The sequence below is a fragment of the Callithrix jacchus genome, chromosome 12, assembly GCF_049354715.1.
Source record: "Callithrix jacchus isolate 240 chromosome 12, calJac240_pri, whole genome shotgun sequence".
Taxonomy (NCBI): Eukaryota; Metazoa; Chordata; class Mammalia; order Primates; family Cebidae; genus Callithrix; species Callithrix jacchus.
In genome coordinates, this window is record NC_133513.1 from 115,950,513 (window position 1) to 116,076,032 (window position 125,520).

General features: G+C 47.9%; 2 protein-coding genes across 2 annotated transcripts; both read left to right on the top strand.

Annotated features, from left to right (window-relative positions):
• The first annotated feature begins 17,281 nt into the window (after positions 1-17,281).
• Positions 17,282-90,499, top strand: DMBT1 (deleted in malignant brain tumors 1). The gene is given in 45 exon segments (XM_078346702.1): positions 17,282-17,359; positions 25,469-25,534; positions 27,634-27,945; positions 29,008-29,037; positions 33,983-34,012; positions 36,473-36,784; positions 38,035-38,082; positions 42,468-42,506; positions 43,369-43,407; positions 44,556-44,594; positions 45,324-45,647; positions 47,033-47,062; positions 48,341-48,379; positions 49,121-49,444; positions 50,839-50,868; positions 51,292-51,330; positions 52,071-52,394; positions 53,789-53,818; positions 54,609-54,647; positions 55,382-55,705; positions 57,100-57,129; positions 57,924-57,962; positions 58,723-59,046; positions 60,441-60,470; positions 61,260-61,298; positions 62,059-62,382; positions 63,776-63,805; positions 64,601-64,639; positions 65,384-65,707; positions 66,698-66,727; positions 67,615-67,653; positions 68,463-68,786; positions 72,663-72,689; positions 73,321-73,353; positions 77,213-77,366; positions 77,663-77,865; positions 78,335-78,655; positions 79,227-79,247; positions 80,178-80,207; positions 80,504-80,654; positions 83,059-83,267; positions 84,185-84,369; positions 88,113-88,501; positions 90,086-90,327; positions 90,330-90,499. Coding segments are annotated over 45 exon segments (6,048 nt in total). The 5' UTR covers positions 17,282-17,298; the 3' UTR covers positions 90,362-90,499.
• Positions 90,500-113,713: 23,214 nt separating this feature from the next.
• Positions 113,714-120,396, top strand: SPADH (spermadhesin family member). Its single transcript, XM_008978839.4, has 4 exons — positions 113,714-113,783; positions 116,621-116,650; positions 117,759-117,894; positions 119,833-120,396. The coding sequence occupies exons 1-4, from the start codon at positions 113,738-113,740 to the stop codon at positions 120,032-120,034; spliced, it is 414 nt and encodes a 137-aa protein (XP_008977087.1). The 5' UTR covers positions 113,714-113,737; the 3' UTR covers positions 120,035-120,396.
• Positions 120,397-125,520: the final 5,124 nt, after the last annotated feature.

A 125,520-nucleotide genomic window follows, 5' to 3' on the forward strand; every position in this document is an offset into this window, starting at 1 on the left:
CGTTTATCTTGTAGCTTTTGTGCACTGTTTTCCATAAAAAAGCGTGACTAAGAGTTGCGGAAGCTCACGTTGTAAATGTTTGAAATCATGTAGGTTTACCATCTGGGGGTGGTTCAAGAGGTATTTTAACTGGGAGACTGAGAGGCGGATAAGTTGGCTTCTGGGCAAGTCCCTTCTTGTCGAGAGATCTCCAGATATTACAGATACGTGATCTGTGATGAAGACAGCTGTGGCCAGCAAGCCCTGGCCAGATGCCCTAACGGAGAGCATCTGAATGCACACCCTGCAGCTTTAGGTGTTATTTCAGAACTCATGGTGACAGGTGGCGGCAACATTCTGGATGCCCCCCGGAGGCAAAGAGAAAGGTGGGAGCAGCACGGGAAGGCTGTGGAAGAGGTTCTGAAGGAGGATACCTGTGCCAGGTGCATGCCAACAGGAAAGTAGGACGGAGGCAGGCAGGGGCCAGTCTAGCAGGCAGGTCACAGGCCTGGCAGCCATGCCAAGGGCAAGATTCCCACAGCTCATCAGCAATACTCAGTCTGAATTCTGAGACCAGGCTGCCAGTGTGGAGTGAGCTGGCGAGAGGGTAAGCAAGAAGGGCCTGAAAGAAAGCCAGGCCAAGGGAAGGGGTATCTTCTTTGGCTCCAGAAGTGCATGCCAGAAAGAAACAGGAGACTGACCGGGAAGAACGTGAGAAAAGAGTAAGGCCTCGCAGAGAGGAGCGATAAGCTGGGGGCACCGACTACCTGAGGTGGCAGAGCAGAGGGTGGCCGAGGGGGCTGGGCGGCTTGCGTTGGCAGCATGAACAGGAAGCTGCCCCCGAGTCCTCAGCCACCCTGGCCATAGTCATTGCCCCACACAGAGAGCTGGGGTAATCCACCCCTTGTACCAGGTTTCCGGGGTATGGTGGGGGCCGCTGTGGATACTCATTAATAGGTAGGCAGGTGGCTCAGTCCTTCTGGAACAGTCACCTGGAGATGGCCCCATGTACAGTGTGGAAGCTGAGTGAGATGGCCTTTTCCCCATGGTGGCCTCCTGTGACTTTCCCATTCCCTTCCCATCCATGCAAACCATCAGCTGAACTGTGTTGATGCAAGTGGGGGAGAAACTGGGGCCCCACAATGGGCTTCTGCCTTGGAATGACAAGCAAGTCCCTGCCATGGCCCACAGTGGTCCCTTCCCTGGGAGGCCTTTCCTGGGGCTGAGGGCTGTTGTGAGGGGCAGAAAGGGTTGCAGCCATTTGTTTGAATCTGGGGACATGGTCTGGCTTCTCTGAGCTCTGTCTTCTCATCTTAAAATGAGGAGATGAAGAAAGACTGCACTTGAATGTTTGCTGACGTCCTTGCTAGTTCTCAGGTCCTGTGACTTCAGAAACCCTTCAGCCTCCGGTGTGGCAGGTTCCAAGCAGAGAAGCAAAGGGGTCTTGAATGTGCATGAAGGAATGGGGCCTTCCTCCCTCCTGTGGGTTTAAGGCTGGGTACTCCCGCTGTCTGGTTTTAGAGGCAGGGTCTTGCTCTGTCACCCAGGCTGGAGTGCAGTGGTACAGTCTCATCGTAGCCTGGAACTCCTGGGCTCAAGTGATCCTCCCATTTCAGCCTCTTGAATAGCTAAGACTGTAAGCACATGCCACCAAGTCTGGTTAATTTTTAAGTTTTTTTTAAGAGGCAGAGTCTCAGTGTGGTGGCCAGGCTGGCCTTGAACTCATGCCTCAGGCCTCCCAAAGTGCTGGAATTACAGGCGTAAGCCACCACACCCAGTCTCTCTTGTTAGAAGGCCAATCCATCTGCCACTTTTATTTCTGTTTTTTCAGCTAAAATGGAAAGAAAACTTCGCATAAAAATAGAGTTTCATCCACAGAATGCTACCTATTCAGGGACAGTTCTGTTATGTGAAGAAGAATATAATAAAGAACCTTTCTAGGGGTGACATGTGACCCATAAATCCTTGGGGTTAGGTGGGTGCCTGTGTGTGATGGGAAGTTATTTATTTCATTATTTTGTGCCTTATTTGAAAGTTGTATTTGTCTTTTAGAAATTCACTAGTACGCGGTGGCTCACGCCTATAATCCCAGCACTCTGGGAGGCCGAGGTGGGTGGATCACGAGGTCAAAATATCGAGACCATCCTGATCAGTGAGGTGAAACCCTGTCTCTACTAAAAATACAAAAATTAGCTGGGCATGGTGGTGCATGCCTGTAGTCCCAGCTACTCGGGAGGCTGAGGCAGGAGAATTGCTTGAACCCAGAAGACAGAGGTTGCGATGAGCCAAGATCGTGCCATTGTACTCCAGTCTGGGTAAAAACAGCGGAACTCCATCTCAAAAAAAAAAAAAAAAAATTCATACATTGAATAAACATAATCCATGGTATAAGCAAAATGCAAACTTACTTTTTGTCTTAGTACCTTAAAAATTTAGTCAATGGTAGTGTCTTTCCTTGCTCCAGGAAGAAAACTTGTGTGGGTCCTTCTTCAGTAATAGAGTGCTATGGTTACTTTAAATCACAGACCAGAGTTTTGGGGCTGGCTACCTGGGGGCCAGCAAAGGCTTGGATGCTTGCACCCTAGAGTCACCTGCTGCTTCAGCCAGCTGGCCTGGGCAGGAAGCATGTCACACAAGACCTGCTTCTACAAGGCTGCAGTGACGGGCGGAGTGGGGAGGACCAGGATTCATTACAGCACCAGAGAACCACGGGGACAGTGGGGGTGGGGGCTGAGGCACATGAGACCACACGTGGGACCCTGGCACGATCCTAGGAGGCAGGAGGACCCCTGAGAACGATGGCTGTGGGCCTTCTAATCAACACTGGGGAATGGGAGGCTTGTGGCATGGTTTGAATGGATCGAGGAAAATTAATGTGGAACTGCTTCCATCTGAATATCTCCACTGCATGTGATAAAAATATGAACATAGCTTCCTTCTTAAACGCATTTGTTTGGAAGGGTTATTTTATAAAAAATGTAAAGTGAAAGCTTCCCTTGATGTATTTTGCCCTATTAAATAAAAAGAAACATATTAACCTTAAAAAAAAAAAAAAAGGAGCTGAGTGTGGTGGCCCCTGCTCGGGAGGCCGAGGTGAGCGGATTGCTTGAGCTCAAGAGTTCAAGACCAGCCTGGGCAACATAGCGAGGCCCTTGCCTCTAAAACAAATTTGACTTTTCCTTTCAGTATTTCATTGTAAAATTTAAAATGGTCTGAGGATTAAATTTCCATCACTTGTTGCAGCAATTTGTTGAAGAGGCCATTTTAAGTCCAAGTACGAGTCAAATTATACTTCATTTTAAACTCATGCTAGCTACTTTCTTCTCAAGAGATTAGAATTTTCTTTTTCATTTTAGACAGGGTCTCACTTCGTTACTGAGGCTGGAGTGCAGTGGGATGATCTTGGCTCTTTGATCTCCTAGGCTCAAACGATCTGTTGCTTCAGGCCCCCCCCCTCCCCGTAAATAGCTGGGGTCTGCCGGTGTGCTCCACCACGCCAGCTGCCTCGGCCTCCCAAAGACCTGGGACTACAGGTGTGAGCCACTGTGCCCGGCCTAGAATTTTCTAAAGTGGTTTGTGGTGGGACACTTGTAAGATCTGAGGACATGTTTTCCAGAAATGTGAAGGGTCGCTTTGACAGCACCCCCCGCTACACTGCTCTGGGAAGTCTCGTGCAATCCCTCAAGTCCATGCAGGGCTGCTTCTGCAGAGCTGCCTGGCACGTGCTGCCCTCCTGATATGGCATGACAGACAGGCTGGCTCTGTTAGTGACTTTATTTTTACCTTTAAATGTGAAAAACGATGTATATAAGTAATAATTCAAAAGAACCAGTGGTTTTCTATTTCTAAAAAAGGGATCCATAACATAAATGAAGATTTGAACTTAGGAATGTCTAGGCACTGCCAGGTGCTGCCTCAGAAATCCTTCACTATCATCCATCTAACTCTTATCTATTCTCCAAATTCAAGCTTATAGAGCTTTTTGATTTCACCTAAGTCTTTTTTCTTAAACTCAAGTATCTTCTGAGGTCTGTAGGACACATCTCTAGGGCCAGTTCTGAATCACCGGTCTTGAAGTGGCTTAGTGGTTTTCATTGGTTATTTTTGATGCACCAGTGATTTTTCTCCCCAGCTGGATTATAAATTGCTCAGGAAGGGTTTGTAGCTTTCCGGACCCCTGGCACAGGCTATTTGGTGTGGTTGTGCTCAAGAAATATGTGTGCATCTCCATGCATCTCAATACAGACAGCCTGCCATTTCTTGTTCTATCTTCTGTCTTTATAAAATTCATCTCTTACCACTACCCTCCTCTAGAACCTGCCAGAGCTCCCCATTTCCCACTGAATTAAATAGAGACCTCTGTGAGCTCTTTGAAATCACTGCCTTGTAGCCCAAACTTCCTTTCTTCTATTCCCAAATGAATATGAGACTGCCTCAGTTTGAATCTCCACCTGGGTTTGCAGCCAGGTGGGCATGCTCAGCATTTGTAGCTCTCAGTTTTCACACAGCTGACCATGCATCACAATCACCACAATTAAAACCATCTGGGAAGCTTGAAAAAAATCTCTAGGCCTTATATCAAACTTAGCATATGAGAAGCCATGGGGTGTGAGGTCCCGGCATGAATATTTTAAACCAACACACCTGATGATGTATATCGCCCAGCACAACTCATGGCCCCGAATTTGGAATCGGTCCTGAGCAACCTCATCAGTCTGCCACTGCATTTAGCAACATAAAAACATAAAACGGACTTTTTCTTTTTCTTGAGACAGTGTCTCTCTCTCACCCAGGCTGGAGTGCAGTGGCACAATCTCAGCTCACTGCAACCTCGGCCTCCCTAATTCAGCCATTCTCCTGCCTCAGCCTCTTGAGTAATGGGTTCCTACTCTCTGTAAGTTTCTATGGTTCAATTAAGACACTTTCCAGAAGGTCCTGGAACTTACCTCCTGTGTCCTCAGGAAGGACCTCGTAATCTTTGGGCCATAAAGCAATGAGAAGAAAGAGGTTTCTAGACTAACCAGGAAGCCAGTGTAGAAAAATCTGGCTCTCTTTACCTCTTCCTATCTTATCTCTACTTACCTACTAGCTTTCTTAACAGCTGCTACTAGAAAGATAGTGCCTTATCCAGGAGCTGCAAGGTGATAAACCATTGGAAACCCATAGACGGCAGGTGAGACAAGAGACCTTTAACTAGCGGGTGGGGGAAGGTCTATAACCTTTCCCGTCTCAATTTCCTCCTCAAAAAATAAGAGACATTGATTAGGGGGCCTCTAAATTCTTTTCTTATATTGGAAAAAATATCAAAAGATGGCTCTTCTAATAAATCCATTTTGCTAATTCTAATATGCATCCTTTATGCCATTTTTAATGCAAAATTGAGAATTATCTTGCAATTGAGATGTACTTTGAATGTGCTGTTTCTCCCTTGTTCCTCTCTCGTTTTGGTCATTAATCTAACATGTTTTAGATATAATCCACGATGCACTGTAATCAAGGACACTTGCAGTATTTTATGTTGGGGACACAGTCTTTCCCTCCCTGTTGAGGGTTTAGCTTTTTTCTCTTCTCTTTGTTGTCTGAGGAGAGAGGAGAAGAAAGCCCCACAGGAGAATTCTCTAGAGATTAGCAATATGAGAACAAGTACCCTCCCACGGGGTTTGTTAGCCCAGGTAAGGCTTGAGAACATCACTTGGGGCTGCTGGGAGAGAGGAGGAGGGAGAGGAGAAGGGGAGGGGACCCAGATATGGGCTTCCTGGGTCTCACTGGGAGAGAGCTTTGTTGGCCCAGAAGAGAAAGGTCCCTGGGAATCTTGGATGCTAGAAAGCAGACAGAAGAAATTTTAACAAAGTCAAAGGTGATATTTCTGGCAGCTGGGAATTGAAATGAGTAGCTTCCAGCTTGGGGCAGCATCCTAAGTGTTACTCAGAAAAGCAGAGCTGCTCTGCAGGAGCCGAGATTGTGGAGAAGAGGAAGGCCCGGGAGCTGAGCTCATCCCTTCTCTCCCTTTTCATCACTCCAACATCTCTGGGAGGTGGAAACATGATTTGAAAGCCACAGCCCTTCTCCCAGGTAAGGCCTCCATGAAACCATATGGAAAACATTTTTCCAGGTCCTGGCAGCAGAAGTGATGCCTCAGAACAGCACATGGGTAATATCTTATAAACACTGGTCTTGTTGCCTTGTTTGCTTTGGCTGCTAGGAGCCTTAGAGCCACAACTCAAGTTGATCTCTTGGTCAACTTGTCCCTCCAGTGGAAGGCCTTATTGTATTCCTCCATTTTATGTTCTCAATCTACCCTGCCTTTGTTTCCCCAGTCTACCATTATTTTTTCATTCATGTGGTCTTCCTAACCACTTCGTTCTTTGCTGTCACATTGTATAAGGTTGTGAAAATTGCATCAAATTCTTTGGAGCAAGGCAAACAAACTGCTCAAGCTGCCACAGTCTTGGAGGGGGCGCAGCTGCTCCACTCCACCTGGGGAACGAGTGGTGGCTCCTTTCATGGGGCTGACACCCTTCCTGGAACTGCCAGGACCAGCTCTTTGCTGTGCTGGACCTCGTAGTTCCCCTGTGCTGACCCCTCAGTCCCATCAAAACCACCAGCAAGGTGGCCTCGAATGCCATGAAAAAGCGTGTTTGTTCAATTACATCCACTGCAATGGGTGTTGGTTATCCATCTGCTGTGAGTTCCTGCCACACACACATGCACATGCACACACACAGGAGCTCCCACACGACATGTGCCCCCTGTACCACATACATGCAACCACATGCGCACACATGCATGGATGCACCCCCCACACAAACACGTGCCCCAGCAGATGTGCACACACACACCCATACTTACACATGTGCACACCCATGCACCCATACCTGTGCGCACACACACCTGGACACCCTTGAGCACTTTCACACACACACACACACACACACACGCGCGCGCGCGCGCACACACACACAGAGGCACTGACTCCTGGGCCTGATGCTATGACGCGGAAGAAGGAAATACAGATGGAATCTGTCCCACCCAAGGAACTAGCTGAGTGCCAGTGATAGCTTCATGGAGGCCATCCATTGTGGTTTCCCTCCTCACTGGTCAGGCATAAGGGACCTCATTGTGGCCATGCCACCGTTTAGCTTTGGCGACACCAGTGGCACTTTTTGTCCTTTGGTTTGGCTGAGTGTTGTGGGCTTGTCGTTGCCCTGTACGTGTTTAAAACTCTTCCTTTGTTCCAGTTTCCTTGGAGTTAGGGTATTTGTTGTGGTTTGCAACACTACCTGCCAAGCTCTGAACCACGGCTGTCTTGGTAGTTGATGAGGTGAGCAGTGGATTTGGGCCTCTTCCTTCAACTCTATGTGAACCAGCTCTCTGGAACAGAGCGGCATGGCCAGGGCTTCAGGGCCCCCAGGGCCATACCTGCCACTAAGCTCACTTTGGGACGACAATAGGCTCTTCAACCAACATGGGCAACAGATCCTTCCCCTATCTCCTTTGTTTTTTCTTTTTAAATAGAGACGGGGTCTCGCTATGTTGCCCAGGCTGAAGTGCAGTGGCTATTCACAGGCGCTATCCCACTACTGATCAGCACAGGAGTTTTGACCTGCTCCATTTCCGACGTGGGCCGGTTCACCCCTCCTTAGGCAACCTGGTGGTCCCCTGCTCCTGGGAGGTTGCCATATTGATGCTGAACTTAGTGCGGACACCCGATTGGCATAGCGCATTATGGCCCAGAACTCCTGGGCTCAAGTGATCCTCCCACCTCAGCCTCCCGAGTAGCTGGGACTATAGGCACATGCCACTGCGTCTGACCAGCCTCCTTTGTTAAGGCTTTCCTTCTGGGTGATGGATGGGTGTCCTCTGGGCTGCTCAACTTGGCCCACTCTGCTTGCAGTCCAGAGCCATGGCCACCATCCTCAGTGTAGGAATAATAGGCTGGCAGAGACAACATCTCTGTGACTGGAGCATGGGTGGCTTGGGCTGCTGCCCTGCCCAGAGGCCCTACAAGGGCACTGCTGGGCTCCTGTGTGTCTTCCCTCCAATCCTGGGGCACAGTGAGGCATGAAGACGCAGCACCCTTTGTCACCAGCGCCCCCTGCCTCCTGTTGCTCACCCTGCCTTCCTCTTAGGCTCCTTCAACTCTATGTGAACCAGCTCTCTGGGACACAGAGGCATGGCCAGGGCTTCAGGGCCCCCAGGGCCATACCTGCTACTAAGCTCACTTTGGGATGACAATAGGCTCTTCAACCAACATGGGCAACAGATCCTTCCCCTATCTCCTTTGTTTTTTCTTTTTAAATAGAGACGGGGTCTCGCTATGTTGCCCAGGCTGAAGTGCAGTGGCTATTCACAGGCGCTATCCCACTACTGATCAGCACAGGAGTTTGACCTGCTCCATTTCCGACCTGGGCCGGTTCACCCCTCCTTAGGCAACCTGCTGGTTTCACTGACTTGAAAGGCCCATGCTTCTGGCTGAAGGTGAGAACAGGAGGTAGGTAGAGCATGCCAGACCGGGAGGAGAAGGCAGGTTGACTGGGCTGTCAGAGGGCAGGAGGACCGTGAGAAGGGGCCAGAAGTGCACAGGGGCTGACTTCAGGGAAGGTGACCACATAATAGCCCAATCCAACCCGCGGCTTGGCTAAGAGGAAGGGGGCTGAAGCAATCACTGCCCTGGGATAAGAAGCAGGACTGGGACCGTGGGCCTAGGTACAGGCTCTGCTGTGGAGCTTGGTCTTCACGTGGAGCATGCTGGGGTTGCCACTGAAGGGTTTATTTCACAGGACAACATTGGATTTGTCTTGTTGTGATTTTTAGGGATCTCTCCAGCTGCTGTGCCCAGGGGCCTTGTCTTTATTCCCCTTTGGCTCCTTAGACCCATGGCCGCACCCTAACCATAGCAACTTCCAGGACTGTGTCCTGATGTGCCAGTCTCCACTTGGCTCGGGGCCCCAGCCCTCCCTGCCCTGATGGTGGCCACACAGCTCGTGTTGAAGCTACATCCCAATTCCCTGGTTCTCTTACAACCATTTCCCAGCCCCGATATCACATCCATGACGCTCTGTTTGCCCGCCTTCCAGACCCCTGGAATCACCTGGCACTGTGTTCTTCACCCTAACCCATGGGGCTGAGTGTGGCTGCCGAAGACCCCAGAGTTGAGCGGGCGTGGGCCCCTCTTATTTGTGGCCAGCTCATGCGGCTGCTGGGCTCCTGTTAGTCCTTTTATGTATCTTAGGTCAGGGCCCTGTCCTACTCTCTCCAGAGCTAAATGCCCTTGGTGTGCAGGTTAAGATTTCATTTAGGTGGAGACGACCAGTGAATAGTTGAAGGATGGACAGGAAGCAGGCACTGGGTGGAGGGGGCTGGGGTCAGTGGGAGTAGCTGGAGCCCACAGGGTAGGGGGAGGGAGAGTGGGGCTGCAGCAGAGCCTGGAATGCACTCACTATCCCCAGAGCCCACCCCTCCCTGTGGGTTCCCTGTCTTACGTGGTGGCATCCATACCTGGTGGCAATACTCCAATCAGACCTGGGGGTTATTCTGGGCTCCTTGGCCTCCTTTGTCCCCTTCCCCTAATATCCATTCAGCCCCAGCTCATGTTTCTGACTATAGTTCTTATCTCTGAACTCTCCTCCTTCCCCACGGCCACTGGCTCTGCTTCATCCCTGGAGTGTGGGGGCCATGACTTACACCCCTGCATGTGCCTGGAGGTGGAGCTGGCCTAGCATACAGACCAGTGTTCCTTATGCAGATGTTCTCGGTGTTGTGTAAGCCTCAGAATCCCCTGGAAGGCTGGTTAAAACACAGATTGCTGGGGCCCACTCTGCAGCCTCAGACTTCGCAGTTCTAGCAAGTTCTTAGGTGATGCTGAGCTGGTGGTCTGGGGCCTGCTCTTTGAGAAGCAGTGGTCTCGTGCATGGACTGACTGGCAGCAACTGTGCTGATACTTGAGATGTGATCTAGTCCGTTCAGATGGAAGTGGTTCAGGGGTTCAGGCAACAATTAAAATGCCCTTAGATCCATCTGCCTTTTTTTCCCCCCCAGGGGGAGGTCTCTCTCTGCTGCCCAGGCTGGAGTGCAATGGTACAATTTTGGCTAGCTGCAACCTCCACCTCCCGGGTTCGAGCAATTCTCCTGCCTCAGCCACCCAAGTAGCTGGGATTACAGGCTACCACCACTACGCCTGACTAATTTTTGTGCTTTTAGTAGAGACTAGGTTTCACCATGTTGGCCAGGCGCTGGTCTCGAACTCCTGGCCTCAGGTGATCTGCCTGCCTCAGCCTCCCAAAGTGCTGGGATTGCAGGCCTGAGCCACTGCACCCAGCCCAATCCATCTGCTTTTCATGGCATCCTTATTCTACTGGACTTCCGGGCGATTCCAGTCAACTGTAACCCTGCAACTGTTTTCACACGACTCAGTAAAAGCCACCCCACTGTCCCCACTGTCCCCACTGTCCCCACCATTCAGGAACTGCACAGTTGTCTGCTAGGTTTGAGATCCACTTGCTCATGTCTGCTGGGGACTCACTTCTGTCTTCCTAGACTAGCCTGCATAGTGGTGGTATCTCTGGCTTCCTATTCATCCCTCCCTCTATGTTCTTTCCAAGTCATGGGTAAAAGTGTTGAAGGGGAACGTCCTTTACGTAGATGTTGACCATGCTCAGCCCCCTTTGAACCACAAGACTTCCTCTAAAGGCACTGAGCCTTTAGGCACTGAATTAAAGTCTCTTAATTCAACAAAAAGACCAACAAATGCCACCCTTCTAAAGCAACTTGAACACAAATAATTATGAAATGAATCGAATTGGCTGCAGCCTAAGATCATGGGTGCCCTGGCTTGGAGATGGCCTTTTTAAGAGTCTCCCATGTCTCTTACGTACCAGAGCTTCATGTCTGGGATTTAGCAGGGGACAGTCATGCTGACAAGCATTTAGAGGTGCCCAGCACAGTTCTTCATGCAGGAAGGATGATGACCAGGTTTTATTATCTTCATAATAGTTGCTTTTGAATACCATCCAGTTTCCTTGTCCTCATTCTTTGCTTCCCAAGCAAACTATTGATATATAATTTTGTCCCTCAAGCAGACTAATTCTGGAGCCAAAGTATACACCCTATTGGAAATGAATGAATTGGCCCCCTGGTTTACCAGTTAGTGTTGGTGAGTACAATTGGTGTACCTGGGTTTCCTGGAACCTGATCACCCTGGGCTGAACCAACTCTGAAAGGCTAAGGCTCAGTGATGCTGCCCTGCCAGAAACGGCTGCCCCTGGCTCATGATTTGCTTACTTTGTCCTTGAACCTGTAACCAGGGGTTTTCTGCTCAGTTACAGTAACTCCCTTGGAGAGTCAGCACACTGTACTTTACCAACCTCGAGTGGCTTAACAGAAGAGAGTTACAAAATAACTGCAGGAGGAAGCCGATTGCTGGCGAAGCTGAACGGCTCTTAGGATCTGCAGTGGGGAAGAGAAAGAGAAATGAGGGTAGCACAGAGGGCCCGGGGGTAGGGGTCACAGCTTCAATCTCCTTTTATTTCCGCCTTGGCTGTAAGCCTCCGCTAAACTGCTAGTTGCCTTTGTGATTCTCACCAGGTCAGTGTAGATCTAGTGTTGCTTTTAAATGTATTCTCCCTTCACTCTTTTGGGAATAGGCCACTTACCACCTTTTGCAGGGCTTGTGTCAAAAAGTCTGTACTCTTCCTGATGACCTCAGAGCCAGTTTTCCTTCTCTACACATTCCTTCGAATGGTTCTGAATAGCCAGATGTCCTTTGGTGGAGGGGACTCAAACACACCATTTGACTGGAAACAGATTTTTGGTGGGAAGGGGAAAGATTCAGCATCTTTTGGAAAAATACCAGGCTATGGGGTCAGACTTCGGTTTAAGCTCTGGCTCTGCCAGTTTCTGGGTGTGTGACTTTGAGTAAGTTACTTAACCTCTCTGAGCCTTAGATTTCTCATACCAGGAGCAGTTAGTGAGTTAATGTGATGCTATCCAAATCCTCTTCCCTACCACAGCTACTCTCTACACCATCACCTTGCTCATTTCATCCATAATTCTTACCACAATCTGAAACCCTTCTCCCTCCTGACTGATTTCTTGTCTGTTGTCTGTGTCGCCTCGCTGTGAGGACAGGGAGCATGTCCATCTGGCATCAGGCTGCAGCCCCACTCCCTAGAACACTGTCTGGTACATTAGAGGCATCAGCATGTATTTGCTGAATGAACAGATGAATAAACAACATTATCCTTCAGCAAATGCAGAACTCACTAGAACCATCTGTGCAGAGGGGCCTGGTCCTCCTTTTCCAGATCTGCCCATGCTCACTGTTTCAATTCAGTCTGCAGATATATCTATATTTTTCTTTTTGAGATGGAGTCTCACTCTGTTGCCCAGGCTGGAGTGCAGTGGTGTGATCTCGGCTCACTGCAACCCTTGCCTCTCGGGTTCAAGAGAGTCCTCTGCCTCAGCCTCCTGAGTAGCTGGGGCTGCAGGCATGTGCCACCACACCTAGCTAATTTTTAGCATTTTTAGTAGAGACAGGATTTGCCATATTGGCCAGGTGGGTCTCAAACACCTGACCTCAAGTGATCCACCCACCTTGGCCTCCCAAAGTGCTGGGATTACAGGCGTGAGCCACTGCGCCCGGCCCAGCTGCAGATATTTCCTGAGCATCTACTATTTGTATGAAGCATTGTTCTAGGTTCTGAATATGCAACAATGGATAAAACAGACAAAAATCCCACCTTGTATGGCTTGCATTTTAGTGGGAGCAGATAGGCAAAAGAATAAAGAAGTAAAATAGAAGAAGGCTGGATGGTGAGGAGTGCTGTGGGGAGAGGGGGCGAGTGTTAGGGAGTGCTGGGGAGGGCCAGTCGGTAGGGCTGCATGGAGGAGTTGCATGTTAGAAAACCTCTGGATGAGGGAAGGAGTGAGTCTCCAGCCATTTGGGGAAAAAGTCTTCAGACAGAGGGAGCAGCAAGTGCAAAGGCCCTGGGGCTGGATGATGGTTAGAGTGGGAGACGGGGAGAGAGAGGAAGGGGTATCTCATGCAGGGCCTTATCAACCATGGGAGTGCTTTCAGCCTTACTCTGAGCAAGATGGGAGGCATACAATGGGATTTCTGTGTGCCAGGGGTCCCTAGAGGGCTGTTTGTTGCTGGAAGATTCCGCAGTTGGATGGCATCCTGATGAACATGGAGCTCATCTGTCCTTCAGATGGGAGGCGGCATCTGCTGTGAGTGCTGTTCTAGATGTGGTCTCAGCACTGTGTGTCATTTCCTCTCTCTGGACCTCATTGGCCCCAGCTGGAGGCTGAATGGTGAAGGAGAACTGGCTCATCACCAGCCCCGCTGAACCACAGGCTTCTTTCCAGGGACCCCTGGACAGCAGGGGTGAGCTGCTCACAACACTCACCTCCAAAGCCAATGCCTACCGAGCATCTGCTCTTTCTGCCTGGGGCACTGGGATTACAGAGGTAAAGCAGGAGACAACGGGACTCTGGTCCTCAAAGCACAGCAGGGAGTTGTGGGGTGGTGGGGGGGTGACCCAGAGTGAGTGAAGGAGGGTAGGAAGGAGTGCCCTTATAACTGTTTGGGAAGACGACTACTCTGAGCAACAAAAATGAACATTATAAATATCAGACATTCAACGTCAAAAGACTGTTAGAAGGGTAACAATGACCGACAATTAGGTGTGTTACTCAGTGAGGGAAAAATTAGAGTTTGGGGTCAGACTGACACCTGAAGTGGAGCCCTGGTCACAGAGATTACGGGATGCAGAGGCTGGAAGCCAAATGGCAGCTGCCTGAAGGTGCTATAGCCCCGAACCTTCCTGCAAGGCTCCCATTCTTCTGTCCCCCTGGTCTGTCTGTCAGGTCACAGGCCTCTTGGCTCAGAAATCAGAGACCCCTCAGAGGTGGGAGGTGGGAGGAACCCTGGGCTGACTCCCTGCTCTCCATCTTCCTCTGGCTTCCCAGGGCACTGGTCTGTGAGGAGAAAGAATCTTTCGAAGAAGGAGAACAGTGGGATGTTCTGGGGAATCTGCCTGGGACCCCAGCTCAGCTTCAGGTAGGGGTGTGTGCCTGACAGCCCCAGGATCCCTGCTGGCCCTCTCGATGCCCTGTCTAATGAAGGGAGGACTTGGCCTCCCACAGGAATCCTCAGTTCTGTTGGCAGATGGCCGTAGGGGAGGGTCCTGGAAGGGGAAACCCTGACCACAGTCAGGACCCTTTCACTGGCCTGTTTTATGTTTTGGGGCTACCCCATGAATTCCAATTTAGGAAAGGATTCTGCAGCTTTAAAAAATGCCACATATGGCTGGGTGTGGTGGCTCATGTCTGTAATCCCAGCACTTTGGGAGGCTGAGGCAGGCGGATCATGAGGCCAGGAAATCAAGACCATCCTGGATAACGTGGTGAAACCCTGTCTCTAGTAAAAATATAAAAATTAGCTGGACATGGTGGTACACACCTGTGTTTCCAGCTACTCAGGAGGCTGAGGCAGGGGAATCACTTGAACCTGGGAGGTGGAGGTTGCAGTGAGCCAAGATAGTGCCACTGCACTGCAGCCTGGTGACAGAGTCTCACTCTGTCAAAAAAAAAAAAAAAGTCACATATGACCGCTGTAGGAGGCTCTTCCCCATGAAGACCAGGCCTCCGGTGCTGGGGTTTAGGGGCTCGGTCCCACCTCCTGGAGAGTGCTGTGGGGTGCCACTGGCTTGAAATTGCCTGGGGAAGGTGCTTTGCAAATGGGGCCTGGGTGCCAAGTCTCCGAGCTTCAATGGGCTTCTCTTGCTCTCTTTTGCTCTTCATGGCAGTTTTGTGGTGAATAAAATGGAACTTTGTGGCTGTGGTCTTCCACACCGTGCTTCTAGCCAGTAGGCAGGGGAAGATGAGGGTCCTCTGGGAGGGGCTGCTGCTGGAGGGGGTTGTACCCCTAAACCTTCCTCTTCATCCAAGAAAGACCTCTCTAAATGGTGTCTTACGAGCCACAAAATGGCCTCGGGACAAGATGGGGCACCTGACGGTGAAGCCCGAGGACCGACAGGGTGTTGGCAGGTGGCCCTCAGTCCTATTGCCTTCTGTCCACCCGCCCAGGACCACCACATCCATCCTCTTCCACTGACGTCACCCACTTCCTGCCTGGGATGCCCACCTGGCTTGGCTTTGAAATGACAGCTAGGCTTCGCCCCTTCCTTCTTCCCGGTATCTCCTGAACAGAAAGCTCACAAGCCCTTGTTGTCTTAGGATCTTTGCTGCTAAGCACCGTGGGCAAAGCGTGCGGTCACCAAATGACAAAAACAGGGAGATTGGGCAGTTCCAAAAATCACACACAGTTCTCAAGAAGGCTGTTCCTGCACAGCCGGGGGAATCTCTCCTGTCCCTCATCCAGTCTTCTAGCTCTGAGAGCAGCCTCTGCCAGCCTATTTAGATGCTTTTCTTTATGTTCTCATAGCAGCTTGTACTAATACTTGCTACCCCCTGTTAAATTGTCACCAGGCAGTCTGCTTTTGTCTAGGAAGGACACTTTTCCCCCTTCTTGTTCACAGATATTTAGTATTCTTACCATCATTTTTCCCTGCTGTGCTTATGGCAGGCAGTGCTAATTGGTTGACACCCTGAGGATCCTAGACCCAGCTGCATAATCATTAGCCCAACACCCCAGGAAGCAAGGGATCCTCCCTTCTAAGAGGAACTCAGCATGTGTCTGGTCTTGGGCATTCCCTAGTAGATGAGTAACCCTGTTCTCTCATCACCCAGGGCTTATCAGCTGCTGAGCTGACAGTGGGAGGATGAAACACAGTGAGCCTATTCTGTGTGCCTGTTCTCCTCAAGGGGAGAAGAGGCGCCTGGAAGCAGTAAGAAGAGTTGTAGGATGAAAAAGGGAATCAAGGACTGAATGTAACTTTCATCTGGATGAAGCCAAAGGCAGACCTCCAGCCCTAAATTCTGACTGGTGGCTGACACAGGACATGGGTTCATGGTACCCTTCTAGAATACAGCACAGATGAACAGTGCATGGCAAAGAAGCCAAGTGTCATTTGATGGCCTCAGCCTCCCAGCTGAGGAACAGGGCACAGCTCATCCAGGTTAGGAAAACAGAGGCAAGTCCTGGAAAGCTGTCTGCTTTCAACCAACAGTTACTGGCCATCAAAAGTGTCTTGGTTCAAAAATCAATGTCTGGGAGGCCGAGGCGGGTGGATCGCGAGATCAAGAGCTCGAGACCATCCTGGTCAACATGGTGAAACCCCATCTCTATTAAACATATAAAAAATTAGCTGGGCATGGTGGCGCGTGCCTGTAATCCCAGCTACTCAGGAGGCTGAGGCAGGAGAATTGCCCGAACCCAGGAGGCAGAGTTTGCGGTGAGCCGAGATCGTGCCATTGCACTCCAGCCTGGGTAACAAGAGTGAAACTCTGTCTCAAAAAAAAAAAAAAAAAATCACTGTCAGGCAACCTTCTCAGTAGAGTGGTGGGGATAGGGAGTGGGTTTTCAGAGTCTGGTGATGACTTCTGAGCATTACAAAGACTGAAGTGATATTTACCTAGTAAGCCCCAGGAGGGGGATTGTGTGCAAGGTAGGTGGAGGTGAGGGGCAGGTTTTGTGGGTTTGCCAAGCTCCGAGCATCATACAATGTGCATGTCAAGGACAAGAAATCAAAACTGTGAAATGGCTGGAGGTGGTTTAGTTTGAGGTCATGTGTTTCTCATGACCTCATGTGTTTCCTGTTGTGGAATTAGTGTGAGACCCAGAAGACTGTGGCCAAAGCTGCTATGGACCCATGGTCTCCACGGAATCTTCCCTCATGGCTTCTCTCCAGTCACATCCTCGCTCACGTCATCCTTGTTCTTCCAAGGTGAGGTTGCACGCACTGCACAGGGGCCAATGAGAGAATGTCCTGCCAGGAAAAACCATCCCAAAGAGATGCTTTCCCCTTTGGCACCGTGTCCTGTATTTGCCGAGCAGCCCACATCCTGCTCTGCCCCAAGGTTCCCACAGGTTTACTTGAACTCTCCAGGATGAAAATCAAGCCTGTATTCAGGAAACACTTGAGAGCCTTCGAGGTTCACCTAGAAGGAAGTTGGAAATTGTTCACTGATGTCACTGCATTTGCAGTTGGACGACAGCCAAATTGTTCATATGACAATCGATCAAACACGCCTAGGTTTCTCCCACAGATTAGCCATCGACTGTTACCGAAAGCCCTCACTTCCTTTATATTGATTTATAGCAGCAGTAGATATACCACCCCAGAGGGCACACCTCCTTTTGGATAGGGACCTATAAATGTCAAGGATTTTCTCTTCAATTGAGAAGAACCCAGCAAAATGGGGATTTCCACAGTCATCCTTGAAATATGTCTTTTGTGGGGACAAGTTCTACCTACAGGTATTATGTTTAATTATTATATTCATCAATTTCACTCCTGCAGACCCAGTCATGGCAAATGTTATCTACCAAGGGAAGTTTTATATCAAAGAGTGGGTAGTCCTTTGCTGATGATTGTAATTGTTTGCAGGTGTTCGAGAGGAATGGCTCTTTTTTGTTTTGTTTCTGGATGAGAAACGTAAATGGTTGTAGTTAGAAAAAGCCAATCATTCTGTCAGCGTTTTCAGTAAGTCATTCAACTAAAGGAATGATTGATTGGTCTTAGAAAAATCCCTGAAATTCAGGAAAGGTAAATGTGTACTCTTAAGAGGCTCTCAAACTTTGCAGCAATTGGTTAAGCACACAATTTGTGCACGATGAAAATGGGCAGAAAAGATTCCCACTGTAAATGCCCTTTATGTGGCTTCTTTCTACAAGTGTGTCTGGGCTTGATGGCTAATATTTGCTGAGCAAAATCAGGTCAAGTAACTGAACACAGACAAGATCATTAAGATCCCAAGTTTGTCTTGGAATTCCAAGTTTGTGTGTCATGCCCAGCTTTAAACAAACACTTGAAGCCCAGTCACTCAAGCATAGCTGTAGGCTCTTAGAGTGTCAGATGATAGATGTGAGAGTCATCGGCAAAGCACTCTGATTGCTGCATCTCAATGGCACTTTGCAGAGATACGAAGGGAACAAGTGATTCTCAGTTTGCCTATTTGTCTCTCTCTCTGTCTCTCTCTGCCTGTGTCTCTCTCTGTGTGTGTATTTTCTTTCTTATCTACCATGTAGTTATTGCTACATTTTCTCTTCTCTCTCTGTTTCTGTCTGTCTCTCTGTGTTTCTCCTCTTCTCCCATCTTTTGGCAGATATCACCTTTTCTCCCTCCTTCTCCCTCTGTTTCTGTCTCTGCCTTTCTCTCCCTGCCCTGATCACTGCGTCTTCCTGTCTCTTTCATCTATCAGGCAGTTAGTACCTTTCCTCCCTCCCTCCTCCCCATCTCTGTTTCTCTCGCTGTCTCTGTCTCTGTTTATTGAGCAGGTAGAATCACCTTTCTCTCTCTCTCTGTCTCTGTCTCTCTCTTCAGCTATTGGGCAGCTATTATCACCTTCCCTTCCTACTTCTCTCTTTTTCTCCCTCTGTTTCTACTTTCTTTCTACCTTCCTTCTTTCCCTTTTTGTTTCTCTCCCTCCCTTTATTCATTTCTTTTTTTTTTGAGACAGAGTTTCGCTCTTGTTACCCAGGCTGGAGTGCAATGGCGCGATCTCGGCTCACCGCAACCTCCGCCTCCTGGGTTCAGGCAATTCTCCTGCCTCAGCCTCCTGAGTAGCTGGGACTACAGGCACGTGCCACCATGCCCAGCCAATTTTTCTGTGTTTTTAGTGGAGGTGGGGTTTCACCATGTTGACCAGGATGGTCTCGATCTCCTGACCTCGTTATCCACCCGCCTCGGCCTCCCAAAGTGCTGGGATTACAGGCGTGAGCCACCACGCCCAGCCTATTCATTTCTTTCTTCCTTCTTCTCTTTTATCTTTCCTACTGCCATGTTTTTTCTTTTGTGTCACCTTTTGCTAGATTCATGAATTTCAGGAGACAGGGTAAAAATCACCTAATTTTCAGATAATTTCCAGAACTCTCATTCTCCCCTTGGGCTCAGTGGGGAAAGCTATGAAGATTAAGATTCATTTGGGAGGTTGCTTTCATGAAAGCAGCACCCCCAGACCCAGCTCTCACACCCGGGTGGTAGGGAGCAGGCCCACGCCCTGTGACCAGCATGTGCACACAGTGTGTGCATGGTGTGGAGGGGCTGGAGGCCACCAGGCCCAGGACCCCAGGGGAGTGGAGACTGAGCATCCTCATCCTGCCTTCATCAGAAGCATCTGAAATTGGGAGGCCACATCCTGAGCCCCAGCTCTCATCAGTACGGAGTTCACCCTCCAGATTGTCTCTGAATTGTGACATGGAATTCACTTCAGCCACTATAGACCGGGAGTGAATTGTCCTGTCTTTATTGACAAAGGAAAAACAGGCAGCAGTGCTCTTTGGTGGAGGAAATTTGTAGTTTGCCCATGATGTTATGTGTGTGCATATGGACAGGCATGCACACGTGTGTCTGTATTTGCCACTCAGAGGTGGGAATTAATCCTCTCTGAAGTGGACCTGTGTTCTCTTATTTAAATTTGCTAACATCCCTGAGGTTAGGAACAATTATTTCCACTTTTCAGATGGGGAACCTGAGGCTCAGAACAGTTATTGGCTTGTCCAAAGACATTACTGGTGAATGGCTGGGTTAGGGCTTGAATCTGGATGAAAGTTCACTGGCAATCAGTTGGCAGCTCTGGCCACTGGCCCTTGCTGCTCCTTGCAAGGAGCTGAGGTGATGAACTGAACCACAGCATCTAACTCAGTGTTTGGAGCCTGGCCACAGAGCTTTGCGCTGGAAGTACCGAGGTTGCAGGCACCTGTCAGCTCTGGTCTTCATGCAAACTCTTGAGAAAAACTCGGTCTGCCCAGGTTTGTGCTGTGGTACCCACTGCTGGCCCCAGAAATGCCCCTGCTCTGCCACTTGCCCACATGGAGACTCTGAGAGCCTCAGTTTACTCATTTATATGTGGGGGTTATGTTCTAACCTATGCAGTGTCTGTCTGGCAGGTGGACAGAGCCTCAGAACTATTTAGTGTTACTACTCTAGACATGTTTCCTAATGTTTTATCCAAATGCAGCTTCTGAAATGTAATGCGAGCTCTTGGATTAGGTCCTGGAACAGAAATGGAAAACTGGTGAAATCCAAATAAAACCTGGAGTCAACTTAGTAGGAAGGTACCAGTGTTTGTTTGTTTCAAGAAGCACTTGAACCCAGGAGGTAGACGTTGCCGTGAGCCGAGATTGTGCCACTGCACTCCGGCCTGGGTGACAGAGTGAGACTATGTCTCAAAATAAATAAATAAATAAAACAAATCATTTTCCAGAAATGTGCCAATTCTTACTCCTACCAGTAAAAAACGTGAGTAGCAATTTCTGCACTTTCACCAGCTCTGAAGTTACTGTTCAAAAGTCTTGGCTGAACTGCTGGATGGAAAAATGGCACAGTCAGTTAACTTCGCACTTAGCTTATAGTGAGAGTGAACATTTTTAAGCCATTTGTACTCCTTTACTTTGAATCATCTGTTTATGTCCTGTGTCCAAATTTCGTTAAAGTTAGTGTCGTCTTTATTGATGATCTAAACTCTGTATTTTGGGTACTTACACTTTAGGATTATATTGATGACAAATATTTTCCCAGTTTGTGGTTTGCCTTTTAATTTTGAATTTGATTTTTTTCTGCACACACATTTTATATTTTTGTGTAATTAAATGTACTGCTGTTTTTCTTTTTGATTTCTTCTATTAATTTTTTTTTTTTTTGAGACAGAGTCTTGCTCTGTTGCCCAGAGCAAGTGGCGTGATCTTGATTCACTGCAACATCTGCCTCCTGGGTTCAAGCAATTCTCCTGCCTCAGCCTCCTGAGTATCTGGGACTACAGGTGCCCACCACCACGCCTGGCTAATTTTTGTATTTTTAGTAGAGATGGGATATCACCATGTTGGCCAGGCTGGTTTTGAACTCCTGAGGTCAGGTGATCCACCTGCCTCAGCCTCCTAAAGTGCTAGGATTACAGGCATGAGCCACCACGCCTGGCTAATTTCTTCTATTGATTTTTAAATCTAGAAATTTCTAACAGGAATCAGATAAAATGTAACTATTCTTATTTTTGTGCATTTAAAAAATAGCTATTTAGTTCTGAAAATTATTTTGCTTTCTGGTGTGAGGGAAATATCTGACAGGTTTTTTTCTAGATTTTAATTTTTTTTTTTTTGAGACGGAGTCTCGCTCGTTACCCAGGCTGGAGTGCAATGGCGTGATCTTGGCTCACCGCAACCTCCGCCTCCTGGGTTCAGGCAATTCTCCTGCCTCAGCCTCCTGAGTAGCTGGGATTACAGGCACGCACCACCGTGCCCAGCTAATTTTTTGTATTTTTAATAGAGACGGGGTTTCACCACGTTGACCAGGATGGTCTTGACATTTGACCTTGTGATCCACCCACCTTGGCCTCCCAAAGTGCTGGGATTACAGGTGTGAGCCACTGTGCCCAGCCTAGATTTTAATTTTTATAGCTATAATTTACTTTATCTCACTTTATTTTATTAATTTTGAGCAAATACTTTTTTGAGTGCTGTTACGTGGCAAACACAGTACTAAACATTTGACTTAGGTTTTCTGACTTTTTCTTCACAATAACCTTATAAAGTAGCATAATCACCCTTTTACAAATGAGGAAATGAAGACCAGTGAGGTCGCCTGACTTACCTGTGTTCAGAGAAAAAATACATGGCAGAGGTAGAACTTGAACCCTGGTCATCTTCTTCCCAAGTCCATGGGGAACACAGGTTCTCCCATCCCCATTTCCATCTTCCTAATACCCTGCCCTGTCAGTATTTTTTATTTTTCAAGAATTTATCAGTTATTTTTAACCTATTTATCTGTCCTGAGGAACTATAGAATTATTTTTCGAAAGAACTAGTCAAACAAAGAAAAACCCTTTGGTAAAAATGATATGAAACCTATGAATTAGTGTCGAACGGTCAACATTTCTACGCTCAGTGTTTCCATCCGGAAACCTGGTTCTTCTCTGTCTGCCAGGAGGCGCTCAAGAAGTTTTGCATAGTTTGTAGTTTTATTCTTAGGAGCTTGTTTCGAAGGAGCAGTTTATTCATGCTTGGTGTCTCTACTTCCTAGTGCTAATTTTAATTTGGACCTTCGCCTCTGCCTGGCTCCCTTCTGTCCATCCTGCCTGGTATAGCTCAGTGATTGTCTGACTTGAGGATCAATCACATGTGACCTGCTGCCAGGCTCCTGAACATCCCTCCATTGGAGCCCTTAGTTTGCTATGCTCTGCTTGCTTACCTGTATGTTTGCTATGGCTACTAATTGCTTACCTGTACGTCTCACCCACTACAGCCTAACTCCAAAGGGCAGTGGAGGTGTCATATAATCTCAATATTCTTCCTGCCTGGCGGAAGAGCATCTAGTATAGCTGCAGCTCAGTATGTGGTTGTAAATGAATTCTCCCTTACCACCCTAATGACATTGCGGCTACTGTTCCCCTTATATACGCTGCAGAACAGCACTTTTGAAGCTTAGTGTGTGTTAGAATCACGGGAGTGCTTCTGAAAATACAGCGTGGAGTGCCACCTCCACAGTTCTTGACTTTGTAAGTCTGGGTGAGGCTAAGGCTTCACATTTTCAACAAGTTTCCAGGTGCTGGATGATGCTGCATGGGACCCAGTTTGGAATCATTTCCCTAGAAGAACTCTTTTCTAACGTGACTGAGACAGGTAGTTGGTCGATTACTCAAAAAAGTTGTTTACAATGGGAAATCAGAAAATATGATACATATACTTTAGATATTTTGTTTTAACTTAAAATATATAATACATACACTGATTCTCTAATTTGTTGATGTCGGCCTCTCTCTCTGCAGGGATCTTCAGTAGTCCTGCAGTATTTTTCTGGCATAAACCACACCCATTATGCATCATCTGTTATTTCTAATTTTGGTTTCTCTAAAGAGGAACCTGAAATTAAAAGCATTTGCAAAGCAAATAAAAGTGCAAAAGTTCTATTGTTTTATATACCTTTCATCTACTTTAAAAAAATATATATATATCTTTCTTCTACTGAATAAGTTGCTAAAAAAAACATCAGGTGGGTAAGCCTGCAGGTGGGATGCGCCCACCTGGTGCTTTTTAGCAACTTAATTTATTCAGTCTTTCCAAAGCATTCTGCCTTATCTTTGTAGAAAGACATCTTTCTTTTTGTACTCATATTTCACTAATTTATTCCATATTTAGGTTAATGTCATGCCAAGTACCACTGGCACAAATAGGTTTGGGATTCACATTTGACTCTAGATGACCACACAATGCGGTCGATTGGAGTGGAACCTGCCAGGTGTGTGAAGTGTGCTTGGCTCACCCACACTCATGCTCAGTGGGTTACAGAGGATGGAGAGCTTCAGTTGACCTGGCTGGGGTTTAACTGAAGGTTAGTGAAGAGAGTTTCCTGCCTGCTGTTGCCTCTGGGGTACCTTTTATCCAGAGTTACCAGATTCCTCAAATAAAAATATGGGACACCCACTGAAATGTGAATTTCAGATATAAAATATTTTTTTTCTTTTTTTTTTTATCACTTCCTAACCTCCCTAGCTCCACTGTTCCTCCCCTGTTCTCCCCAACAGACCCCAGTGTGTGATGCTCCCCTCCCTGTGTCCATGTTTTCTCATTGTTTAACACCCACCTATGAGTGACAACATGCGATGTTTGATTTTCTGTTCTTATGTCAGTTTGCTGAGAATGATGATTTCCAGGTTCATCCATGTCCCTACAAAGGACACGAACTCATTGTTTTTTATGGCTGCATATTATTCCATGGTGTATGTGTGCCACATTTTCCCTGTCCAGTCTATCATCGATGGGCATTTGGGTTGGTTCCAGGTCTTTGTTATTGTAAACAGTGCTGTAATGAACATATGTGTACATGTGTCTTTATAATAGAACTATTTATAATCCTTTGGATATATTCCCAGTAATGGGATTGCTGGGTCAAATGGAATTTCTATTTTTAGGTCCTTGAGGAAGTGCCACACTGTCTTCCAAATGGTTGAACTAATTTACACTCCCACCAACAGTGTAAAAGTGTTCCTATTTCTCCACATCCTCTTCAGCATCTGTTGTCTCCAGATTTTTTAATGATCGCCATTCTAACTGGTGTGAGATGGTATCTCAATGTGGTTTTGATTTGCATTTCTCTACTGACCAGTGAGGATGAGCATTTTTTCATATGTTTGTTGACCTTATAAATGTCCTTTTGAGAAGTGTCTGTTCATATCCATCACCCACTTTTGAATGGGTTGTTTTTTTTAATTGTAAATCTGTTTTAGTTCTTTGTAGATTCTGGATATTAGCCCTTTGTTAGTTGGGTAGATTGCAGAATTTTTTTCCCATTCTGTTGGTTGCTGGTTCACGCTATTGATGGTTTTTTTTGCTGTACAGAAGCTTTGGAGTTTAATCAGATTCCATTTGTCTATTTTGGCTTTTGTTGCCATTGCTTTTGGTGTTTTAGTCATGAAGTCCTTGCCTATGCCTATGTCCTAGATGGTTTTGCCTAGGTTTTCTTCTAGAGTTTTTATGGTGTTAGTTTATATATATATTTTTTAGTGTAAGTGTGTCCCATGCAATATTTGGTACATACTTATATTTAAGAAGTATTTCTTATTTATATGACATTCAAATATAACTGGATGTTTTATATTTTATATGGTAATTCTACTTTCACCCCATTTTCTGTTGACACGTGTTTATGTCTCCATCCAAGTCTATGTGAAATATCCACTCCTCTCTTTTTTATTTTTATTTTTTTGAGATGGAGTCTTGCTCTGTCACCCAGGCTGGAGTGCAATGGTGCAGTTTCAGTTTATTGCAACCTCCACCTCCCAGGTCCAAGAGATTCTCCTGCCTCAGCCTCCTGAGTAGCTGGGATTACAGGCACGTGCCACCATGCCCAGCTAATTTTTGTATTTTTAGTAGAATGGGGTTTCACCATGTTGGTCAGGCTGGTCTCGAACTCCTGACCTTGTGATCTGCCTGCCTCAGCCTCCCAAAGTGCTGGGATTACAGACATGAGCCATCATGCCTGCCAAATATCCACTTCTCTCTGGATAGTTCCTGCTGCGAGAGGCCCTGTGAGTTTCTCCCTCTGAGGTTTCCACTTCTCCTCTACTCTGGGCCCCTATTAGGCCAAATAAAAATGATCAGGCACCAAGTTGTGTCTGCCCAAGTGGCCTGTGAGCTCTGGAGGACTGAGACTTACTTTTTAGGATAAATTTCTTCTTTTCTCCCTGACTTTTAGTCCTTCATGGTGCAATCAGAGATTATCCCATATTCAATGATTGAATTAATAAACAAGTGACAAACCCAGTGAACCCCGAACTAAAATGTGGTGTTACCCCCCTCTCCTGCTTGAATTAGGAAGGGTGTCAGATCTAACTCTTGTTTTCAGATGACCTCTCACTTGGCCTTTTTGCTTTGCAGGTTCAGCAACAGTAACAGTGATAGACGCCACAGAAGGTGGTTTACAGACGACTCCCATGATAACTGGTAACGCTGTATCTAAGCTCTGGGGCTGGGGGGTTGTGGTGCCCAAGGCCACCCCAAGGAATCAGCAGGGCCTGCTGCAGAACATTCTGCTGGGCTTTGTTTTTAAAAAATATATATGTATGTATGTGTGTAAACACACACACACACACACACACACACACACACACACACACGTACATATGTAATTTGAGACAGGGTCTTGTTCTGTCGTCCAGGATGGAGTGCAGTGGCCCTGACATGGCTCACTGTATTCTCAACCTTCCAGGCTCAAGCCTTCCTCCTCAGCCTCTGGAGTAGCTGGGACCACAGGTCCATACCTCTATGCCTGGCTCGTTTATTTTAAGTCTTTGTAGAGACAAGGTCTCTCCATGTTGCCAAGCTGATCTGCAGCTCCTAGGCTCAAGTGATCCTCCAGCCTTGGACTCCAAAGTGCTGAGATTACACATGTGAGCCGCTGCCTCCAGGCGTTGCTAGGGTTTAGACATAGGGCAGGTGAGCCACTGCCTCCAGGCATTGCTAGGGTTTAGACATAGGGCAGGTGAGCCGCTGCCTCCAGGCATTGCTAGGGTTTAGACATAGGGCAGGTGAGCCGCTGCCTCCAGGCGTTGCTAGGGTTTAGACATAGGGCAGGAAGAACTTCCTTTGGTGGGGTTGCCAGGATTGGGCCCTTCAGCCCTTTCCTCCTTCTAGCTGACAGGCCCTGGGCCTCCATCCCCGCCCCCCCCACACCTATGCATACCTCCTGCCTCTGATCTTTGCCCCCAGTCTGCCCCACTGGGTGTCCAGGGAGGTTGCACCCAGTCACCAGGGCAGCAGAGGCACATGAGTACAGCAGCATCTAACTGAGGACTTTTGGACATATATAATCCCTTATTTTTTTCTCTTCTCTTCTTTCTTTCTTTTTTTTTTTTTTTTTTTTTTTGAGACGGAGTTTCGCTCTTGTTACCCAGGCTGGAGTGCAATGGCGCGATCTCGGCTCACCGCAACCTCCGCCTCCTGGGTTCAGGCAATTCTGCCTCAGCCTCCTGAGTAGCTGGGATTACAGGCATGCGCCACTGTGCCCAGCTAATGTTTTGTATTTTTAGTAGAGACGGGGTTTCACCATGTTGACCAGGATGGTCTCGATCTGTTGACCTCGTGATCCACCCACCTCGGCCTCCCAAAGTGCTGGGATTACAGGCTTGAGTCACCGCGCCCAGCCTCTCTTCTTTTCTAAAATTTACAACAGAAAAAAACTCTGCTCCAGTTAGTACTTCAAATGGTAACTACCTCTACTCAGTATTTCTTCATCTTATTAGAGTCCTATGTGGGTATATGAGTGCCTGTTTGTGCAAAAGCATAGGACATGAGTTGGGTCAAATGTTTCAAATATTAAAAAAATATATAGCAGGAGGCAGAAGCATGAAATGATTAAGAGCAACGGCCTAAGGATATGCCCTGTCCTGTCACTTGTGAGTCAGTTGACTAGCAAGTGGGTAACCTTCTTGAGCCTCAGTTTCTCCATGGGGTAGAGTTGAGAATTAGCTAAGATGATACGTGTAAAGCTCTGGTACAAGATCTGAGGTTCCCACGTTAGCAAATGCCCCAAATCATCTGCCATGATTAGGCTTTCAAAATTGGCACCTTGGGGCATGAGGGAGGGAGGAAAAGAGGTGTCAGGAGTGTGGAAGTATAAAGTGCAGGGTTACAGGCACCTTAGAAGCAAGCCTCGCTCTCCCAGTGACACCTGGCAGCCTGCTTTGTTTTCTGAAGGTAGCGCGTCTGGAATAATTCCCAACACAGTGCTGTGCTCACGTGGGGCACTTCCATTTGTGAGAGAAGGAGTTGCCGTGGGCAGGACAGGTGCCACAATTGGAACGTGCCTTGAGAGGTCAGGCCAGAAGCACGGTGGGACCTGAAATTAATGATGCCACGCAGGCCCCCTCAAGACACAAGGTTGGGTAAACTCTACTGAAGAGTCAGGAAAGTTGAGCTTAATTTCAAACAGGAAAACACACTGAGGAATCTGGGTTTCAGCGGTCAGGTCTTTTTGGGGTCTTTGCTCACAGTGTAGGGCAAGGCACAGAGAAGTGAAATCTCTGTATCTCCCTCTCCTCTAGATTTGGCCCTGAGGCTGGTGAATGGAGGTGACCGGTGTAAGGGCCGGGTGGAGATCCGGTACCAGGGTTCCTGGGGCACCGTGTGTGATGACTACTGGGACACCAATGATGCCAATGTGGTCTGCAGGCAGCTTGGCTGTGGCTGGGCTGTATCCGCCCCAGGAAATGCCCGGTTTGGCCAAGGCTCAGGGCCGATAGTCCTGGATGACATGCGCTGCTCAGGATATGAGTCCTACCTGTGGAGCTGCCCCCACAACGGCTGGCTCTCCCATAACTGTGGCCACAATGAAGACGCTGGTGTCATCTGCTCAGGTGGGCCTCCAAGAGATAATGCAAATGTGTAGCACAGGGCAGAGTAACCATAGCAATTATACCTATTCCTCCCTAAGTCTCTGTTTCTCTAAAAGGCAAATGGAAATAATACTATCATCTTGGGCAAGCTATTTTACCTCTAAGGGCTTCAGTTTACATCTCTATAAGCCAGGAGGAAAAACTTTTCCAGCATGAGTTGCCATAAAGACCAAATGACGTGATATACGTGAAATGCTTAAAACAGCGAGTGGTAGAAATCGTGCAATCAGTCATCATCATCGCTGATATTACTCTAGTACCTAATACTGTGGTGTGCTGACCATGTGCCAGTTAGTAGGATAAGAATTTCATCTACATTTTCTCCTTTAATTCTCCCACTAACCTTAAGAGAGGTAGTCATTCTCGATAAATGATTCTCTCTGTCATTTTATGGGAAAAAAAGGCATTTTCCTCTCCCCTGGTTTTTGTCAACACATCACTTGACTTTTTTGAATTTATATGCAAGTAATTGCTAATCTACACTTTAAGCAATTTCATTCAGTTCGTTGAAAGCTAGCAAATTAATTCAAAACTCTCAAACTCAACTCCTCAGGCCCATAAATACAAGCTGGATGGGCTAATTTTTTTTCAAAGAAATAGGAAAAGCAGTGAGCCCCACATTTGTGCACAAGCCTAATTTGCTTTTCTACCATGATGAAGGGTTAATTGTATTTTAGTAAAATAACAAATTATCTTCAGCAGGAAATATACAGGAGCAAATGTATAAGTTATTACTGAGCATTTTACTAAACCTATTTTTAAGATATTGAGAACCTTTTTTTTAATCACCACATTTCCAGGGGCTAGTTTAGCATTTTGCCTTGGGTACGCTGAAGACTCATGAAATTGTTACCCGTTTGGATTCCATTTCCAGAACAGACTATAGATCTGTTGATGGTGGTTCACGTGTAGCTGCCACAGCTCTACCTCACGGCCCACTGTATTCGTTCAAAGGTGTGTGTTTTGCTCAGGATTCCTGTGGGTGAAATACATGTGTCTGATTTTTCTTTTATTTCTTTTCAGCCGCTGAATCAGATCATCTCACAACACGTAGTAAGTACATTGAAAAGAATATCCTGTATTAGTTTATCATTTTTTAATCCTATATAGTTATTTATATCTTAAGAATAAATGCTGGTTTTCTGAGCTTTAATGAATGGCATAAGGACTCCATAAAACTATGATTTGTGTCCCTTCTTGAAATACAAAGGCAATAGAAACTTATTTTAGTACAGCATGAATGGACCACATGGTTATACAGTTGTGTGTGTGTGTGTGTGTGTGTGTGTGTGTGAATTTTATTTTGTCTTACCCTTAAACATCATGCATGTCAGAATCAACTAGAGTATTTGTTTGAATAGGTCTTTGGAATTCCTCTTCCTCCCTCTAGAGACCCTTATTTGGAGGGCCTGAGGTGAGGCTCAAGAATCCTCAGTTTTGCAAAATCACACACGAGGGTGGTTTGCAGACCACAGTTTGAGAAACCATCCTGCATGGCCCAATACAGATTAAACTTTGGTGTTTGCAGTGTAATTTTGGGAGCACTACTTTGGTCAGAAGTTACAAAGAAAGTGACAGAAGTGTGTGTGTGTGTGTGTGCGTGTGCGCGTGTGTGTGTGCCTGTCCTTTAAATGCTGCCTATTTTAATTTATTGTTGTCAAGTGAATTTAAATTTTTAACATTTCCCAGCAGTTCTTGCTGCATCCTAAGTCTGACTTGTTGATATTAAAGACTTTTTCATAAGCAGGTTGCTATCATTGACCTTTTATCATTGACCTCTCAAAATAGCCTTAACATCCTTGCCACATCATCTGGAGAACCCCAGTCCTCCTAGGAGCCTTCTAAGCAGGAGAGCCCACAGTTTGGGAACATGTCCCCTGCCTTCAGGGATGACGCATCAACTGATCACACAGGCACAATGACAATTGTGAAAAGCGCTGGAGCCAGAGTGCATGGCAGGAGAGGTGTGAGCAGCCCATCGGGAGAGAGACCCTGAGGAAGGTGCAGGGAGCTGAGGTCTGGAACAGGTGCAGGAGTAGCAGGCAGAGTGGGGAAGAAGAGTGTTTGCCTCTTACCCGCTGGCACTGTTGTCAGAAACTTGAAAGAAACAGACACAGACTTAGACTGACTGTAGCCACCATCCCCCAGAAGCCATATGTTCTCCCTGCTCAGCCGCCTTAATGTGCTGTCTAGTCAGGGTGGTGCTCTGATGGGAGGCTCTCCCGAAGTCCCATTTCTCTGTGTTCTTGATACGTTTGCTGAAGCCTAGGAAAAAAGACTTTTGATCAGTGAAGTTTGGAAGGTGGTGCTTGACTTTGGTGGCAGGAAAATATTGGTCTTTGGGGATAAAGGGGTAAAGAGCAGGTGCGTGCACAGCTGCTGTCAGTTTCGGTTCTTATTTGCTTTTTAGGTCCTTGTCTAAATCTGGAGAAAGAGGGCAGGGGTAAGCCTGCAGACATGGTCAATGAGGAAATCTCTGGAGAGCTCATTCTTGGTCATGTCTTAAACTGACACATTGAGCAATGAACAGTCCATCGCCACATCCACTTTGTGGCATCCTCCACTTCCTCCACACCATCCCCTCGGCTGTCTTTATTTACTTGGGGACAGTGAGCCTCCATGGCAAGGGCTCACATGAGGCTCCCATCCACAAAATCCTTAAACCATGCTGAGACAGATGCAGACTATAGAGCAGGAAAGATAGCGCCTAGGAGTGTGAGATAACCTGTGTGCTTGTGATGGATGAAGGGTAAGGGCTTACCACCTCCTTAAAGATGAAAACTGCGAGGATCAAAATGGTCTTATCTTGAATAGTGCTGCAAAGTCAATAGAAAAACAATGTGGAGCTTTGGTCAAGGCTGCTGGGTGACTTCCCATTGAAGACCCACCTTTGGTGGGCCGTGGAAAGTAGGTCGGTGTGGACCACCTTCCTTTCATCAGCAAGAACCACAGGAGTGGGTCGGTAGCAGACAGTGGTTTTGCAGGAGGGAGTACAGGGGAAGATGGTGGACAGGGACGTCACAGTCTCTGTGTCCTTACCTACTCTCTAAATGTCTGTGCCTCAGTTTCTCATCTGTAAGTGCAGATGGCAGGGTTTGCGGGAAGGTTAAAAGAGGTAACATGTATAAAAATGGTATTATCTTCAAGGAACTGTGAAGACACAGTAAGACTTCACAGTAAGTTAAAATGAACGTTTACTTAGGTTCTCTTCCCATAGTGCTCCTCCCCTTGGACCTCTCTCCCACCATCGTTGGAGTAGCCTACTTGGTAGACATGGGCTAGCTTGATGATACCTTGCCTATTCTTTTTTTTTTTTTTTCCTCAAGCTCTTCCTCAGCAGTAAATACACAACAGATATGTTTCTCAACATGAGATTGGTGGCAGTGACAGAATTCAAATGGAAAGACACCAGATCTCTTAGAAAATGCTTATGTCTTTGGGAAATACCTTGACAGATCTCTTGGTGCCTTCTGGTTGGGCCATTCTGATGGCTTAGCTATGTTGGACACTGATCCCCAGTGATAGACATCAGCCTGTCACCATTTCCTGGAAAAAAAAAAACAAGTGGGAGCTTCCCCTATAGGTAATTTACTACCATTCCCACAATGGCAGCTGGAGTTATCCCACTATAGGTAATTTACTACCATTCCCACAATGGCAGCTGGAGTTATCCCCCTATAGGTAATTTACTACCATTCCCACAATGGCAGCTGGAGTCATCTACAGCTATGTGGTCTATTCCTGGAAGGCTATAAGTTGGTCTCAACATGTGCAGAAGGGTCTATTCAAAATGTGTGGACGTAGCAGAACCAGAAACAACTTCAATTTTCTGTTCCGTGCTATAGATGAGCCTTGTCAAGGCCCCGGAGCTCCGAGTTTCTGAGTTGGATGAGTTTGACTGCCATGAAATTAAGCAGGATACCCAGGGCCTGGCAGTGGGAATTGCATGGTGTCATGTAGACTGTTTCAATGGCAGAGTTTTGAATGGCAGGATCTCTCAGGCACGTCTGTCAGCGTATCCTTGAGTGTGGGAGCAGGGGTGGCATGTGAAAAATGAGGTGGGGATGTTCTGGTACAGATGTTCCCTAGTTTGCTATCTCTGTTGAAAGAATGTTCTGGTTTCTATTTCGAGTTGCTTCCTTATCAGGGGTGCGTAGTCACATGGTTTCAGCGGCCCCCTTCCTAAGCCATCAATATGAAGCAGGGCAGCTGGGGAAGCCCGTTGTGGACCTCACATTCAGGCTATTGAGGCAGGTGAAGCAGTTCTCTGACATACACAGCGAATCCTGTCACTGGTCTGTTGGTTCTGTTGGAGAAATTCAAATTTCTGAACCATGATTGTCATGCTCTCAGGACCCACATTTACAAAGAATCTGAGAAGCTGGGTGTGGTGGCACATGCCTGTAGTACCAGCTACTCCAGCGCTGGAGGCAGGAGGATTGCTTGAACCTGGGAATTTGAATCCAGCCTGGGTAATAGAGCAAGACTCTGTCTCTAAAAATAAAATAATGATCTGATACTTTGGTCAAGTGCCTAATCCCCCTTTTGCCAGGAAGCAAAAAGAAAAGGAATAATGAAAGAAACTATATTAGAAATGTTAATAAGAATTTAAACATAGCAGACCTTTTTGTATCGCATAGATGTTGGTATATAAACATCACGAAAGACAAAAGAATACTACCACATGTCTTTTTTAGCAAAATAAGATGGTCCAGGTTCTTGCTGCAAAATATCATGTGATGAAATCCCTGTCGAAGTGGGTATGAGCATATTTTACCTTGGAATTACATCATTGACTCCTGGATTCTTGAATTTGAGAAATTCATCTAGGATATCATCATCTGAAGACTCATAGTCTGAGATTTCTGTCGTACATCAGTTCTACCACTGTTAGTGTCTGGAGGGCTGCGTCTTGTCTCTTTATATTCCTCTTCAGGTTCATCTAACGATTGCAAAACATCTTCCTTTGTTAATTTCCTTCTCTTTGCCATCACTAGAAGATAATGAAGAAATTTGAATTCTTAACTGCATTCAATGAAAGCTAAAAGCAGACTATGAAGACAGTGTCTCCAATCTTTAAAAAAACATACTTCTTGAAAGAAAACACAATACTTTGGGCACGGAAGAATGATGACTTATATCACTATTTCTTCTTCCTTCTAGGCAGTGCCACCATTCTACCCTTTTCTTACAGTATAATAATTGATAAATAACGACGCAATAATTTCTTGGATCATAAAATAGTAAAATGTTTCAAGATATAGGAAAAGTGAAGTCAGATGCCAATAATGAATCTTGGATTTATAAAAGGATCTAATGGATCCATATGGTGATTAGAATGAGTTTTATCCTATTTTTTAAATGACTACATATTCTCTCTGATCTTTGAAGGACCTCTAAAATATATAAAAGCTATGAAATATCAATACTCACAAGTATAGTTAGAACTGCTCAAAAAGAAACTCAAAAGCTACAATTGAGTCTGATGGACCTTGTCTGGCCTCACTGAATACAAAGATCCAGGGATCTCTAGATTTCTGTTTGCTTCAAGGTAGAATACAATGTTTTCAGGTTATGGGTCAGAAGGAACAGAACATCTGACACTAACATATTTTCTTATTTAGGGGGCATCTGAGTGGCTGTTGTCAATGCCAGCTATATTCAAATTTCAGACTGGACAACAGCTTAAACTGTCTTCTCTTGTCCAGCCCTTTCTTCCATGCATAGATTACATCCTGTCACTATAAGCCATAGCGTTAGGGGCTGATAAAGAGACATGTGCTTTATTACACCTAAAATGATGGCTCTCTTCATATCCAATCCACTTGCTTTAATCTGCTGTGTGAAACTCATTAATCAAGAATATCAGAGACATGCAAACCCAAGATTGAGCCACAGCGCCCTCTGGTGTGATTATACAGTGAAGCAAAAGCCAATTTCTGTGACTTGGAAACCATTTGTAAATCGTGTTTCTAAGACAAATTTGCCTTCTTTCCAGGTTGGTGGATCCCAGGGACTACAGACTCTGGTAAGAGCTTTTCTTTACTCCTCTGCCCTGCTGGGGTTGGCCAGTTCCCCTCTGCTGCTGTCGGCTAGCTGAGGCTGATCACAGCTGTGGTCACAGCAAATGTCCACCTTGTCGAATGCAGGAATCCTGGGGGCGGGGGGAGGGGACAGGACACATGGGTGCCAAGACCCTTGGCATGTTCCAGGTGCATACCCGTCAATCTCAGCTGACATTCTCCTTCCTCTTGCTCTCTGACTCTCAGTCATTTATCAGATGAGATTAGCTTCAGTTTGGTGTGAGGAGAGGTAGTTGAAACAAAAGGTCAGTACCTCTGCTCCTGGGTTGAAGCGATTCTCCTGCCTCAGCCTCCGGAGTAGCTGGGACTACAGACACACGCCACCATACCCAGCTAATTTTTGTATTTTTAGTAGAGACGGGGTTTCACCATGTTGGTCAGGATGGTCTCGATCTCTTGACCTCGTGATCCGCCCGCCTCAGCCTCCCAAAGTGCTGGGATTACAGGCGTGAGGCACCCACACCTGGCCCCCCTTTTCTTTTCACTAATAATAAAAGATATCTGGAAGATAACTAACATCTACCAAGCACTTGTTATATACTCTGTATCAAATGATTTTCATGTATGAAATGAATTGATATATTTTTAAAAGACTTAAAATACCACCTGGCACACAATAAATGCTCAACTAATGCACATAGTGAGTGTTATTATCATGAAATCTTCCCAAGAACACTTTGAGCTAAGTAATATGATTATACCCATTTTGCAGATGGGAAAACCAGGGCACAGTTAGGTAATTTGTCAATATTTCTGTGTCTAAGGTCATGTGTCTGGTGAGTAGTAGGGTAGAGATTTGAGTCGAGGATAGGTGCCTCCTTCTGCCCCTGCCCTGGTTTTTGACTTTGGCTCAATGTCCTTGTCTCTCCAGCGAGAGTGTGAAGATCTTTGTGCCCAAGTTTGATTTTTCAGAGTCTCCTATGTGTTCCCTTAGGATGACTCTGCCCCTGGGCCCTTGGCACTGTTGAGACCAGTCCCTCCCCTTCCAGGACATGCCTCGAGAGATCCAGAAATGGCCTGGGAAAGGCAGCTTTCTGACCAATATGCAGCAAGGGAGAGGCTGAGGCCAGGAGACTCTTCTGGAGGGACCATTCACAGGGTGACCAGGAGGGGACTCATTGCCCCGCTGCACCCCTAGGTTCATCTGTGATCCAGGAGAGGTACAGAGGACATAGAAGTTAGGGTGTTTAGCTCTTAAGGGGGGCCCTTCTGAATAAGGCCTCAGCTCTGAACAGGCACCTCTTCCATGGATTATGTTCCTGAGACTGGGGAGGGACAGAGCATAGGAGTTCCAGAATGCACCTTGGGGATGCCTTATAGATTGTCCAGCTGGCTTTTCCTTCCTCTAGGAGGAAAAGCAACCTGCCGCCTCCCATTGCATCCCATTCCAGCCTCTCACTCTGTGACCACAAGTTTCTTGTGATCATACTCACCATTGAAAAGCCATACCCAGGATCTGGCTCCCGCCATTAGGAGGGTGGGCTGCGCCCTCAGGACCTGTGCCTGTTTTCCTCACACCACCAATTCAGCTTACCACAGTGGGTGGTCTAGTGGCATCATGTCTGGCAGGAAGATGGTGCCTTTTGACTTCCCAGCATGGCCAGCTCCATGGTGGGACACAGGCTGTCTCAGCCCCTCCCAGGAGAGGAGGCTGGAAAAGTAGGTCAAGGCTCACTCTTGGAATTGACTCTGATGGAAGTGGAGAGTGTATTAAAGCATTTTGAGCAGGGAAGTGAGGTGAATATATTTGTACTTTGTAAAGATAAAACTTGGAGACCATCTGGAGACCGATGAATCTCTTAGCACAAAAATGAATGCAGAGTAAGCACTTGATCAGTGATGGTGGAATCAATGCATGTGGATGGACTAGAGAGAGGAGGAGCAGAGATTGAAGATTCAGCTGGGAGTAGGCCAGGTTCAAGGGGATGAAGGCTTATCCTGGTGAAATGGCAGTGAAAATGACAAGGAAAGGATCTTGGTGATGTTAGATATAGGATGTGAGGAGAAGGAGGAGTTGAATATGATGCCCGCATTCCCAGCATGGTTGATGTGGAGAATGGTGACATCCTTAATTCAAATGGAAAGAGGAGGCGGCGTTGAGTTTGGGATGATATATGGGGTGGGATGGGCAGGAGGCCTCTGAAAATGTTGGTCTGGAGATTAGAGCTGGGCTGTCGGGACGGAGTCAGGGACAGAGAGGTGGATTTGGGGGTCCTCTAGAAAGTTCTGAGTGCATGAGGTTCTCCAGGGGGAAATACAGAAGGAGAAGAGGGCAAAGACAGAACGTGGAAGAACAGGGATATGTAAGTTCTGGTCAGAGGAAGAAAGTGGAATGAGGGGGGTAGGGATGCAAGTCAAAGGGGCCGAGAGCACCGGGATAAGGGCTTCCCGCTGTGTCACTGCAGGTCTGCCTCTGAGGCTGGTGAATGGAGGTGACCGGTGTCAGGGCCGGGTGGAGGTCCTGTACCAAGGCTACTGGGGCACTGTGTGTGATGACAGCTGGGACACCCAGGATGCAGATGTTGTCTGCAGGCAGCTCAGCTGTGGCTATTCTGTGTCAGCCCTGGGCGGGGCCCACTTTGGTGAGGGCTCCGGAAACATTCTCTTGGGTGACGTGCATTGCTCGGGAAGGGAGCCCTACCTGTCAAGCTGTCCCCACAGCGGATGGTACAACCACGAATGTGGCCACAGGGAAGATGCTGGTGTCGTGTGCTCAGGTACTGTGGATATCACCTTGCTCTGTATATGTGCAAGTCAGAGTCAGTATCACAACCCATAAGCTGCGTGTGTACACACGCGTGTGCTCTGCAGTTTCCTTGCTTTGTTGCCAGTTATGTCCTCGTTGATGTTGGAGAGCAGGTGGTGCTGCCCCTTTTCATAGACAGTGAAGGTCAAGGGATCACTGGCTGTCCTTCTGAAGCTGGACGTGGGGGAGGCAGGCTTCCGTCTCAGTCCCTCCGAGCGTGCTGATGCAGTCACCTCATGGACTGGTTCTAATGAGCAGCATCATGACCACCCCTGGCCTGGGACACCAAATAAATATCTTCCTAAGTGGCAGTTTCTCCTCTTTGAAAGGCTGAGGAGGATAGGGGAACTGCTGGTCCCTAAGACAGGAATGTATACCAACATCAAATTGAGGAGCGAACCAAAGCATTCTCTTTATTGGGAATTAAATGACAAATAAGGTACTTAACATCCTCAGTGGAAAAGAGAGCTTCTCCTGGACCCAACCCAGCAAATTCCAGTGCTGATTTCAGTTGTTCACATAGTGCCAGGATGTGTGGACACCAAGGGGTCCTTTAACCCAGGAAGAAACCTCCAAGGACACTGTCCCATGGCTTGTTCCCCCAGGAGGAGTTTCTGGTTAAACTGTCCACTTCTAGAGCAACTCTGGCATGTGCTGTGTGGACTGGACTGAGCCCATGCCACCCTGCACGGGATGTGCCCTTGATAATCCAAGCACCACGTAGGACTGGGCTCCCCATGGGGACATGGTCTTCCACGCAGCCACCTTGCGAGCGGTTTATTTTGGCATTCTGAAAAGGTTGGGTTTCTCCGGAAACCACCTTTCTTTCTAGTTGAATCACCTTCTCAGGAGTATTTCAGTGATGGTGCATATTTGTCATTTGAGCATGTGTTTGACCTATAGAAACAGACAGATGTCATTTGACATTCAATCCTATGACTAGGATGGGTCTGTGAATGGACTGGGTGACTTTTTGAATAGAGGCTGTGGCAGCAGAGGAGGTGGGGGGAGAGTAACGAGCAAAGGATGCTCATGTGGCATCCTAGCCAAGCCTATCACCAGTAGAGTGACAGAGCCATTGGCACGTGTTTGGCTTTGGCAATGGAGGGTGCCCTTAGCACCTGTGCTTCCAGCCTCTGCTTCAGAACTGAGGAAGCCATGGGCCAAACCTCCCCAGGAGAGGGCTACCGTCAATGAGCTCTTCCTTTCTCCACCCTGCAGCTTCTCTGTTTCCCTCGAAGGCGCCCCTGGAGACAACTGTAGCAGAAGGTAATGTCTACGCTGGGGGATCCCTGTGGGCTTATTACCCAACTGCACCCCTAGGTTCACCTCTGATCCAGAAAAGGCACAGAGGGCATAGAGAGTAGGGTGCTTAGCTCCCAAGAGAGGCCCTTCCAAATAAGTCCTCAGGTCTGAACAGGCATCTCTTCCATGGTTTGTGTCTGCGACTGGGGAGGAATCAAGCTGAAGATGCATCTCCAAGGAGTTCCAAGGTGGAGCCTGTTGTCTTGTCTCTAGAGATTCTGTTATCCATGCAGCTCACTCCTGTGGTCCTCACCCAGCTGTGCTGACCCCTGGCCAGGCTAGGGTGCTGGATCTCTGGCTACAGGGCCTTCAGAGGCAGGTGCCTACCTGCTAACATAGCCGAATTGCTAGGACAGCATCCTTGCCCTTGCCGTTTCTCTAAGCCCATATTAGGCCAGTGTTGTTTCTTCCTAATAGAGAGAAATCATAATCCTTCAGCTTATGGGCACCAGAGGTCCTGTACATCCCCCTTGTGTACCTCCAGCGAGCAATCTGGGAGACATAGTCAGTACAGCCTGGGATTCTGGCAGCCTGGGCTTTGGGAAGGGAAGTCACTTCCCATTTCCCATGGGAAACTTTGGCCCTAGGAGAAGCTCAAGGACAGCATTCTCACCAAGGCCTCTGGCTTGCCCAGGGTTGGCATGGAGCAGTTGGAAATGCTGAATGGTACATGCATCAGGCCCTCCTGTTCCTCAAGCCCTCAGTTTCCCTCTCCCTCTGGCCCATGGAGTGAGGCCTGACTTAACCTCTTTCTCTTCCCTGTGATGAAGAACACAAATCACACTGGAACTGAGGGTGAGACTGGCTTTACTCTTCCCTTTCTATAGGTCATAATGCCAACTACATCCATGGGCTTGACTGTGATTCAGGAAAACTTTTAGGGAATGGGATGGGAGGGAATGTTGTGAGCACACAGTGACCTTCTGGACCCCAGAGGTCAGCTAGAGTGAAGCTTCCTTCATTGCCCATGTTTGTAGGGGTTGGGAGAAATCAGTCAGAATGTGGCATCTCTGACAGCCTGTTGTGCTTTGGAAGTAGAGACCAGTGGGATCAGTCTCCAGTCCAGAGTGACAGCCTAGATCCCCCATCTCTACAGCTCTGTGCTGACTCAAGCCATCCTAGCCAGGAAGATCATGTGCGAAATGTGCGCCATGCCAACTTTCGCATGCCAGATACACATCGGAGCTCCTCCCAGGACAGCCTGATGTCATCGCGCTGCTCTTCTGTGTGGGGTGTTCTGTCTGTTCCCTTGTCTGAGGGAATCAGGCAGAGCCCATGGTCTGCTTAGAGAAGGGTCATGTGGATCTCCAGGCCCCCTCCAGGATGTAGATTAGGAGGGGCAGGTCCTCCAGCTGAAGCGCTGAGGCTTGGGTTTGGGCCGAGCAGTCACTGTCCTCTTCCTCATGAAGAATTCTAACCTCAAGGTGTGTTAGAGCCCAGCCTAGTTAGAGATTCTCTCAAAGACTCTGAATGGGGAAGACTCTGAATGCCCTGAAGGCCCTGGGATCTTGTCTTTCAGTAGGAATGTGCAAGAGAAATGTTGTGCCTTCCTCTAGGATCCGATTCCGGTTTGGCCCCGAGGCTGGTGAATAGAGGTTACAGGTGTCAGGGCCAGGTGGAGGTCCTGTACCAAGGCTCCTGGGGCACCGTGTGTGATGACAGCTGGGACACCAATGATGCCAATGTGGTCTGCAAGCAGCTGGGCTGTGGCTGGGCTATGTTGGCTCCAGGAGATGCTTGGTTTGGCCAGGGCTCAGGACCCATTGTCCCGGATGACATGCGCTGCTCAGGGTATGAGTCCTACCTGTGGAACTGCTCCCACAACAGTTGGTTCTCCCACAACTGTGGCCATCATGAAGATGCTGGTGTCATCTGCTCAGTGAGGCATCAAAGATTTCTGGAGGGTCGGGTGTGGTGTCTCATGCCTGTAATCCCAGCACTTTAGGAGGCTGAGGCAGGCAGATTGCTTGAACTCAGGCGTTCAAGACCAGCTCTGGGCAAGATGGCAAACCCTGTCTCTAGTAAAAAAAAAAAAAAATCACTTGAGCCCATTCTAGGGACAGACTATATTCAGAGAATATAGTAACAAACAGGTTTCTCACTCCAGGGCCCCCACCCACCAAGCCTTTCCTGGTCATCCGGTGACTCTGGAGTTTAGCTGGGATTATCCAGCCTGTGTGTGCAATGCCATGGTCAGCACAGATCCCTAAACTGCAAGCAGTGCCCCAACATTGGTTTGGAGGTGACTGAGGCACCAGTGTTCAGACACAGGTCCAGCATGCTGACAGCAGAAATGAGGAACCTTTTATTCTGCTCCAGGAACATCCTCATAACTCATACCCCCTATTTTCCCTGAGGCTTCTTCTCAGGGACAGCACGTTGTGGGGATCCGGTTGGTGAAGCCTCCCCTCCCCTTCAACACTGTATTACCATGAGTGCTGTCAACCACTGACTCAGAGAGAAGGACTCAAGTGTAAACAGTTCACTTCTGATTACTGTGAAGAGAGGGAAGTGGGGTAAGGGTGGGAGGATGGCAGCGAGTGACAGATGGTGGGGGAGCCTCCCAGAGGATCACCAGGAATCCGTGTCAAACCTCAGGCTCATCGCAGCTCAAGGGAGAGTTGACGTCTTTGTCAACTCATTGCTTAGGGTGGCTGTGTGCTGCTCATTGTTGTTGATACCCAGGTTATTGTGGCCTGTCCCAGGCACCAAAGTGACATTTATATTCCCTGAGAGTGGGCCGCAGGCACAGAAATAGAGGCAATGCTGGGGTGTGTGGGGACCCTGAGGGACTGAGGGCTTCAGAGTGGGCGCTGGCAGGGCATCAGCTCAGGGTGTGGATACCCCACGCCACTTCTGCCTTAACTCTAGTTGGGATCTGAGCCATCGGTCTCCACTGCCTGAGGAAGTCTGGCCTGCAGATCCTGATGAAGGAATGCACTCTCACACAATCATTGCAGTGATTCAAGTGGGCTGGGGATGGCCGTTGGCTGCTTTCAGGGGGCGAAATGTCCATCACCCTTTTATTCTGTTGAGATTTTACAGCAGAGATTCTAAGTTAACACACTTGTGGATAATTAACATGGTTACCAGAATGACAAAAGCTTTAGGTTCTGGGAGCCTGTAGTAAATGCTATTAACAGGCAATTCCCCTTTGATCTTCCCCAGAGAGGGCCACCCGGCACAAAATTAACATGAGTAAATGGAGTGGAGACAAATGGGTGTGGGGTAAGGCCTTTGATCGTCTCTCTCTCCCTAACTTAATGGACTGGCCGATCACCTTCATTCTGCCTCAATAAAACCTTTTGGCCTTCCAAAATGTTTGAGACTAATCTATAACTTTCCCTCATATATCTTAAATATTTTCTGTAATATTTTTGCCAACCATCCCAAGTGAATCTCAACAGGGGTCACTGAGTGCTTGGTGTCTAATTCTGCATTTTTTCCTCATAGCTGCACAGTTGATGCTCAGGCCAGATGAGTCCCCACCATCCTTCCCCAGGATGTCCCTTCTCTTTCTGCTCAGTTACCCCATCCCCACTCTACAGAGCCCTCCTGCTTCTCTGCAGAGATACTCTGGGGCATATCATTCCCCCCGCCCACTCTCTCTGTAACTGAGACCCCAGCAGGGTGCTTCTTAACTGTGCATAGCATTCAGCTTCTGCGTTCTCTTCAATCCATCTCGGCTTTAGTTCCATGCGGTCCCAATGGGACGCTTACAGGTTCAGAAAGAGGCCCCCTGTTGAATGAGTCTTGGCCCCTTTATATTCAGGGCTGATACAACGTTTCTGAGAATTGAGGATGATACCCTCTAATATTCTGTTGAAGGCAAGGTCAATACAAGCCTGATACTCCATGTCCCACTACTTGAAAGATCCCCAGATTCTGCAGGGCCATGTCTGTATCCAGAAGAGGCAGAGGCCATACTCGGGGGAGAGAAAGGCTAAGAAATGTTTCTGGTGCCTTCACTTACCAGGAAACCTGATTTTCCCCCTAGGTGGACCCCTGGTCCCTCAAACATTTTACCTGCAAGTGTCAGAGTCTCGGCAATGGTGTCAGATGTGCCAGTCAGTCCGTGGGTCAGTGGATGGTGGTTCTGGGGGTGGTGGAGGTTTCCTAACTGAGAAGAGGTCATCCCTGTCTTAGAGAGAGATAGAAGGGCCTGCATGGTGTCCTTTGTCTCTGAATCAGTGCCCTGGGCAGGACCTGGGCAGACACATGGGGAGCAATTGGCCAGACCTGGGAGTGGAATTGTTTTCACAATGCTTGCCTGGTCCAGAGAACTGCTTGCTTTTTCCCTTTTTCCCTTCAAGTCCAACTGTATCCTTTCTCTTTGTTGCTGTTTACAGAGAGTTGGCCTGCCAGGACATCACCTGTAATCACAGAAGGTAAATCATCCTCTCAGCACGCCCCAGAGCTCACTCTCTACCTCTGGATACACGTTGGATTTTATAGATCGCTTATGATTGCCGTGAAGAGAGGTGGGGAAGTGGGGTAACGGTGGGAGAATGGCAGAAGATGATAAACAGTAGGCTCAAGGTTGAGCTCGGCACTGGGAACAGGGGCGGGACCTCCCAGAATATCATCAAGAACCCTTAGCCTCATGATAGGATGAGGTGGGCGCCTCACTTCATGTTTATGTGGGTTGAGTAGAGAGGAAGGTGGGGTCTCTGAAGACCCAGAACTAGATGCGATGTTGGAGGGTGGGAGGTGCTGGTGACCTCTCTCCCGTGGGGTCCTGTTCCAAGTGGTCAGGAAACATCCTCTTCTATGTGCTCAGGATGAGCCCGGGAGTCTCCCTAATCCTATGGGGACCTCGTTCCTGGTCCTGAGGCCATGAGATGCATGCAGGCTTGCGAAGATTAGGTAAAAGTGTCTGTCCTCGCACCTGTCTGCCCAAGGTCCTACCATCTCTGGTACTGTGCCAGCCAGATCCCCGACAGGACCATGCTCCTGAATAAGGGAGGGGTCTGGGCATGCCATGTGTAGCTGTCCAGCTCCATCCTGATTGGGAAGTGGGATGTCTATTCTTACGCCCTCCACTGGGGTCACAGGTGCTTCCCCAAAACTTGAGCTTCCATAGACCTGGGCAAAATAGGCTGTCAGCACTTTCTCTGTGATGAAGCCTAATCTCTGGCCATATTCAAAGGTGACTGCCTGCCTGGGTGACTTTGGCCATTAGAAAGTGCCCTGAGTGTAGAATGTGACTTAGACCCTAATTCTGTCTTTTCTCTTTGTTGCAATTTATAGACATTAGGCCGACCACAACCCCAGGTGCATCAACAGCAGGTAAATAATCCTCTCACCCCTCCCTAGGGCTCACTATCTCTGGGCAAATTTTTGTTTGAAACTGATAGGATGAGGCGCATGGTGGGCCCCTCTCTTTTCATGTCCCTGTGTGTTACATGGGGAGGAAGGTGGAGTCTCTGGAGAGCCAGTCCTGGGTCTGATGTTGGAGGGTGGAGGGTGCTGGTGACCTCTCTCCTGTGGGATCCTGTTCCAAGTGGTCAGGAAAGATCCTCATCTAGGTGCTCAGAATGACCACTGGAGGGCTCCCTAATCCTACTGGGACCTTGTTCCTGGCCCTCAGGCCATGAGCTGGAGCCCTCCAAAGAGTGGTGCACTCCGAAAGGGCTGGTCCCTGCACCTGCCTGGCCAAGGCCTTGGCATCCCTGGTAATTTGCCAGAAGCCAGAGAGGACCACACAGGTGTCAATGAGCTCTTGAATACTGCATGGGTCTGGGCCTGGGCCTGGGCCTGGATTTGTAGCTGTGGAGCTCTGTCCTGTGTGCACCCAGAGTGAGGAGTAAGGTGTCCATTCCTGTCACCTCCACTGGGGTCATATGTGCTTACCCATAAGTGCAGCTTTTATAGACTTGGGTAGAATAGGTATCACTTCTTCCACTGGGACAGAGCTTAACCTCGAGGGCATTGTCAGTACAGGCTCAATACCCCCATTCATCACTGCTTGAAAGATTCCAAGATGATCATGGGCCACATTCGTATCCTGAAGAGGGAGAGTTTGTGCTTGGGCAGGGAGCCAGACCCCTGATAGTCCCCTGGGCAGCTCCTGCTTCCTCTAACATTTTAGCTGCCAGTGTTTGAGCCTCAGCAAAGCCGTCTGATGCTCCAGTCAGTCCATGTGTGAGCAGATGTGGGATGACATGGTGGGGAGCATCCTCTGACAGAGAGAAAAATACCCAGGATTAGACAATGGGGGAGTTAGTCTGGCCTCCAGCAGGACCTTTGTTCCTGGATGAGCTCACAGTAGAGGAGACCTGGGCAGACACATGGGAAGCAAGTGGCAGAAACAGGAACTGAAATTGTGGTCTGGTTGATTCCCCCACCCAGAGAAAAGGTTCACCCAGAGAACCTTTTGTTTTGGACCTTTTCCCTTCAAGTCTAATTCTGTCTTTTCCCTTTGTTGCAATTTACAGACATTTGGCCGACCACAGCCCCAAGTGCATCAACAGCAGGTAAAAAATCCTCTCACCCCTCCCTAGGACTCACTATCTCTGGGCAAATTTTTGTTTGAAACTGATAGGATGAGGCACATGGTGGGCCCCTCTCTTTTCATGTCCCTGTGTGTTACATGGGGAAGAAGGTGGAGTCTCTAGAGAGCCAGTCCTGGGTCTGATGTTGGAGGGTGGAGGGTGTTGGTGACTCAGGACAAGCACTGGAGGGCTCCCTAATCCTACTGGGACCACGTTCCTGGCCCTCAGGCCATGAGCTGGAGACCTCCAAAGAGTGGTGCACTCCGAAAGGGCTGGTCCCTGCACCTGCCTGGCCCAGGCCTTGGCATCCCTGCCAATTTACCAGAAGCCAGAGAGGACCACGCAGGTGTCAATGAGCTCTTGAATACTGCATGGGTCTGGGCCCAGGCCTAGATTTGTAGCTGTGGAGCTCTGTCCTGTGTGCACCCAGAGTGAGGAGTAAGGTGTCCATTCCTGTCACCTCCACTGGGGTCATATGTGCTTACCCATAAGTTGAGCTTTCGTAGACTTGGGTAGAATAGGTATCACTTCTTCCACTAGGACAGAGCTTAACCTCTGGGTACAGTCATCTTCAGTCGTGACCTCATGCCCTGGTGACTTTGGCGTTTGCATTCAAACTTGACTTCTTTGCCCAGTGCCCTGAGTGTTGTACATGTCTTATCCTTGACCTGCTGATAGGGATGGATGAATAATTCTTCTGTTCCCCTGTAGGATCTGAATCCAGTTTGGCCCTGAGGCTGGTGAATGGAGGTGACACGTGTCAGGGCCGAGTGGAGGTCCTCTACCGAGGCTCCTGGGGCACCGTGTGTGATGACAGCTGGGACATCAGTGATGCCAATGTGGTCTGCAGGCAGCTGGGCTGTGGCTGGGCCGTGTCGGCCCCAGGAAATGCCCGGTTTGGTCAGGGCTATGGACCCATTGTCCTGGATGACGTGCGCTGCTCAGGACACGAGTCCTACCTGTGGAGGTGTCCCCACAGTGGCTGGCTCTCCCACAACTGTCGGCACAGTGAAGACGCTGGTGTCATCTGCTCAGGTGGGCCTCCAAGGCTTTGGGCTCTCTCTGTTGGGTGGAGTGTGGTCAGGAATCGAGGTCTCATTCTGTTCTGATCTCCTTACTCAGAGCTGTTTCTACTTTTCCTGGATTTCTGATATCTCCTTAGTTCTCTGCTAGGAAACAGCAAGAGTCATTGCCACATTGCCAGGTATCGGGGAGGTCAGGGAGGACAATGGGCCAAATTGAAATGAGGGTCATGTCTTTGTTCACCTAGTGAGGCAGCTCAAGCAGGGGTAGAAGAGGAAAGCGCCGGGCCTTTGTCTTTTAGTGTAGCTGGAAAGGAGTAGCTGGGGCGCAGCTATTCATAAGGAAAGAGGTTGATTTGGGCCGTGGCTTTGCAGCCGCATAGGAGCCCAGTGCAGGCATCTGCTTGGCTTCCGTGGAGGCCCTCAGGCTGCTTGCACTCCTGGTAGAAGGGAATGGGGAGAAGGTCACATAGGAAGCAAAAGAGAGCAAGAGGGAGGGCCCAGGCTCTTTTCTTTTCAACCAGCAGCTCCAGCTAGGAACTAAGAGAAGACCTCACCCCTGACCAGGGAGGGCACTAAGGTGTTCATGATGGGTTGGCCTCTGTGACCCAGCAGGACGCATGGGGCCTCACCTCGATACTTGGGGATTCAATCGCAATATGACACCTGGATGGGACCAGCACCCAAAGTGTAGCATGCTGGCTCTCCAGGCTTCTGTCTTTCTCCTCCTGAAGGGTTTTGAGTGAGGGTGAGGTGAATGAAGCACAGGTAAGGGATGGGGGAGGGATTGTCTCACTGGGAGGAGCCCAGAACCAAAGGCTCCTGCTAGGAAGTGGGATCTTTTGCTGAGGCTCAATAAGGTTCTGTGTTAATGGAGCTCCAAGGCTGGGAGCGCAGACCACTGTCTGTCCGTGTCTAGCCTGGGTTTTGCAGGCTGTGAATCCTTGGCCACCACTCCCTCCAGGGCACTGCAGTGTCTTGCTTGTACACCAGGTCTGGTGTGGGGCGGGCAGCCCCCATGATGCCTGCTAGGTAAGGCTTCATTGTGAATGCCTGTGGGCTGGGTTGAAAGGTCACAGGTAGGACTTTGGCTGGACTGACCTCACATTTGCTGTCTCAGGGACTGCTAGACATGCAAGGGAGAGGGCTGGTTTTGTGTCAACCTGATTACTACAGGCAGACACAAAGTTAATCACTTTGGAGGTGGCAGTAGTGGACAGGATCTGCCCAGACGCCTTCCAAGGAGCATCTCTGCAGGGACGTGCATGGCCATGCCCCCACTCTGTGATGGGGACCCAGGATGGACTGAAGGCGTGGCCTGTCCAGTTCCTTCCACCTTTGGTATGGTTGTGTGAGCTTCTGTGCAGTGCATCTGATCTGACCTCCTCTTTCTCACAGCTGCCCAGTCCCGGTCGACGCCCAGGCCAGGTGAGTCCCCAGTATCTTTCCTTGGGATGTTCCGTCCCTTTCTGTACAATTCTCCCTTCCTGCACTCCACAGGGCCCTCATTCTTCTCAGATTGGATACTCTAGGGCATACTATTTTCCCGTGCTCTGTAATGGAGATCTTAGCATGACACTTTTTAATCAGACATAGGGGTCAGGAGGTCTCTGTCTTCTGTTCCATTTATCTCATCTTTCATGTAGCAGTTTCACACTGTCCCAATGGCCAACCCTTACAGGTTCAGAAAGTGGCCTCATATTTAATGAGCTTTGGGCCTTTTCTGTTCAGAGCTGATACGACATTTGTGAGGATTGAGAGTGATTGCCAAAGTCTCCTGGGAAGGCAATGTCAGCTGAAGCCTTGAACATGACTTTTCCATGGGCAAGCATGACAGTGCAGGTTTGATACCATCCCTCACTCCTTCAAACACCCCAGATTTTTTAAATTATACTTTAAGTTCTGGGGGACATTTACATAGGCATACATATGCCATGGTGGTTTGCTGCATCCATTCTTCTGTCACCTACATTAGGTATTTCTCCTAATATTATCTCTCCCCACCACCCCACCCCTTCTATTCCTCCCCTATTCCCTGCAACATACCCCAGTGTGTGATGTTCCCCTCCCTGTGTCCATGTGTTATCAGTGTTCAACACCCACTTATGAGTGAGAACATGTGGTGTTTGGTTTTCTGTTCTTGTGTCAGTTTGCTGAGAATGATGGTTTCCAGCTTTATCCATGTCCCTGAAAAGGACATGAACTCATCCTTTCTTATGGCTGCATAGTATTCCATGCTCAAAAACTCCAGATTTTGCAGGGCCACGTCTGCATCCAGAAAGGCAGAGGTCGTGCTTGGCAGGGTGAGGGATAGTATTTCTGGTGCCTCCACTTACCAGGAACTTGATACCCCTTTGGATGGCTCCTTGGTTCCCCTAACATTTTAGCTGGAACTGTCAGAGTCTCAGCAATGGTGTCATATTCTGCCGTCAGTCCATGTGTCCATGGGTGGTGCATGCTAACCCTTTGTAGCTGAAAAGAAGACATCCCGAACTTGAGTTAGGAGGGATTGGAGTGGTCTCCAGTGAGGCCTGTGTCCCTGGCTGTGCTCACTGGACTGAAGACTTGGGCAGACACATGAGGAGCAAGTGGCAGGAACCAGAAATGGAGTAGTTTTCATGATGCCTGCCTTGTCTGGAGACTTTCCTTGAGGAGCTTTGCACCCCCAAGTTTAATTCTAGCCTTTGCCTTTGTTGCAACTTACAGACACGTGGCCGGCCACCAGCTCACCTGCAACGACAGAAGGTTAATAACCCTCTCACCCCTCCCTAGGGCTCACTCTACCTCTGGACAAATGTTTTATCTGTAAATGACGGGATGAGGCTCATGGTGGGCCCCTCTCTTGTTGATGTCCCTGTGGGTTGCATGGGAGGAAGGTGGAGTCTCCAGGAGACCAGTCTTGGGTCTGATGTTGGAGGTGGAGGGTGCTGGTGATCTGTCTTTCGTCATCTCCTGTTCCAAGTATCAGGAAAGATCCTCATCCAGGTGCTGGGAACAAGCCCTGGAGGAATCCTTAATCCTACTGGGACCTCGTTCCTGGCCCTCAGGCCATGGGCTCCAGAGGTGTGGAGAGTGGGTGAAAGTGGCTGTCCCTGTACCTGCCTGCCCAAGGCTTAGTCATACCTGTGACGTGTTCAGAAGCCAGACAGGACTGTGGGTTTGCCAACAAGTCCCTGAGCAGGGGAGGATCTGGGTCTGCCAACTGGAGCTATGTAGCTCCATCCTGTGTTTGCCCAGGGTAGAGAGTGGGGTATCCATTCCTGTCCACTCCAGTGTGGCCACAGGTGCTCCCCAAAGGTGAGCCTTCATAAACTCCTGCAGGATAGGGCCCCTTTGCTGCTTCAATTATGATGAAGCTGAATCTCCGGTTTTAGTCATATTCAAAGGTGACTGCCTGCCCAGGTGTCACGCCGCAAGTGTGAAACATTCCTTAGATTCTTGACCGCATGATAGGGATGAATGAAGAATTCTTGTGTTCCCCTGTAGGATCTGAATCCAGTTTGGCCCTGAGGCTGGTGAATGGAGGTGACACGTGTCAGGGCCGAGTGGAGGTCCTCTACCGAGGCTCCTGGGGCACCGTGTGTGATGACAGCTGGGACATCAGTGATGCCAATGTGGTCTGCAGGCAGCTGGGCTGTGGCTGGGCCGTGTCGGCCCCAGGAAATGCCCGGTTTGGTCAGGGCTATGGACCCATTGTCCTGGATGACGTGCGCTGCTCAGGACAGGAGTCCTACCTGTGGAGGTGTCCCCACAGTGGCTGGCTCTCCCACAACTGTCGGCACAGTGAAGACGCTGGTGTCATCTGCTCAGGTGGGCCTCCAAGGCTGTGGGCTCTCTCTGTTGGGTGGAGTGTGGTCAGGAATCGAGGTCTCATTCTGTTCTGATCTCCTTACTCAGAGCTGTTTCTACTTTTCCTGGATTTCTGATATCTCCTTAGTTCTCTGCTAGGAAACAGCAAGAGTCATTGCCACATTGCCAGGTATCGGGGAGGTCAGGGAGGACAATGGGCCAAATTGAAATGAGGGTCATGTCTTTGTTCACCTAGTGAGGCAGGTCAAACAGGGAAAGAGGAAAGCGCCGGGCCTTTATCTTTTAGTGCGGCTGGAAAGGAGTAGCTGGGGCCCAGTTATGCATGAAGAAAGAGGTTGATTTGGGCCGTGGCTTTGCAGCCGCATAGGAGCCCGGTGCAGGCATTTGCTTGGCTTTTGCTGAGGGCCTCAGGCTGCTTGAACTCCTGGTAGAAGGGAATGGGAACCGTCCTTGGCAGGAATCACCGAGGAAGCAAGAAAGAGCAAGAGGGAGGGCCCAGGCTCTTTTCTTTTCAACCAGCAGCTCCAGCTAGGAACTAAGAGAAGACCTCACCCCTGACCAGGGAGGGCCCTAAGGTGTTCATGATGGGTTGTCCTCTGTGACCCAGCAGGAACCATGGGGCCTCACCTCGATACTTGGGGATTCAATCGCAATATGACACCTGGATGGGACCAGCACCCAAAGTGTAGCATGCTGGCTCTCCAGGCTTCTGTCTTTCTCCTCCTGAAGGGTTTTGAGTGAGGGTGAGGTGGATGAAGCACAGGTAAGGGATAGAAGAGGGATTGTCTCACTGGGAGGAGCCCAGAACCAAAGGCTCCTGCTAGGAAGTGGGATCTTTTGCTGAGGCTCAATAAGGTTCTGTGTTAATGGAGCTCCAAGGCTGGGAGCGCAGACCACTGTCTGTCCGTGTCTAGCCTGGGTTTTGCAGGCTGTGAATCCTTGGCCACCACTCCCTCCAGGGCACTGCAGTGTCTTGCTTGTACACCAGGTCTGGTGTGGGGCGGGCAGCCCCCATGACGCCTGCTAGGTAAGGCTTCATTGTGAATGCCTGTGGGCTGGGTTGAAAGGTCACAGGGAGGACTTTGGCTGGACTGACCTCACATTTGCTGTCTCAGGGACTGCTAGACATGCAAGGGAGAGGGCTGGTTTTGTGTCAACCTGATTACTACAGGCAGACACAACGTTAATCACTTTGGAGGTGGCAGTAGTGGACAGGATCTGCCCAGACGCCTTCCAAGGAGCATCTCTGCAAGGACGTGCATGGCCATCCGCCTCCCACTGTGATGGGGGCCTAGGATGGACTGAAGGCGTGGCCTGTCCAGTTCCTTCCACCTTTGGTATGGTTGTGTGAGCTTCTGTGCAGTGCATCTGATCTGACCTCCTCTTTCTCACAGCTGCCCAGTCCCGGTCGACACCCAGGCCAGGTGAGTCCCCAGTATCCTTCCTTGGGATGTTCCTTCTCTTTCTGTACAATTCTCCCTTCCAGCACTCCACAGGGCCCTCATTCTTCTCAGATTGGATACTCTACGGCTGTCAGAGTCTCAACAATGGTGTCATATGCTCCCATCTGTCCATGTGTCCGTGGATGGGGCAGGCTAAGTAACCGTTTGTAGCTGAAAAGAGGACATCCCGAACTTGAGTTAGGAGGGATTGGACTGGTCTCCAGTGAGGCCTGTGTCCCTGGCTGTGCTCACTGGACTTTAGAATTGGGCAGACACATGGGGAGCAAGTGGCAGGAAGCAGAAATGCAGTAGTTTTCATGATGCCTGCCTTGTCTGGAGACTTTCCTTTAGGAGCTTTGCACCCCCAAGTTTAATTCTAGCCTTTGCCTTTGTTGCAACTTACAGACACGTGGCCGGCCACCAGCTCACCTGCAACGACAGAAGGTAAATAACCCTCTCACCCCTCCCTAGGGCTCACTCTACCTCGGGACAAATGTTTTATCTGTAAATGACAGGATGAGGCTCATGGTGGGCCCCTCTCTTGTTGATGTCCCTGTGGGTTGCATGGGAGGAAGGTGGAGTCTCCGGGAGACCAGGCTTGGGTCTGATGTTGGAGGTGGAGGGTGTTGGTGACCTGTCTTTCGTCATCTCCTGTTCCAATATCAGGAAAGATCCTCATCCAGGTGCTGGGAACAAGCCCTGGAGGAATCCTTAATCCTACCGGGACCTTGTTCCTGGCCCTCAGGCGATGGGCTCCAGAGGTGTGGAGAGTGGGTGAAAGTGGCTGTCCCTGTACCTGCCTGGCCAAGGCCTAGTCATACCTGTGACGTGTTCAGAAGCCAGACAGGACTGTGGGTTTGCCAACAAGTCCCTGAGCAGGGGAGGATCTGGGTCTGCCAACTGGAGCTATGTAGCTCCATCCTGTGTTTGCCCAGGGTAGAGAGTGGGGTATCCATTCCTGTCCACTCCAGTGTGGCCACAGGTGCTCCCCAAAGGTGAGCCTTCATAAACCCAGGCAGGATAGGGCGCCTTTGCTGCTTCGATTATGATGAAGCTGAATCTCCGGTTTTAGTCATATTCAAAGGTGACTGCCTGCCCAGGTGTCACGCCGCAAGTGTGAAACATTCCTTAGATTCTTGACCGCATGATAGGGATGGATGAAGAATTCTTGTGTTCCCCTGTAGGATCTGAATCTAGTTTGGCCCTGAGGCTGGTGAATGGAGGTGACACGTGTCAGGGCCGAGTGGAGGTCCTCTACCGAGGCTCCTGGGGCACCGTGTGTGATGACAGCTGGGACATCAGTGATGCCAATGTGGTCTGCAGGCAGCTGGGCTGTGGCTGGGCCGTGTCGGCCCCAGGAAATGCCCGGTTTGGTCAGGGCTATGGACCCATTGTCCTGGATGACGTGCGCTGCTCAGGACACGAGTCCTACCTGTGGAGCTGTCCCCACAGTGGCTTGCTCTTTCACAACTGTCAGCACAGTGAAGACGCTGGTGTCATCTGCTCAGGTGGGCCTCCAAGGCTGTGGGCTCCCTCTGTTGGGTGGAGTGTGGTCAGGAATCGAGGTCTCATTCTGTTCTGATCTCCTTACTCAGAGCTGTTTCTACTTTTCCTGGATTTCTGATATCTCCTTAGTTCTCTGCTAGGAAACAGCATGAGTCATTGCCACATTGCCAGGTATCGGGGAGGTCAGGGAGGACAATGGGCCAAATTGAAATGAGGGTCATGTCTTTGTTCACCTAGTGAGGCGGCTCAAGCAGGGGGAGAAGAGGAAAGCGCCGGGCCTTTGTCTTTTAGTGTAGCTGGAAAGGAGTAGCTGGGGCGCAGCTATTCATAAGGAAAGAGGTTGATTTGGGCCGTGGCTTTGCAGCCACATAGGAGCCCAGTGCAGGCATCTGCTTGGCTTCTGCGGAGGCCCTCAGGCTGCTTGCACTCCTGGTAGAAGGGAATGGGGAGTCGTCCTAGGCAGGGGTCACAGAGGAAGCAAGAGAGAGCAAGAGGGAGGGCCCAGGCTCTTTTCAACCAGCAGCTCCAGCTAGGAACTAAGAGAAGACCTCACCCCTGACCAGGGAGGGCACTAAGGTATTCATGATGGGTTGGCCTCCGTGACCCAACAGGGCACATGAGGCCTCACTTCGATACTTCGGGATCCAATCACAACATTAGACCTGGATAGGACAAGCATGGGAACTATTACACACTGGCTCTCCAGTGTTCCATCTTTCTTATATTGAAAGGTTCGCATGAGCGTGAGGCAGTTGAAGCATATATAGGGGGATTGGCAAAGGGACTGTCTCACTGGGAGGAACCCAGAACCAAAGGCTCCTGCTGTGAAGAGGAGGTTTTCTGCTGAGGCCCAACAAGGAGGCATCAGAATGGAGACACAAGGTTGAGAATGTAGATCTGTGTCTGTTGGTGTCTGGCCTGGGTTTTGGGAGTGTGAATGCCTGAGTGCAGTTCCCTCGGGAGCACTGCAGTCTGGCCTGTGCACCAGGTCTGGTGTGGGGTGGGCAGCCCCCATGATGCCTGCCAGGCAAAGCCCTGCTATGAAGGCCTGTGGGTTGGCTAGAAGGTACCAGGCCGGACTTTGGCTGGAATGGCCTCTTCGTACTTGCTGACTCAGGAACTGCTAACACGTGCGAGGCAGAGGGTTCGTTTTGTGTCAACCTGGTCACTACAGGCAGACACAAAGTTAATCACTTTGGAGCTGGCCATAGTGAACACAATTTGCCCAGACGCCTTCCAAGGAGCATCTCTGTGGGGATGTGCATGGCGATGCCCCGCCCTCTGTGTTAGGGGGCTAGGATGGTCTGAGTGTCAGACTTTCCAGTTCCTTCCACCTTTGCTACAGATTTTCCAGCTTCTGTGTAGTGCATCTGACCTGATCTCCTCTTTCTCACAGCTGCCCAGTCCCGGTCAACACCCAGGCCAGGTGAGTCCCCAGTGTCCTTCCTCGGGATGTCTCTTTTCTTTCTGCACAATTATCCTTTTTCTCATGGGACAGAGCCCTCCTTCTGATCTGTGTGGATATTCTAGTTCATACTATTTCCCCTGCTCTGTAACTGAGACCCCAGCGTGGTGCTTCTTAGCCAGCCATGGTTAAGAAGGTATAACCTTTAGAGAATTAAGAGTTATTGCCAGAATCACTGAATAGGCAATGTCAGTTGAAACCTGAAACCTGACTTTGTCCATGGGCAAAAGCAGTATCAGTGCAGGCCGGAAACCTCCATTCCTCACTCATTCAAACACCCCCAGATTCTGTAGGGCCCCATTACAGCCAGAAAGGCAGAGGCTGTGCTCGGGGAGGGAGAGAGATAACAGACATTTCTGGTGCCTGCATTTTCCAGGAGACTTTATACTCTTTTGGGCAGCTCGCTGATCCTTCCAACATTTTAGCACCAACTCTCAGAGTCTCAGCAATGGTGTCTGATGTGCCCGTCAGTCCATGTGTCCGTGGATGGGGCAGGCTAACCCTTTGTAGCTGAAAAGAGGACATCCCACACTTCAGAGGTAGGAGGGATCGGACTGGTTTCCAGCGAGGCCTGTGTCCCTCCCTGGCTGTGTTCACTGGACTGAAGACTTGGGCAAACACATGGGGAGCAAGTGTCAGGAACCAGAAATGGAGTAGTTTTCATGATGCCTGCCTTGCCTGGAGACCTTTCCTTTAGGAGCTTTGCACCCCCAAGTTTAATTCTAGCCTTTGTCTTTGTTGCAACTTACAGACACGTGGCCGACCACCAGCTTACCTGCAACGACAGAAGGTAAATAACCCTCTCACCCCTCCCTAGGGCTCACTCTCTACCTCGGGACAAATGTTTTGTCTGTAAATGACAAGATGAGGCTCATGGTGGGCCCCTCTCTTGTTGATGTCCCTGTGGGTTGCATGGGAGGAAGGCAGAGTCTCTGGGAGGCCATTCTTGGGTCTGATGTTGGAGGTGGAGGGTGCTGGTCACCTGTCTTCCATGGGATCCCGTTCCAAGTGGTCAGGAAAGATCCTCATCCAGGTGCTGAGAACAAGCCCTGGAGGGCTTTCTAATCCTACTGGGACCTCATTCCTGGCCCTCTGGCCATGCACTGCTGACCTGCAAGGTTGGGTGGAAGTTCCTGTCCCTGCACCTCTCTGGCCAAGGCCTTGCCATCCCTGGCAATTTGCTAGAAGCCAGAGAGGACCACATGGATGCCACCAAACTCTTGAACATGGGGATGGCATGGGCCTGCCGTCTGGAGCTGTGGAGCTCAGTGCTGTGTGTATCCAGATTAGGCAGTGGGATCACGGACGCTTTCTCACAACTTGAGCCTCCATAAACCTGGGCAGAATAGGGTATCCCCTCTCCTTCCACTGTGATGAAGCTGAAACTCTGGTTGCAGTCATATGCAATCATGACTGCCAGCCCAGGTGACTTTGGCCATTAGGAAGTGCCCTGAGTGTGGAACATGCCTTAGATTCTTGACCTGCTAATAGGGATGGATGAAGAATTCTTGTGTCCCCCTGTAGGATCTGAATCCAGTTTGGCCCTGAGGCTGGTGAATGGAGGTGACACGTGTCAGGGCCGAGTGGAGGTCCTCTACCGAGGCTCCTGGGGCACCGTGTGTGATGACAGCTGGGACATCAGTGATGCCAATGTGGTCTGCAGGCAGCTGGGCTGTGGCTGGGCCGTGTCGGCCCCAGGAAATGCCCGGTTTGGTCAGGGCTATGGACCCATTGTCCTGGATGACGTGCGCTGCTCAGGACACGAGTCCTACCTGTGGAGCTGTCCCCACAGTGGCTGGCTCTCTCACAACTGTCGGCACAGTGAAGACGCTGGTGTCATCTGCTCAGGTGGGCCCCCAAGGCTGTGGGCTCCCTCTGTTGGGTGGAGTGTGGTCAGGAATCGAGGTCTCATTCTGTTCTGATCTCCTTACTCAGAGCTGTTTCTACTTTTCCTGGATTTCTGATATCTCCTTAGTTCTCTGCTAGGAAACAGCAAGAGTCATTGCCACATTGCCAGGTATCGGGGAGGTCAGGGAGGACAATGGGCCAAATTGAAATGAGGGTCATATCTTTGTCCACCTAGTGAGGCAGCTCAAGCAGGGGGAGAAGAGGAAAGCGCCGGGCCTTTGTCTTTTAGTGTAGCTGGAAAGGAGTAGCTGGGGCGCAGCTATTCATAAGGAAAGAGGTTGATTTGGGCCGTGGCTTTGCAGCCACATAGGAGCCCAGTGCAGGCATCTGCTTGGCTTCTGCGGAGGCCCTCAGGCTGCTTGCACTCCTGGTAGAAGGGAATGGGGAGCCGTCCTAGGCAGGGGTCACCGAGGAAGCAAGAGAGAGCAAGAGGGAGGGCCCAGGCTCTTTTCAACCAGCAGCTCCAGCTAGGAACTAAGAGAAGACCTCACCCCTGACCAGGGAGGGCACTAAGGTATTCATGATGGGTTGGCCTCCGTGACCCAACAGGGCACATGAGGCCTCACTTCGATACTTCGGGATCCAATCACAACATTAGACCTGGATAGGACAAGCATGGGAACTATTACACACTGGCTCTCCAGTGTTCCATCTTTCTTATATTGAAAGTTTTGCATGAGCGTGAGGCAGTTGAAGCATATATAGGGGGATTGGCAAAGGGACTGTCTCACTGGGAGGAGCCCAGAACCAAAGGCTCCTGCCGTGAAGAGGAGGTTTTCTGCTGAGGCCCAACAAGGAGGCATCAGAATGGAGACACAAGGTTGAGAATGTAGATCTGTGTCTGTTGGTGTCTGGCCTGGGTTTTGGGAGTGTAAATGCCTGAGTGCAGTTCCCTCGGGAGCACTGCAGTCTGGCCTGTGCACCAGGTCTGGTGTGGGGTGGGCAGCCCCCACGATGCCTGCCAGGCAAAGCCCTGCTATGAAGGCCTGTGGGTTGGCTAGAAGGTACCAGGCCGGACTTTGGCTGGAATGGCCTCTTCGTACTTGCTGACTCAGGAATTGCTAACACGTGCAAGGCAGAGGGTTCGTTTTGTGTCAACCTGGTCACTACAGGCAGACACAAAGTTAATCACTTTGGAGCTGGCCATAGTGAACACAATCTGCCCAGACGCCTTCCAAGGAGCATCTCTGTGGGGATGTGCATGGCGATGCCCCGCCCTCTGTGTTAGGGGGCTAGGATGGTCTGAGTGTCAGACTTTCCAGTTCCTTCCACCTTTGCTACAGATTTTCCAGCTTCTGTGTAGTGCATCTGACCTGATCTCCTCTTTCTCACAGCTGCCCAGTCCCGGTCAACACCCAGGCCAGGTGAGTCCCCAGTGTCCTTCCTCAGGATGTCTCTTTTCTTTCTGCACAATTATCCTTTTTCCCATGGGACAGAGCCCTCCTTCTGATCTGTGTGGATATTCTAGGTCATACTATTTCCCCTGCTCTGTAACTGAGACCCCAGCGTGGCACTTCTTAGCCAGCCATGGTTAAGAAGGTATAACCTTTCAGAGAATTAAGAGTTATTGCCAGAATCACTGAATAGGCAATGTCAGTTGAAACATGAAACCTGACTTTGTCCATGGGCAAAAGCAATATCAGTGCAGGCCTGAAACCTCCATTCCTCACTCATTCAAACACCCCCAGATTCTGCAGGGCCCCATTACAGCCAGAAAGGCAGAGGCTGTGCTCGGGGAGGGAGAGAGATAACAGACATTTCTGGTGCCTGCATTTTCCAGGAGACTTTATACTCTTTTGGGCAGCTCGCTGATCCTTCCAACATTTTAGCACCAACTCTCAGAGTCTCAGCAATGGTGTCAGATTTGCCCGTCAGTCCATGTGTCCGTGGATGGGGCAGGCTAAGTAACCCTTTGTAGCTGAAAAGAGACATCCCACACTTCAGAGGTAGGAGGGATAGGACTGGTTTCCAGCGAGGCCTGTGTCCCTCCCTGGCTGTGTTCACTGGACTGAAGACTTGGGCAAACACATGGGGAGCAAGTGTCAGGAACCAGAAATGGAGTAGTTTTCATGATGCCTGCCTTGTCTGGAGACCTTTCCTTTAGGAGCTTTGCACCCCCAAGTTTAATTCTAGCCTTTGTCTTTGTTGCAACTTACAGACACGTGGCCGACCACCAGCTTACCTGCAACGACAGAAGGTAAATAACCCTCTCACCCCTCCCTAGGGCTCACTCTCTACCTCGGGACAAATGTTTTGTCTGTAAATGACAAGATGAGGCTCATGGTGGGCCCCTCTCTTGTTGATGTCCCTGTGGGTTGCATGGGAGGAAGGCAGAGTCTCTGGGAGGCCATTCTTGGGTCTGATGTTGGAGGTGGAGGGTGCTGGTCACCTGTCTTCCATGGGATCCCGTTCCAAGTGGTCAGGAAAGATCCTCATCCAGGTGCTGAGAACAAGCCCTGGAGGGCTTTCTAATCCTACTGGGACCTCATTCCTGGCCCTCTGGCCATGCACTGCTGACCTGCAAGGTTGGGTGGAAGTTCCTGTCCCTGCACCTCTCTGGCCAAGGCCTTGCCATCCCTGGCAATTTGCTAGAAGCCAGAGAGGACCACATGGATGCCACCAAACTCTTGAACATGGGGATGGCATGGGCCTGCCGTCTGGAGCTGTGGAGCTCAGTGCTGTGTGTATCCAGATTAGGCAGTGGGGATCCATTTGTGTCACCTCCACTGGGATCACGGACGCTTTCTCAAAACTTGAGCCTCCATAAACCTGGGCAGAATAGGGTATCCCCTCTCCTTCCACTGTGATGAAGCTGAAACTCTGGTTGCAGTCATATGCAATCATGACTGCCAGCCCAGGTGACTTTGGCCATTAGGAAGTGCCCTGAGTGTGGAACATGCCTTAGATTCTTGACCTCATGATAGGGATGGATGAAGAATTCTTGTGTCCCCCTGTAGGATCTGAATCCAGTTTGGCCCTGAGGCTGGTGAATGGAGGTGACACATGTCAGGGCCGAGTGGAGGTCCTCTACCGAGGCTCCTGGGGCACCGTGTGTGATGACAGCTGGGACATCAGTGATGCCAATGTGGTCTGCAGGCAGCTGGGCTGTGGCTGGGCCGTGTCGGCCCCAGGAAATGCCCGGTTTGGTCAGGGCTATGGACCCATTGTCCTGGATGACGTGCGCTGCTCAGGACACGAGTCCTACCTGTGGAGCTGTCCCCACAGTGGCTGGCTCTCTCACAACTGTCGGCACAGTGAAGACGCTGGTGTCATCTGCTCAGGTGGGCCTCCAAGGCTGTGGGCTCCCTCTGTTGGGTGGAGTGTGGTCAGGAATCGAGGTCTCATTCTGTTCTGATCTCCTTACTCAGAGCTGTTTCTACTTTTCCTGGATTTCTGATATCTCCTTAGTTCTCTGCTAGGAAACAGCAAGAGTCATTGCCACATTGCCAGGTATCGGGGAGGTCAGGGAGGACAATGGGCCAAATTGAAATGAGGGTCATATCTTTGTCCACCTAGTGAGGCAGCTCAAGCAGGGGGAGAAGAGGAAAGCGCCGGGCCTTTGTCTTTTAGTGTAGCTGGAAAGGAGTAGCTGGGGCGCAGCTATTCATAAGGAAAGAGGTTGATTTGGGCCGTGGCTTTGCAGCCGCATAGGAGCCCAGTGCAGGCATCTGCTTGGCTTCTGTGGAGGCCCTCAGGCTGCTTGCACTCCTGGTAGAAGGGAATGGGGAGTCGTCCTAGGCCGGGGTCACAGAGGAAGCAAGAGAGAGAAAGAGGGAGGGCCCAGGCTCTTTTCAACCAGCAGCTCCAGCTAGGAACTACGAGAAGACCTCACCCATGACCAGGGAGGGCACTAAGGTATTCATGATGGGTTGGCCTCCGTGACCCAACAGGGCACATGAGGCCTCACTTCGATACTTTGGGATCCAATCACAACATTAGACCTGGATAGGACAAGCATGGGAACTATTACACACTGGCTCTCCAGTGTTCCATCTTTCTTATATTGAAAGTTTTGCATGAGCGTGAGGCAGTTGAAGCATATATAGGGGGATTGGCAAAGGGACTGTCTCACTGGGAGGAGCCCAGAACCAAAGGCTCCTGCTGTGAAGAGGAGGTTTTCTGCTGAGGCCCAACAAGGAGGCATCAGAATGGAGACACAAGGTTGAGAATGTAGATCTGTGTCTGTTGGTGTCTGGCCTGGGTTTTGGGAGTGTGAATGCCTGAGTGCAGTTCCCTCGGGAGCACTGCAGTCTGGCCTGTGCACCAGGTCTGGTGTGGGATGGGCAGCCCCCATGATGCCTGCCAGGCAAAGCCCTGCTATGAAGGCCTGTGGGTTGGCTAGAAGGTACCAGGCCGGACTTTGGCTGGAATGGCCTCTTCGTACTTGCTGACTCAGGAACTGCTAACACGTGCGAGGCAGAGGGTTCGTTTTGTGTCAACCTGGTCACTACAGGCAGACACAAAGTTAATCACTTTGGAGCTGGCCATAGTGAACACAATTTGCCCAGACGCCTTCCGAGGAGCATCTCTGTGGGGATGTGCATGGCGATGCCCCGCCCTCTGTGTTAGGGGGCTAGGATGGTCTGAGTGTCAGACTTTCCAGTTCCTTCCACCTTTGCTACAGATTTTCCAGCTTCTGTGTAGTGCATCTGACCTGATCTCCTCTTTCTCACAGCTGCCCAGTCCCGGTCAACACCCAGGCCAGGTGAGTCCCCAGTGTCCTTCCTCGGGATGTCTCTTTTCTTTCTGCACAATTATCCTTTTCTCATGGGACAGAGCCCTCCTTCTGATCTGTGTGGATATTCTAGTTCATACTATTTCCCCTGCTCTGTAACTGAGACCCCAGCGTGGTGCTTCTTAGCCAGCCATGGTTAAGAAGGTATAACCTTTAGAGAATTAAGAGTTATTGCCAGAATCACTGAATAGGCAATGTCAGTTGAAACCTGAAACCTGACTTTGTCCATGGGCAAAAGCAGTATCAGTGCAGGCCGGAAACCTCCATTCCTCACTCATTCAAACACCCCCAGATTCTGTAGGGCCCCATTACAGCCAGAAAGGCAGAGGCTGTGCTCGGGGAGGGAGAGAGATAACAGACATTTCTGGTGCCTGCATTTTCCAGGAGACTTTATACTCTTTTGGGCAGCTCGCTGATCCTTCCAACATTTTAGCACCAACTCTCAGAGTCTCAGCAATGGTGTCTGATGTGCCCGTCAGTCCATGTGTCCGTGGATGGGGCAGGCTAACCCTTTGTAGCTGAAAAGAGGACATCCCACACTTCAGAGGTAGGAGGGATCGGACTGGTTTCCAGCGAGGCCTGTGTCCCTCCCTGGCTGTGTTCACTGGACTGAAGACTTGGGCAAACACATGGGGAGCAAGTGTCAGGAACCAGAAATGGAGTAGTTTTCATGATGCCTGCCTTGCCTGGAGACCTTTCCTTTAGGAGCTTTGCACCCCCAAGTTTAATTCTAGCCTTTGTCTTTGTTGCAACTTACAGACACGTGGCCGACCACCAGCTTACCTGCAACGACAGAAGGTAAATAACCCTCTCACCCCTCCCTAGGGCTCACTCTCTACCTCGGGACAAATGTTTTGTCTGTAAATGACAAGATGAGGCTCATGGTGGGCCCCTCTCTTGTTGATGTCCCTGTGGGTTGCATGGGAGGAAGGCAGAGTCTCTGGGAGGCCATTCTTGGGTCTGATGTTGGAGGTGGAGGGTGCTGGTCACCTGTCTTCCATGGGATCCCGTTCCAAGTGGTCAGGAAAGATCCTCATCCAGGTGCTGAGAACAAGCCCTGGAGGGCTTTCTAATCCTACTGGGACCTCATTCCTGGCCCTCTGGCCATGCACTGCTGACCTGCAAGGTTGGGTGGAAGTTCCTGTCCCTGCACCTCTCTGGCCAAGGCCTTGCCATCCCTGGCAATTTGCTAGAAGCCAGAGAGGACCACATGGATGCCACCAAACTCTTGAACATGGGGATGGCATGGGCCTGCCGTCTGGAGCTGTGGAGCTCAGTGCTGTGTGTATCCAGATTAGGCAGTGGGGATCCATTTGTGTCACCTCCACTGGGATCACGGACGCTTTCTCAAAACTTGAGCCTCCATAAACCTGGGCAGAATAGGGTATCCCCTCTCCTTCCACTGTGATGAAGCTGAAACTCTGGTTGCAGTCATATGCAATCATGACTGCCAGCCCAGGTGACTTTGGCCATTAGGAAGTGCCCTGAGTGTGGAACATGCCTTAGATTCTTGACCTCATGATAGGGATGGATGAAGAATTCTTGTGTCCCCCTGTAGGATCTGAATCCAGTTTGGCCCTGAGGCTGGTGAATGGAGGTGACACATGTCAGGGCCGAGTGGAGGTCCTCTACCGAGGCTCCTGGGGCACCGTGTGTGATGACAGCTGGGACATCAGTGATGCCAATGTGGTCTGCAGGCAGCTGGGCTGTGGCTGGGCCGTGTCGGCCCCAGGAAATGCCCGGTTTGGTCAGGGCTATGGACCCATTGTCCTGGATGACGTGCGCTGCTCAGGACACGAGTCCTACCTGTGGAGCTGTCCCCACAGTGGCTGGCTCTCCCACAACTGTCGGCACAGTGAAGACGCTGGTGTCATCTGCTCAGGTGGGCCTCCAAGGCTGTGGGCTCCCTCTGTTGGGTGGAGTGTGGTCAGGAATCGAGGTCTCATTCTGTTCTGATCTCCTTACTCAGAGCTGTTTCTACTTTTCCTGGATTTCTGATATCTCCTTAGTTCTCTGCTAGGAAACAGCAAGAGTCATTGCCACATTGCCAGGTATCGGGGAGGTCAGGGAGGACAATGGGCCAAATTGAAATGAGGGTCATATCTTTGTCCACCTAGTGAGGCAGCTCAAGCAGGGGGAGAAGAGGAAAGCGCCGGGCCTTTGTATTTTAGTGTAGCTGGAAAGGAGTAGCTGGGGCGCAGCTATTCATAAGGAAAGAGGTTGATTTGGGCCGTGGCTTTGCAGCCGCATAGGAGCCCAGTGCAGGCATCTGCTTGGCTTCTGCGGAGGCCCTCAGGCTGCTTGCACTCCTGGTAGAAGGGAATGGGGAGCCGTCCTAGGCAGGGGTCACAGAGGAAGCAAGAGAGAGAAAGAGGGAGGGCCCAGGCTCTTTTCAACCAGCAGCTCCAGCTAGGAACTACGAGAAGACCTCACCCATGACCAGGGAGGGCACTAAGGTATTCATGATGGGTTGGCCTCCGTGACCCAACAGGGCACATAAGGCCTCACTTCGATACTTTGGGATCCAATCACAACATTAGACCTGGATAGGACAAGCATGGGAACTATTACACACTGGCTCTCCAGTGTTCCATCTTTCTTATATTGAAAGTTTTGCATGAGCGTGAGGCAGTTGAAGCATATATAGGGGGATTGGCAACGGGACTGTCTCACTGGGAGGAGCCCAGAACCAAAGGCTCCTGCTGTGAAGAGGAGGTTTTCTGCTGAGGCCCAACAAGGAGGCATCAGAATGGAGACACAAGGTTGAGAATGTAGATCTGTGTCTGTTGGTGTCTGGCCTGGGTTTTGGGAGTGTGAATGCCTGAGTGCAGTTCCCTCGGGAGCACTGCAGTCTGGCCTGTGCACCAGGTCTGGTGTGGGATGGGCAGCCCCCATGATGCCTGCCAGGCAAAGCCCTGCTATGAAGGCCTGTGGGTTGGCTAGAAGGTACCAGGCCGGACTTTGGCTGGAATGGCCTCTTCGTACTGCTGACTCAGGAACTGCTAACACTTGCAAGGCAGAGGGTTCGTTTTGTGTCAACCTGGTCACTACAGGCAGACACAAAGTTAATCACTTTGGAGCTGGCCATAGTGAACACAACTTGCCCAGACGCCTTCCGAGGAGCATCTCTGTGGGGATGTGCATGGCGATGCCCTGCCCTCTGTGTTAGGGGGCTAGGATGGTCTGAGTGTCAGACTTTCCAGTTCCTTCCACCTTTGCTACAGATTTTCCAGCTTCTGTGTAGTGCATCTGACCTGATCTCCTCTTTCTCACAGCTGCCCAGTCCCGGTCAACACCCAGGCCAGGTGAGTCCCCAGTGTCCTTCCTCAGGATGTCTCTTTTCTTTCTGCACAATTATCCTTTTTCCCATGGGACAGAGCCCTCCTTCTGATCTGTGTGGATATTCTAGGTCATACTATTTCCCCTGCTCTGTAACTGAGACCCCAGCGTGGCACTTCTTAGCCAGCCATGGTTAAGAAGGTATAACCTTTCAGAGAATTAAGAGTTATTGCCAGAATCACTGAATAGGCAATGTCAGTTGAAACCTGAAACCTGACTTTGTCCATGGGCAAAAGCAATATCAGTGCAGGCCGGAAACCTCCATTCCTCACTCATTCAAACACCCCCAGATTCTGCAGGGCCCCATTACAGCCAGAAAGGCAGAGGCTGTGCTCGGGGAGGGAGAGAGATAACAGACATTTCTGGTGCCTGCATTTTCCAGGAGACTTTATACTCTTTTGGGCAGCTCCCTGATCCTTCCAACATTTTAGCACCAACTCTCAGAGTCTCAGCAATTGTGTCTGATGTGCCCGTCAGTCCATGTGTCCGTAGATGGGGCAGGCTAAGTAACCCTTTGTAGCTGAAAAGAGGACATCCCACACTTCAGAGGTAGGAGGGATCGGACTGGTTTCCAGCGAGGCCTGTGTCCCTCCCTGGCTGTGTTCACTGGACTGAAGACTTGGGCAAACACATGGGGAGCAAGTGGCAGGAACCAGAAATGGAGTAGTTTTCATGATGCCTGCCTTGTCTGGAGACCTTTCCTTTAGGAGCTTTGCACCCCCAAGTTTAATTCTAGCCTTTGTCTTTGTTGCAACTTACAGACACGTGGCCGACCACCAGCTTACCTGCAACGACAGAAGGTAAATAACCCTCTCACCCCTCCCTAGGGCTCACTCTCTACCTCGGGACAAATGTTTTATCTGTAAATGACAAGATGTGGCTCTTGTTGATGTCCCTGTGGGTTGCATGGGAGGAAGGTGGAGTCTCCGGGAGACCAGTCTTGGGTCTGATGTTGGAGGTGGAGGGTGTTGGTGACCTGTCTTCCATGGGATCCCGTTCCAAGTGGTCAGGAAAGATCCTCATCCAGGTGCTGAGAACAAGCCCTGGAGGGCTTTCTAATCCTACTGGGACCTCATTCCTGGCCCTCTGGCCATGCACGGCTGACCTGCAAGATTGGGTGGAAGTTCCTGTCCCTGCACCTCTCTGGCCAAGGCCTTGCCATCCCTGGCAATTTGCTAGAAGCCAGAGAGGACCACATGGATGCCACCAAACTCTTGAACATGGGGATGGCATGGGCCTGCTGTCTGGAGCTGTGGAGCTCAGTGCTGTGTGTATCCAGATTAGGCAGTGGGGATCCATTTGTGTCACCTCCACTGGGATCACGGACGCTTTCTCAAAACTTGAGCCTCCATAAACCTGGGCAGAATAGGGTATCCCCTCTCCTTCCACTGTGATGAAGCTGAAACTCTGGTTGCAGTCATATGCAATCATGACTGCCAGCCCAGGTGACTTTGGCCATTAGGAAGTGCCCTGAGTGTGGAACATGCCTTAGATTCTTGATCTCATGATAGGGATGGATGAAGAATTCTTGTGTCCCCCTGTAGGATCTGAAGCCAGTTTGGCCCTGAGGCTGGTGAATGGAGGTGACACGTGTCAGGGCCGAGTGGAGGTCCTCTACCGAGGCTCCTGGGGCACCGTGTGTGATGACAGCTGGGACATCAGTGATGCCAATGTGGTCTGCAGGCAGCTGGGCTGTGGCTGGGCTGTGTCGGCCCCAGGAAATGCCCGGTTTGGTCAGGGCTATGGACCCATTGTCCTGGATGACGTGCGCTGCTCAGGACACGAGTCCTACCTGTGGAGCTGCTCCCACAATGGCTGGCTCTCACACAACTGTCGGCACAGTGAAGATGCTGGTGTCATCTGCTCAGGTGGGCCTCCAAGACCTTGCGCTTCCCTGGGCTGGAGTTTGCTCAAGAAAAAAGTCCTGATTACATTCTGATCTCCTCGCTCAAAGTTTGTTCTATGTTTCCTATATTTCTGAAGTCTTCTTAGTGCTCTGCTAAGAATCCATATGAACTCACTGCCTAGTGTTCCTGTGGTCACTTGGGACAGGGGACCAAACTCAAACTGCAACCCAGACTTCATCCCCATCCTGAGGCAGTGCAAGGAAGAAGCAGAAGAGAGAAGTGCTGGCTCCCCAGGGCTCCATTTCTCCCCTGCTGAGTAGCACTGGGTGAGGGTATCGTGGAGACAGCACAGACAGCAGGAAAGGGCAGGAATCCTCACTGGTGTGAGGAACTCTGCACTAAAGATGCTTGTCTGGAAGCAGGATCCTAGTTGAGATTCAATAAGGAGGTCTGGAAATAGAGGCAGATGGCTTAGGAGTGTAAACCGGTGTCTGTTCATGTCAGGCCGGGGTCACGTGGGGTTGGAGCCCTTGACCATAGCTCCTCTCAGAACACTGCAGAGCACTGCCTGTGCCCCAGGTCTGGTGTGGGGAGGGCAGCCCCCATGAGGCCGGCCAGGCATGGCCTTGGTATTGCTTGTGGTTGGGGCTGGAAGATCACATGAGGGATTTTGCCTGGAGTGGCCTCCTCAGACTTGCTGACTTAGGAACTGCCAAGATGTGCCAGGGAGAGGGTTGGTTTTGGGTCAACCTGGTCACCCTGGGCAGATACCAAGTTAATCACCTTGGAGGTGGCAATTGTGGACAGGATCTGCCCTGATCCCTTCTAAGGCACATCTCTGTGGGGATGTGCATGGCAATATCCCTCCCTCTGTGGGGCAATATCCCTCCCTCTCTATCAGAGGGACTAAGATGGACTGAGCGTCAGACTCACCCAGTTTCTTCCACTGTAGTTCGAGTTGTGACAGTTTCTGTTAGTGCATCTGATCTGACCCTCTCCTCTTTCTCATAGCTTCCCAGGCCCAGTCAACTCCCAGGCCAGGTGAGTCCCCAGCATCTGGGATGTCCCTTTTCTTTCTGCCCAACTACCCCTACCCCCAATCCACAGAGCTCTCCAGCTCCTCTGCGCGGATACTGTGGGGCATATTATTTTCCCCCCACCACTCTGTAACTGAGACCCCAGCACAGCGCTTCAACAGACATAGGTTGGAGGAGGCTTCTGACTCCTGTCCCACTTATCTCTGCTTTCATGAAGCAGTTTCATACTGTACTGTGGGTAACGCTTACAGGTTCAGGAAGTGGCCTCATGTTTAATGAGCTTTGGCTGCTTTATATTCAGAGCTGATCTCTCCGTTCTGAGAATTGAGAGTGGTTGATAAAGGCACCTGGGAAGGCAATGTCCACGGAATCCTTAAACGTGACTTTGTCCATGGGCAAGCAATGTCACTGCAGGCCTGATACCTCCATCCCTCACTCCTGCAAACACCCCAGATTTTGCAGGGCCAAATCTGCATCCAGAAAAGGCAGAGGCTGTGCCCCACAGGGAGAGGGATACTATTTCTGGTGCCTCCACTCACCGGGAAACTTGATAGCCCAATGGGCACCTCCTTGGTTCCCCTAATAGTTGGAACTGCTAGAATCTCAGCAATGGTGTCAGATGTGTCCATCCGTCCATGTGTCAGTGGGTGGGGCAGGCTAACCTTTGTGGCTCAGAAGAGGACATCTGGGAGGGATAGGACTGGTCTCCAGTGAGGCCTTTGTTCCTGGCCAAGTTCACTGAGCTGAAGACTTGGACAGACACTTGGAGCAAGTGGCAGGAACCAGAAACTGAATAGTTTTTATGATGTTTGCCTGGTCCAGAGACCTTTCCTTTTTGAGCTTTTCACCCTCAAGCCTAATTTTATCCTTTCTCTTTGTTGCAATTTACAGATACTTGGCCAACCACTGACTTACCTGCATCGACAACAGGTAAATCATCCTGTCACCCCTCCCTAGGGCTCACTCTCTACCTCTTTCAAACGTTTATTTAGAAAATGATAGAATGAGGCTGAAGGTGGGCACCTCTATCTGGAGCTGCCCTCCTATCTGGAGCTGTGCAGCTTCCTCCTGTGTTTTTCATGTCCTTGCAGGTTGCCTGGGGAGGAATGTGGCCTCCCTGGGAACCTAGTCCTGGGTCTGATGATGGAGGGTGGAGTTGCTGGTGACCTGTCTCCCCTGGGAGTCTGTGTTATGTGTTCAGGAAAGATCCTCATCCAGGTGCTCAAGACAAGCCCTGGATAGCTCCTTGATCCTCCTGGGTTCTTGTTCCTGGCCCTCAGCCAACAGGTGCAGACCTGAGATGAGTTGGGGAAAGCGCCTGTCCCCACAGCTGTCTGGCAATGTCCTGTAATTGCTGGCACTTTGCCAGAAGCCGGAGAGACCCATGTGGGTACCACCAAACTCCTGAACATGGGGCAGGTCTTGCCCTCCTATCTGGAGCTGTACAGCTTCATCCTGTGTGAGAATGGAGCTCAGAATGGGGAGTGAGGTGTCCATTCCTGTCACCTCTAGGGGGGTCACAGGTTCTTCCCCAATACTTGAGCTTCCATAGATCTGGGCAGAGTAGGACATCACTACTTCCACTACGATGAGGCTGAACTTCTTTTTGTAATAGTATTCAAAGGTGATTACTTGCCCAAGAGACTTTGGCCATCAGGAAGTGCCCTGAGTGTGGAACATTCTGTAGATTATTGATCTCATGATCCTTATGGATGAAGAATTCTTGTGTTCTTCTATAGGATCTGAATCCAGTTTGGCCCTGAGGCTCATGAATGGAAGTGACAGGTGTCAGGGCCGAGTGGAGGTCCTATACCAAGGCTCCTGGGGCACCGTCTGTGATGACTACTGGGACACCAATGATGCCAATGTGGTCTGCAGGCAGCTGGGCTGTGGCTGGGCCCTGTCAGCTCCAGGAAATGCCCGGTTTGGTCAGGGCTCAGGACCCATTGTCCTGGATGACGTGCGCTGCTCAGGGTATGAGTCCTATCTGTGGAGCTGTCCCCACAGTGGCTGGCTCTCCCACAACTGTCACCATAGTGAAGATGCTGGTGTCATCTGCTCAGGTGGGTCTGTAAGACCATGGTCTTCCTCTGCTGGGGTGGAGTTTGCTCAAGAAGAAAGTCCTAACTATGTTCTGATCTCCTCACTTAAAACTTCTTCTGTGTTTCCCATATTTCTGAAGTCCTGTTAGCGCTCTGCTCAGAATCCATATGAATTCACTGCCTAGTGTTCCTGTGGTCACTTAGGACAGGGGATCAAACTTGAACAACAACCCAGACTTTATCCCCACCCTGAGGCAGTGCAAAGAAGAGGCAGAAGAGAAAAGTGCTGACTCCCCAGGGCTCCATTTCTCCCCTGCTGAGTAGCACTAGGTGAGGGTATCGTGGACTCAGCACAGACAGTGGGGCCAGGGAGGGATCCTGTCATTGGTAGGAGGCTCATGGAAAGGAGAAGACAGGGGTAGGGAATTCTCACTTGAGCCTCCTGTAAGGAGCATTTGGATTGGAGGCATATGGGCTAGGAGTACAATGGTATCTGTGCATGTGTGACCTGGATCTTGGTCAGTTTCGGCTCCTTCCAAAGAACTGCAGTGCATTGACTATGTACCAAGTCTGTTGTCGGGAGGGCGGGCCCCGTGAGATCTGCCAGGCAAAGCCTTGGTTACTGCCTGTCTGTTGTGCTAGAAGATTACACACAGGGTTTTTGCTGCTGTGGTACCCTGAGACTTACTGACTTTGTGAATTGCTAAAACCTGTGAGGGAAAGGGTTGGTTTTCATTCAACTTGGTCATCACATCCAGACACAGAGTTCATCTTCGAGCTGGAAATGGTGGATAGAATCTGCTTGGACCCCTTATAAGAAGCATCTTTGAGTCCAGCCAAAGGATTGGCATTCAGCAGGTCTGAGTAAAACTCCTGGGCCTTGTTTGAAGCCTCCAGCCACTCCGTACCTCATCCAGTGTGGACAGTTCCCTTATCTACAAGTTGTCAATTGATTTTTAAGGAGCATCTAGTATTAGGGATGCTTTTGTATGCACATGGCAGGAACTCAACTCAAACTCTCTTAAGCTAGAAAGGAATTCATTGGCTCAGGCATCCGGAATGTTTAGTGGTAGATCTGGAGTTTCAGGTACAGCTGGTTCCAGAAGTTCCAAGTCTTCTTTTCCTATGCTTTGCTTACGTCTACTCTTTCATCTGTGTGGGCTTCACTGTCAAGTTGCTTTCTTCACATGGCTGGAAGACAGCAGTGGGCAGCCCCAAGTCTATATCCCACCAGGAGGATGAGTCAATCTGTCCCAGTACCTCTGTCTGACAAGACCTGGGAGGACTCTGATGGACCTGCTTGTCCACAGGAGCTCTCTTCCAAACCGTCTCAATTAGCTCTGATGTCTCCATCAGAGTTCTATACCCACCTTCGTGTTCCCTAGGGGCGATGGGAAGGATGTGGGCACTAGGTTCTACTTGAACCTTGTAGGATGCTACTTTAAAAAAAAAAGGAATGACTGTTTCTATTAGAATAAAAAACAGGCAGGATGTTTCGGACAGAGATAGCAGTCCCTCAGTTGGACCCTTCCTTTCCTTTGCTACTCTCTGCTCTTTGCTGGCTGATGTTACCCCTCTGTCCTGAGATGGAACCTTCCCTCTCCCTGGCTGTTGGCCACGTTCATCACCATCACCTCTATCTCATTTCAGGACTTTTGCATTATCCCCACCTGAAAGCTCTTACCCCTTAGCCATTCATAAACCATAACCCATTCCTCTTTCCCTCAACCCCTGGCAACCACTAATCTGCTTTCTGTCTCTGCAGATTTTGCTAAAGAACTCTGATCATTTCTGTGAATGGATTCATAGCCTTTTCTCTCTGGCTTCATTCAGTTAACATAGTGTTTTCAAGGTCCATTCATGTTTTAGCATGTGTCGGGACTCCATTACTTTTAATTGCCAACTAATATTCCATTGTACAGCTACGCCACCTTTTGTCTATCCATTTATCGGCTTATGGACGTTTGGGTTGCTTTCATCTTTTGGCTGTTATGAATAATGCTGCTGTGAGCATTAGTATACAGTTTTTTTGTACTTGTTTCCAATTTTGGGGGATATATACCTAGGAGTAGGATTGCTGGGTAATGGGGTAATTCTTTTTAATTTATTGTGGAAACACCAAACAGTTGCCACAGCTGCTGCACAAATTTGCATTCCTCCTAGCAATGCCTGAGAATTCGGATTCCTCTGTATCCCCACCAGCACTTGCTACGATGTCTTTTTCATCATGGCCATCCTAATGGGTGTAAGGTGGTATCTCATGGTGTTTTGATTTGCATTTTCCAGGTGACCAATGATGTTGAGCATCTTTTCATGTGTCGGTGGGCCCTTTGTACATATTCTTGGGAGAACGGGGGCTTCATTTTATAAATGCTAAACTGAAGACCAGAGGACCTAGACTAATGTGGGTATCTTAGCCCAGCTCCCGGGCTCACAGGACAGAGTTCGGGTACACAGAGGGATCAGGATGCCTGACCCAGTGTTGTGTCTAGCATGTGACTTTCCTGCATGGAGGCCTGACTCTGCCATTGTCCCTCTACTCTCAGGCATGGGCACAACTAGGTGTCATCATAGTCACTTCTGCCCACTGTCCCCGTAGCTCATGGTATTCAGTGGGTCCAGGTTTTGTTGCATATTGAGGAAAAGCTTTGGGTTTGAAAGTGACTCAGAACAAACCTTGGGCCTGATGGAGTGGTCCCTGTGAGCAGAGTGAGTCAGCCAGAGGTGGAGAGGTGGAATCTCCCAAGAACCGGGTTCTAAGTCTGCACCTTGTCAGGTGGCTGGGAGCCAATCTTGGTTGCATCCTGCTGCAGGGGCACAGGAACCCAGTGGTCCCTGCAGATCCAGGCTGATAGCTCCTGCACTTTAACCTTTGAATCTGAAGCCAGGGTTAGCACTTGAATTGCTGGGCACTGGAGTAACTCCACTGGAGAACATGCAAAGCTCAGTCCATACCCAAGGGTTCTAGAAAACAACCCTTAAGGATAACATGATGAAGAACAGGCTTCGGCCAATGCCTATGCTGCTGGAGAACATTAACTAGAGACCCAGAAACCTTGGCCTTCTAAAAGAATTCTGAACATCACTCTGACCTCAGACCCTTTTCCTTTAGGAGATACAGGAGAGAGTGAACTGTCTTTTCTAGAATCCAATTCTGGTTTGGTCCTGAGGCTGGTGAATGGAGGTGACCGGTGTCAGGGCCAGGTGGAGGTCCTGTACCAAGGCTCCTGGGGCACTGTGTGTGATGACAGCTGGGAGACCAATGATGCCAATGTGGTCTGCAGGCAGCTGGGTTGTGGCTAGGCCATGGCAGCCCCAGGAAATGCCAGGTTTGGTCAGGGCTCAGGACCCATTGTCCTGGATGATGTGCCCTGCTCAGGGAATGAGTCCTGCCTGTGGAGCTGTCCCCACAGTGGCTGGCTCTCCCATAACTATCAGCACAGTGAAGATGCTGGTGTCATCTGCTCAGGTGGGCCTCCAAGACCTTGGGCCTCTATTTTAGTGTGTGGTTTTCTCCAAGACACGGCTTCTCTTTGCATTGGCTTCCCCTCAGCCTGAGCTCCTCTTCAAAGTGGGCAGTTTCTCTGATACCTCAACAGGGCAATAACATCAGCAATGTTGTTGGTGTCTTTGAAGTTTATGGATAGGCACTAGCTTTTTCCTTACATAGGTTCCTACGGCAAACAAGGGTTCAATCTACGTTTAGGCTGTAGGAATCAATTCTTCCAACACCTTCTTTTGAGACAAACCCTTAAGGTTTATATCTACGATTCCATTTTCCTGAATGACTCCTGGGGAGTATTTCTAAGTGGCCAGGTGAGGACAGGCACTCAGCATTTCTCTCGCTCATCCTCCTGCGCACTGAGACTGGCTCATGTTTTCTTCTTTTCCTTGCAGCCTCCCAGATAAATTCTACTACTACAGGTGAGTCTGCTCCACCCCAGCCTAGCAATATTCCTCTTGGGAATTCCACCTTCTCTTGTTTCCAGAAGTAGGAGGAGCAGGGCCGGCTCCTCCTGAGGGGTGATTTTTCTCTGAGGACTCTGAGCTTTGTGAGGGTGATGAGCTGAGTTCCCACTACCATCATTCTCATGTCTGGCTCACCACGGAGGGCCCCTGTGGCCTCCTGCTATCACCTGCTTAGGGCGCTAAGTGCTGGCAGAGATGCTGCTGTGGAAGGAGGCTTTGGGCCTCCCCTCATGTCAGATGAAAATAACTGTCTAAATTAACCCATGGAAAATTGGAATCTTCATTTTAGAAATAGGGCCAAGTAATACTTCTGCACATATTTGCCAAATAAAGAATTCCTTCACTTTGAGGGAGCCGTCCCCAAAGTGTTCTTTGTGCCACATTGAGAAGGTCCTGGGCCAAATACATGGGGAGATGCTACCTACTCTAGACCTTACTGGCCATGAACAGCATAAACCGGAATGGTCAAGGCTCGGAGAAGTCCTGTACTAAGGAAAAGGACTTAACTGTGTCAATCAAGCAAATGACTGTGGAATGGAAAAATTATCTAGTAAAATACTAAACAGCTTCATTGTTTTTTTTCTAGATTGGTGGCATCCAATAACTACAGCCACTGCGAGTAAGTATCACATTTTCTACCTGAACCATAGGGCATACATTTCCTATCTCCAAGCGTGGCTATCCATGAATGCTCTGCCCCCACCCCCAGCCTTCCTCAATCTGCACATGCCCCTGGCCTGTCTCACTACACCCTTCATCCAGCAGTCACACACCCCCTTCATATCTCCCTTGCTGGGAATATGACTTTTGTTCTGACTAAGGCATTCTACAATATTTTCCTCTTCATTTGAATCAATGAGATAAGTATTCTTAAAATAATAGACTTAAAGGCTTTTATTTTGGGGGGCATCTCCAAAGCTTTGGGAAAAAGAAGGAAGACAAATAGTAAATGGATAATTTTACTACAAATTATGCTTTTCCATGTCATTTTTATTTCACTATATGGATGTGTTTCAATCGATTTTCATTGATTTTAAAAAATGATAGGGCTACTTTTCTGTGTTATGAAATCTTTTCTTCCCATCATTTTAAGTGCCTGTATTGTATTCTATTTTACAGCTATGCCATGAATGATTTTACAAATCCTCAGATGCTAGACATTTCATTACTGTAAATGATTCTGTGATGAAGAATATTTTTATAGACACATTTTTTGCATACCTCACTAATTTTTTCTTTAGGATATAAATGGGTTTACTGGAATAACGTCAATGTCAACATAGTGCCTGGTATATAGAATGTACTTCGTACATATGAACTTTTACTGTGTTAGGTATTTTAAGATCTTGCTGTGCATATGGCCAAACTGCCATCAAGAATGGTTGTAAAATTATGGAATGACATCAGAGACAAAGTGATCCTTTTCCTCAGAGCTAACAATATTATTTAATACTCAACCAACTAGACTGGTGTGACAAGTGTTTCCAAGGAAAAGTTCAGTGTGCAAAGAGGAAGTGTTAGTAGAGATCTTCCTCAATTGGGGAGTTAGGAGAAGTTCCTTACGAAAGTGACATTTAAGCTGGGAGTTAATAGAGGAGCAAGTTCATTTGCCAAAGTGTCTTCCAGCCAGAAGGAATGCTTTGAAGACCCCAGGGTGGGAAGGAGCTTGGCTCTTTGAAGGAGGATGGGGTGGGGACAAGGAGGGACTGCAGGAGATCTGTTGGGTGAAGCCAGATCAGTCAGGGCCTTGTGGGTAGATTAAGACCCCCATCTTTATCCTAAGGGTAGAGAGGCTGCAGAAGGGTTTTAGTATGAGAGTTAGCTAATTGGAAATACAGTTGCAAAAGATCACGTTTATCTTTTCTGCCAAACTGTGTATTTCCTGAAGGCCCAGGCCATGTCTGCCTTTTTCATAATGTATCCTTATTATCTACCATTGTGTTTGCCTTTCAAGAAATGTTTATTGAAAGGATAAATGACTGAATGAATAAATTGATGAATAAATACATAATTACTGTTGGCATTTTGGCATACATTCCATACACTGTACACACGCACGCGCACACACACACACACACACACACACACACACACACAGAGAATGACATGCTTTATATCCCATTATATAACCCATCATTTTTATTTAAGTGTATACAATACTTTTTCATGGCCTTAAAATTAGCATTTTTATAGCATTGAAATTATTTGTATAGAAGAAGGTTTAATGACTACACTATTTTCCATTGTCTAGAGAGACCATAATTTAGTTAATTGATTACTTATTGTGGGGCAAAAACATTTTTTTCAATTATAATTTATAATGTTAAGTGACTGTGTATGATAGCATATTTTATAACTATTTCTATTTAATTTTTAGAAATACGTAATTTATATCCTTGTCTCTGAAAGCTTGACTGTATCCTTAACCATTTCCCAGTGTAGAAATAGAGCTGGTGGGCAGGCCAAAGGACCTTCAAGAAGCACTTTCTTCCCACCAAATGGGAGAACATATTTCTAAGCATATATCTGATAAGGGACTTGTACCTAGAATATAAGTAACTCTTGTAGTCAGTGATAAAAAGTCAAATAACCCAACTGAACAACGAGCAAAAGACTGGAAAGATATTTCTCTGTAGAAGATACACAAATGGCAGAGAAGGCATTGGAAAGATGCTCAATGTCATTAGCCGTCAGGGATATGCAAATGAAAACCAAAGAGAGATGCTCCTTCACACCCAGTAGGTGGGCTATAGTCAAAAAGCCAGATGATAGCAAGTGTTGGTGAGGATGTGGCAAAACTGGAACCCTCATGCATGGCTGCCAGGAATGTAAAATGGTGCAGACACTTTGAGAAGGAGTTTGGTGGCTCCTCAAACGGTTAGACCTGGAGTTACCATATGACCCACCACTTGTACTTCTAGGCACATACCCAGGAGAAATGAAAACATATGTCCGCACAGAAACTTGGATGTGAATGTTCAGAACAGCTTTATTCATAGTAGCCAAATGTGAACACGATGCAAATGTCCGTCATGGTGAATCGAGAAACAAATATGGTACATCCATGCAATGAAGTATTACTTAGCAATAAAAATGAATTTAATAGTGGCCAGGCATGGTAGCTCACACCTGTAATCCCAGCACTTTGGGAGGCCAAGACAGGCAGATCGCCTGAGGTCAGGAGTTCGAGACCAGCCTGGCCAATATGGTAAAATCCTGTCTCTACTAAAAATATTTAAAAATTATCCTGGTGTGGTGGTGGGTGCCTGTAATTCCAGCTGTTAGGGAGGCTGAGGCAGGAGAATTGCTTAAACCCAGGAGATAGAGGTTACAGTGAACTGATAGGGTGCCACTGCACTCCAGCCTGGGTGGTGACAAGGGCAAAACTCTGTTTTTTTAAAAAAAATACTGATTTATGCTACAACGTGATGAAACATGCTGAGAAATCAGTGGTTGCCAGGAATGGAGGGTGTGGAGAAATGGGGAGTGATTGCTAATGAGTACAAGTTTCTTTCTGGGGTGAAGGAAGAATCTAAAATTGACTGTGGTGGTTTCAGAGCTCTGAGTATGCTAAAAACCATGGACTTGTCTCCCTTAGAAAAAGTAAACAAAAAGTTATGAAAAAGAAAAAAAGAAAACATTTTAATTTATATGACGGAGTGTGCACATGTTTTTCAAAAGTTCTTATTACAATAAGTCAACCAACAAAATGTTTGACCATTTAGTATTTATCCCTTTCTGATAGATAACAATAGCTCATATAGCTGGGTGCTCATGTGTCTGGTACTAAAAGCTTATATAGACGTATAAACATATCTCATGTATGTATAAATGTTTGTATATATGTATCTTATTTAATATCTGTAAAAGTCTGATGAGGCAGATGCCTTGACCGCTCTCATTTTTCTGATGAGGAAACTGAGGCAGAGAGGTTAAGTAACTGGCTCCAGATCATAGAGCTGATAGAGGCAGAGCCAAGGTGCAAACCCAGGCTACCTGTTGTGGAAACCCTGCTCCTGACCCCACGTTGCACTACTTGTGAGATGGCAGAGTTCTGTGTTCGTGGAAAACGCTAGGGAATGCGCTGTGTTATGAACTGCTCTCCACGATCAGGGATATGCTCAGCCTGTGTTATCCCACGTCCCTGTCTGTAGCTGACTGAGCAACAATAGCAGTCACTTGGTTGGTTTCTTGGCATTTTTGCTTCAAGGTGACACATGCTCCCTCTGAAGCTAAGGTCTCTTCCTCCCAGAGGATTGCTGTCCAGGCCCAATAGGGAAAGCAGAGACTCGAATCAAAGCTCCCAATGTTGGGCCACCTAGAACCAGGCCCAAGAGGGGACTTGTTTACAGGGAAAGTTAAGTCATGTTATAAATTGCAGAGGATGAAACCCGATGATACTTACTCAGAAGATGACTGCTTGTCACAAAATACCTGAAGACCTGGTGCAATGGAGATGTCCCCTCTCTCCTCTCTAGGACCCTCTTCAAATTGTGGTGGCTTCTTATTCAATGCCAGTGGGACCTTCTCCAGCCCATCCTACCCTGGATACTATCCCAACAATGCTAAGTGTGTTTGGGAAATAGAAGTGAATTACGGTTACCGCATAAACCTGGGCTTCAGTAGTCTGCAGTAAGTAATGCCTGGTCATCTGGTGAGGGGTGAGTCCCTCTGCAGCACACCCAGTGGTTTAGACTGTGTCCCGGGCTGGGATGCTTTTCACTCTCATGTGCCATGGACAAGCTTTTGGTGGCTTTGATCCCTACCATAAAGCATCAGGCAATACTGGGAAGTCTTTTGACTTAATTGAGGAAAAGCTAGAAGAAAAACCTATATTCAATGGCATTACCTGTAAAGTCCAAACTATTTATAGAATGGAGGGGCAATAGGAATTTCAGTGTTGACTTGAATACATTTTGTCCCTACAGGTTGGAGGCACACAATAGCTGCAGTTTTGATCATGTTGAAATCTTTGATGGATCACTGAATAGCAGCCACCTGCTGGGGAAAATCTGTAATGATACCAGGCAAATATTCACATCTTCTTACAACCGAATGACCGTTCACTTTCGAAGTGACATCAGTTTCCAAAACATTGGCTTTTTGGCTTGGTATAACTCCTTCCCAAGCGGTAAGTGCACACTAGACCATGCCTATGAGGCGTAATGGATTTACCCAGCTGCCCCTTTGGGGGTGTCGTGGTTCCCCAAGGAAATCAAAGAAGGGTCTCAGTGATGCGTTGCCATTCTCCTCCTCTCAGCACTGACTGTGTGAGCCTCAAGGAGGGGCAGGCCCTTGGCAAGGCAGCAAAGGGTGCAGACTAGAGGTCACACCTGGCCTTGGATCTGCCACCAACTCTCCAGGAGACCTGGTGACTCTCCTTGCAGAGCCACCCCTCCCCATCTGGAGGTGAGGGGATCCGAGCTTGGCGATGTCTGGAGCCCCTTTCAACTCTACATGGAGCAGTCCAGTGCCTCCACCCCAACTTTTCCACATTTCCATTCAGTGAATTTGGGGGTAGGGAAAGGCCTGTGGGATGCTTGGCCTTTGAGGCTTATGGTGGGACATGGCCATGATCTCTCAGTTAATGTGTCTTTCAGATGCCAGCCTGAGGTTGGTCAACTTAAACTCATCCTATGGTCTATGTGCCGGGCGTGTAGAAGTTTACCATCGTGGCACATGGGGGACAGTTTGTGATGACTCCTGGACCATTCATGAAGCTGAGGTGGTCTGCAGACAGCTAGGGTGTGGACATGCACTCTCAGCGCTTGGAAATGCCTATTTTGGCTCTGGCTCTGGCCCCATCACCCTGGATGACGTAGAATGCGTGGGGACAGAATCCACGCTCTGGCAGTGCCGGAACCGAGGCTGGTTCTCCCACAACTGCCATCACCGTGAAGATGCTGGTGTCATCTGCTCAGGTATGGCCCAATGCCATGGAAGGCTTGTTCCACCTGTAACCTACTATAAAGGGAGAGCTTAAGGCCAGTGGCGGATGGTGTCTGTGGCCCAGGCAGGAGCTGGTCCATGTGTCCCTGTGGCCTGTGCACTCCCTAAGAGCATGCAGGGGGCCGCTTTATCTTTGGACAGTCTCTGGACCCAGGGCCATTATGCTGAGCACTCATCTGACTAAGGACCTCCAGCAATGATTTAACTTCTTCATGCTTCAGTTTCCTTGATTATTGAGTCAGGGTGGCTATCATAGTACTTGCTACAGACAACCATTGGGATGATTTTAGAACAATCGTGATCAAGTAGAGCGTGATGGGTGTTATGACCTCAGCTGTAAACCTGATGACTCCAAATACGATGGGACTTAGGAAACATCTGGGGAAGCTGTGTAGGCTTCTCAACAGCAATCGCTTGGTGGACCTGGTGGATCCTCAGCGAGGGGGGCAGGTTATGAGCCGTGTGGGTGTCTCTCTGCCTCATTCTGGTCTCTCCTCCAAGCCACACATCTGTAACCTATGCTTTTCTTCTCTTCCTTTTCAGGATACCAGCTATCAACAACTGGTAAGTCATCCAATTTCCATCCCACTTCCCTGGTGTCTGGGTCTCTTCCTTGCTGCTGCCTGGACTGTGCAGGGCAAGTTGCTCACTTTCCAAGGAGTTCATCTGTCGTGCCATCCCCTACAGCTCCTGTCCCCTCCCCTGCCAGCCACCAGGACAGTGTGGCCTGGTCTACATAAGATTCACATCTCTAGTCAGTCCCAGGGCGAGGCCTGCTATCTGCCAGACCTGCCTGTCCTCCCAGACACCAGACCCTGGTCAGTGTTGGCCGAATGGGGCCCACTGCACCGCTGAGCTCCTGTCTGCCTGCTGCTGAGCTGCTCTGAGTGTTCCCAGCATGGCCCTGGCATCTCAGGTCTTTGCCTTCCATTCTCCCCTCACCTTATCATCCTCCTCCTGGCCACCCACAGCAGCAGCCTCAGGCCTGTCCCCTCCCATCCATTCTCCCCTGTGCATCTGCCTTCAAGTGATTCCTCAGGGGCTTCTGGTGGTGACCCCCCTCCTCAGCACAGCATGACCGCCAGGGTTCCTCATGATCCACTCCCTATGTTTGGTGCCCTCTTCCCCTTCTCTGCCTCTCCGTCCACATGGAGGTTCCCAAATCTCTTCCACCAGTGTTCCTCTGCCTGGTACACCCTGTTTCTACCTCTTTGCCTGCCCCCTAATTACTGCCCTCTTTTCCCTACTTAATCTGGGGCAGGGTTGGACGTCTGAGTGCCTCTACTTCCCTAGGCTTTGCTCAATCTCAGCCTCTTCCCACTCTGCTGGGATTCGCTCTCCTCCAGACCTCCCCAAGGGTGAGTGAGCTCCCCAGTGGCAAGGCCTGTGTCCAGCTCCTCCCTGTGGACCCAGCATCTGCACAGCCCACGAGCACTCGGCAGCTGGGCCAGGGATGCCGGAAAACTGATCCTGATCTTTTCTTTCTGTCAACAGCTCCTTTTCCCAACATCAGTCATCCAAACAGTAAGTTCTGAGCTCCATGACGAGTCTGTGGCAGAGTGGCCTGGAAATCCCTCTTCCCGTTCCCTCGGTGACAATGAAGCTGGGGAGGAGATGGCTTCCCCAAGCGTGGTCTCTCTGCGAGAGTGCCCCGCCAGCCCTCAGTGGACAGTCCCAGTTGAGGCCACCTCTTGCTCTTCTTTGATTTCTGTCTTGGGAATTATTTTTAAAACTGTTAAAGTAATTTAAATTTAAAATAGTCCCCAGGTGACAGTGCAGTTTGCTCTGGGGTCACCAGGATGCCTGTTTTGTCCTGACAGCAAATTATTCCTGCGGAGGCTTCCTGAACCAACCATCAGGGCACTTCTCCAGCCCATTCTATCCCGGGAACTATCCGAACAATGCCAACTGTGTGTGGGACATTGAGGTTCAAAGCAACTACCGTGTGACTGTGATCTTCAGAGATGTCCAGTAAGTGTGTACCATGAGGAATGCCTGGGGGGCCCCACAGACCTTTCAAGAGGGAATAAATGGTACTTAGAGCATCAGGAGAGATGTATGTCCAGGAGAAGTTTTTGACCTAGCCCAGAGACTTCCTGTGGAGAGTAGGGGAGGGGGCACAGAGCCTTGGAATGGACAGAAGCTCTTGTTTTAAGTCCTAGGTCTACCAACAATTTGCTGTGTGACCACAGGAAGTCATTCAACTTTCCTGAGCCTCAGTCAAAAGAGGGGAATAAAATACCTGCTTTCCTCACTTCACTGGTTACTGGGAAGGTCACGAGAGAGAGAAGAGAGAGAGATGTGAAAATATTTACAAAATGTTACCAATGGAAAAAGATGGTTGCTAGGAGTCATGACATTAGGGGCAATAATCACACAAATAATCCTATTAACTACCACACTTGTCAGGGATGGTGCCTCAGGCTTGTTAATTCCAACACTTTGGGAGGCCAAGGCAGGAGGATCACTTGAGCTCGGGAGTTCAAGACCAGCTTTGGCAACATAGGGAGACCCCATATCTACAAAAAGTACAAAAATCAGCTGGGTGTGGTGGCCTGCATCTGTAGTCCCAGCCACTCAGGAGGCTGAGGTGGGAGGATCGCTAGAGCCTGGGAGTTCAAGGCTATAGTGAGATAGGACAGCACCAGTGCACTCCAGCTCCATGCAACAGAGTGAGACCCTGTCTCAGGAAAACAACACAAGAACAATCGTACCTGCTTTGTGGAACCCTTTTTCTCCACTCCCTCCTTCCTTTATGTGAGGTCCCCAGGGTTCGGGCAGAGGTGGAGGAATTGCTGCTGCAGAGGGTAGGGTATCTGCTCTTCATCCAATCAGAAGTAGAAATCATTGTTTTAGGCAGAGGGGACATTACCAAAAAGCATGTTTTTTGTTTGTTTTTGAGATGGAGTCTTGCTCTGTCACCCAGGCTGGAGTGCAGTGGCACAATCTCGGCTCACTGCAACCTCTGTCTCCGAGGTTCAAGCGATTCTCCTGCCTCAGCCTCTCAATTAGCTGGGATTACAGGCACACACCACCACACCTGGCTAATTTCTGTATTTTTACGATAGACAGGCTTTCACCATGTTGGTTAGGCTGGTCTAGAATTCCTGACCTCTGGTGATCCTCCTGCCTCAACCTCCCAAAGTGCTGGGATTACAGGTGTGAGCCACCGCGTCTGACATCCAAAGCACATTAATGTATGATTTATCCAAGGAGTGGCCCAGATGACCGTGAAGGGGCGCCAGTATTTTCTAGTGTCCTGAACAAGGGGCTACCCTAATGTCTTCTCTAACGGCCACTGTTAAACACAATTGTTTTCTCTGTTGATTTCTGTATGCAGTGGGCTTCAGAGTCTCTGCCTTAGTAATTCATTTGGGGTTTTACAAAAGATCCATCATTTTATTCTGTTTGTCATTACAATACAAAGATTGCACGTAAAGCGTATGCAGCCCTATGGGAGAAGGTTAACCGGGTCCGGTTCTTTAACCGGCATCTTGATAGAAACGACCGTCACCGTTTGTGACATTTTACAAAGTCCTTTGCTGTGTGTTGTTTTATTTGAGCTTCACCACGGCCCTCTTCAGGTTGCACGGATCAGAATTTCACCTTTGTAAGTAGGAGAAGCTTCAAGAGATTATTTGACTTGTCCTATATTTATTTATTCAATTATTTATTTCTCTCGCTATGAACACATGGATATTAATTTTATTCTGTGGGGGCACTAGGGACTTTTCGATGGTTTAAATGAAAATGGTTTAAATTAGGATGTGAGCCCTTTCTTTCTTCATGTAAAGGGCTGACAGGTGAAGGGCTGTAGATTTCATATGTGTGACCGCAAAGGGCGGGACTAAAACCCAGGCATGGAGGCTGAGGAAGATGAGACTCCCTTGATTTTAGGAGACCTACGACTTTCATTTATTATTATTTTGTTATTTTTTTGAGGCAGGGTCTCACTCTGTCTCCCAAACATAGCTCAGTATAGCCTTGAACTCCCAGTGGCACAATCTTGGCTCACTGCAACCTCTGCCTCCCAGGTTCCAGCGATTCTCCTGCCTCAGCCTCTCAAGTAGCTGGGATTACAGGAGCATGCCACCATGCCTGGCTAATTTTTGTATTTTTATTGGAGACAGAGTTTCACCATGTTGGCCAGGCTGGTCTTGAACTTCTAACCTCAGGTGATCCACCCACCTCAGCCTCCCAAAGTGCTGGGATTATAGGTGTGAGCCACTGCGCCCAGCCAAGGAGAACTACGACTTTCAATGATTAACTTTGTCAGAGTTTCTGGCACAAAGGTGTGATCCCACTCTGAGATCTGACTCCCTGCATCAATTTCTGGGAGGAAATGAAGCCAAAACTGTGTGTCCTCTCTCTGCAGGTTTGAAGGTGGCTGCAACTACGATTATATTGAAGTTTTCGATGGCCCTTACCACAGTTCCCCTCTCATCACTCGAGTTTGTGATGGGGCCAGTGGCTCCTTCACTTCTTCCTCCAACTTCATGTCCATTCGCTTCATCAGCGACCACAGCATCACGAAGAGAGGGTTCCGGGCTGAGTACCACTCCAGTCCCTCCAATGACAGCACCAGTAAGTCCCCCTGTGGGAATGCTCTGGGGGGTCTGGGGACATCCTGAGAGCTTCTGTGGCTCAACTGTCCCGTGGTTGTGAAATAAGAAATGAAGGAACCCTTTCAGGTCACCAGGGCTTGGTTTCCTGCTGAAAGGGGCCAGGAGCAGTGGGCCTTGGGAATCTGGCTGCCCAGAAATGAAGTCAGGGCTAGAAATGGCTGACGGATGCTGATTGGCCTTACTGTGGTCATCAGAGAGTAATGACCTAAGTAGAGGGTCTCAGATGATGCTCTTCGCAGTGAGTGATGAGTCAGTGCCAAAGGCAGAGGTAACCAGTTGGCTTGAAACCTTGTGACTTTCTCACAGTGAGGGGCACTGTGATGATGGCCTGAGACCTAACACATTTGGCTTCTGTCGGAAGATGAACTGAGCTGAGTGGCTGGAAGTGGCAGAGATAAGGTCACTCAGCCACTTCCAGCAGAGATTGGATGGCCATGATTTGAGTTGCTGTATGGACTCAGGTGTAGATTGGCTGATGGCAGGCAGGGTGGCTTACGCACTCAGGATTAATGATCGACTTGCTTCATGGCTAAAAGACCGTTTCATGACATTCCCACAATTGGACCATACAGTTACTTTACTTCATAGATAAATGGTAACTTGGCCAAATATCCCACTTATTTAAAAATCCCGCCTCCACTTCTCCATCAGAGGAATCCTGAGTCCACGTGCTCTCCTTGGGTTTTCGTAAGGTTGGGGCTGACTTGACCCCAGGGTACTTTGGGGGTTGCAGTGAGGCCTATGCCCACATCCTAAGTGCTGACTCTCCCTGTCAGCCACCCTGGTCTGTGTGCTTTTTATGTGGAAAGAGCATCTGGCCCCATAATACTTGCGGAGTCTGGGGCGCTCAGTGTCTTATCTGTCCTTGTCCATTAGACTTGCTCTGTCTGCCAAATCACATGCAAGCCAGTGTGAGCAGGAGCTACCTCCAATCCCTGGGCTTTTCTGCCAGTGACCTTGTCATTTCCAACTGGAATGGATACTACCAGTGTCGGCCCCAGATAACGCTGAGCCAGGTGATATTCACAATTCCCTACTCAGGCTGCGGCACCATCAAGCAGGTAAGCCTGGGGCTTTCCACTCCGTGTCCCAGCGCACGAGCTTTCTTATAGTGGTATGTGCTGTGCTTTTTGAATTCTGGGGATATAGAAATTATGATTTGGGTATAATCAGGACATAATTGGAATAAAGGAAGATAAACCTCTGATGCTGTGATATGGCTGCAGTCACTTCCAAATAAGAGGAAGGAAGCTTAGCAGGCACAGTCTCTCCAGCTGTGTTCAGCAGAGAGGGCATGTGGCAGGCTGCCACTCTCATCAGCAATAACAACAGCAGCTCCTGGGGCAGCTCCAGATTTTGCAGGGCCTGAAGTATATATAGTTAGGGTTTTGGGGGTGGGTGTTGAGAGGGGCAGGGGCCTTATTAAGCCAAAGAATGCAAATATCTATGAACTTCTATAAACTTTGTAAAAACGTATGGCTGTGCAAACACATTGCCAGGCCTTGGAGGAGGCCTGCACATTGCACCAGGCAGGGTCGAGGGGCCCCAAAGCTCCAGCTTCATGAGATCCACAGTCAGGTGGCCTCTGCAGCTACCATTTGTTGAGCTGTCACCATCCGAGGTGACTTCCTGTGTCCAATTCTGGGTGAAAGTGAAGCCAAAATGGCGTGTCCCTTCTCTACAGGCTTGAAGGTGGCTGCAGCTATGATTATACTGAAATTTTCAACAGCTCCTACCACAGATTTCTGTGGTTTGCCTGGGACTTTGCAGATTTCAGCATTGAAAGTCCCACATGTTCCGGGAAACCCCTCACTCTGGGCAAATGGGGACAGGTAGTGCCCCTACAGTGGCAGGTGCTGTGATTAGTCCTCATCATAGTCCCCCGGTCCTCATCGAGTATTCTCCTGTTGTCATCCCCACTTTATGGGGGAGGCTGAGCCAAGAGGCACCAAGGCTACTCAGCCAGGAAGTGGTAGGGCTAATGTTGGCATCTGAGAAGATAGAAAATATGCTGAGCAAAGAAAGCCGGATGGAGAAGAGTGGGTGTTCTGTGATTCCGTTTATATGAAACTTAGAAAGAGAACGTAAGTGTGCAATGGCTGAAAGCTGATCCCTGGCTGCCGGCTGCCAGGCTGGAAGGGATGAACAGCGGAGGGGGCAGAAGGCAGAGGGGCAGGAAGGAGCTGCTTGGGCTGGAGTTGTTCTGACTCTTATTGTGGCAATGGCATTATCAGGCCTCATTGAACGGGACATTTGTCATAGCAGCATTTAACTTTGCGTAAATTTATTCTAAGTTAGCCACTCTAAATTCTGAATTTTTGTCTCGAACCTAAATAATTATTTTAAGATTTTGTCTGTCAAAGACAGAAAAAGTTGCCAATGCTTTTATTTGGTTTGGGAGTGCAGAGTATACACGGCATGAATGGCTCACCTGCGTACAGTGCACAGAGCATGCATGTTGGCACACACACCTTCAGATGGCTTCGGTTTGTCGGGATCATGTTCGTTCACCAACTTCCTATTGAGTGTTTGCTGCGTGGCTGGCGCCATGTGGCAGGCACCATGCTAGGTGCCAAGGTCATGCTGTTCATTACCTGGCAAAGTCAACCCCACTCCTTTGACACATAAGAAACACTGAGGGGCAAAGGGACTCTCATGTAGCAGCTGGCTGGGCCCATGGGCTCTTGAGACTGGTTCTAAGGGCCTGCAGCAGGCATGTGGTCACCTGGCTCCCTTAGACTCCAATACAGCATTTCCCCTTTGGAGAGGATTTTAATGGACCAGGTAGATTTACTTGCAAAGATGAGTATATATTGGGCATGCCACACATGTCTTCTATTCAAACTGGCTTTTATATTTCACCCTGTACATTAATTTTGTTGATTATTTATTTATTTATTTGAGACAGAGTTTCCCTCTGTTGCCCAGGCTGGAGTGCAGTGGCACAATCTCAACTCACTGCAATCTCCGCTTCCCAGGTTCAAGCAATTCTCCTGCCTCAGCCTCCTGAGTAGCTGGGATTACAAGTGCCTGCCACCATGCCCAGCTAATTTTCTTGTATTTTTAGTAGAGACAGAGTTTCACCATGTTGGCCAGGCTGGTCTCAAACTCCTGACCTCAGGTGATTCACCCACCCTGGCCTCCCAAAGGGCTAGGATTACAGGAGTCAGCCACTGTGTCCAGCTTTAATTGTGTTGGGTTCTGGCTTGTTGTGAGTTTGGTCAGTGGAGGTCAGTCCACTGAAGGTGACCATTGCCCTGTGCCAAGTATGCATCCTGGAGACTGATACTTGAGTGGCCCTGCTGAGGGCCCTTCACACCCATTCACACACATTCACACTCATTCACACCCATTTGGAGCAGCCAGACAACCCTGTTGCCTTGTTTCTTCTAACTTGGCTGGTCATGCACAGCACATGCCACATTCTTATTCCTCCACTTGTTTGTTTATTTTTATTCTATTTTAATTTTTTAATGACAGGTTCTCGTTCTATTGCCCAGGCTAGAGTGCAGGGGCAGATCCTAGCTCACAGCAGATTCGAACTCCTGGGCTTCAGTGATCTTCCAGCCTCAGCCTCTAGAGTAGCTGGGACTATGGGCATGCACCACCACATCTAGCTAATTAAAAAAGGTTTTCTTTGTAGAGGTGGGATCTTGCTGTGTGTTCCAGGATGGTCTCGAACTCCCAAGCTCAAGTGATCCTCTTGCCTTGGCCTCCCAAATGCTGGGATTACAGGCATGAGCCACTACGCCTGGCCTCCTCTATTTTTTTTAAATACTCACAATGTCCATCACAGTGAGTGCCTCAGGGGCAGGGCCAATGTTTTGTTCATCTTTGCAACCCCCAGTGCCCCAGTCCTGAGCCTAAGAGTTGATATAGTATTATCAACAGCCCATGTGGATGTCAGACAGTGAACGAAGTGTGCTATCTGACTTTTAAAATTATCGGGACAGCTTTATTCCCACTTAATTATGAGGCAACGAAGGCTTGCAGAAGGTAAGCCACTTGCCCAAGGCAATAATGGCCATGACCTTCGAGTCTAGACACAGCCGTAGGGCTGGGCGATCCGTGGCTGGAGCTCCCCGCTGCTGCACCAGGGTGGCCTGATTAGCAGGTATGTGATAAAAGTTTGCTGGTGTGGCTGAGCTAGATGAGGCCCTCCCACCACGAGATAGATTGTCTCTGTGGAAATACCCATTAATTTATCTGTAAAACTTTCCATCATACACCAAACTGACTTCCTTCCAAACTGAGCAGTATCTAATAATGGGTCTTAATCTAAAATCAGATCTGCTTCTTCTGACCAAGAAATAAATCTGCATTCCACGTGCGTTGTTTGGAGTGGATGCAGAATTTACTTCCATCGTAGGCAGTATATGCAAATGTGACATCCATGCAAATATTTATGTTAATGTATAGAGTTCAATGGAAAGCACTTGAGAATGTCTTGGAAAGAGTAAGAAGGGTCATACGGTTGATTGTGACAACTGTTGGCACTGAAATATAAAGCAAAAAAAACTTTTTTTAAGACAGTTTAAAGTCAGAAAACATAGGCTAAGAGCAGGTGGAGAACGCAGAACCCCTTCCTTTGGTTCTTCCCCAGACCTGGACCCAGAGTGCGGACTCTGGCGCCCTCTGCCTGCTCGTAGCCAAAGGGTAGGCACACGCCATCTCTGAGTGGTTCTGAGACGGGTGGAAGTCTTGTAGAGTCACGTTGTCCCTCTCATTCACACCCAAATCAGCCATGGGATTCCCTTAGCAGGTGACATGTGCCTGACTCTGCTCTCCTGCCTGCCCCTCGTAGGTAGACAATGACACCATCAACTATTCCAGCTTCCTCAAAGCAGCTGTCTCCCATGGCATCATCAAGAGGAGGAAGGACCTCCTTATTCACGTCAACTGCAGGATGCTTCAGAACACCTGGGTCGACACCATGTACATTGCTAATGACACCATCCGGGTCGAAGAAGTGCAGTATGGCAATTTCGACGTGAACATTTCCTTTTATTCTTCCTCCTCTTTCTTGTATCCTGTGACCAGCAGCCCTTACTACGTGGACCTGAACCAGAACTTGTACCTTCAGGCTGAAATCCTCCATTCTGATGCCACGCTGGCCTTGTTTGTGGACACCTGCGTGGCATCACCACACTCCAATGACTTCACGTCTTTGACTTATGATCTAATCCGGAGCGGGTAAGGAGTGTCTTTATGCGATGGCCTTAAACCTTTACTTGGTAACTCAAACATGAGCAGCCTCAAAGGCTGGAGGAATGGGAATTTTGATGAACTGCAGTTCCCAGGGCTTCAAGCTTAACCAGATCCCTTTCTACATGTAGTAGCGTCCTGTAGCTTTTACCTTTTGAAGTGCTTTTACTCTGTGTTCTATATCACATCCCTGATTGCTCATCAGGTAGGATGACCGTGTATCATCTCCATTTAACACCTGGGGAGAATAGACAGCTCAGCAGTGTTCACCCAGTACATTAGCTGTAAACTGGGGTTAGACTCCAGGTGACTGAACTCCAGCCATAGGGTTAAAAAGACCTGTGTATAGTGGGAAAAGCATTGATTTGGAGCAGACCAAGGTTGAATTGCCAGCTTTGCCATGTGGCAGGTGCATGATTCTGGGCCACTGAAAGCACTCCTTGAGTGATTCCAAGGTGTAGCCTTGGCTTCACTTGGCTGTGGCATTCGGGTCTGTGTGGAGCCCTGAATGGCAAGGTTTTATGACAAATGCAGTGACTGCCCGGAGGCTTCTGAGTGACCCTAACCTTTTCCCCAAGGATCCCACCTCTGAACAAGCCTCTGGCTATTTTTGCTTCCTCCTTTGCCACTAAGGGAGCTGCTGTGAAAAAAAAAAAAATCTCAGTGTTTGAGAGAATCTGGGTTGCACATGGAGGAAGGAAGGAAGTTCTGGAAGACAGAAGGAGGGGAGCGGGCCCTGGCCAGGTTCCTGGGTGCAGCCAGGCTGCCCTGGAGACTACACCCACCACCTGTGAGAAATGCCCATCTGAGGCCCATGGGCCAGCTGTCCTGGCTCTTCTCTTTCCCATGTTGTTCAAAGTCCCACCGTTCTATAATAACTGGGGTAGTGTAAGCTGCTTCTTCCATATCTTAGGAAAATTTCTGTAAGTATATCCTGAGGTTATTTTCCTTCTGACACCACCTGAGAGGAGATGCCCGAGGGAAAGAGGATGGAGTTGATATTGGGGTAGGGGCTTCTGGAGGGTTTGCAGGCCAGTGTGGAAAGTACAGCTCTTGGAGCTCAGGGCAGGCTGAGGAGGGTCAGGAAAGAGAGACTCTGGGAGAGGGAGGGCCAGGACACTGCTCAGAGTGCAGCCAGCTGGGACCTTGCCTGGCTCTGGCACCAGGAGAGAGAAGGAAAGGTCATTTTCTTTTCTGCCCTGTCTCTGGGTCCTGCTCCTGGGTTCCAAACTCTAGCTATTTCCCTGACTCACCTGGCTTGCCTGGGGCCATCGAGGATGTGGTCATTGTGGGATTAGGCCCCAATCCACCATGCAGTATGGGGCCTGCTTATCTGTTGGGAAAGCCCCCACAGGATTTGCTACCTAAAGATACCGGTGAGGTACCTCAGCTGCCAGGATTTGTCTGCAGGCCCCACAGTGAGGGTCTGAGCCACACCTTCTGACAGAAGGAAGGTGAGGTGTGCAGGGGGCCAGGGCGGTGAGGACAGGCTGTGGAGTTTCTCACCTGGCACAGCTGAGTCATGAGGAATCGTGCCTTGGTGAGAGCTAAGGGGCTGCTGTTCTCTTCCAGATGTGTGAAGGATGAAAGCTACCGGCCCTACTCACAGCCATCTCCTGGCATTGCCCGCTTCCGGTTCAACGCCTTCCACTTCCTCAGCCGCTTCCCCTCCGTGTACCTGCAGTGTAAAATGGTGGTGTGCAGGGCGTATGACTACTCTTCCCGCTGCTACCGAGGCTGCGTGGTGAGGTCCAAGAGGGATGTGGGCTCCTACCAGGAAAAGGTGGATGTCGTCCTGGGTCCCATCCAGCTGCAGACCCACCACACCAAGAAGAGGAGCCTTGGTAGGTGGTCGCTCTCAGACCCCACTGGCCAGCGAGGCGCACACCCCTGACTCTCGGGGACTTGGGATGTTTCTCTTGGTTTCACGTTCCAACTCAAATTTGAGCACTCCACTCTGATACACCTGGCCATACAGAGTTGAATCAGACCTGGTTCCCGCCTCCCCCAAGGCTCATGGTCCTGGGAGGACCCGTTGAAGGGCATGGTCCAGAGAGTTTTGACCTGGATGTCCCACAGACCTGACCTCCCAGAACCCATGCTTCCCATCTGCAAAATGAAAATGTTACTTCTTAGCACTGTTGAGAGAGTTACATAAAGGAATTTTGGAGAAACTCCCTCAGCCTGTGCCTGGTACATGTCATTGAGTGTTTGGTAAACGGTAGTTTTTGTTACTCTTGTTGTTTTCACCATGTTAACAACACTAATGATTTCAGTATTCCTCACAATGATGACAACTATAACAGCAGACGTGTTGACATCAGGGTCTAGACAGGGCTGTGGGGATGCCAGCAGCATGGATTTGTTCTGGCCGCTGGCACAAGCCATGTCACTTTTCTTCTCTAGAAGAGGGAGCGCACCTGCTGCTGTGTTGTGGGTGTGGGTGAGGGAATGAATGTTTGCAGAGTGATGCCCAGGATTTCTGCCCCAGACTAGGGCCAGGTCAATGGACGTGGTAGCCATGGTGTTGGGGGTGGATGGGGCAGCAGTAGTTGTCACGTACCCTCTCCTTGGTCAGGGTACTGCCCACGGGCATCTTTGACAGCTCTCTCTCATCTTGATTCCTATTCAGGCCATCTTCATGTCCAGCTGATTCCAGACTCTTCCCTCACTTATTCATTCATTCAATGCATGTTTAACAAAGGCCTGTTATGCCCCAAGAGGCAGATAAATAAACAGATGTAGATCAAATCCATGCCCTTGAGGGGCTTACAGTCTTGCAGGAAAAGATGCAATTCAGAGTAAGTCTCATGCATGGTACATGCAACGGGGTTGGAGCGAGGAGCCAAGGACAGCAGCACAGGGTGATGGCACCTGCGGGCACCGGCTAACTTTCCTCCTCTCCCTTTTGTTCCCTGCAGCCACTGCAGTAGCTCACGTCCTGGGGGCCTCTTACCTAGGACTCTTGTAATCATTTTCCAGCTGGTCTAAAATGCCCAACTCTCTCCCCTCCCATCCATCTGGAGTCAGGCCAGATTTGTTCTTCCAAAGCCCAGTTCCCAGTTTCTGCTCAGAACACCCTCCCTGACTCTCCTTGGCTGACAAATGTGTAATCTCTCTAGTCTGACACTCAGCTGCCCATTCGGGTCTGGCCTCAGTTTCCCATCTAGCACTTACTTTTCTAAGTTTTTTTAGTCCCTTCCCATCAAACAGTTTTGATTGCCTTTACCATGCACAGGAGGTGCATTTTTTTGCTCGTCTCCCTCTTCTCCTCTGCCAGGCTCCATCCTGGTCCCCATTCTATTACTGCAATCTCCTCTCCTTCCTAGACCTGTTGGTGGCTGATGTGGAGGAGATGGCCAGCACTACCATCCCTGCTGGGTCTTCCTGGCTATGGTCCTGGCTGTGGCGGCCTTCACACTGGGAAGGAAGACATGCAGCACGAATGGTCGGCCTCTGAGCTCCCATTTCTCTAGGGATCTGCCTCTTTTGGTTTTGGACATCTGCAGAACTGCAGGCTGGGGTGGTTCAGGGAAAGAAGCAAACTCCTTAGATCCCTTAGGAAGGGAATCCTGTTTGTAGGAAGTCTCTAGAGAGAAGGGGACTGACAGGTACCCAAGGAGTTCAGAAGAAACAAAGGGATGAGCTGCATTCCAAGGAAGCAGTGAATTTGCCTAGAAAATCAGAGTGAAACAAGCTCAGGACTCCTAGTTCAGGCTTGGCAGGAATTGGAGCTTTTGTGTACTGCCCTAGCAATACCAATGTTTGCCCCATGAAGGCAACCTCAGGACCCCTGTCCCAGGAGGGGAGAGCCAAGACAACCTAACTCTAGATGTGTGAGTTGAGCTGCATGAGATCCCAGCAGGGCAACAGCTGTAGGGGAGACCCCAGGACGAGGGGACAGAGATTTCCAAGAGAGACTTGGTCATAGCTGCAGACTCTGACTAGGGCTGCCTGAGAGCTGCCCACCCCTGCAACTGCGGTGAGAGGCCGTGAGCCTCCATGGGATGCAGGATGAGTCTCAGGCCCTACCAGGATTCAGAGGAGCTAGGGTGCCCCAGGGACTGTCTCTTCCTGGTTTTCATTCTCCTTGCCATCACCTCCCACACACTTCCCTTTAACCTCCCACACTTTCCCTAACTGCCCCAGCCTGGGAGGTTGAAGGTCACTTACCCTTAACCTCCCAGGCTGGGGCAGTTAAGAAAAGCCTTGAGGGTCACCCTGTGACCATGAGTCTGCCCTGAAAAGCAATGTCAGTATGATGGAATACAGGCACCAGCCCAGGACTGGATCTGAGCAGATGCAGAAGAAGCACGAATCTGGAGTGGTGTGCAGGTTGGAGATTCGCATCTATCAGAGGAACGAAGTAACAAGTCAGACATCTGATAATTCGCAAAAGGTTCAGAGGCTGGGAACCCAACATGGAATCCCAACTTCATTCATTCATTCATGTATGTCCAGGTTGTACCCTGAGCTTGAAAAGGAGCAGTGGAGGCTACAGGTCCTGCTGTGAGGATGAGGGGCACCTTGGGGCTGGGGGCTCAGCAGGCTTGCCCTGAGTCGTTCCAATGGGTGCCAGCCACAAATCAGGTTCTGTGCTTGGACCTGTGGATACAAAGAGGGGTCATGCATGACCCCACCATTATAAAGGGGAAATTTATTTCTACTGGAAGCATTTCCACCTCCTGAAGTGTCCTCTCTCCTTAGTGCTTCTTCACAGACGACCACCACAGTCTTGACAGCCCCTCCAGGAAGGAGGTCATGGCCCCTTTGTCAGCAGGGCCCAGCCAAGTGTGGCTATCAGGGAGAGATGAGCAGTGAGGTCCAGGTGACAGGTGGAGTAGAAGACAGGGCCACTGGTGACAGGGGCTTTGGACTAAAGCTTTCAGAGTGTGACTGAGGGTCCAGTCACAGGGGACACAGAGAAGTGGGATTCATTGGGTGAAGCGACCCCTCCACCATCCACATCCCCCTCCGGGAGGATTGGGCTGACACCAAGTGGCTGTGGTTCCCAGCAACTGAGACTGTGGTTTGAGGCAAGGGTTCTCAGCTCTACTGCACATGAGAATGGCCCAGGGGCTTTTGAACCTACTGCTGCCAGGCTGCACCTGGGACAGTTAGATGAGAATCTAACCAAGGGGTAGGTCTGGAGACTGGTGACCCACCAGACTCAGGTTGTTCCAAGATTGAAAGCTGCTGGTTTAGGGCCCCTTAAGTCCCTCTGAAAGAGTCCAGGCTGTGCCCTGTGCATAAGAAGGAGCAGCGGAGGCTATGGGTCCCTGTGGTGGGGATGAGGGGGACCCTAGGGCTGGGGTCTCGGCAGGCTTGCTCTGAACAGTCCTGAAAGTCCTACTTTCCAAGTCTCAAAAGACCATATCAAATTACCACTGACCTGAAGGGCCTTATTTCTGCTGATCCACATTTGCCCCAGTCTCTGCCATCCATAAGAACATGCCACAGAGGAAACACTGATTGAGCATCTTCTGCCAGCTGGGCACCTTGGACATAATCTTCTAATCTTCTGTGTGGCCACGTATTATCATTCTCGCCTGGCAGGGATGGAAACTGAGGCTGAGAGACGTGAGTCAGCACAGAACTTCACAGGATTCAGGCAGCGAGTGGCAGAGCTGGGGTCTGAGTTGGGGTCACTGACTCCTGGTCCTGGGTTCCAGCATCTCTGTTCCATCATCCCCATGGCACCATGAGTCCAGGAGGCCTGGCCTCACACTGAGTTTGCACAGAGAACTGCATCAGTCACACTCCTGTCTGCAGCTCCTCTGTGGGGTGTGATACCAGGTGCAAAAGGAGGGGTTACAAGAGGGTTGTGATGTCTACACCACACCCATACCCCAGCTGGCCTCATGGGACTACTTACTGGACCTGTGGTGGCTCCTCCAAGCTCTCTGCACCTCCAGGACCTGCTCAGAGCCCAGTGATCCTGCCCTGGGCTCCACCCTCATCAGAGTCACTGACAACCAGGGGCCAGGAGAACACAAGGTCAGGCCACATGGCACCTGTTTTGAGCTGTCTCCTGTGTCCTTGTAGAGACAGAGGCTGCCCTCCAGCCCCTTCCAGACACACCAGCATCTCACCACTCTCCTGTTATCCCACCTGCCAATGCCAGAGGGCGCTGCAGAACAACCTTGGAGCTATTTTATTCCTGAGGGACTTATTACTGTGTTTATTGTGTGTGTCAGTCATTGTCCATTATAGGAAGGGGTTCCACGGTTTTAATAAAAGACTATTGTGAAAGCCTGCCCTGGCCCCTTTTCCTTACTTTAAGGAGACAGAATCTGATCTACTGTCTGACAACAGAGTGATGGTAGCTCCTCTTTCTGCCTGGTCCCTACCACAGGGCTAACGGTGGCATCCAGCAGCCCCTTGAGATCCTGTCCCCGCCAGTCCTGTCCCTGGCATCTGGATCCCAGCAGTGGCCAGCAAGGGGTTCTGCCCTGGGCAGAGGTTCTATCCTCTGCAGGTTTGCTGGCACCTGAGTAGCTTCTGGTGTGTGGGAACCAGGGACAGCCCAGCCCATGGTTGTTTCCTGTAGGGGATGAAACTTTTGACCTCAGAGTCTCCCTGCATTGCCTGGGTTGGCTGGAATATTTGGTGTCCTGAGAGCTTGGCGAGGCCACCCAGGTGTGCGCTGACTAGAGGGAGAAGGTCCTCTCGGGAAACCAGTGTCTGTGAAATGCTGCTTTTTCAGAAATTATGCAAGCTGGATGGTATATGGTCACAATTAAAAATTAAATTGTAGAGTCCTACAATTAAATAAATTATATTAAGAACAAAAGTATGAAATACCAAAACTCAGCACTCGCTGGTTATTTGACTCATTTTACTACTATCTGTGCCCAAGGACATTTACATCATGTCACGTCTGTCTGCTGGAAATACTGTCTACTGCCGAGTGACTGCCCAGCTCCCCCAGCTCCACACGTAGTGATGTCATATTGTTGGTATAAAATGGCCATGAGGGGAGGATTCACACCATGGAAATCATGCTACAAAGGAGGCTTCCCCCTCCCCAGAGCCTATTGGTAAAGATTTCCCAACACCCCACTGCCTACAGTTCACCCAGAAAGGGGCAAATACACTAGGAGAGCTTGGCAAAAGCGTTCATTGGTCTGCTGCCATGTTCGAGTTTCCTCCATTGGCATTATGTTTTTCTTGGAAAGCATCTGTATTTTAGCAAGTGTGGAATCTAAAGCTACCTGGGAAAGAAGATGCCTTGTGAAGCTCCTACAGGCTCTGATGAAAACAGTGGTTGTGGTACTTGGCTTACTCTGGACCCCTGGGGAAGGGCAAGCTGCCCAGGTGAAGGTTAGGGGCAGATCAAAGAAAGTCAGATGGTGGAGGCTGTGGGATGGCACACATCAGAGTCCTGCTTCATCTCCCCCTGCCTAAGCCCAGCACCGAACTCCCTCTCCTGCTCCTCTTAGCCATGAGGAAATCTGATGCCCCTCAGCCCCAGCTTTGGATATCTGGCCTGAGCCAACCTTCAAGTGACAGTTCTGTTCTCCTTGGAACTCTATTCCTGTATAAGTGCCTGGGAGCCCATATGGTTTGTCCAAGCTTTGAAATGAGGAATTGCATCCCTGTTGAATCAGAGACAGACATTTGTTTCTGCAGCAATATCTTCCAGAGGCTTAAGCTCCAAGATTAAGTGATGAAGTCATGTGGGAGCACTGAAGGTCCGAGGGGCTTGGCCTGGGACAGCTGCTCGGGACAAGAGAGAGGCCAAGGGAGGTGAGGCCACTATGCTGAGTTATGACTCATCTGATTGAAATCTAAGATTTGTACAGAGCTAGTAGGGAACATACAAGAGTGAACGCTTTCGAAATTTGCTCCATCCTCATTCACGGCCTACTGGGACACTCTCCATGCTCAAGGTGGCTTGGAATAGGTGCACAGCCACCCAGGCTTTCCTGTGTTCTGATGAAGTTAGAATCTTTCCTCAACCAACCCACCTCCACCCCGTGCACCTTTGCAGCTTTCTACGTATGGGGCTACAGGTGGCAAAGATGGAGAGTCTTTGCTTCTCGATACCTGTCTTCTCCCAAGTATGTAAATACTGAAGGGCTGAGTGTGGGCCTGGGGTACCTAGGGATAGTGCCAAGTTCAGACTTTTGTATTGGAGGGGTGGGTGGGGGTGGAAGATTATGATGAAACTCACAGGGGACACAGGATCAGTAACTTCTCAGGATAGAGACCCACAGTGACTGCCCCCACTTGTCACCTTCTCCCAGAGGGATGCCTTCTGTGTGCTGTTAGGAGAGGAGTGGAGTTGGCGAGGGGGTATCAGGAAGCTGTTGGAACCCTTAAATCTTTGTGGAAGCCTCTCTTGTTAGGTTTGGTCAGGATTCATTTGGCTCCCATCGTGTCAGGATGGCCACCTGGCTAATACAATCTCTGTCTCTTCTCCCTTTCTCTGATACACTGGATTTCCCTTTAAATTACACTCAGAGCGCTGGTAGGAGAACAATTCGGTACTATTTTCCTGGGACTTTTCCAGTTTTAGCACTGCAAACCTCAAGTTATGGAACCCTTCAATCCCAGACAAGCCAGAATGGCTGGTCACTCTAGAGTCTCTGAGGGGAGAGGGGAGAGGAGGTCCAGGTACTATAACAATCATCAACACAGAAGACTGGAAAACCTTTAGCAATGAAATTTAGACTTTCACATTTTTTAGTCTCTTTTCAGTTCAGTTCGAATAATTCCTTTTAGCATTTCTTGTCGGGAAGGTCTAGTGGTGATGAACTGATGAACTCCCCTAGTTATGGTTAGTCTAGGAAAGTCTTTATACTTCCTTCATTTACAAAGGACGGTTTTGCTATCTAAAGTATTCTTGGTTGGCTGATTTTTTTTTTTTTTTTTAGTATTTTGAATTTATTATTTTTACTCTCTCCTGGCCTCCAAAGTTTCTGCTATGAGGTCATTCACTCATAGTTTTAAGGGGATCTCCTTTGCATATGATAAGTTGCTTTTCTCCTGTTGCTTTCAAAATTTTCTCTTTGACTACTGAAAATTTAATTATATTGTGTCTCAGTGTAAACCTTTTCGGATTCAACCTATTGGGAACCTTTGATCTTCATGAATCTGGATGTCCCTCTCTCTGCCTAGATATCAGAAATTTTCCATTATGATTTTCTTAAATATGTTTTTCTCCCTTTTCTCTCTCTTTTCTGCATCTGGAATTCTCAGAATATGTACACTGGTTTACTTGATGGTGTCACAAAAATCCCACAGTCTTTCTCCCCTCTTTTTTGTTTTTCTTCTTTTTGTTTATCTAACCAGATGATTTTAAATAACCAGTGTTTGAGTTCACTGATTCTTTCTTCTGCTAATCGAGCCTACTATTGAAGATCTCTATTGAGTTTCTCAGCTCAGTCATTGTATTCTTCAGCTGTAAATTTTCTGCTTGTTTCTTTTATATGTTTCTATTTTTTAATGAACTTACAATTTGTTCATTGTTGTTTTGCAGATTTCATGTAGTACCAAAACTGTTCTTTTCTATGAACTTCTTTAAGGCGATTATTTGAATTATTTGTTAAGCAATGAATAGATTTCCACTTCTTTAGAGTTGGTTACTGAAGCTTTATTAGTTTCCCTTGATGGGATCATGTTTGCCTGATTCTTCATGGTCCTTGTAATTTTGCATTGGTGTCTGTGCATCTGAAGGAGCAGTCACCTCTTTTGATCTTTAAAGACTGGATTTTGCAGGAAAAGATCTACTGGGTCCCTAAACAGATATGCTGCCTCTGGGACTGCAGTCAAGCTGGGATAGCTGTTGGTCATGGGACTTCTTTCATGTCTTCAGTTGGGTTCATGGTTGGCAGTCCTGTTATCATGGGTGTGGGTGAATATAGTTTCTGTGGGGTCCCAGAGAAAAGAGACTGCCTTTAACACTGTGGATAGCAGGGCTAGAGCTGACCATGCAGGCTGGTTTTGGGTCTGGGGCTGAGGCTATGGTAGATGGCCTGTTCCCGGGGCACAGGCATACCTTCTAGAAGCAGATTTCCATGCTCTTGGGTTCCAATGGGGTGTCACAACCTCCTACCTGGGTCCCAAAGCTTCCATAAAGGTATATATGTCTGTGGATGTTGTTCTGTGGAGAAGTGAGAGCTGGGGGTTCCTATTTTGCCATCTTGCTGACATCACCCTTCCCTCTGCCCTGGATATTTTTCTTTAAACAAATAAATTCTTCAGTTGGCATATAGCTTTGAACTGTATAGGTCTGGATAATTGTAATAAAAGTTTCTTAGGCCTACATTTATGGGTGTCCACAATCAGCTTGGATATAAGGAGCAATGTGAAAATGGGTTGATGTTCTGTCTTTTGTTTTTCTTCTCTTTTCTTTCTTTCCTTCCTCCTTCTCTCCCTCCCTCCCTCCCTCTCTTCCTCTCTCTCTCTTTTTTCTTTTTCTCTTCCTTCTTTTCTTTCTCTCTCTCTCTCCTCTCTTTCTCTCTCTTTCTGCTATTGGAGACACAGTTACTAAGGTCATAATGTTTACCTTTTGGTGGCAGTGAACCAGTTACTCATTAGGATGTAAATGTAATTGGATAACATTTCACCCACACATTGCAATCAATAAATACCACCATGATTTTAAAAACAGAAATCCTTTTTAAGTCTTTGAAAGCATTTCATGTTTAAATAGAAAAAAATCTCCCCTCTACGCAGAAAATAATATTCTATGCTCTCCATGTCAAAAATGGCTGAAACAACCTCTGATATGTGAGATGAGTTGGATGGTCAAAAGCAGTGTATGAAAGTATTTCAAGATAATGGCTGACTTGAAAGCTAAAAGCCATACAACTCATTAGAGCAGTTACCAGATGACAAGTGATAAGCTAATTTGGAATAGAGTAAAATTCAGTGATGCATTTGGTATTTTTGTTGACTTTAAGTTTTAAGTGCTTAGTCTCTCTGATGGCTATTACCATAGAAGAGAGAGAGAGAGAGAGAGAGAGAGAGAGAGAGAGAGAGAGAGAGGTGTGAAACCAAAGCATCAATTAATTTATATAGGAATTTGGATATTTTCATTGAAAATGAAGCCTTTTGAACTTTCTGGGTCTGTTTAATTTAAAGTATTCTGATTCTGTACCAAAGATGAGCAATAATTATTCACAATGGTACTGGGGTTATTTGTTGCATTGTGAATATGAAATTGTAGCTGTAGTTAGCAATATATTGTCCATTGAATCTAGCTATGTCCTGGTTTTCCATGGTTTAATTTTTGCAAGCCAGTGGGTAGCCTCACTGGGCAGAGAAAGGAGCTGCCTCTCTACAAAGCCTGTGTCCCAGGGGGATAGGCACCTCCTCTAGATTCCTGGGGTCTGGAGAGTGGTCGGGCGACTTCATCTTCAGAGTCAAAAGTAAGAGCTGTGAAGGAAGAGGGAGGAACCACAGCATGGAGGACGTGGGTTGGAGGGAGAAGCGGTTTCCTCGTGATCCAGGCAGCTTACTAAAGTATTTGTTTACCAAGGACAGAGGACTTGCCAGGTACAGAACAAACCTTTTCAAATAGGAACACATTGGATCCTAGAACGCCCTCGAGGAAACTTCTATATTTGTCCTCATTATACAGTGTAGAAACTGAGCCCTCATTACTGAGAGTAATGGGAGCCCATTCCGATGCACTTTTCAAAGCAGGTGGATTCTCACTTTCTGAGTAGTTTAGCCTCTCTGATGGTTAATTACAAGTTTCAACTTGATTGGATTAAAAGGCATACAGATAACTGGGAAAGCAGTATTTCTGGGTGTGTCTCTGAGGGTGTTTCTGGAGGAGATGGGTGTGAATCAGTGAACTGAATTTAAAATTTCGCCATCACTGTGAGTGGTCACCAGTCAATTCATTGGAGTCCAGGTAGAACAAAAACACCAGGGAACCAGGTAATTGTGCGCTCCGTCTCCTGGTGCTGGGACACCCTTCTTCTCCTGCTCTGGACATCAGAACTCCTGGTTCTCTGGCCTTTGGACTTTAGGACTTGCAGCAGTGCACTAGTAGGTTCTCAGGTTTCATCCTCAGATTGAGAGTGAAAGCATCATCATCTCCCATTGCGAGGCCTGCAGACTTGTACTAATCCACACAACTGGCATCCCTGGGTCTCTAGGTTGCAGATGGTCCCTGCCTCCATAATATCAGGAGCCAATTCCCCTAATGCTATCTGTCTGTCTATCTATCTGTCATCTATCAATCTGTCATGTATCATCTCTTTATCAGTCATCTAGCATGTTGGTTCTGTCTCTCTGGAGAACTCTGATTAATGCAGTCTGTCTTGAGGCAGATCTGTTGATTTGCTGTCTCTCTGGCCTGTGGTAGTAAAGGAACTCCAGGGAATACAAATGAGACGTTGGCCTTGGCTTTCTGCTCAAAAATCTGCCAAATGTAGTGAAAATAAAGAATGTTTTAGGAATTTGTGTTAAATTTCTTCTGTTTCCTACTGATCAACAAGAAATAGCACTTTGAATCTGGGCATGGGTCCCTTTAACAGCTCTGAGAAGAGTAAAACAAAAAAGCATACACTGTTTGTGGGAGCCTCACACTCTGGGTATCTTTGCTGTCTGCTGTTCCCGAGGGCTGGGAAGTCAGGAGGATGAACAAGGATATGGGCCCTGGGAATGGCACAGCCCCTCATGTCCTGGAGCAGCCCTGAGGTTCCCTGATGTCCTTTCCTTCTGTTTTCAGAGCCTGGGGAATGTGGGGGCCCCTTCGTGCATGCTTCAGGGCTGGTTCGTCAGCTCCCTTTGGAACAACTTTCCCTGTATCTGGACCATCCTAGTGAAGCCAACTGAGTGAGCCTTGTTGGCACTTCCTGCACCCAAGCGAGTGCTCAGGATGGGAGTTGTCTTTGCTGAAGGTGTTACAGTTTTCTAGGATGGAGTCCACCTTGACCTCTTCTACTTCATCTTCCACTCATCTAAGGCAGCAGGCCTGTAAAATAAAACTGAATTCACTTTCAGACCCTGCTAATAACTCCCTACTTGTTTCCTGTTTCTAGGCAAGTTTCTCATCGTAGCATGGCTTCTCAAAATCCTGCACAGCCTGGCTTCTACACCTGTCCTCCCTTCTCATTTTTTTCTCCTCTGGAAGCCTCTCTCTGTGCCAGGCATAACTCATGGAGATGTCTGGAAACACTGACTGTTTGGCAGAGCCAAGTTTTCACTCACACCGTCCCCTCTGCCCGGAACATATCTTTCTTCCCCATCTGACTCATCTGCCCTCCTCTGAGGGTCCTCTATTAATGTTTCCTGATGCATCTTGAGGGCTACCTCTTCCATGCCACCTTTTTGAACTCCTCAGGTCAATGCATCTCTCTCTCCCTCTGCCCCATCAGTCACTCCATGAAAGTCTATAGTGGATTTTAGCATTAAATGTTATTAGCATTTTTATTTTTGTCTGCCACTTTGGAAACTCTAACTCTGGGTTCAAGCCATATTTCCTAAATGAATGAACTTCTGAATAATATGATAAGATCACGGAAGCCATTAGCAACCTAGCAATAAGTTACTGCCCTGCTATCAGGGCCATCATCATGGAGTTTAATGTAGGAGTTACATTTCCATCAACTCCAGACAAAGCTAAGCACAGGCCATAGTGACGGATGAGACAGGTGATGAAATCTGTGTGACTAAGGGCTCTAGCCTCTCCGGATGTGGGTGGTGTCAGGATCCCCACTAAGTTACTCAGGGACTTTCCAGGATGAAGGACACCTTGGAAATGGCTCTTACAAAAACAGCACTACAACTCTGTACCCAAACTTTGCTTTCGTAAGTCAGAAAATAGTGGTATTATATTAATCATATAATAGAGTTTAAGGAAAATCTAACAATTTCTAACAAGCCAATTCCATAACTGTAGTGCAATTAAATGATAAATAACTAATACCATGATCAAATTATTCATAAGCGTAAAAATAAAACCCAAAATAATTCATAAGTATAAAAGAAAATTGTAATAGAAATTATTGAACATTTTGAAATAATGATGGTGAATATGGCACATATCAAATTTTGTGAGATGCAGCTAAAGTGGCATTTAGAGGTAAATATATAGCCTTAAATTTTATTTACTTATAAACAAAAAGTAAAAAGTGAGTGTTAAGGTTTTAGTAATGTTAATCTAAGGAAACATATCAGAGAAGACCAACAAAACCAAAATCTGTGTGTTTTATTTTGAAGCTAGTAAGAGACAAACCACTATTAAGACTGATCAGATAAAAAAGAAGGGGAAATGTATACAGACCCTATATTGTATACAAAAATAACCCTACATATACAGAAGACATCTTACAAACAATGTGAATAGGCCTACAATCAAAAGGAGGGTGGTTTTTTGCCCGACCCAGCTTTCAGCTTAGGTTTTTTTTTTTTTTTTCCTTTTGGCAGAGTAAACTGGTGTGCAGAGTTTTTATTTTCTTTCACATTTCTCTCTTCCTTTACTTTTAAAACCTTTTGGAGAGAGCATTTTAAAAGAAATGTGTCTCTGGTTTTGGGTTTTCTCATGGCTAGGACAGTTTATTCCTAGGTGGATAGGTCCTATGTTGTTAGAAAAGCTCATTTTTAGCAGGTTGTGAAGTCTTGTGTCCTGGGAAGAAACAAATAGGGGGAAGAAGAGAAAAAAAGAGGAATTAAAGGAGAAAATAATATATAACAAAAAAAGGGAGAACAATCCTGGAAATCTGATATGAAGCATGTTACTCTGAACTCCATACATCACTGGGCAGGTGTAAAAATGATTTCTGTATATTAAAAGGTTGCAGTTATTTTCTTTTGAAGTTTGTTGTCTAGCTTCAGTTTGCAAGGCTTTAAGAAAACACAGTTTAAATTTTAGCAATTTCAAATCAGTAAAAATTTAAAAAAAGAAAATAAAGAAGAAAAAGCATTTTAAACATTATTTTGGAGACATGTAGGCAGAAAAGGTTTTAGGACTCAGTTCAAATTGTAGAAAATAAAAATTGGTAAACTGGACAAGGCTGGACATTAATAATAAGTATATTATAGTTTATTTTGAAACATAATTTTTTTCTTTCAATTCCCCAGTTTTATTAAAGACAAAATTATAGTAGAACCAATTTATTTGCAAAGTAAGTTTTAATCTTGGCTTGATTATTTGCATAAAGTGCAACAAGAATAATTATTTGCCATATATGCTCTCTCCCTCTCTTTTTTAAAAAGTAGCTTTGCTGGAACCTTTTCCATAAGGAATCTAAGATCAGACCTTTTAAAAAGTCTCTATCCCAGGCCAGGTGTGGTTACTCATGCCTGTAATACTAACACTTTGGGAGGCTGAGGTGGGCAGATCACTTGAGGTCAGGAGTTGGAGACCAGTCTGGTCAACATGGTGAAATCCTATCTCTACTAAAAACAAAAATTAGTTGAGTGTGGTGGCACACACCTGTGATCCCAGCTACTTGGGAGGCTGAGGCAGGAGAATTGTTTGAACCCAGGAGGCAGAGGTTGCAGTGAGCCGAGATCATGCCATTGCACTGCAGCCTAGGTGACAAGAGCAAAACTCTGTATCAAAAAAACTAAATAAATAAAAAGAAAAATAAAAAGCCTCTAGCCTAGCCAAGGATTTATTTGTGCCTGAGATACCTGTATGAATTTGGTGAATTCCTTTCTTCAAGGTCTCAAGAAAACTTGAAGTGCCTTGGCCTGTCAGAAAGTGATATTCTTAACACTGGTCAGGACCCTGTAAAGGATAAGACATGAAGTCAGTTTTTCTAAGGGGCTTTTATTGGCTCTATAGGTCAGCTCATTTTCTCGAGGCAGTCTAAAAATATGTAATTCCAGTCAAGCCTTGGTAAAATAACCAGGTCTTCAATTATGCCCTGTTATAAAAAAAGATTCTTACTGAACTTGAGCAAATAATTATATTGCCATAAATTAAGTATACTCACAAATAGTTTACAAATTTTGGAGAAATTAGCTAGAGAAAAAAGAATTATGTTTTAAATTTTGCTCACTAGAGTATACTTTACTCAATTGTTAAAAGCTGTAAATAGCTTAAAAGAAGATAAAATTTTCTTGACAGAAAAAGTAAAAAGAATCCACAAATGTTTTAAACAAAAAGTCATAAAACATTATTTCAGTCTTTTATTAGTTCAGTTCCATGCATTTAACTCCTTTTTTGCTTGATATTGGATCAAAAATCCTCATGAATAATACATCAGCTCTCCATGAGAGTCCTAGAAGATTTTCTCTCTGTTTCAATGGCATGATCTCTAAAGTTATCAGAAGCCTACATTTAAGAGTACTCCTCAGAGTTCTATTGCTGATTTTATACTGACCTATACAAGGATCAAAGTAAAACAATAATTGTGGATAACAGAAGTGTTGAAACAGCCATGGCTAAAGACACAATTGACAAGGAAATTTGGTTATTTCTGTAATATAACACTTTTATATAATAGTCATAATTATTACTAATAACATATACGAACACATAGCAGAATTGGGAATCTCACACACTTTTGGAACACGTATAAAAATGTAATCTAAAGAAGGTTAAATACCATTTCATATTTAACAGTGCTTCCTGTTTGATTTTATTAGACCAGTAAGCAGAATATGCTTTGTTTGGACTTCAGGGGACCTAATATCAAAAAATTTATGAGGTCGAAAAGACTGAATTTAGAATTTGATTTTGGAAAGTCTCAAATATCAAAAATTTACAACACTTCATATCACAAAATAGAATCACAGGTCATTAAAAAATAAATAATTCATTTAGCCAAAGTCATAACTCAGAGTCTAATAATGTAAAAAAAGCTTCATTCTTTGAGAGACAAGACTTAATTTTTCCAAACAATAAATTCTTAGGAAGACAGCAAGAGGCCAGTCAAATCTTTCGTTCAATTTTTATAAGCAATCTGTTAAAGTTTAATCATCTTGATCATAAGATAAAATTTTCATAAACCTTTTTGTAAACTTACATAATTTTTAAAATTAAAAAGTGAGTTAATGCTTCAAGAAAACATTGTTAATTTGACATAGGGGCCTAGATGCTGGTCTTGCATCAATGTGCCTTTGATATTAATGTCTAATATATAGAGAAATTCTGAACTAATTTTCTCTCTCATGTTTACCTAAAAAACTTAAGGTTAAATAATTTTTTTTTGCCAATAACTCAGAATATAGCTGTTTTTATTAAACCAATAATATTAAATGCCTTAAAATTCCTTATTTACGAAAAAAAATTACAAAACAGTTATTCTGTCCAAGCATAGTGGCTCATGCCTGTAATCCCAGCACTTTGGGAGGCCAAGGCAGGCAGATCACGAGGTCAGGAATTCAAGACCAGACTGACCAACATGATGAAACCCCATCTTTACTAAAAAATTCAAAAATTAGCTGGGCATGGTGGCTCATGCCTGTAATCCCAGCTATTTGTGAGGCTGAGGTAGGAGAATTGCTTGAACTGGGACCTAGGAGGTGAAGGTTGCAGTGAGCTGAGATCGAGCCACTGCCCTCCAGAATGGGCTACAGAGTGAGACTCCATCCTGAAACAAAACCAAACGATCACTTTGTTTTGGGCTGGGCTTATAGTTTTATATCCTTTATGCCAAATTTTGACATCTTACAGTATCTAGTAGAGATTTTAACTATAAAGCTGCTTAATTAATAAGTAAAAACAATAAGGTATGCTGGTAATTCTGAAGACGTCTCTAATTTCACCAGTAATTTTAAAGCCAGCTTACTTATTAATGATTTACTCAAGTCACATGAACCTGAAGAGAAGTTGGGCTTATGGCTTATTTCCTTAATTTATGAGTACTCCTTTATTTTAAAGCCAGTTTAGTACCTTCTGGCCACAACACATAAATGAACAGATGTATGCACACATAAATACATCTAAGCACACACAGACACTCATACAGAGATCCTATAGCTTTTACTTTGGAACTCTAGCCAAGAGATATCAACACAAACTCACCAGTGTATTGAAATGGTTGGATGAAAGCAGCATTTTTTATCTTAACCCCAGTAGAATGGTCCTCTATACTAGGAAAAAATACTGTTTTTTAAGCAAATACCATATGCTTATGTTTTTGTTTAACCAAAACACATCTTATTCTCCTACTTCTCTAACTCTTTGTAACTCTAATTCCCAGTGAAAATCCTAGAATTGCTTAATTTAACATGACTTTAAGATTTCAAATCACTGCAGAGCATTTTGAGACTAAATTGACCAAATTAATCTTACGAAAGATTGCTAAAATCGTGTGACCTGAAAAGCCTCGGAACTAGTTTTCGTTAGTCTGATAAACACTGACTTTTCTTTAAGACAATTGGTCAGAGCCCTTCCATATAACTTGGTCGTAAAATATTACTTCCCCATGACACATATAATTATATAGATGGACACAGACAGAGGCAGATCTTATACATTTTAGATTTTTCATTTGTGTGTTTTCAAAATTTTTCTGTCCCCTACTTTATTAATCTCCTGATGATCTGTTCCATGTCCAAAATAATTTTTAACTAAGCAACTCTAAATGTACATTTCCAAAGACATGACTTCAGTCAAACAGGTTACAAAATGTACTTCTCAAAGGCACAGACTTAGATCTAAACACAGTCAAGGTCTGTTACGTAAACTTTAAGCTATTATCTTTCCCCTAAAGTACCTAGTGGTACAGATGCAGAGACAGAGATGCCCTTACAAAATAAAGAATTCCTTTAATGATGTAAATTTTCTTTAGAAAATGTTTTATTAAAGTAACTTAATTTGATAGGCGGTCTTTTAACTGAGCTTAATTGGATTACTGGCTTTAGGATAGAGTTCTTTAAGGAATGGGGCCAAGAAAGCATGCAGTTTTTAAGGACTAAACCACAATTTTCTTAACCAAATGTGTGAAGAAAGGAGTACCTCCCTGTAGTAATGACCATTTCTTGTCAACTGTCCTCAGCCACCCCTAAAATTGTAGCTGTTGTCCACCATTACACACACTAAAGTCAGATCTTCTCACAGTACAAGGTAATCTCTAGTACCCCCAAAAGCCAAAGAAACCAGATAATGAAATACAAAAAAGAAGAGCTTTAGACCTGAGAAGAATCTGTCCATGCTGTCGAAATTCCACAAAGAAAGAAGTACACCCCTAAAAGGAGTGAGTGGTGTCTTTATTCCGAGTTCTTTAAGGATCCAAACTATTAGACGCCTTTTCTAGATTGTTTTCTTCACTTGGTACTGAAGATGGTGGAAGAAAAATAAGTGAAAGAACAAATTTTAAGAAAGAAAGCGTAATATTCCATGGTGTATGTATGCCACATTTTCCCTGTCCAGTCTATCATCGATGGGCATTTGGGTTGGTTCCAGGTCTTTGCTATGTAAACAGTGCTGCAATGAACATTCGTGTGCATGTGTCCTTATAGTAGAATGATTTATCATCCTTTGGATATATACCCAGTAATGGGATTGCTGGGTCAAATGGAATTTCTATTTCTAGGTCCTTGAGGAATCGCCACACTGTCTTCCACAATGGTTGAACTAATTTACACTCCCACCAGCAGTGTAAAAGTGTTCCTATTTCTCCACATCCTCTCCAGCATCTGTTGTCTCCAGATTTTTTAATGATCACCATTCTAACTGGTGTGAGATGGTATCTCAATGTAGTTTTGATTTGCATTTCTCTAGTGACCAGTGATGATGAGCATTTTCTCATATGTTTGTTGGCCTCATGTGTGTCTTTTGAGGAAGGCAGCAAATCACACTGCCACATGTGTACCTATGCAACTATCTTGCATGTTCTTCACATGTACCCCAAAACTTAAAATTCAATAACAAAAAAAGAAAGGAAGTGAACAGAGAAACCAAGCTCCTGTATTTTGCTTTTGTTTTTGCAGCTGTGTGGGATTTTAGCCAATTCAGAGGACTCATTCTCCGTAATTTAGAATTCTTATCTGGATTTGACTAAGTCCAGTACAGTTGGTCAAATCCAATGGGAGAAAGACCAAAAGAACTACAACAAATCAAAACTATGATTATTCTTGTTATTCATATAGTGGTATTTTTTGGATGGTGGAGGCTATTTGGAGAGTTTGGTGAGGCAGTAAACGGAAGCAGCCAATATAGATATGCCCCTCAGGACCTCTGAGAAGTTGACAGAGTCAGCATTTAGTCAAAGGGACCCTGAAGGTTTCTATGTCACCACCGGCCACACTGAATGCTCTACTGGTAAGGAGAAATTAAGACCAGCTGGTTATCAGTCTTAACTTTTAGTCATTAAGGAGAATTTCAACACAGTATCCCAAATCAGCTACTTACCTAGGAATGGGGCCCAGGCTGAAGATTGCTCTCTACCATCTTAGAAACAGGAAAAACTCAAACTCACATTCTCTGTTGCAAGGAAGCTGAATTTCCTGCCTTTCAATGTCAGGGAAAGCGGGAAAACTTGCCTTCCTCGTTGGAAGCAAGTAAAACTCCAGAGAAGGAGTTGTGCAGCAAAATAAAACTTAGATCTCAACCAGTTTTGGGGAGATCCAGGATCCTCTGGAGTAGAGAAGCTCCCAGGCCTCAGCAAATTGTCCTATTGGTTTGCGCAATAAAGATAGCCCAAGCTGGTACCAAGCACCGTAGGAGATTCATCAAAGAATCCACTTAGTCTCTTCAGTTGGTCACCAATTTGTAAACCAAAATGTATCTGAGACAGGCCTCAGTTGATTTAAAAGTTTATTTTGCCAAGGTTAAGGACATGCCCAGAAATTAAAACAAAACAAAAACACACACACAGAATCACAGTAACAGCTTGTGGTCCCAAGATGATTTTGAGTGCTTCAATCCTTAAAGGGGAAAAGATGGCTAGAAGGGAAAGAGTTGGGGTGTGGTCACCCGCAGGTCTATGCTGTGATACTGGGGCTGAAAGGCACAGGGTTAGGCAACCTCTCTTGCATCTCCATTCCTGTGTTTCTTTGTGCTGAATTTTTTCCTTCCCAATCAATAATCTTGACTCAATTACTTTCAAAGTATTTTCAAAGAGTATATATATATAATCTTTCAAAAACTGTATATATATGTTTTTAAAGTCTTAAGAAACAAGGATGAGGACCAATTTGGGTCACATAATCAAGTCTGCATTAGTCATTGATGCAGTGACTTATCTATATATTTTAAATCTTAAAAAAGGGAAAAGGAGCTGGGCTTGAGGTCAGTTGCTTCCAGGACACATTGGGTATGCTGGGTGGGAAAAAGTTGGGGTTCTTTGTTTCCAACTGGGAAACCATGCTAGGGAGACAACACACAAAATGCCCATCAGACCCTGAAACTCTTCTTGGTAAAATAAGAGCAAGGGTGCTGGGGAGGCAGATGATGGCTGACCTGGAACTGTGGAGAGGAGACCAGCTGGACAGTTCTGACATTGCTTATGGCAGTCAGTCACAGGGGGTCTTTGAACAAGGTGCAGAGAATTGCTAACCTCTCCTGCAGAAGCAGAGGACAGGTCTGAGTGCAGCAGGCTATGAGAGAAGAGCATACAAAGGGAAATAGATGAATCCACTTAAGGCTATGTGGGAGCAAGGGAAGACCTGGGAGGATAAAAATCTGAGGGATGCAAATCCTCAGAAGCTGATGCTAACCCAAATCTTTCCTCCAAGCGGACATCGGGTCTTGGGGTACCTAAGACTTTGGTTTCCAGGGTCCTCCAGGAAAGATACTAGGTCTTTGTCCCTTCAGGCAGCCACAGCCATGGGAGGACACTGCTGGGAGACACATAGCCATCCTGACCCATTGGAGCCCATGACGGGATCCAGAGTATTTGCAAATAGTATATATATGTATTCATAATCTTAAAAAAGGGAAAAGGAGCAAGTAGGGGATAGTCAATCATGAGTTTGTCTCACACTCAGTGAATCGGTATTTTACATAAGATAAGGAGAACATACAGTAACTACCTGTGGAGATATTTAATCTTTCATCTGTAGCTCTCTGCTTAGGAACAAAAGGAAAGGCAGCTTCTTGCATGACTCAGCTTTTGGCTTAGTTTTCTCTTTCCTTTTGGCATAGTAAATTGGAGTTTTGAGTTTTTGATTTTCCTTTCACGAAAGATAGACAGATAACAAATAAGCATAGAGAAAGATACTGCCAAATGAATATGGAGTCTTAGCTGTAGTTACCAACGTACGGGCTTGGAGTTGAGCCATGGCCTGGCTCTCCATGATTTGTGGAAGTCCTGTCAATAAAGTTACTTTACGCAATAACTACCATTTCATGTAAATCTTTAGGATGGATGTTTCCCAAGCATAATATTGCATATTTCCCTCTGATGATTCTTGCAATTTAGATGGTTGTATTATCTGATGGCTGTGTCTGGCTTCTGGAGATTTTGGTGAAGTAGTAAATGGAAGCACCCAATATGTACATGTACCTCGGGGCCTCTGAGAAGTTGATGTAGTCAGCAATTTGTCAAATCCTGGATGTTTCTGTGGCATGACCTGCCCAAGCTGTTTGAAGTCTCCAAAATGAGGTGCTGTGGCAGGTCTGCTCAGCCTGGGGGACTCTAGCAGGTGACGGATGGTTCTCATTCTTCTGAGACTCTCTAAAGAGCAAGCACATTAATTTCTGGTTTTCAGGGGGCCTTGTAGAGCTTAGGATGTTTTCAGCTATAGGCATAGAAACCTCATTTCAAATTGGCTTAAACAACAAGGACAGGAATTGACACCTGAGTCTGGACGTGCAGAGGCTTTGGGGCTGACGTCACCAGCAGCTCTGGAGTGGCCTTTCCTCTGCAGCTCTGCGAGTTGGCTTCATCCTCATCCTGGTAGCAAGTGGGGAGCAGCCACATCCACCTCCCTCTGTGTCACACTTTCCTTTGAAACCATTGGACCAATTTGGGTCACATACTCAAGTCTGTATCAGTGACTGATGCAGAGGGTGAGCCTTCTTGTCACCATCCATGCCACCTTCCTACTCTACTCAGGCTAGCTTTTGGAGCTGTGCTTGGGGTCAGTTGCCTCCAGGACACATTGGGCATGCTGGGTGGAAATAGATACCTGGAAATAGTTGGGGTTCTTTGTTTTCAAGTGGGAAACCATGCTAGAGAGACAACACACGAAATGCCCATCAGACCCTGAAACTCTTTTTGGTAAAGGCAAAGCAAGGGTGCTGGGGAGGCAGGTGATGGCTGACCTGGACCATGGAGAGGAGACCAGTTGGACAGTTCTGACACTGTGTATGGCAGTCGTTCATGGGGGTCTTCGAATAAGGTGCAGAAAATTACTAACCTCTCCTGCAGAACAGAGGACAGGTCTGAGTGTAGCAGGCTATGAGAGAAGAGCATACAAAGGGAAATAGACAAACCCACTTAGGGCTATGTTGGAGCAAAGGAAGACCGGGGAGGATAAAGATCTGAGGGATGCAAATCCTCAGAAGCTGGTGCTAACCCAAATCTTTCCTCCAAGCGGGCATCGGGTCTTGGGGTACCTAAGACTTTGGTTTCCAGGGGCCTCCAGGAAAGATACTAGGTCTTCGTTCCTTCAGGCAGCCACAGCCATGGGGGGATGATGCTGGGGGTCACATAGCCATCCTGACCCATTGGACCATGGCAAGATCCTCAGGCTGGGGTACAAGAAAAAGAACACATCCTCTCCATGGGCTCCTGCATTTGCTCCATCTGGGCATTCACACCCAATGGCAGGGAGCTTTGTCCTCTTCCCAGCCCAGGGTAGGAATAGGGTGAATGAGGGGTCATGGGACAGGGTATGTGGAGTAGGAGGAGGAAGGAGAACTGTGAGGAAGTACTAAAATTTACCTTGGTAATACCTGCAGGCTTAACACTAAAACAGCCTCTTGCAGTGATTGTGAGCAGAGAGAAAACTTACCCACTTTTTTTCTCCCTCCATTCCTCAGCTGGGATGCGCCAAGTGTCTAGATGGCTCCTAACCCAGCAGCGTCACCCCGTTCTACTTGAGTTGTGAAGCTCCTTCACAATGTGAACCCATCAGGACCTGTTCAAATAAAGTTGTGGGAAGGAAAGGCCAAGGGCGGCTTCTGTGATCCTTAAGAAGGGTGATGCAATACAAGATTGTCCTGAAGATATGAACAGGCATTTCTGAAAGAGCCGCTGTGGGGGTAGAGGCATTGAAAGGATGCCAGCCCCACTCGACTCCAGGGAAATGCATTTTATAACATTAGGTATTATTCTGATCGTATTTGATTAGAAGACATATTGAAAGATATGACAAAATCAGGAGTTGGTTAGAGTTCAGGAAAATGGGTCCTCACGAAGTCCTGGTTGTTGTATAAATTGGTAACAGTGTTTGTTTGGCAAATTGGCTCCCAGTCCTTCATATGGCTGAAGAAATTCCCATTATGGCTATACCAGGTTTTCTTCATCTGTTTATCAGCTCATATTAGATTGTGTCCCCTCTTTCATTAATTGAGTAATGCTTCTATTTATATCCAGACATATGCTGTTAATTCTCCTTAGTATAGAACTAGTGGAATTGCTAGAGCATCAGGGAACTCTGTGTAATCTCAAAAGAAATTGCCAGCCCGTTTTCCTCAGAAACCTCTTTTAACCATGATCCTGACCCTGGGACTGAGCCATGTGACTCCTTGTATGACACATGTAGACACAGGTACTCATGCCATCCACCTGGACATTCCCACATGGGTGGGCCTGCCCCTGCAGTGGCCCCACTGTAGCCCACTCACACCTTGAGCCGCTCAAGGGCCTGATTTCATGCCTTTGCTCTCCAGTGACACAGAGAGGGCTGTGGGAGAGATGGGCAGTCAGGAGTTTGGGACCTCACCCTACTTCTGCCCCTGATGCCCTGTGACTTTGGGAAAGTCTCCTGGTTTTCTCTGGGTCTGGTATCTTCGGCTTTCCAAGGACCCCTGGCCTGCCTCACCTCTTGGGTATTATGAGGCTTCTGCAACACAATACAGCTGCAAGTGCTACCAGTTAGCCCAAAGAAAGAGGGCTGCCCAGGTAGGAGATCACAAATTGAGACCAGCTTGTGGTGCTTCCCCTGAGCCTGCCTGGAGAGGAAAGGAATGCCTGGCCATTGTATCTCTGCCTAGGTGAAACCTGGAACCTGGCTGAGAAAGATCAGTGTTGATTAGCATCTAGCCACACCTCCCTCCTCCCTCTCTAGACCACTCTGTGATCCTACAGCTTGGCCAATCTTGGCTCCAGGTGGGAGGGAGATCAGATTTCACAGGTGTTTCTATATAACCAGAGCTGAGCTCATTCCTGAGGTTGGTGCCAGGCCCTGCTGAGGATGAGGCTGGCCAGAGCCTTTGCTTGGGCACTGCTGTGCAGTACAGGTAACATGTGTCCCCATACCCTTTCTCCTGGGCCTTGCACTATTTTCCTTTTCAGCTGCAGAGATTTTTTAAAAATTTGCTTATTGCCAAGGAAGAAGCCCATGGCTGAAATGTTTCACTTTCCCCTTAGTGCTGGTGGAGGAAGAGACAAATGGGAAAGTATCTAAGTCACTGTGCTGATGCCATCGTGGTTTTTAAACATTTCTGGGTTCCTGAATTCCGTCTTGATGTGTTTGGTGACCTTCCTTCCTGCCTTAAGCAACTTATGCTAAGACTCTGCAAGGCTCACCTAGAAGCAGTTGAGAGAATTGCTTTGGAGGTTTTCCAGGTGGTCTGACTGAAGGGGTGTATTGGTGAGGGTGCATGAAATGTGACTGGCGTCTTCTGAGGGGGTAGCTGTGGCCCCAGGGGGTGCCCACGTCAGGAGGGAGCTCTGCACCTGCCCAGTGGGTTGTCACATGGCAGCTGCAGCAACTTCAGAAGCAGCAGTAATCAGCAGCTCCCAACACTGGCTGGAAATGCCTGAAAGTGGGGGAGTCACTTGCCCTCTAGAGGGCTGGGCCCTGGGAATTGCGTCAAATGCACAAGGATTGGCCAACTGATTTTAAATGCAGACAGAAAAGCAAGAGGGTATCAATTTCTTCAGGGAGAGCTCTGTCTCTGCCTCTTTCCCCTGGCTCTCTGTTTCCCTCATTCTCCCCATGTTCTTTCTTTGTATCCTCCTCTTCGTCTCCCCTTTCCTTCCTGACCTTGTTTCCCACTCTCCTCACTTCTCTCTCTTCTCTTGCGCTTGCCCAGCCTTTCTAGCCTTGCCCATTTCTCCTGTGCTGCTCGCCTTGCTGACTGCACACTCCTGTCAGGGGCTGCTCATCGCCAGGAGTTCTCCTCCCCTACCAGGATTCCTGCAAAGTTCAGCCTCACTGTAGGCCCCAGCTCTACATGGTCTCCTCTGGCTAAAGCTGCAGATGCTCATCTACATTTCCAACTCAGGTGCCGGCTTACAGCTTCTGTCTAAATTTGGGCTACCGTGAGGCCTTAGGGCCACTGGTCATAGGAACCCTGAGAGCCTGGTGGAAAAACTTAGTATGCTTGGCATTTGGTTTCCTTGTCCTTGGTAAAGTCAGGAGACACGAAGACAACTTGATGAAAAAGAGGCGGAGGGACTGAGCGTAAACGCAGAAACTGATGAGTGCTGTGTAGGCTTGGCCAGGTCACCCAACCTCTCCTATCCTCAGCTGTAGAATCGGGGTGTCTCAACAGGGCTGTTGTGAGGAGTTAGTGAAGGAAAGATTCCACTCAAGCAAATTGAGACAGGTTTATTACTAAAGCTCCCTGAAGTGATCATTAGCCTCATAGCCTGGGAGGTTGTATAGTCAGTGATTGTCAAGGGGCAGTTTCTTCCCCATCCCTCAAGGCCTTTACCTAAGAATCTAGATGAAAATAATTTAAGGTAGACATGGTTACAGTACAGAAATGTCACTCAATATGACAAGCACGGTCAGGATTTGCACTTGAGATCTGCTTTCTGGAGAATCATGATTTCTTCCAGAGCCAAATTGACAGAGGCCCCAGCTGTGGGGAGACTCTTCTTTGCACCCCAAAGGCTCCATATAGTCTCAGGCCCAGGAAGGACCGCTAAGATGTCCTGGTTGACTTTCTTGTCAGAATACACTGAGTTTATAGTGTAGAGCTTTCTGTAGCATCATAAGGATTGCTCATTTACTGAGTAAAGAAACATCATCTAATTTGGTAAATGCAGCAACTGTCTGGAAAGCTTTAGAGTGACAGATCAGGTGTGTGCCAGGCTACCCTGTGCTGGGTATTGGGCCATGGGATCGTGCGCCCAGTTTCATCCTATAAGGTAGTTAAAATCAAGATGCCCATTGTATAGATGAGTGACTGAGGCTTAGGGAGAGTAAAAGCTTTGTGAAAAGCCGTTCAGCTCTAGGCTGCTAGGGTGATTGACCAGGGCCGTTTGATTCTGAACACATGCGCCTGCCCACTAGGCCACCCCCTGACACGAGCCCAGTGTCATGTGCACTGTGGGATGCATGGGACTGCATGCAGGGCTCGCTTGGATCTAGGTATTTAACTCAGCTCCCTGAAGAGTGAAATTTCCATAAATAAAGACTAAGAATCTAGATGAAAATAATTCTCATCGAGATGCCATCTTACATCTTCCATCTAAATTAGGGTTACAGTGAGTTTAAGTTTTTCCACCAAGCTCTCAAGGTTCCTATGACCAGTGGCCCTAAGGCCTCAGTGTAGCCCTAATTTTGATGGAAGCTATAAGCTGGTATTTTAGTTGGAAATTCACTTAAAAATTGTAGTCAACATATTTGTTTCAAAATCAAATTAATCACCAGTTTTGTTATAGAATTTACAAGGAGAAATGTTTATATCAGAGTTAAGGTAGCAGACTTTTATTTTTTCCCAGGAAAGTGGGATTTCCTGTGACATGAGACCTTTAGCTAAAAAATCAGGAATGTCTCAGATAATTTAGGACAAGCTGACCACCCTATCAGAGCAGTCATTTCTGACTATGGCTCCAGAGTGAGACGATTGAACTTTGAGTGGAATCAGAAAAGCAAGAAGAATGCTGTGGGTGAGCTGGTTTGTGAATCTGTGAATGCTGAGAGCTGTTCCTTCCTTCCATTCTTTCTGGGTAACCCCGGGCTGCTCCCAAAAATGGGGACAGTGACGCCATCTCTTCTTCCTGCTCAGCTCCATCCCTTTGCACTAAAGCTCCTCTTCACAGTGTGGTCATTTTCCTTTCTTCTGCTTTCACCCATCAGTAAGTTCAGATTTTCATTGTTTTTTGTTTTTTTGTCTTTCAGCCACAACTGTTACAGCTCCATATGCCACAGGTAAATGCAGACAAGACTGTTTCCCTCTTTCTCTTGCCTCACACAGAGACATTGTGTTTTGGGGTTGAACTCCAAATGGATCAATGAGAAGGGCATATACCAGGGACAATTCTTGTCCAAAAGAACTTGGTATTTCTTACCTGATAATTGGATTCAGCCTTCATCATCCCTAATTCCTCCTCCCACCCTCTCAGTGCTCCCCTCATGAGCCTCCTCCCAACTCCCAGCAACACCTCCAAGCCCCAGGAAGCCTTTTCTGCTTCCACCCTCCTGTCTAACCAGCCTGCTGGGAAGGGAAGGGAGCCACCACTCCACAGAGCCTGTGTCCTTGGAGGATGGGAGCCTCCTCTCAACACTTGGAGTCTGGAGATCTGAGCAGCCAGTCTATCCTCAGTGTCAGAAAACTGCTCCTCCCTCTAACCTGCCTTCTCCATGCTGCAGTCCTTCCCTCCTCCTTCAAGCTTCTCCATGAGGATGCAGGCTGGAGGGAGGAGCAGTTTTCTTGTGATGCAGGGTGGCTTGTTGATTGATTGGTGGATTATCTAGAGCTTAACCAGTTGCTGGGCACAGGCTAAGTGCTTTAGAAACCCGAACACATTTGACCACTCAAGCAAGGTGCTCTTTTCATCCTCAGTTACACTTGCGGAGCTGGAGGCATAATTGAACCTCTAGGAGACGGATTCTCATTTGTTCAGGGATTGGGCTATTATTGGGCAGGAGCATGGCCTATTTATTATTTGTCTGACCTGCCCTAAGAAAAGATATGGAAAGAAAATGTTTGTGCTGATTTTCTGCTCACCAATCAGGCAATATGATTGGTGAGAAAGTAAATTTTAATAAGGGGAGTTAAGTTCCTCTATTTGCCACTCATCATAAATAAATTATACTTTAAAATGCATGTGGGTCCCCTCATAATCTCTGACTAGACTAAAACCAAAAAGCCCACCTTGTTTGTGGAGCCATCAGACTGGGCCATTAAGGTTACACTTTCTTCTCAAGGATGGGAGGTTTGGAGAATCTGTAATGTCAGGGGCCCAGGGAATGGCACGAGCCAATCCCGGGTCAAGAGCATCCTTGCAATGCCTGGGCCCCATTTCTCCTCTTGTAGCACCCAGTGACTGTGGGGGCCACTACACGGATGACTATGGCAAGATCATCAACTACATTGGGCCGAAAACAGAATGTGTCTGGGTCATTGAGTACAACCCTGGGGAGATACCCATGGTGGCCATTCAAGACCTCAAGTGAGTACTGGTTGTGAGTTTTCTTTGCTGATGTTGTTATTTCTAGGAAAGATTTCATCTTGACCTCTTATGGTTCACCCTCCACTCATCCATGACAGCCATTTGACACACAATTGGACTGCATTTTCACTTCCTGTTGAAAGTTTTTCACTGGCTCCTTGTTCTCCAAATAAAATTTATCTTCTTGTCATGCCTTGCACACTCTTCAGAACTGGCTTCTCTTCTCTGCTCACTTTTGATCACTTCTCCTCTCTGGTCCCCTCTCTAAGCTGAGCCACTACACTGAGTTTCCTGAACACAGCTGAGTCCAGAAGTTCCTTGCCTTTGCTCACACCTGTCCTCAGTCTGGAATGCATCCTTCAATCCCTGCCAGACTCATCTGCCCTCTGCAAAGGGTTTTCATGTTGTATTTCATGAGTTAGCTCAAGAGCAACAACCTCTATAACAATAAAACCCCCTTCCTGACTCTGCAGAGGAGGACAGGTCTTTTTCTCACAGGGGCTTACATAGTACCCCCTGGGAAGCTCTACACTGAGTTTATAGTGTAATGTTACTCTGCGTATGACTTCATTTGTGTTTACTAGGAGTCTATCTTTGGATTGCAGGTATTTTTCTTGAATGAATGAACGAATGAATGAAGTGATAAAGCCACAGAAGGCATTTCCAATGCAGTAGTGCATTGCTATCCCAGGGCACTGTTTATGGATTTCAGCATGGGAGCCACATTTCCATCAAGTCAAGACCTAGCCAATCACAGTCCACAAATGGTGGATGAGACAGATGGTGAAATCTGTGTGACCCAGAGGTCCTGACCCCTGCAGGCAGCCTATGCGTTCAGAATCCCACTAGGTTATGCAGGAGTTCTTGGGATAAAGGACGCTTAGAGACAGCTGCAACAAATACAAGGCTTAAACAATCTACCCAACCTGAGGCTCAGGGATTCAAAAAAGGATGAGTGGCCAAGGAGACCCAGATGGGGAAACAAGGAGAGAAGGAGGTTGAGGAGGAAGCTGGAATGAAACAGTTGTGCACTTCCTGTGTCATAATTTCCCCAGGGCCAGAGGGATGGACAGCTCTGGACAGTTCCCCATATTGTCCTTTTGTCCTTTTCAAAGTTGATTTTGGATCTGACTGTCCTTGGCACCAAGGAGGGACTCAGGTGGGGCCAAGAGCAAAACTAGTATAAAGTCAGCTGTGTGTATCCTGGTGGGGTGTCCCTTTGTTGTCTTGTTATACCCCAGAGAGGCTCCAGGCCTTCTCCTGTGAAACCAAGACCTGCTGGGGGCAGAGATGAGGGGTGGAGATCAGGACTGGAACAGCACAGGGAGGAGAGGGAAAGTGGGGAGGCCTCCCAGGACTGAGAGCTCCCATGTGCAGATTGTCTCTCACAGGATGGAGATAGAGACCCCTCTCCCTTCTGCCATGAGTAAGCAAGGTCATGCTTGTGCTGGGAGAGGATTCACCTCTTCCTGTGTCATCTGTCAGGAGAGGGAGCCAGAAACCAGGGAGTGGTGTTCACACACACATTTCTGGTGATTTTCATCCTGGCACAGAGGTTGCAGTTTGAGGAAACACACCACTGTGCTGGCTGCATTAACTGTTTGGGGAATTTGAAACACAACTATTACTTTGACTAAAATTCCTGGGTTGGAATCCTAGGGCCGTAGGCTGGGCTTCCTGGGAGACACAGAAACCATGAGACTGGGAAGCTGCCTGCCGCCCTGGCGGAGGGGAAGGTTTCTGGGAAGATGGAGGGGATGCTCGGGGCCCTGCCCACATTATTGAAGAACTGATGAACTTTCCTTCCCTTGTTCTTATCCTTGCACTTCTCACAAGCAAAGCTGTTGGGATCCAGTGTGGGGTCATTGGTGGAGGGAGGTGGCAGTCTAGCTGGAGGACAAATCGAAATGCTGATGTTTCCCTTTTCCTCTGACCCAGGGAACTCACCTGCGGCAAAGAGTATGTGGAAGTGCTGGATGGACCTCCAGGGTCTGAGTCCTTGGCCAGGATTTGTAGAGGCCTCACTAACTTCTATCGCTCTTCTTCCAACATTATCACCATCAAGTACTCCAGAGAACCCAGTCACCCACCCTCCTTCTTTGAAATATATTACTTTATTGACATTTGGGCACCTAAATAGGTAGGTGGGGGGAAGGGGCACCTGCTGATGCTCCCCTGCCCTGCCTGAGCCTGGTTTTGTATATGTTGGGCAGAAGGTACACCTGTAACTGCAGAAATAAGATTGAGCCACAGTTCTTTTGGACCAGTGTTGGGTGAGGGAGAGGGAATGTGACCCAGTGACCCTCCCAGAGAAACATACGGGTTCTGTCCCAGCATTTCTGTACACCCACATCTTTGAGGTTCGAAGATCAGATGTAAAAACTTTCTTTATCGTTCCTGTCCTCTTGATGTAGAAGGATGTATCTCTGAGAAGCCATCATCTTTCTCTCTACTGATTTTTCTAAGCCCTGTGGCATTTTCTAATATATTTATGCAAACGGATTCGAATCTGAACTGTATACTATAAGGAATGTATAATATACACATTCTATATGACTAATCCTAGAAAATTTATAAAGATATATGTATGTGTATATATATATACATACATACACACACATATATATACACATATATATACACACACACATATATATACACACATATATACACACACACATATATACATATACACACACACATATATATACACACACACATATATACACACACACATATATATATATACACACACATATATATACACACACACATATATATACACACATATATACACACACACATATATACACACACACACATATATATGTACACACACACATATATACACACACATATATATATACACATATATATACACATATATATGTACACACACATATATATATACACACATATATACACACACACATATACGCACACACATATATATACACACATATATACACATATATACACACACATATATACACACACACACATATATATACACACATATATACACACACATATACGCACACACATATATATACACACACATATACACACACACACATACACACACACATATATACACACACATATACACACACATATATATACACACACACATATATACATATACACACACACACATATATATACACACACACATATATACACACACACACACACACACATACACAAGACACTTGTGCCTCTTGGACTGAGGTTATACTTGATGTCTTATGAGTAACTCTCTGGACACTGAAACACACAGCACATATTCCCCAACCCTAGGAGGCTTGCATTCAATTGAGTACTGAAACCAGCTCGCACAAAAAGTCAACAGCAGCACAAGAAGCAGTGACACCCGCACCAGGCTGTGGGTGGGAACTGCAGACACTGCCAGGTCTGGGGTCTGCCCAACTGTGCTGGTCACAGCAGCCTTCCCATTGAGGTGCAGCTCAGGCCAGACTCCAGCATAAGGCAGTCTGAAAAGGCTGAAGTAGGATGTGCTGGGTACGTGCCATAAGCAGGAGAGGAGTCACCCCAGGGGGGTGGATTTAAAAACAAAGACAACAGAGAAAGATGTTCATTTCATAGTCCCTCTGAAGGCTTCAGGAAGGGCAGAGCTCACACTGGGGCCTGCACTGGGCATTTGAGTGCGTTTCAAGCACATTGCAGAAGTGACTTCTTCCTTCACTGTGGGTGAGGTCTCTCGGGGGACAGAAGAGGGCTCAGGTCTGTCTGGGTTCCAGGTGGGCCTGGGTTTTTTTTTCTAAGACACTCAGTGGGCCCCAGGGAGGGACACAGTCCTCCTTGTATGTGACTGGGGGAGAGGAGGGCCAGTGACCTTCCAGAGCTGACCTTGCAGAGTATCCCTCTACCCGTAAAGCTGGAAGGAGCATCTGGATCCTGTAAACCTCACATGAAGCAAGCATCTCCATCATGTTATCTAAGTTGTTCCAAATGTTTGTCTTGGCGCTTGAAGGATCACCTAAAACTCACTGACATGTTTGGAGAAGAAAAACAAATCCTACTTTTATTTGCTCTTTCTGGTTTTGCTAAATGTACAGATACAGAGGCACTACAGGCAGCCCTTGTCCTCTAGCTCTGGCGCACAGCACACAGCCTGGGACTTAGTGTGAACAGGTCCAGGTCTTTGAAGTTCCCAGAGCACCCTGGAGTAGAATAACATGATGGGAGCAGCCGAGTCCTGGCTTCTGTTTAGCACTCTGATGTCTTTGACTGGAAATGGTCCAGGGAGACCTCGGCCAAAAAACGGCCAAAGAAATAACAAGGTTCCTGTGTCCAATCTCCTGCTGACTGGCATGTGGCTCTAGGTCAGACTTTTCACCTCTGTCAACTATGATGTTCTCATGTATGAACTGGAGACAGAAACAACCATCAAACGTTTACTCCACACAGCCTACTCTAGGTACTACGTGAATAATTCCACACAGGGCGCTTCATTTCCTCATGACAAGGGCTCCTTGGGGTGGTAGTGCTGTTCTCAGTTTACTTTAATTTTGGGGAAATTAAGAGTTGAAAATAACTTCTCCAGAGGCACACACTGTCATGCCAGGTAGGGCTGTGACAAGGGCCATCTGACACAGGGTCCAGGCTCCTCTCACCACGTCCATCACAAGCATGAGCCACAGAGCCACATTACTCAAGGGATGCCTGTGATTGCACTCAGAGATACCGTGTGGTGGGTGCCCGAAATGATGCCTCCATGAATTAAGACGTGTCATCTCCCCTCACCTAAACATCGCATTCAAGTTTATTATTGATTTCGTTATGTAATTTACAGTAACAAAAAGTAGGAAAGATTTGGCGTGGAAAAATCTTCTCTGTTTTGCCCAAGGTCAGAGGTCTCACGGGCAAGAGATCTTCAATGATGAAGCAGCAAAAGCTATTTAAAACCAGGACAAGAACATCACCTTGGTCAAAGCAGAGTTTTCAGCCCATGGTGCCAGAGTGGGGATATGGCACTCTGAGTTGAATCGGAGAAACAAGGAGAAAGCTGTGAGTGAGCTTGTCCTTAACTGCTGAGAGCTGTTATTTCTTTCCTCCCTTTCTTCCAGGTGACCCAGGGTTGTTCCCAGGGATAGGGACAGCAATGCCACCTCCTATTCCTGTTCAGCTCTGTCCCTTTGCACTGAAGCAAGTCTTCACAGTGTGGTCTTTCCATTCTCCTGCCTTGACCCATTGGTAGCTTCCAGGTTTTCATTTTGCTTTTCTGTTTTTATGTTTATTTAGAATTCATTTATGAAAATGACAAGAAGTAAATATGAGCAATGTATTTTTACCCTTTCCCTCTTCTCACACCGGGACTATGTACATCTGAGTTGGACACCAAATGTCTCAACAGGATGTGCTGGACCATTCTCTCAGCCAAAGTAAAGTGGTACATGTATGTGAATATCAGCTTAAGCATTGCTCAAGCCCAAAACTGCCCTCTGCACACATGGTTCCCTCCCTGTGCTCTCCCACCAAGTCCTCCAAGCCTCACGAGGCCTCATCTGCACAGCTTCACTGGGCAGGGAAAGAGCCACCTCTCCACAGAGCCTGTGTCCCAGGAGAACAGGAGCGTCATCTAAATGCCTAGAGTCTGGAGAGCTGAGGGGCTGCTCCATCCTCAGAGAGATGAGAGCCTTGAAGGAAGAGGGAAGAACTGTAGCATGGAGGATGCAGGTTAGGGGGAGGTGTGGTTTCCTCGTGATGCAGGCTGCTTGTTGATTTATTTGTTTACCGGGTATGGAAGACACACTGCCTACAGGACAAATTTTGAAACATGTGAACACATTGGGTCCTAACCACCCTGAGGAAACTGCTGTATTTGTCCTCATTATATAGTGCAGAAACTGAGCCCTCACTGCAAATGATGGGAGCCCATCGGATGCATCTTTAAAGCAGGTGGATTCTCATTTCCTCAGGGGTTAAGCCTTTGTGATTGTTAACTGTAAGTGTCAACTTTACTAGATAAAAAGATAACTGGGAAAGCATCATTACTGGGAGACTCTGTGAGGGTGTTTCTGGAGCAGATTGGTGTGTGAGTCGATGAACTGAATTGGGAAGATATACCTTCAGTGTGAGTGGTCACCCATCCAAGCCACTGGGGCCCAGATGGGAAAAACATGCAGGTAAAAGGTGAAATGCTTTCATTGTCTTTTAGCACTGGGACATCCTTCTCTTCCCATCAGATATCAGAACTACTAGTTATTTGGCCTTTGGACATTGAGACTTGTAGTAGTGGCCTTTTAGCTTCTTGAGTTTCATCCTCAGACTGAGAGTGTCACCGTCGTCATCTCTCATTGTGAGTCGTTCAGACTTAGATTGAGCCACGCAACAGGCATCCCTGGGTCTCCAGCTTGCAGATGGCCTCTCATGAGACTTCCCTGTCTCCATAATGGCATGAGCCAATTCCCTTAAGAAATAAATTCGCTCTTTCTCGCTTGCTATCTATCATGTATCTATCTATCTATCTATCATCTATCTATCTATCTATCTATCTATCTATCTATCTATCTATCTATCTATTATCTATCCATCCATCATCTATTTATCATCTATCCATCCATCTATTATCTCTCTCTCCTCTCTCTCTCTCTCTCCTCTCTCTCCCCCCCCCCCCTCTCTCTCTCTCTCTCTCTCTCTCTCTCTCTCTCCCTCTCTCTCCCTCTCTCTCATCTGTCAAACTGGTTCTGCCACTCTAGAGAATCCTGATGAATGCAGTCTGTCTTGAAGCAGAATTGACAACTTGCCATCTCTTTGGCCTTCAGTAGCAAAATAATTCTAGGGAACACAAATGAGAAGTTGGCGCTGGCTTTCTGCTCAAAAATCTGGAAATGTGGTGAAAATGAAGGGTTTTAGGGAATAGATGTTAAATTTCCTCTAGTGGTGGGTTATGCCCTTCCTCCACTGGGCTGGATCATTTGGGGTTCATCTCAGACTGTGGCACGGGCTGCACAACCCGCTAGAGTCAGAGCTTCAGCCCTCTGGGGTTTGTGGGGGAGGGTAGGGACCTGCCCAGCCACACCTGGCCGTCTCCCACTTTTAGCTTCTTCTCTCTCTGGTCATGGGTTGGGGGCCCTGCCCAGCTGCTCCCGTTTACAGCTCCCTCTCTCCCCAGGCGGGGGGAGGGGATGATGATAGCTCTATCCGCAGGCTCTTATTCAACTCCGTGCTTATAATTCCCGGCACTTGACTGGCAAAGATGCCCTGTTCTGTGTATTGCTGAGGCTTCTCGGGAAGCGCTGTATCTGGACTGGAGTCTGCGATTCGCAGTCAGATGCACTTTCTGGGTGAAGCAGCGCCCCTTCCCGCCTCAGTCAGCCCTGAGTGGGCTTTGCTCACTACCATTACCAGGCCCGTTGAAATGCACCTGATACCTTGGTTGGAGCTAGGAGATCTCTGGATTTCTATGTCTCTCTTGCTGGGTGTTGTGCGCTGGAGTTGTGTCTAATCAGCCATCTTGGATCTTCCACCGCAAATGGGCAAAATTGTGCTTTTAAAATGGGTCTGTTTCTTTGTTCCCAGAGTAAAATTTAAAGCCAACGTGGTTTATGGGAACCTCACAATCTGGTGACCTGAGGGCTAGGAAGTTAGGAGGATGAACAT

Excerpts from the sequence above, each read along its gene's own strand:
- SPADH (XM_008978839.4), top strand. The coding sequence starts at position 113,738 with ATGAGGCTGGCCAGAGCCTTTGCTTGGGCACTGCTGTGCAGTACAG. Across the intron at positions 116,651-117,758 it reads TACAGCTCCATATGCCACAG|CACCCAGTGACTGTGGGGGC; the intron begins GTAAATGCAGAC and ends CTCCTCTTGTAG. Across the intron at positions 117,895-119,832 it reads GTGGCCATTCAAGACCTCAA|GGAACTCACCTGCGGCAAAG; the intron begins GTGAGTACTGGT and ends CCTCTGACCCAG.